This window comes from Anomaloglossus baeobatrachus, chromosome 5 (assembly GCF_048569485.1).
Source record: "Anomaloglossus baeobatrachus isolate aAnoBae1 chromosome 5, aAnoBae1.hap1, whole genome shotgun sequence".
Classification (NCBI taxonomy): Eukaryota; Metazoa; Chordata; class Amphibia; order Anura; family Aromobatidae; genus Anomaloglossus; species Anomaloglossus baeobatrachus.
Window position 1 is genome coordinate 403,135,052 of NC_134357.1, and position 144,179 is coordinate 403,279,230.

Here is a 144,179-nt window from a genome sequence, read left to right on the forward strand (position 1 = left end):
CTGTCAACCTTACTCTTTCTGGGGCTCCATGCAAGATCTCACCTAATGATGATTTTAAAAAATAGACCACTCTCAAAGATTACCATTAGTAACACACTTTTTTTTTTTTTTTTTTACTCCATACAAGCATGGTGGTAGAACCATCAGACTTTGGGGGTGCTTTTCTTCAAAGGGGACAGGACACAACTGTACCATACTGAAGGGAGGATAGTTGGGATCATGTATTGTGAGATTTTGGCCAACAACCTTTTTACCTTGGGGCAGCAGCCATAGCTCATGAAATCGGCATTTTTTGTACATAAAAACTGCATCTATTATGCAGTGTTTCTGCAGCAATTTGACGCACACATGTGCTGTCAAATCGCTGCACAATATTCAGCAGTTACATGCGCATGATCCCTTATACTTTGGTGTTTGTAAGAGATACAAGGAACAAACATGATCTCTGACTTCAATATCTGTAAACTTCAGGATTTAATCAATGCTTATTATAGATGATCTAAATTTTTTAAATTTAATTTCAACAACTGTCTTGAAGTTTTACCAAAAAGTCAATTTACAGAAAATTGCTTCATGGTGAAATTAGAAGTACTGCAATACCTTTAAAAGAATGTCACCAAATACAGGTCACAATTGGTGGAGATGGAGAACATGATTCAAACTCAGCTGTGTTGCTAAGTCAGGAAGGAATATGTAGTAAAAAAAAATCAAAAAATGAAAACCACAGCTATTCAAGCCTTGATAAATAGTGATGAGCAAAAGAATTATGTTACATAAGTATATGTGAAAGCTGAAAAGCTTCTTTTAATTGAAATTTATTGGGACAATGTGTCAAATTAAACAGGAGTGCAAACACAGACCTGACCAGTGAACAGAGAATTATTTTTATCTCCATTCTGTTATGAAAATGAAATACCTCTTCCCAAAAAGGACACAACAAAACATGCAAGGTAGTCCCATGCTAAGGATCAAAAATGCATCAAACGTCTGCAGTACTATTGTGGAGTATAAAGTACAGTGCTGTGCAAATTAATTGGGACGAACAAAAAAAACATACTTTTGAATATTTAATAATAAAATGTTATAATGCACTGTTGCATACCAATTTTAGTAAGAAATATGTCCTCCTTTAGCAGATATGAGATTTTCAATGCGTTTTGGCATTGATTCTACCAAGTTGATGCATAAATTCTTCAATTCTTCATCATGGAACCACACTTGTATGGCACTGTATCATGCGTTCTTTGGTTGTACAGTCCATTTTGCCAAGATGTCTCTTCACAATGCTCCACAAATTTTCTATAGGATTTAAGTCTGGTGAATTGCCAAGCCAGTCCAGCACTTTTACTTTATTTTGTTCCAGGAATTTCTTCACACACTTGGAATTGTGGCATGGAGCCAAATCTTGTTGGAATGTCCCTTCAAATTTGCATATGAATAGCACAAAACAACATTTTAAAACGTCTATGTATTTGGATGAATTCATCATACCATCAACAAGAAATAAGCTCCCTGTACCATCAGCTATAAAAAAAAGCCCCAAAACATCTGTTTTTGAGGGTGTTTTACAGTTTGTTGAATATGATCAGCTTGCAATGGTTCATTTTTGCTTCAACACACTTGCTCTGTACCCTTGAACAAAAAGATGGGTTTCATCACTGAAAATTGCCTTTTTCCACTGGCTAGTTGTCCAAGATTTATATTTTTTGCCAATGCAAGTAGTTTTGCCTTCATTGCAGATGTCAGAAGTTGTTTCTTTACTGGCTTTGTTGCCCTCCGACCAACTTCCAGAAGCTGCAACATACAGTTGAATCACTAATATCAATACCTGCAGCGAACAAGTCTCTTTGGAGGTCTTTACTTGTTTTCCTTGCATTAATTTTACTACTTCTGATAAGTGTTTTATCAGTTCTGGGTGTTGTTTTCCTTTTTCTTCCACATTTCCCTTTTCAATTTGGAGAAAACGATCCAGTTTCATTGTGTGTGCGAATTATTCTTGAAACGGTAGATTTTCCAATACCAATGGTGGAAGCAATTTCTCTTACAGTCAGACTTGTATGTTCATTAAGAGTAATAATTCTAGACCTCTTCCGTGGAGTAACATCCATTTTTACAAGAAAGCAGTGGAAAAATCCAGCTGGACTCCAAAGGGATAAATAAAAATGCTTCTTTATTTATATCAACTCGATTAAAAATATATATCCATTTCTCAAGTAAAGACACCGGCTTGTTCACACTGATGCATGGCAGATGTATACTACTACGCGTTTCGGCGGAACGCCTTCCTCAGGTCATAGTCAGTACAAGATTAAGAGGATATTTATAAATGTTTTTCCTGAGCAGCGAAGTAACTCACATGTTCTCAATAAATTAATTATATAGGGGAGTATACACTGCTCAGGTAAAATCACAAATTCACAAGAGGAAAGTACAAAAAGACCATGAAGTATTTATCTAACCTTAAATTACATAGGTATCCATCCAGATAAAATACAGAAAAAAATATATATATATCAATTAACATCTAGGTATGAAAATCTTATATATAGATAAATATACATATCTTTTTTTCTTTCTTTTTTTTCCCATAAATGGACATGAAAATCAATAGACACAATAAAACCCCACTTTATAGATGTAGATAATCACATTCGTTTGTCAAAACACATTATAGGAAGCAAGACATATAAAAAGGACACTGCCCACAGGTATAAAAAGAGAGAGAGAGAAAAAAAAAAAAAAAAAAAATTATAATGTCTCGCAGTTGTCAGCCGAGGCCTACCCGTATATGTAAGGCTCAGACAGAACACATATCAATATTAATGAGTGACAGAAATATCAGTGTTGAGATCTACAACAACAAATCAACCACGCTCATACAATGGAAGTGTAAATGAGGGTTTAACTATTAATGCAATTGATGGTAAACTTAAAGACTATTTATTTGTGAATCATCCTGTGGTCCCGGTGTATCATTCCTTACCTAAAACACATAAGGGGTTATTTCCACCTCCCCTTAGACCCATAATAGCGGGTATTGGGGGTCTCAATGAAAAGCTGGGTGAGTGGGTCGACCATTATTTGCAGCCGCTGGTCAGACTCATCCCTAGCTACATTAGAGATTCCAAATCGATTATTTCCCTTTTTGATAATATGGAATGGAAAAAAGAATACACCTGGATCACAGTAGATGTTATTGGTTTGTACCCGGCAATACCTCATGATGTAGCCATTAATTGTTTGGAATATTTTTTGAACAGTTTCAGCAATTATAACCCTTCTATTGTCGAATTTTTGCTAATTGCGGTCAAGTATCTCCTCAGTCACAATTATTTTTCATTTGATAAACGTTTTTTTTTGCAGCGGAGTGGTGTTAGCATGGGAGCGGTTTTCTCACCCTCCCTTGCTAACATTGTTATGGCGGTTTGGGAAGAGAGGTTTTTATACAGTACTAATTCACCTTTTTTTAGTGATATTTTGTGGCTGGGGAGATACATAGATGACATGTTACTCGTATGGAGGAGCACAGAATCCAGAGCTGAGGAATTGTTTTCATATTTGGATAATAATGAGTTCAATCTGAAATTCACACACAATCTACATAAAACAAAAATTAATTTTTTGGACATTGAATTCTCCATCAAAGATAACAGAGTATGTATTTCTCCATTTAGGAAACCTCTGGCCACTAATAACACACTGAATGCATCTTCCTGCCATCCTAAACATGTTCTGAGAAATATTCCAGTGGGAGAATTGATCCGTACTAAGAGAAATAGTTCCAGCCCAGCTACATACAAAAAAGAGGCACAAAGGGTTAAAGACAGACTCAGAGCACGAGATTATCCTGGGTGGGTATTAGACAGAGCAGAGCATATAGTTGATAGAGTAAATAGAGTAGACCTCCTTGCCGACAAATCTAAACAGAGGGACAACGATAATTGTTTTATTACCTTCTCTACGCAATTCAGTGATCAATTTGACAGTATAAAAAATATCATAAAAAAATACTTACCTCTGCTGAACCAAGATTTGAGATTGAAGGAAATCATGAGCAAGAATGCAGTTAGATTTGTTGCCAGAAAGGCTCCCACTTTGCAGAGTATTTTGTCTCCTAGCACATTTGTCTCCGCACGGCCGGTCAGATCTACCACGTGGTTAGAAGTCAAAGGTTTTTTTAAGTGCGGTGCCGCTAAATGTAAATGCTGCAGTTTTGTTAACAAGAGTGATACCTTTGTATCTTTCCACAATGGTAATAGCTTTAACATTAATACTTTCATTAACTGTAATAGTGATCATGTGGTATATCTGATAGAGTGTGAACAATGCCAGATTCAGTACGTAGGCTGTACAGTGGGGCCACTTAAAAAACGTATACGCAAGCACATGTCCGATTCAGTGAACGCTAATACCATTGGTATCTCTGCGGTATCTAGACATTTTGCCACAGTCCACAAGGGCAATTTGACAGCTTTTAAATTCAAGGGTATAGAGAAGGTTTTTAAACCATTGAGAGGAGGCGACTATAGGAGAAAGCTACTTAATCATGAAAGTCGGTGGATTTTTATGTTGGATACCCGCCTCCCAAAGGGATTAAATAGCAGACATGATTTGATCTTATGCTATTGAGGTTTTTGAAAAAAAGAGAGAAATTTAACCTTTTTTTTTTTTTTTTTTTTTTTTTGCTGACAACTGCGAGACTAATACAACAGCACTTTACACTTCCATTGTATGAGCGTGGTTGATTTGTTGTTGTAGATCTCAACACTGATATTTCTGTCACTCATTAATATTGATATGTGTTCTGTCTGAGCCTTACATATACGGGTAGGCCTCGGCTGACAACTGCGAGACATTATAATTTTTTTTTTTTTTTTTTTTTTTCCTCTCTCTCTCTTCTTATACCTGTGGGCAGTGTCCTTTTTATATGTCTTGCTTCCTATAATGTGTTTTGACAAACGAATGTGATTATCTACATCTATAAAGTGGGGTTTTATTGTGTCTATTGATTTTCATGTCCATTTATGGGAAAAAAAAGAAAGAAAAAAAGATATGTATATTTATCTATATATAAGATTTTCATACCTAGATGTTAATTGATATATATATATATATTTTTTTCTGTATTTTATCTGGATGGATACCTATGTAATTTAAGGTTAGATAAATACTTCATGGTCTTTTTGTACTTTCCTCTTGTGAATTTGTGATTTTACCTGAGCAGTGTATACTCCCCTATATAATTAATTTATTGAGAACATGTAAGTTACTTCGCTGCTCAGGAAAAACATTTATAAATATCCTCTTAATCTTGTACTGACTATGACCTGAGGAAGGCGTTCCGCCGAAACGCGTAGTAGTATACATCTGCCATGCATCAGTGTGAACAAGCCGGTGTCTTTACTTGAGAAATGGATATATATTTTTAATCGAGTTGATATAAATAAAGAAGCATTTTTATTTATCCCTTTGGAGTCCAGCTGGATTTTTCCACTGCTTTCTTCTATTATCTTCTCGGCTTGCTGCCGTAATCCGTGCCGGACCAAAAGGGGACTAACAGGAGGATATATTCAGGCTTGTCTCTGCAGTGGTGAGCGGTTTTGTTTGTTTTTTGTACTTATCCATTTTTACAGGCACGAATCACACTGAGAGAAAAACTACAGTAAACCACTCGTCACAGAAACAAGCTCTCAACTGAAGCTAAGGGGCAGCTAGCTGTTATTTTCTGACTAAAACCAGTCAAACCACATTTTGTTACTCAAGGTTGTACACTCACACCTGTTCAAAGCAGTTAAAACTGGTTTGAATCACTGACTGGTAACCAACTTACGATTTTACTTAAAAAATGCTTTGTTCCAATTAATTTGCACAGCACTGTAAGCAAATTTAAAACAACAATGCAAAAAGTTAACAGTGTATATATATTTTTAACACATTTTTAAAGATGAGCGAATTCAAGGTTCGGTGATCGGTATTCGTAGCAAACACAGACTTTACAAAAAAAAACAACAGAGTTTGGGTTCGGAGTTCGGGTGCTTTACATATGAACACCACTCATGCGACCATCTCTGTGCTCGGGTATTCTCTATGCTCAGCCCAGTGTGAGCTGCTTGCAGTATTTGAACGGCTCACACTTGGGGTAACAACAGCATGATCGTATGTAGTTTCTACATAACAATAAAAAAAGATGGAAAAACCTCGCCCTGCCTCCGGAAGAGACCTGTTTATGGCTGGCTCCATGTGGGTGGAGACCCGAACTGCCCAACTAGTGGCTTCCTTTCGGGTTCAGGTTCAGAACTGAACTTTATCTAAAGTCTGGCTGAACCCGTCGAACCAAACATCTCTACATATTTTTCCACTTTAATAGTACTATTCTCTTCTCCCTTGAAAAAAAGGCCATACACACCTGGAAACCAAAATGTGGCAATAGCCAACAATATTGTTGTGGTATGTAGAGTATATTTGGCAAATGGGATTAGTAAAACAGTATGCAAAAAGTTAAATGTATATTTTTCTTATTGTTATAATAAAATTCAACCTTCCATTTCCCAAAAAGGATGTAACGAGAAATGCTAGATACTCGGTAAGGCTATGTGCGCATGTAGAAATTTCTGCAGCGATTTGAACAGCACTCGTGCGCTTCAAATCGCTGCAGAAAGAGTCCTTAATGAAAAAAAAAAACAACCCGATTTCATGCGCTCTGAGTGCAGACATTCCATAGACAGAGCGGGGGATGCATGCAGAGTGCACGGAATAAGTGTCATGTCACTTCTTAGAACGCGCGCTTCGGGCAGCAGCCGAAGCGCTGCGCTCTAATACGCCACGTGCGCACGTCTCCTGCATAATCGTCATAGATTATGCTGGGGACGCAGTACACATGCAGTTACGCTGCGGTGCAGATCGCAGCGTAACTGCATGCAAATACGCAACGTGCGCACATAGCCTTAATGTTCCAAGAGCCAACACCTGTAACAGGGCACTATATTAGTGTAAAGTGTATAATGCAAAATTTGATCAGTGAAACACACACACTTTGTGAGTTAGTCACATTTAAGTGCTTGCTACAAATGTTTATTTTATCTTTAAAACATTAATTAAATATTATTCACTTCTTTACAGAAAGAAAAGCACAAGAAATGAAAATTGACTCAGAGCATACATTTATTATCAGCAGTCACAAGCAAGCAAGCAAGCAAGCAGACTTTCTCTGACAAGGACTGATTAGAATGAGTACAAAACAAATGTTGCTGGGGCCTTGAACTGACTTTCAGATTTCTAGTGTTTAAAGAATGAAGAAGAAATGAACAATATGCAGGCAGCAGTTTCCAAGCCATCTTGTAGTATTTTATTGGTCAATCATATGGAGTGGGCTGCTGTTGGTGTGTGTCCTTTCTCTCTCTTGCTATCAATGGAATATGGGTTCTACCTTCAGCGTTGCAACTGAAACATTGCATTATGTCCCCGATCCATCAAGACTGGCAATATTCATGCCGGTCTTAATGAGGGAGTGTACTGGCGTCAGAAGCTTCTGATTCATTAAAAAGCAAATGTGTATTAAATGTCTAACAAGTGGTCTGCTCCTCAGTCAACCTCGCCAAAAATCTCATTCCAGTCAGGGACTGAAGGAAGATTTCTGTAGTAAAGAATGCCACAGCTCCTCATAAATTAAATGGACAGCAGTGTGACACCATCTTTTCCCAGCTTCTCCCATTTTGATAGAGCTGGGCAAAACTGGCATGAGAACAGCAAAACTCACAACATTTTTGCACAACTCCAAGTTGGACAAAAAATGTGCCACTTTTCAAAGTGATTTATACCAGAATTCGGGGGCCTCGTCTGGAGTAGTTGATCAATGTTTTAACTTTTTCTCTCTCAATTCCCTCTGAGATCCTCTCTATAGCCTACAACAGCTTAAAATAATTGCTGGTTTCCCAGCTCTCACTTTGGGTCCCCGCTTCCATCATTCACAGAAGACAGCAGGGAGATGACTCTTTGTCTTGGATTGGTCTCGAACAACCCATAATTAAAAGTGATCTCTGTGACCAACACAGCTGGTTACATGGGATAGGAAGTCAAGCAGAAAGGCATAAAACAGTAGGAAAATTGGCAAAAAAATGTATGGATATCTTAAGGGGCATTATCCTTAGGTATTTTGGCAAAAAGAATAACTAAGTTAGGTGAGACCGCACTTTGCGCTTCCACCTGCGTTTCAGGTGCTTTTTAGGTCCGTTTTGAGAAGCACCTTTTTCATGCCAAAAGGCATGCGTTTTGATTTTCCAGCAAAGTCAATGGAAAATGGTGATTTTCAGACCGCACTTTGCGTTTCAAAATGCTGCGTTTAATTTGCATATTTTGTGGCAAAAACCATGCGTTCAAAGAAGCAGCATGTCAGTTGTTTTTGCCATTTTAGGTGCGTTTTGCTAACATTGAAGTCAATGAGAAATGGCAAAAACCAAGATTCCTTCAAATTCCTGCGTTTTACCTGCTTTTCCAGTGCAGAAAACATGCGTTTTTGACTACCAAAACGCATTCTTTTTGAACTTCAAAATAATGATTTCATATGTCCCTTTACACACACACACATAATCCGACAATTAAATTTGTGAAAATATGCATTTATTGATATATTAGCGATAAAATGTATATTACCGCTATAATTTTATGAAATATATCTATTTTCATTATTTTTTCCATTAATATAGATTTTATCCTTTTTTTTTCTCTTTTTTCATTCTGTATGACTGATTAAACTTTATTTAGCAGTGTCTTGATGTTCAAAACGCATCTGTCAAAACGCAGGTGAAAAAGCATGTAAAAAGCGCTGAAAACGCATCTAAAACGCGGTAAATACGCATGCGTTTTCAGCGCTAAAGTTCTGAAAAAGGCAACTTTGGTCAAATCAATTAAACCAAAAACGTGCGTTTAGAAATGCAAGTAGGTGAACGCAAAGTGCGGTCTCAGCCTTAGAGTAGTTGACAACCTCTCTAAGGGGCACTTTGCACACTGCGACATCGCAGGTGCGATGTCGGTGGGGTCAAATTGAAAGTGACGCACATCCGGCATCGCATGCGACATCGCAGTGTGTAAAGCCTGGATGATACGATTAACGAGCGCAAAAGCGTCGTAATCGTATCATCGGTACAGCGTCGGCGTAATCCATAATTACGCTGACGCAATGGTCCGATGTTGTTCCTCACTCCTGCGGCAGCACACATCGCTGTGTGTGAAGTCGCAGGAGCGAGGAACATCTCCTACCGGCCTCACTGCGGCTTCCGTAGGATATGCGGAAGGAAGGAGGTGGGCAGGATGTTTACATCCTGCTCATCTCCGCCCCTCCGCTCTGATTGGCCGCCTACCGTGTGACGTCGCAGTGACGCCGCACGACCCGCCCCCTTAACAAGGAGGCGGGTCGTCGGCCACAGGGACGTCGCACGGCAGGTGAGTGTGTGTGTGAAGCTGGCGTAGCGATAACTTTCGCTACGCCAGCTATCACCACATATCGCTGCTGCGACGGGGGCGGGCACTATCGCACTCGGCATCGCAGCATCGGCCTGCGATGTCGTAGTGTGCAAAGCCCGCCTAAGTCTTCCTTAACCTCCCTTTTTAGCCAGAATTATGTAACCTTTTGAGGATTGGAGTCTTAGCGATTAGTGTTGAGCGAGTAGTTAACTATTCGTACTCGCTATGCTGTTAGCGAGTACTGTCCGATACTCTCATATTCGTTAGTAGTAGCAGGCACAATGTAAGTCAATGGAAAATACTCGCTAAGTAGTGAGTAACTCAAAAGCCGTACTATTTGCTACTAGCATAAACAGTATGGCTTTTGGGTTACTCACTACTTAGCAAGTATTTCTCATTAACATACATAGTGCCCGTTTCTCGTAACGAATATGCGAATAGTGGACAGTACTCGCTAACAGCATAGCGAGTACTAATAATCAACTACTCGCTCAACACTATTAGCGATCTATGAAGTAACAGTAAGAAGTGAACCTCAGCTAGGTCTCTAAATTTCACCATAACCACTTTTCATGTAAGTACACCAATAATTATATCTTCCTTTCTTCTCAATTTTTTTTTTTTTGCTTTTATACCTAAGCTATTAGTATGTCTCTTATCACATCCACCAACTGGCCTTAATTTTAGGATTCCAAATTGAAGATTTAAAGTAAGAAAGCACCAAAAATAGAAAATAAATTGATATTTTTACCAGTAAAATTAACAAATATATGTTAGGAACAAATCTACCTGGCTCTTGACTACAAGTTCTGGAGGAAGAACGTCATGGGTATTGTAAGCAACAGTTATGTCCCAAGCATCGACCACAGCAACAGGAAGATTTCTGAAGACATCTTTCAATATCAGGTTGTGAATATATCCATAGAAGTCACTGAATCGCTCTGAATCAAGACCATCATTTCTTGTATTTTCATTTTTGATGATCACCTTGGTATCTGGACTCCTCAAGAAGAGACGAATCAAAGCTGTTCGCACATGAATAACTCTCCTGATAAAAAGCTGGACTGGGAAAAGCCTGAAGTGTTGACCCAAACAAATGACAATGACATAATTGGAACCTCCTGCTAGTCGATCAATCTCCTCATAAACATAAGCATCATCTTTGACCGTGTAAATGCGACTTGCAACAATTGGATGGCTGTGCTTCTTCCACTGTAAATAAATATTTCTTTTCTGATCAATTGCAATCATCAAAGTATCAAGTCCTGCTCTGTGTAGATTAAATGTCTTCAGACCTGTTTGAAAAAGACAAAGAGAAACATATACTTAAAAAAAATGAAGAAAACGTAAAATGACACTCAAAGAATTATGAAGTACAATATTTCTGGTCTTGTATAATTTTAAGGTTTTTTTATTTTTTTCCAAATGTCAGGCTTGACCGTGACGAGTGCAAAGATGTAATTAATTCCCTTGGAGTCTCTAAGATGTAGTAGGCAGTGATGGGCGAATAGTAAAAATTTCAGGTTTGGATTATTCGTACCGAACATCTGATAGTATTCCAGTATTCATATAAAGAAGAAAACGGCACTTCCTTCGTATGGATTCAAAAGATGCTGGGGTGCACTTCAGGTTCCAAAGCCATATAAACAAGAAGTAACAAGGCACTCCCAGAATATGATGAAAGGTATATTTATTAATGTGCTCGACAACAAAGAACGTTTTCGGCCCAAACTGGACCTTCCTCAGTACCACATATGTGAGGAGGACCGTAGTATGAACTGTAGGCGCGGAATCCACCGCTGCATGGGGGCTGCCACCATGCAGCGGTGGATTCCGCGCCTACAGTTCATACTACGGTCCTCCTCACATATGTGCTACTGAGGAAGGTCCACTTTGGGCCAAAAACGTTCTTTGTTGTCGAGCACATTAATAAATATACCTTTTATCATATTCTGGGAGTGCCTTGTTACTTCTTAGTATTCCAGTATTCGTCATGAATAAAAAGCTAATGCAAATCAATGGGTAACCTAAGAATTTTTCTTGAAGATTTCCCAGAAAAATACTCGGGTTCCTCATTGACTTGCATAAGGTTCGTTATTTGTGACGAATACTGGAATAGTTCTAGGTATTTGGTGTGAATAATCCGAAACCCAATATCTTAATACTAGTAGTAGGACTTAACTATGCTTGAAGCTTACATTTTAATGATGGCTGGGTTATTGTTTAGTAGCTTTATAGTGTTGTTTGGCTACTACATTATTACATTTGCACATACCTCCACAGTCATGGCATGTTCCTTTTGAATATTATATGTATTGAGGTATTATCCCTGAGAGGCATTGGTTTGAGAGGTTCCCTTTAAATCTTCCAAATATCTGACCACTGCAAAGCACATACAGTAACTCCAGATTTGGATTTAGATACTAACATCTGTGTGACAAGGACAACCAAATTTTCAGCATCCAAAATATTATCGTTATACTGTTACCAGAAGCAAATCTCGGTTCTCCGGCACTTGGAGAAAGAATTCTGTTTGGCGCCCCCACCTACATGCGGTTTGAGTAGCCGTCATGTAAACTCTCTTTCACATATGATTTCCATGCTTTCAGTCACGTGCCAATGAGCTGATCTTCACAATTCTCTCAGTGTTAAGTGGAAAACTACAGCTCCTAGTTCATAGAAAGAAGTAGGAAGAACAGGTAGATGTCACCAGGCCATAAGTATAAAAATCCCATTTCAGTGGAATAGCCATGTGACAACTGCTGGAACCATCAAGCAGAGCTGAATCCTTGCAGAGATTATATTACATGCTGTTAGGATTGGGCATGCTCCAGTGCTTAATTTATAATTAAGGGCTTGTCTAGGTTTGTGATGAAAGTCTGTACGCACTGCACACTTTTTTAACTCTACCATGCTGACAGCAAGAATGCAGTCATCTGAGAACAAAAATGAGATTTGCATATTTGGCACCCCAGTGGTCCTGGGAACTACAGTGGCGTTGTTCTCATCACTAGGAGCAATGCCATGCTTGGAAACAGTGGGGAAATCTCTGCCAGGTATACTAACATGCAACACCACTCCTCTCCTGGGCCAGAAGGGGGAGCTTATCATCTGTGTTGAAAGGAGCCTCTCTGGACATACTGACTTGGAGGAGGGATTAGGGAGTAACAGGAAGACTGACTTCAGATCAGTACTACAAAGCAAAGAGAACGGACGCTGTCTGAGAGCTGCTGCCCAGCTCTCCAGGACCGAGCGCATAGAACGGGAAACCGGCGTCCCAGACTACTGGGTGCTAATGGTTCAGTAGTAACGCCGGAGGGCAGAAGCGTTCACCTCTTCTGGCCCACCTAAAATCCGCAGGCGAAGTGGCAATAAAGAGCCCAAAGTCACTTCTACAGAGTGGGCCCCAGTACCAGCTTGCGCTACCCGGCAGACGGAAGACTTAACACACTTAGAAAGAGGGACGCTGTGCAGTTTCAGGCCACAGCGATCTACAACTGCACATAGAAGGAAGCTTATAACCACCGGGCAGAGAGAAATTTCCCTGCTATTTCCAGGCTGACCGGGCCACCAACTCCTGAACTTCACCGGATACCAGTAAAAGGTAAAAGGAGACTCCAACCTCTGTCGTCCAGTTCTTGCAGTCGCTCTCAGCCCTGCACCCCCAATGTATTACCCCGTTCCACCGCCATCATATCCCTGGGGCCTAGCTTCACCTGCGGGAAGAAAATCTACCCTAGCTGCAGTGACATCTGCCTCAGAGGACAGCGACAGCAGCGGCGGCTGTTACCTGGCCGTATACGGAGGTGGCGTCACGATCATCTAAAGACTTTCCTTCCTACTACCCTCCACCCTCTTTTCTGTATGCTTAGGGGTCACGAAACCAGGTCAGGCCACCCCGTGATGACACAGAGGATCTGCACCACCAGCCCGGCCACGGAACGAATTAACCCTCTCAACCCTGGGGCACTACATGTGGTATCACGGACAGGATATTCGTGCCTGCGACAAACGGGTACTGTGTGCCAATATGAACTGTGTGAAATCTACTTGTTTAAAAGCGGCGCCCGCCATTGCTGTGCAGCGCAGGAAGAAAGAGGCATGAAGAGAAAGCCTGCCGCGAAAGCCGTTACAAGTTAACTCCCGCTTCCTCAAACAAGTGTTGAACCTAGCTGAGGTTCACAAAGGGGGAAGGAAGATGTCTAATCCAGATGGGAACCCGGCTGCCATGACCACCGCAGCAACAGTAATGCCACTTTTTATGCCTTATATACCGGGACCGACATGGTTGCCGAAGTATTTCGGGCAGTCGCATGACTTGATTATCTTCCATGAAAGACTGTGTGATTTGTTTGCTCTGTACCCTCTTGCTGAGAGTCAGAGGGCAAAGGTCCTGATTGGTCAGCTAACCGGTGAGGCCCAGCGGGAGGCTAAGACTTGGCCGGACACTGATAAAGGAACTGTAGAGTAAGTTATGGTGCGGCTGAGGACCGCCTTTGATACTCGCACGGCCGCAGAGCTGAAAGTACAATTCTTCGGATGCAAGCAAGGGGTGCAGGACAGTATGTGTGACTATGCTTTGAACGTCCAGGAGGCGCTGAGGGCTGCAAGGCAAGCAAACCCTGGAGGTGTGAGTGAAGGATATCGGCAGCTGACCAAGCAGTTTATCGGGGAGCTCTTGTTTCCTGATCACCGGACCTAGCTAGCATCAAGAACATATTTCGGACAGGACCCACTAACCTGGGTGACGTGAGCCTTGAAAATCCAAGCTGCGGTGTCAAAATTCCATTCCCGCCATTTTCCGCCATCTTTGGCACCAAAACGCCATCTTCCACACCAAAAGTGCGCAAAGCTGAAGCCCCGCCCCTCATCCTGAGAGTGTGGCCGGAACCGGATGTTCCCAGTGTTCCCCGGTGCGAGAGTGAGTAGCTGGCGAAAATCAAGGAGACGTGACGGAATGTAGCAGCGGAAGTGGAGCAGGGATGCCAGGACTCTGCCATAAAGTTCCTGGACACCGCAGAGGGAAGATGGCGACCGCAAGGGACTGGTCACCGGAGCGCGCTGCTCCTGGGACCATGAACTGGATAGAGAAAGAAACCGAGCAGCTTAGCAGGAGGATGCGAACACAGTTTCTGTACATCCTGAACCATTGGAGGGAAGAGATGAGGAGTCTGGCTGTGGCGGTGCGGGCCTGTGAGATAGAGGTCCCACGAGAGGAGCGGGTAAGCATCTACCCAGTCCCAGTTGACCCGGCCTACCCGGCCGCGGGATCCGGTCTGCCCCCAACCGTTGCAAGCATCCAGCCACCGTCACCCTTGCCCTCGGCAGACGCCATGCCGCTACCCCCAACACCGGCAGCGGAACCTCCAGTCCCCGTCTATGAAAGGCAGACTGCAAACCCCTCGGCCTTATTACCAGACCAAGCCGCGACACAGCTCTTCCCAACACCGGCCCGACCAGACCCGGCCACATCACCGGGCCCGTACCCCGATACATGGCACCCGGACTCTGCAACTCCAGCTACGGACTGGTCGGATTCTGTTCCCATCACAGCAGAGACGGAGCCTGAGGAGATGCCGGTTCTGCCACTGCGCGGCCACCCGGTAGCTGCTGGGGCCGCTGGAATTCGTATGCAGCAGTGGTAGCTGAACCTGAATAGCTACCAGCAAGTGTGTTAAAAGTTGAAGAATGACTGTTCCAGGACTTGTTGCCCTTGTTGAACGTATCCGTGTTAATTGGAGAAGGCCATCTGGACCCCCAGGTGGAGGGTGGCAAAGGAGTTAATGTTTCAAGAGGCGCCATCCTTGTTGAACCTTTTTTATGTTGCATCATTAAAAATGAAAAGGCCATCAGGGCCCGAAGCGGTGTGCCATGAGGAGGTGGTACTAGAGGCCCTTGGTGGAGGATGGTGCAGAGGGTAACGGTCTTACAGGGTTACCCGGTTCGTCTGAAGGACTGAGAGCAGCTGCACCCGTCACCACGGAGAACTACAATGAACTCAGGACAGTGCAGCACCATGAGTGAAGGTGGCACTGGGGATGGGGATGGTTGGGGTGGCGGGTTGAGGGAAGGAAAGCTGCAAGAGGAGGCTGCCCCAGCAGCTGTTGCTTAATATTGTTGACTGTTGTTGTTTCTGCCCGGACTTCAAACCTAGCGAAGAACAAATAACTCGGGCACACAGAAAAAGGTAAGAGTCTGAGGCAGAGTAGTGCTTGAATTTCAGTTTGCTTGTTTATTGATGCAAAGGATCCAAAAATAATATTTCTAACGTTTCGGCCTTCACATACAGGCCTTCGTCAGAGAAAGTCTATGATATAGATATACAGAAAGAAAAAAATTAAATTAGTTGTTATACAAACAACATAATGTACATACCAAACATGTTCGATATAAGAATACACCATTATGGGGGAAAAAACCACACAACAATATCAACAAGCTCATTGGTACTGATAGTTAGTCTATGATGAGAAAGAGAATTCACATAATGTATCATAATGGTCTGTCTTGAGAAAATTATTATCCTCTAGAGGAGGTAACGGTAAAAAATGACCGCTATACAGGAAAACCACCCTAGGGAGGGTTATCAGGAATAAATGAGACATACCTATAAGATTGTAGAGAAAACGGTGTGCATGCAATGTACGAAAATTCCGTATAAGGAAGGGATACCTAAAAATAGAAAGTAGTCAGAAAACCGGTACGGCTAGAAGGTTAAAATACTCTATACAAGAAAGCGAAGTCAAAATGTGACAAGTAGTAGATGAATAGAAAAGGATCATGTGAGCTACAAAGAGGAGATGAGAAAAAAGGAAGGACCAAGAAAAAGGGGGAAAGAAGGGAGAAAAAGAAACAAAGAACAAAGAGATATGAATAAGCAGAAGAGAAAAATGAAGGAGGGGAAATGAGGAGCAGTTTACAGTTCTGGAAGTGAAAATGAGTTTAAGAATACCTCTGTTGACATCAATGGTATAACTAATAGCAAACAGATGATGTAAGAGTCACGCTAAAGAAGTGGAGTCCACTGCAAGGTACTATGAGAGGGGAAAACGACTGTTAAGTCATAATATCCGGAGTGCGTAGTATTATGAGGGAATATGTCCAAAAAATAGATCAAATCAGTGTGTACATACCCGGTTGCCGTATACATGGTGCAGACAAAACTGTTGGTGTGGGGAGTGCCCTTACACTCAAAGGCAACACGTTTCAGGTATAATAACCTCTATAATCAATCAATATGAACAATTGATCAATATGTTAATATCACATTTATGAAGAAAATAAGTATATAGTTGAGAAATCGGCACTAGTGATGAGCGAGCATGCTTGTCACTACTCGGTACTCGCACGAGTATCGCTGTACTCGGGCTGCTCGGCGGGGACCGAGTAATCTCGCGATACTCGTGCTGTACTCGTGGTCTTCATCCCTGCATGTTGGCGCTCTTTTGAGAGCCAGCCCTCATGCAGGGATTGGCTGGCAGACCACTGCAATGCCACAGCCCTGTTAGTTGTGGAATTGCAGTGATTGGCCGGCCTGCACAGCGTGACCGAGCCTTTATATCGGCCGGCGCGCTGTGCTCTGCTCACAGCTATTCAGACAGTCAGTGCAGGGAGAGTGTCGCTGATTCAGGGAAAGCTTTGCGGCCCTTTATAGCTTTTTCAGTTGCAGGGCTGCAAACAGTGTGACCAAAAGTCCTTCTCAGGACTATTCTAGTTGTATACAGGCAGGCAGGGTATAGCCAGGTCGGAGTACAGTAGCAGAGTCCTTCTCAGGACTATTGTTGCTATATACAGGCAGGGTATAGCCAGGTCTGAATACAGGCTAGTGACCAAAAGAGTCCTTGTCAGGACTATTGTACCAGTATACAGGCAGGCAGGCAGGCAGGGTAGTGGTGACCGTATACCAGCCTTCATCATATCTGGGGCTGGTGTACACAGTGTAAAACAGTCCAGATAGTGTCTGACTTGTCTGTAATTGTCGCTCCCCAAAAAAACCTGTTAGGTTATTATTGCGTCCGTGCTTGGTTTTTAAAACCGCACGTGTGTGCCTGTTGGTGGCAGCGTACAGGTGCACTTGTGTGCAATTTCCACACACTTTGATATAACGCACAAGTAGTGAATATACACGTCAGCAGTGCACAGCATTGCAAAATGCGCAAGGGCATTGGCAAGGAACAAGGAAGTGGACGTGATGGTGGTGCAGGCAGAGGCCGAGGTCGTGTGCAAGCTCTAATTTCGCCACAACAAAGGGCCACATCTAGTCGCTCGCACGTCCTGTCCCAAATTCTTGGGGACCGCAGCAGTACACCGCTCTTGAACCAAGACCAGTGTCAACAGGTTGTTAGTTGGATAGCAGATAATGCTTCCAGTCAGATTGGCACCACCACAAACACTCTGTCTTCCACACGGTCAAGTGTCAGTAGCCGTGATACTGCACCGCACATTTCTGAACCTGATCCTCCTTCCTACCACCAGGCTGAGTACACGTCCTCCTCGGACATTAATGATCCCACACTTGGACACTCGGAAGAGCTGTTCACGTTTCCATTCACACATTCTGGCCTCTCGCCAGCTCATATTGAAGTGGGTCATGAGGAGATCGTCTGTACAGATGGCCAAATATTTGAGCAGCCACATTCTCACGAAGTTGGCAACGTGTCTCAACAAGTGGTGGACGATGATGAGACGCAATTGTCAGCAAGTCAGGAGGAGGAGCAGGGTGCGGAAGAGGAAGACGACGTGGTGGATGATCCAGTAACTGACCCAACCTGGCAGGAGGATATGCAGAGCGAGGACAGCAGTGCACAGGGGGAGGGAGGCGTAGCATCACAACAGGCAGTAAGAAGCAGGGTGGTGGCCCCAGGCAGAAGTCAGGCAACCGTTCCCCGGAACAACACGACGACACAAGGTGCCTGTACAAATGTTAGGTCTTCCCGAGTCTGGCAGTTTTTTAAGTTGGATCCAGATGATTCAAAAAAGGCCATTTGCAACACCTGCCGTGCCAGCATCAGCAGGGGTACCAAAACTAGCAGCCTGACCACCACCAGCATGATCAGGCACATGTCAGCCAAGCACCCGACTTTGTGGGAAGTACAACAGAGTCGAGGAGCAGTGCTTGCTGATGTCACTGCTACGTCTTCGCTGGTTGTGCATGCGAGCCAATCCTCTGTCCATGCTGCCTGCGAACAAGCCTCCTCCACTCCTGCACCTGCAGTTGCCTACGCAGAAAGAACACCATCATCAAGCACGTCCTTGTCCCAGCGCAGCGTTCAGTTATCCATTCAGCAAACCTTTGAACGCAGGCGCAAATACACTGCCAACACCCCACATGCCACAGTTCTAAATGCTAACATTTCGCGACTGCTTGCGCTGGAAATGTTGCCTTTTAGGCTGGTGGAGACAGAAGCATTCCGTGACCTGATGGCGGTAGCTGTCCCACGTTACTCGGTCCCCAGCCGCCACTATTTCTCCCGGTGTGCCGTCCCCGCGTTGCATAACCACGTGTCACAAAACATCACACGTGCCCTGAACAACGCTGTTTCACCCAAGGTCCACCTAACCACAGACACGTGGACAAGTGCTTGTGGGCAAGGCCGCTACATCTCGTTGACGGCACACTGGGTTAATATTGTGGAAGCTGGGACCCAGTCTGAGCGAGGGACGGAACATGTCCTTCCCACACCAAGGTTTGCAGGCCCTACCTCAGTCAGTGTTTCACCCACACTCTACAGCTCCGGAATGTCATGCTCTTCAGCCTCCTCCTCCTCCTGCGCATCCTCATCCACTGTGCCCTCCACACCAGTCACAAGCTGGAAGCACTGCAGCACTGCCTCGGCGAAGCGGCAACAGGCTGTGCTGAAGCTAATCTGCATAGGTGACAAACCCCACAATGCAGAAGAGCTGTGGACAGCTCTGAAACAGCAGGCAGATCACTGGCTCACACCTCTGAACCTAAAGCCAGGAAAGGTCGTGTGTGACAATGGCTGGAACCTGGTGGCGGCTTTGAGGCGAGGCCAGCTGACACATGTTCCATGCGTGGCCCATGTGCTCAACCTCGTGGTTCAGCGGTTTATAAAGTCATACCCAGAGCTGTCTGATCTGCTGGTAAAAGTTCGCCGCCTGTCTGCACATTTTCGAAAGTCACCTACTGCTTCAGCCGGCCTTGCCGGCTTTCAGCGCCGTTTGCATCTTCCGGCTCACAGACTGGTGTGTGATGTCCCCACGCGTTGGAATTCAACTCTGCACATGTTGGTCAGGATATGTGAGCAGAAGAGGGCAGTTGTTGAGTACCTGCATCACCTAAGCCGTCGGGAAATGGGTCAAACTCCACACATAACACCTGAGGAGTGGAGATGGATGTCAGACCTATGTACCATCCTCCAAAACTTTGAGGACTCCACCAAGATGGTGAGTGGTGATGACGCCATTATTAGCGTCACCATACCGCTACTCTGCCTTCTAAAACGGTCTCTGCTGAAAAACAAACATGATGCATTGCAGACGGAGCGCGATGAGTTGCAGCAAGAAACAGTAGTGGATGTGGGTGATAACACACAGCCCAGCCTCGTCTCATCACAACGTGCAGTGGAGGACTATGACGAGGAGGAGGATGAAGACATGGAGCAACTCTCCGGCCAAATTGAGGATATGACATGCACACCAGTCATATCCTCGGTTCAGCGTGGCTGGCCAGAGGACAGGGTAGATGAGGAGGAGGAGGAGGAGGACAGCATGTTCAGTCATCTTGTTGGTCAGGCTACTGAAGTCCTGGCTGTTAAGAGTCTGGCGCACATGGCTGACTTTATGGTAAGCTGCCTGTCTCGTGACCCTCGCGTTAAGAACATCTTGGCCGACAATCATTACTGGTTGGTAACACTGTTAGACCCACGCTATAAGGAGAACTTTTTGTCTCTTATTCCCGTGGAGGAGAGGTCAACCAAAATGCAGCAGTTTCGGAAGGCCATACTCACGGAAGTAGGCAAAGCATTCCCCTCACAAAACGCTAGCGGCATAGGTCAGGAATCAGTGGACAACCGAGGCGTACAGCCGAGAGAGGCACAAGTCCAATCCGCCAGAGGTAGGGGAACAGTCTTTAAGATGTGGGACAGTTTTCTCAGCCCCTCACGTACCACAGCCCCTGAGGTGCGGGGTAGTGCCACAAGAAATCCTAAGTTTGCCCAGATGCTGAAGGAGTACCTTGCAGATCGAACAACTGTACTCCGACATTCCTCTGTGCCTTACAATTATTGGGTATCCAAGCTGGACACGTGGCATGAATTGGCTCTCTACGCCTTGGAAGTCCTGGCCTGCCCTGCTGCTAGCGTTTTGTCAGAGCGTGTTTTTAGTGCCGCAGGTGGAATCATTACAGATAAACGCACCCGCCTGTCAACTGAAAATGCTGACAGGCTGACTCTGATCAAGATGAACAAGGGTTGGATTGGGCCAGACTTCACCACACCACCAGCAAATGAGAGCGGAATTTAAAGTTTGCCATGTACCTCCACTCACCCATGGGTACACACTTCTGGACTTTGGATAATCGCTGGACTGCTCCTCCTTCTCCTCATGCGCCACCATGATGATGACCGTTACAAATTGCAATACTTAGGCCTTTGTTTCAGGTATACCCCCAGTGGTAAATTTTTTCGCCCATTCTTTGCAGAATGGACATTACAACGACAGGAGACCCGCTCCTTTGCAATGGGAACAATGTTTTGAGGCCCTCATGCACGTCTCTACCCAGGGACAACGTGGAGCCTCCCAATTTTTGGCTGACCTGCCTAAGGGCTATACTATAATACACCCACTTCCTTAAAATGGACACTTAATGTTTTGAGGCCCTCATGCACGTCTCTACCCAGGGACAACGTGGAGCCTCCCAATTTTTGGCTGCCCTGCCTAAGGGCTACACTATAATACACCCACTTCCTTAAAATGGACACTTAATGTTTTGAGGCCCTCATGCACGTCTCTACCCAGGGACAACGTGGAGCCTCCCAATTTTTGGCTGCCCTGCCTAAGGGCTATACTACAATAGACCCACTTCCTTACAATGGGCACTTCAGGTTTAAAGGCCATCATGCACGTCTCTATCCAGGGACAATGTGGAGCCTCCCAATTTTTGGCTGCCCTGCCTAAGGGCTATACTACAATAGACCCACTTCCTTACAATGGGCACTTCAGGTTTAAAGGCCATCATGCACGTCTCTATCCAGGGACAATGTGGAGCCTCCCAATTTTTGGCTGCCCTGGCAAAGGGCTATACTGAAATAGACCCACTTCCTTACAATGGGCACTTCAGGTTTAAAGGCCATCATGCACGTCTCTATCCAGGGACAATGTGGAGCCTCCCAATTTTTGGCTGCCCTGGCAAAGGGCTATACTGAAATAGACCCACTTCCTTACAATGGGCACTTCAGGTTTACAGGCCATCATGCACGTCTCTATCCAGGGACAATGTGGAGCCTCCCAATTTTTGGCTGCCCTGGCAAAGGGCTATACTGAAATAGACCCACTTCCTTACAATGGGCACTTCAGGTTTAAAGGCCATCATGCACGTCTCTATCCAGGGACAATGTGGAGCCTCCCAATTTTTGGCTGCCCTGCCTAAGGGCTATACTACAATAGACCCACTTCCTTACAATGGGCACTTCACGTTTAAAGGCCCTCATGCACGTCTGTATGCAGGGGCATTGGTGAACCTCACAATTTTGGACTGCCCTGGCAAAGGAAAATACTACAAAGACTCACTTCCTCAAAATGGGCACATTAGACTCAAGAGGCCTTCATGTACGTCTCTTCTCAGGGACATCGGAGTGCCACACAATGTTTTCACGTAAAATCTTTCATGTATTAATCTCAAAAAGTAACATACACCAGCTCTATCTCACTATTGGGTATGTGCCCTTAACATTTCCGCCATGAAAAATCATTTTGGTGTCATTTTGGAAGGTTTTCTGGTGAGTCCGTAAAAATGGCGTAAAACGCGGACAAAATTGTTCACAGCTGTGACTTTTGAGTGATAAATGCTTCAAGGGGTCTTCCCCATGCTGTTGCCATGTCATTTGAGCACTCTTCTGAGACTTTTGTGCCATTTTTAGGGTTTCTCCATGCTGCCGGGGGGTCATTTCACAAAAATACTCGGGTCTCCCATAGGATAACATTGGGCTCGTTGCTCGGCCCGAGTACACGAGTATCTTGGGAGGCTCGGCCCGAGCTTCGAGCACCCGAGCTTTTTAGTACTCGCTCATCACTAATCGGCACGTACCGAACAGTAGAAATACTAAGTAATATGGCACGGTGTATGATAAACACCCTGAGGGTATGAAATACTTAATGATATGGTCTGCAAATAAAAAAGAGCATGTCAAAGCGAGTGTATGTCTCCATGAGTACAACTACAATGAAGCGTGGAAAGGATATGACATGTCAAAGCACAAACCTTTGTCTTGCTAGATAAGGCTAGGTATTAATGCATCAAAAGATAATGGTATGAGGGGAATCAATCGGACTCCTAAAGAAAAAAATGTACAGATCATAATGAAGAATAGGTATAGAAACTGTACAAGGTCAGAGCCAGAGGAGAAAGAGAAAGTAAGCAGTCTATACCTTGGAGAGGATAAAATCCTGTGTGGTGGCCGGTCCCCGTGCAAGTTCCTATGCTGCATGTGGAAGTGAGGAGTGCGCCTTTTAATGGTGCCTAATGGCCCAGGTGAGTCTGCTCTATCAGGAAGTCCGGCCTGTGGAACGCAGGGACCGCCTGTGGCACACACGCCGCCCATGCGCGGAGGAGTCCCTTGAGACCATCGGCGCATGCGCGAGCGGCGGCCACAGCCGGTCCATGTGCGTCTGTGAGGGCAGGGACAGGACGCACGTGCATCCCGGAAATGAGGGTACTGAAGCGCAAACTGATCATGGAACGCACGATCGCCCATGCGCCGAAGGGCCAAGGGGCCGATCAGCGCATGCGCAAGCGGCGGCCACGACATGTGAATGTTGGGTAGGAGGAGTGGGCCGGGCGCGTGCGCAGACCGGCCGATAAGGCGGCCGAGACCGCGCATGCGTGGGCACACAGACGTCCTTGTGATCCTGGTGAATGATGCCGATATTATATTTAGTGCCGTGACGAGACCATGGAAAAGCTACAGCGCCTGTGAATAAAAAAGAACATAGGGTGTTCGAACGTACATCAAGCCAATATAAGGAAATTTTCTTTTTAAGTACACCATAGCAATAAAGAATAGGATTATTCAGCAAGAATAAGTAATCAATAAAGAAGAAGAGACTGCATTCGAAAAGATGGAAAAGAAAAGGAGAAATAGAAATAGGTATAGAAGAAAATGCAAAGAATTTTTTTATAAAAAAAGGAGAATTATAAAAGCAGAATAGATATAGAGAAAAATAGGAAAATTAGAAGTAAAAATAGAAGGCATACTGATTTAATAAAAAATCTCATATTCCCAATTCAAACCATAGGGTTCTAATGTCTGCAATGTAAAAATCCAATATGCCTCCCGTTCTTTCAACCTCTGCACCCTATTGCCCCCCCTCCTGGGTTGAAGTACTTGTTCCAAAACTTGATAGCGTAGCTGTGCTACCGTGTGACCAGCCTGTAGAAAATGTGCAGGAATGGGTAGTAATGTCTGCTTACACCTAATGGTCGATTTGTGTTTACTTATACGGTCTCAGATATGTTGGGTAGTCTCCCCAACATATCCGAGACCACAGGGACACTTAATTAAATACACAACATATGTTGAATCACAGGTAAAAATGTTTTTTATGTGAAAAATCTTACCGGTACGGGGATGGGTGAAAGTGCTACCTTTTGTAATATTTGAACATTGAATACAATGTAAACATGGGTAAGTACCAGTACGCGCTGTCTGTAATGTCAACTGTAGTGCCTGTTTCCGCTGGGAGCCAATATCTGCCCGCACTAAACTATCCTTCAGATTTTTTGGACGCTTATTACAAAAAAGAGGTCTGTTTTGAAACTCCGAAATATTAGGATAAGCCTGGCCCAAAAGTGACCAGTGTTTTAGGATAACCCCCTTGACCTGCGCCTGAAAGGGATGATAGGTCGCAACAAAGGTGGCCCTAGTACGTCAAGAAAATTGATCTTGTATTGGTCTGAATGTAAAGTAAACTTGAGATTGGGTAAACAGCTGTTCAAATCAGAGTAAAAGTAGTCTCACCAGAGTCCAGGGACTGGAAGTGTGCTTTTAATCTGAGGGATGAGTTGGTCATTGACCTTTTGAAAATAGTGTTACATAATAATTTTTTTCTTTTTCAAGATCAATTTTATTTGCAAATCCAGGGGACTGCCATGGGATCGAATGTAGCACCACCATATGCTAATATTTTTATGGCGCATTTCGAGGAAACTTTCGTCTATTCCCATCCTATGTTTTCAACACACGTCGTCACATGGCGCAGATATATAGACGACATTTTCATGATATGGCATGGTGACCATTCTGATTTAAGTACCTTTTACTCTGATTTGAACAGCTGTTTACCCAATCTCAAGTTTACTTTACATTCAGACCAATACAAGATCAATTTTCTTGACGTACTCGTCTTGAAATCATCCAGTGGCACTATTTCAACTGATCTTTACACTAAATCCACGGACAGGAATAGTTTGCTACACTACACCAGTGCTCATCCCAGTCATATCAAGCGGGCTCTACCATCCTCTCAGATCAAGAGGGTTGACCGTATTGTGTCAGACCCTGACATACGAGCAAGACGTCGGGCGGAGATGAGTGATAAGTTTATAGCCAGGGGATATCCACAGAGCGTTGCGACACCAGAATCTATCACCAGACGGGCAAGTCCGGTACAAGGCCCTAGGGCCACCTTTGTTGCGACCTATCATCCCTTTCAGGCGCAGGTCAAGGGGGTTATCCTAAAACACTGGTCACTTTTGGGCCAGGCTTATCCTAATATTTCGGAGTTTCAAAACAGACCTCTTTTTTGTAATAAGCGTCCAAAAAATCTGAAGGATAGTTTAGTGCGGGCAGATATTGGCTCCCAGCGGAAACAGGCACTACAGTTGACATTACAGACAGCGCGTACTGGTACTTACCCATGTTTACATTGTATTCAATGTTCAAATATTACAAAAGGTAGCACTTTCACCCATCCCCGTACCGGTAAGATTTTTCACATAAAAAACTTTTTTACCTGTGATTCAACATATGTTGTGTATTTGATTAAGTGTCCCTGTGGTCTCGGATATGTTGGGGAGACTACCCAACATATCCGAGACCGTATAAGTAAACACAAATCGACCATTAGGTGTAAGCAGACATTACTACCCATTCCTGCACATTTTCTACAGGCTGGTCACACGGTAGCACAGCTACGCTATCAAGTTTTGGAACAAGTACTTCAACCCAGGAGGGGGGGCAATAGGGTGCAGAGGTTGAAAGAACGGGAGGCATATTGGATTTTTACATTGCAGACATTAGAACCCTATGGTTTGAATCGGGAATATGAGATTTTTTATTAAATCAGTATGCCTTCTATTTTTACTTCTAATTTTCCTATTTTTCTCTATATCTATTCTGCTTTAATAATTCTCCTTTTTTTATAAAAAAATTCTTTGCATTTTCTTCTATACCTATTTCTATTTCTCCTTTTCTTTTCCATCTTTTCGAATGCAGTCTCTTCTTCTTTATTGATTACTTATTCTTGCTGAATAATCCTATTCTTTATTGCTATTCTTAAAAAGAAAATTTCCTTATATTGGCTTGATGTACGTTCGAATTACCTGGTTTTTCTAATCACCCTATGTTCTTTTTTATTCACAGGCGCTGTAGCTTTTCCATGGTCTCGTCACGGCACTGAATATAATATCGGCATCATTCACCAGGATCACAAGGACGTCTGTGTGCCCACGCATGCGTGGTCTCGGCCGCCTTATCGGCCGGTCTGCGCACGCGCCCGGCCCACTCCTCCTACCCAACATTCACATGTCGTGGCCGCCGCTTGCGCATGCGCTGATCGGCCCCTTGGCCCTTCGGCGCACGGGCGATCGTGCGTTCCACGATCACTGTTTGCGCTTCAGTACCCTCATTTCCGGGATGCACGTGCGTCCTGTCCCTGCCCTCACAGACGCACGTGGACCGGCTGTGGCCGCCGCTCGCGCATGCGCCGATGGTCTCAAGGGACTCCTCCGCGCATGGGCGGCGTGTGTGCCACGGGCGGTCCCTGCGTTCCACAGGCCGGACTTCCTGATAGAGCAGACTCACCTGGGCCATTAGGCACCATTAAAAGGCGCACTCCTCACTTCCACATGCAGCATAGGAACTTGCACGGGGACCGGCCACCACACAGGATTTTATCCTCTCCAAGGTATAGACTGCTTACTTTCTCTTTCTCCTCTGGCTCTGACCTTGTACAGTTTCTATACCTATTCTTCATTATGATCTGTACATTTTTTTCTTTAGGAGTCCGATTGATTCCCCTCATACCAATATCTTTTGATGCATTAATACCTAGCCTTATCTAGCAAGACAAAGGTTTGTGCTTTGACATGTCATATCCTTTCCACGCTTCATTGTAGTTGTACTCATGGAGACATACACTCGCTTTGACATGCTCTTTTTTATTTGCAGACCATACCATTAGGTATTTCATACCCTCAGGGTGTTTATCATACATCGTGCCATATTACTTAGTATTTCTACTGTTCGGTACGTGCCGATTTCTCAACTATATACTTATTTTCTTCATAAATGTGATATTAACATATTGATCAATTGTTCATATTGATTGATTATAGAGGTTATTATACCTGAAACGTGTTGCCTTTGAGTGTAAGGGCACTCCCCACACCAACAGTTTTGTCTGCACCATGTATACGGCAACCGGGTATGTACACACTGATTTGATCTATTTTTTGGACATATTCCCTCATAATACTACGCACTCCGGATATTATGACTTAACAGTCGTTTTCCCCTCTCATAGTACCTTGCAGTGGACTCCACTTCTTTAGCGTGACTCTTACATCATCTGTTTGCTATTAGTTATACCATTGATGTCAACAGAGGTATTCTTAAACTCATTTTCACTTCCAGAACTGTAAACTGCTCCTCATTTCCCCTCCTTCATTTTTCTCTTCTGCTTATTCATATCTCTTTGTTCTTTGTTTCTTTTTCTCCCTTCTTTCCCCCTTTTTCTTGGTCCTTCCTTTTTTCTCATCTCCTCTTTGTAGCTCACATGATCCTTTTCTATTCATCTACTACTTGTCACATTTTGACTTCGCTTTCTTGTATAGAGTATTTTAACCTTCTAGCCGGACCGGTTTTCTGACTACTTTCTATTTTTAGGTATCCCTTCCTTATACGGAATTTTCGTACATTGCATACACACCGTTTTCTCTACAATCTTATAGGTATGTCTCATTTATTCCTGATAACCCTCCCTAGGGTGGTTTTCCTGTATAGCGGTCATTTTTTACCGTTACCTCCTCTAGAGGATAATAATTTTCTCAAGACAGACCATTATGATACATTATGTGAATTCTCTTTCTCATCATAGACTAACTATCAGTACCAATGAGCTTGTTGATATTGTTGTGTGGTTTTTTCCCCCTTAACCCCTTAAGGACGAAGCCAGTTTTGTCCTTAATGCCCAGGCCATTTTTTGCAATTCTGACCAGTGTCACTTTATGAGGTCATAACTCTGGAACGCTTCAACGGATCCCGGTGATTCTGACATTGTTTTTTCGTGACATATTGTACTTCATGATAGTTATAAATTTAGAACGATATTTTTTGCTTTTATTTGTGAAAAAATCGGAAATTTGATGAAAATTTTGAAAATTTTGCAATTTTCAAACTTTTAATTTTTATGCCCTTAACCCAGAGAGTTATGTCACACAAAACAGTTAATAAATAACATTTCCCACATGTCTACTTTACATTAGCGCAATTTCTGAAACAAAATGTTTTGGGGTTAGGAAGTTAGAAGGGGTCAAAGTTCATCTGCAATTTCCCATTTTTTCAACAAAATTCACAAAACCATTTTTTTAGGGACCACATCACATTTGAAGTGACTTTGAGAGGCCTAAGTGACAGAAAATACCTAAAAGTGACACCATTCTCAAAACAGCACCCCTCAAAGTACTCAAAACCACATCCAAGAAGTTTATTAACCCTTCAGGTGCTTCACAGGAACTAAAGCAAAGTGGAATGAAAAAAAGCAAAAAATAAAATTTTACCTAAAATGTTGCTCTACCCCAAATTTATTCACTTTTAGAAGAAATAACACAACAAAATGAACCCCAAAACTTGTTCCCCACTTTCTTATGAGCGCGCCAATACCCCACATGTGGTCAGAAACCTTTGTTTGGACAAATGGGAGGGCTCGGAACAGAAGGAGCAATATTTGAATTTTGGAAAGCAAATTTGGCTGAAATAGATTGCGGGCACCATGTTGCATTTACATGTCCGCTAAGGTACCTAAACAGCAGAAACCCCTCACAAGTGACACCATTTTGGAAACTAGACCCCTTAAGGCTTCTATCTAGGGGTATAGTGAGCATTTTGGATCCACAAGTACTTCACAGATTTTGATAACGTTACGTTGTCACATTGAAAATTTTCATTTTTTTCTCAAAAATGTTGCTTTAGCATCAATTTTTTCACTTTTTCAAGAGGTAATTCCAAAAATTTGACCCCAACGTTTGTTACCCACTTTTTTATGAGCGCGGTGATACCTCACTTGTGGTCTGAAACCTTTGTTTGGAGAAATGGGAGGGCTTGGAACGGAAGGAGCAATATTTGAATTTTGGAAAGGAAATTTGGCTGAAAAAGATTGCAGGCACCATGTCGCATTTGGAGGACCCCTAAGGTACGTAAACAGCAAAAAAACACCACAAGTGACCCCATATTGGAAACTAGGCCCCTCAAGGAATTTATCTTGATGTTTGGTGAGTACCCTGAACCTCCAGGTGCTTTACAGAAGTTTATAACGTTGAGCCATGAAAATAAAAAAATAAAATTTTACCACAAAATTGTTACTTCAACCAGGTAGCTTTTTTTTTCACAAGGGTAACAGGAAATAAATCACCATGAAATTTATTGCGCAATTTCTCCTGAGTTTGTTGATATCTTGTATGTGGTGGAAATCAACTGTTTGGGCACACTACAGGGCTCAGAAGAGAAGGAGTGCAGTTTGACTGCAAAATTGGCTGGAATCAATAGCGGACGCCATGTTGCATTAGGAGAGCCCCTGAGGTGCCTAAGCAGTGGAGGTCCCCCACAAGTGACCCCATTCTGGAAATAAGACCCCTCAAGGCTTTAATCTAGGTGTATATTGAGCATTTTGAATCCACGAATACTTCACAGAATTTGATAAGCTTAGGTTGCCATATTGAAATTTTCATTTTTTTCACAAAAATGTTGATTTAGCGACACATTTTTCACTTTTTCAAGAGGCAACAACAAAACGTGTACCCCACAGGTTGTTATCTAATTTCTTGTGAGCGCAGGGATACCCCACATGTGGCCAAAAACCTTTGTTTGGATAAATGGGAGGGCTTGGAATGGAAGGAGCACCATTTGAATTTTGGAAAAGTTGAAGTAAATTGCGCGCACCATGTCACATTAGCAGGGCCCCTTGGGTACCTATACATCAGAAACCCCCCACAAGTGACCTCATTTTGGAAACTGGACCCCTCAAGGATTTTATTCAGGAGTATAGTAAGCATTTTGAATCCACAGGTACTTCACAAAAATGTTGCTGTAGCAACAAATTTCTCACTGTTAAGGGGGCTTTACACGCTGCGACATCGCTAATGCGGAGTCGTTAGGGTCACGGAATTGGTGACGCACATCCGGCCGCATTAGCGATGTTGCTGCGTGTGACACCGATGAGCGATTTTGCATCGTTGCAAAAACGTGCAAAATCGCTCATCGGTGACATGGGGGTCCATTCTCGATTATCGTTACTGCAGCAGTAACGATGTAGTTCGTCGCTCCTGCGGCAGCACACATCGCTATGTGTGACGCCGCAGGAACGAGGAACCTCTCCTTACCTGCCTCCCGGCCGCTATGAGGAAGGAAGAAGGTGGGCGGGATGTTCCGGCCACTCATCTCCGCCCCTCCGCTTCTATTGGGCGGCCGCTCAGTGACGTCACTGTGACGCCACATGGACCGCCCCCTTAGAAAGGAGGCGGTTCGCCGGTCACAGCGACGTCGCCGGGCAGGTAAGTATGTGTGATGCGTCTGCGCGATGTTGTGCGGCACGGGCAGCGATTTGCCCGTGTCGCACAACAGATGGGGGCGGGTACCCACACTAGCGATATCGGGACCGATATCGCAGCGTGTAAAGTAGCCTTTAGGCTATGTGGCCATGATCCAGCGACACGGCGTCTAGTACACAGTGTCAGCCTCCTGCAGAAATGTGAGTGTTGTCCACGGGAGAACGCAGCTGCCCATGCCCACGATTTGGGTTCAGGCTGCTGTGGACTTTAGTTTTATTCTACCTGCAAAGAACACTCATCTCCGCAGCATAAATTGACATGCTGAGGCTCGGGAAGCTGCGCCACAGGTCGGTTTATGCTGCGGAGAAAAGAAACACAGTGGGCACGGGATTTCTAAAAATCCTGCCACTGTGCTTCTACTGCACAACGCAGCGTTATGGACGCAGGGAAAACACTCTGCGCCCAAAACGCTGCAAACCCTGATTGTGGGCACACAGCGTAAAATGCTACAGTGGATGAATGGATAGATGTCAAACATATATAACGTCCCACCCCCCTGCATATTCTAAGCTGGCGCCCTTTAGTGCCTTTCATGTGACACTAAAGGATGCCTAGCCTTGTATTTAGCCCAAAAAAAAAAAAAAAAATTAAAATAAATGACGTGGGGTCCCCCCTATTTTTGATAGCCAGCTAGGGTAAAGCAGACAGCTGTAGCCTGCAAACCACAGCTGACAGCTTCATCTTGTCTGGTGATCAATTTGGAGGGCTCCCCAAGCTGTTTTTTTTTTTTTAATTATTTATAAATAAATAATTAAAAAAAACAAACAAACGTGGGGTCCCCCCAAATTAGATCACCAGCCAAGGTGAAGCTGACAGCTGGGGTCTGGTATTTTCAGGATGGGAAGAGCCATGGTTATTGGACTCTTCCCAGCCTAAAAATAGCAGGCCGCAGCCGCCCCAGAAGTGGCGCATCCATTAGATGCGCCAATTCTGGCGCTTCGCCCCAGCTCATCCCGCGCCCTGGTGCGTTGGCTAACGGGGTAATGAATGGGGTTGATACCAGGTGTGTAATGTCACCTGGCATCAAGCCCAGCAATTAGTTATGTCACGGCGTCTATCAGATACCCGACATAACTAATTGACAGTAATAAGAAAAAAAATTGACAACAAAAAAAAATTTATTTGAAAAAACACTCCCCAAAACATTCCCTGATTGACCAATTTATTGAAAAGAAAAAAAAAAAATCCACTATAATCCATTTGGACGTCCCACGTCGACTCTGGACCTTCTAGAATATGGGGGACACGTTCAGGGAACGTATCCCCCATTTTCTAGGAGGGCAGACCCTCCATTTGAGGAGAGTGGGTGCAAAAAGCTGCACCCACCCTCCCCGGGTCACAGCTGCACAGTGCTGAGCAGCAGCCAGCGTCTCTGAACACAGGAAGCTGTCATCTGCTCGGCACATGTGACCGGAGTCTGCAGAGAAGGAGGAGGGGGCCGCGGGGGATCAGCGCTCCGGTATGTATGACACCGGGGGACACCGGGGGACACCAGGGGGGGGGTAGGGGGGGACCCGGCAGGGCCTAGGGAGCAGGTTTCTGTCGTATGTGTTATGGCACATACGACAGAAACCATAGGAACACTGTAAATGCGGCCGGCGCGCTGCTGTGCTCTCCGATGCGCGCGGCCATCTTGGATTTTCGGGAGGGGGTTGGGGGTCGGGGGGGGGCACTTTGGGGATACCGAGGGGACCGGAGGGAACCGGGAAAAAGATTTATCTTTCATCTGGCATGTTTGATCATGCCAGATGGGAGATAAATGATTTTTTACCGGCGCGGTCATTTACTATAACTTGATGATCGGTATACGGTGTATACCGGTCATCAGGTGAGCGGGGACCGGAAAAACCGGCCCGAATCATGATCTCCAGGGTCTCAGCTACCCCCGGCAGCTGAGACCCCGGAAATTTTCTGACTCTGGGGGGCGCTAGACCCTTTTTTCCGACCGCCGTTTTAAAACGGCAGAAAGGAATAAGTACCCTTTTTTAGTGCCGTTTTAAAACGTAACGCGGTCGTAATGGGGTTAATGGTGTATTCTTATATCGAACATGTTTGGTATGTACATTATGTTGTTTGTATAACAACTAATTTAATTTTTTTCTTTCTGTATATCTATATCATAGACTTTCTCTGACGAAGGCCTGTATGTGAAGGCCGAAACGTTAGAAATATTATTTTTGGATCCTTTGCATCAATAAACAAGCAAACTGAAATTCAAGCACTACTCTGCCTCAGACTCTTACCTTTTTCTGTGTGCCCGAGTTATTTGTTCTTCGCTATATTGTGATATTTCCTCGGAGGCACCTACTATTTGGATAAGTGAGCCAGACTTTACCTTATATTGATACGGACTTCAAACCTGTCATGGACCCAGGTAGGAAGCGGCGGGTCCAGGTGTTTTTGGGTGGTGGGTTGATGGGATCGAGGACGTTAGGAGTGGACTGTCATGGGGGCGGGGTTGCAGTGGAGCGGGCAGGGCCGCCGACTGCCACTGCAGCTGGTGGCGTTCCAATTTTTCTTTTGATAAAAATTAACTCTAAAGGCCCCGTTACACGCTACGATTTATCTGACGATATTTCGTCGGGGTCACGTTTTTTCGTGACGCACTTCTGTCGTCGTTAGCGGCGTCGTTGGGTGTGACACCTATGAGCAACTCCAAACGATATTAAAAATAGCGAAAATCGTTGATCGTTACACATCGTTCAGTTTCAAAATATTGTTCGTCGTTTAGAACGCAGCATACGTATTGCTACGTTTGACACCCTGCCAATGATGAACAACATTGTTAGTGCATCCATCATCAGTGACACGGGCGTGTCATTACAAGGAATGCTCCACGCCTCCTCTGCTCTGATTGTAGGTACCAACTGCGTTTTGATTTGGCAGGCATGGTTGATAAGGCGGACATAATTATACACCTCTGTCGTTGCCGGAATCATTGAGAGGATTGCTGTGTGATGGTGTCCACACGACTGCCTTGGTCAAACAATATATCGCTGAACGATATTGCGTCGTTTGTGAGATGGGTACATGTGACCGCTACAAAACGACCTATGAGCAACCTTGGCAAATCGTAGCGACGATCTGGGCATGTCACATTGCTAACGCGATCACTATCAATATCGTTGTGCGTAAAGTGACCTTCAGAGTTGTTGGTTATGCGACATTTTAGGTAGTGTGCCTCCTCTGTGGGGGATGAGAGATTGTGAATTAAAATCTTATTTAATTAAAATTATTATTCCTTTCTTTTTTCAGTTAAAAAAAAATAAATAAAAATAAACCTCTGGATGTCCTGTAGCTCTGGGACGAGCTACGTTTAACCAGGGGGGAATGTGATGCCCCTGGACTAGTCAGGGTGTCACAGAGTACTGCACGCTCTTTATCTCTCAGTGCAGAACTCAACCCCCCATGGTTCTGGGTTCCTAACCTATGATGCTGCCTCCGTCAGTGTTATAGTCCCTGTCACGCCTCGCTCCGCGCCCTGTCGGACACACCGGTGGGCTGCTGAGCTGGAGTAGGGCCGCCCACCTGGGCTTCAGGCAGACTGGTGCGAGGTGACAGAGTAGTCTGCTCTAGGGGAGCGAGGAGTTTAGTGGTAACCCTCGAGCAGTGAGAAGCTAAGGGAGCGTGTGGCTCCCGGGGAGTAGAAGGTTGGGTTGTAGACGGTAGTCTGAGCCCGGAGGAGTCGGAGACCCAGTCGCGGCGTATTGGGGCTAGGTGCCTATACCTGGTCTTGGAGGACAGTCAGCAGCTCGAGTCCAATAGCCGGTCCGGAACCGAAAGCACGGCGGGGTACTGGACCCTAGGTCGGGGAGTAGCTTCAGGCAATCCGGAAATTAACTTGTGGAGGATAGTGACTTTATGGACTGTCCCCACGAAGCTCAGAGATCAAGGGCACTAGCGCAACGAGGGGGATAGGGCTTTCCAACTCACGCAGCCCACAGAAATCCCAAGTGTGAGCCCTTGAGAGCAAGCTCCTCTACCAACAGTAGGGAGCGGGGCCCGGACGCTCCCCTGCACCCGCAAGTCCTACATCTAGAGTCCTGGGGCCTTCCCCTACCCGTAGAGGGATCGTAGAGGGAACGTCATCTGGCTCCCATCGGCAGCGGCGGTACTCCCAGTTACCGCACACCACGGGTGGCATCACAAACTCTTTCCCCTGTAAATATCCCCCCCTTTCTGTTTGAGAGTGGCCGCGAGCCCCCAGGTCCGGAGACCCTCGAGCCACAGCCGCAACACCCGAGAGGTTCGACCGCTGCACGGGCGGCACATTTACCCTCTGGAACTTCTCTTCTGCTTTTAAACATGAAGCAATCACACCCATCCTAAAGAAACCCACCCTCGACCCAACCTCTACTACCAGCTATTGCCCCATATCACTACCCTTATTCGCTTCAAAAGTCCTCGAACAGCACGTCCAAGCTAAACTTTTCTCCCACCTCTCATCTAACTCTCTCTTTGACAACCTACAGTCCAGCTTCTGTCCACATCATTCTACTGAAACTGCCCTGACTAAAATAAAAAATGACATACTTACTGCATAAGCTATTAATCACTTCTCTATATTCCTACTTCTAGACCTGTCATCAGCCTTTGACACTGTCCACCATTCCCTCCTATTACAGATCCTCTCTTCCCTTGGTGTCAGAGATCTTGCCCTCTCTTGGATCTCTTCATACCTTTCCAACCGCACTTTTAGTTTCTCTCACTCCCACACAACCTCTTCATCCCGTCCTCTCTCTGTTGGAGTCCCTCAAGGCTCAGTCCTAGGACTCTTACTTTTTTTTATCTATACATTTGGCCTGGGACAACTTATAAAGTCCCATGGCTTTCAGTACCACCTATATGTACCACCTATATGCTGATGACACTCAGATGTACCTCTCTGGTCCAGATGTCACATTTCTGCAGTTCAGAATCCCAGGGTCTATGAGCCATAAGGTGGCTTTACACGCTACGAGATCGCTAAAGCGATCTCGTCGGGGTCACGGAATTTGAGACGCACATACGGGTGCTTTAGCGATGTCGTTGTGTGTGACACCTATGAGCGATTTTGAATAGTCGCAAAAACATTCAAAATCGCTCATCGGTGACATGCCCCCCTATTCTCAATTATCGTTGCTTCTGCAGTAACGATGTTGTATGTCGTTCCTGCGGCAGCACACATCGCTATGTGTGACACCGCTGGAATGACAAACATCTCCTTACCTACGTCCAGCGGAAAAGGAGGAAGGAAGGAGGTGGGCGGCATGTTCCGGCCGCTCATCTCCTCCCCTCCTTTTCTATTGGGCGGTGGTTCAGTGATGCTGCTGTGACGTCGCTGTGACGCTGAACGAACTGCCCCCTTAGAAAGAGCAGGTATGTGTGTGTGATGCTGCTGTAGCGATAATGTTCGCTATGGCAGCGATCACCACATATTGGCCGTGCGATGGGGGCGGGTGCTATCGCGCTCGACATCGCTAGCAAATGCTAGCGATGTTGCAGTGTGTAAAGCCCGCCATATTCTCCTTTTTCTCCTCTCACTTTGTCGCGGGCGGCGGGGTGCTGCGCTCGCTAACGCTGGGGTCCGGCGCTGCTGCTGCTGCTTGGTGGCTCGAGCGGTGGTCCGGATCCGGGGACTCAAGCAGCGCTCCTCGTCCCCGAGTGAAAGGGGTGGTTTGGTTTGGGGATGTAGTCCGTGACGTCACCCACGGGTTGTGGTGAGGTTGGGCACCACCGCTGCTGGTGACGGGGATCCCGGGAGCGATGGTAGGGAGCAGCTGGGATGTTGTTTTCCCTCTCCGTGGGTAGGAGTTGGTGGTCCCGGGGCCCGGTGAGGTGACGGGGAGGCAGGGTTGGCAAGGTGCAGGGTCGCCTGGATTGCACAGCGCGGTGCCGGATGGCACGGTTGTACTCACTCAGCCACAAATGTACGCAAAGTCTCTGGTAAACCAAACGGCTAGATGGACGGGTCCCGCAGCCGGCTGCTGTGGCTTCTCCCGGACGGTTGGTGGTGGCTGCCTTTCCCTGCACCTTTGTGTATGTTCGGCTCCGATGGCTTCCCACCGCTAGCCCGCTCCCCAGCGTATATATGTGCCGGAGGAGCCCTTTTGCCCGCAGGCTCTGGCCCTTGGAACTCTAGCTGTGGCGGTAGCTGTATTTCCTTCTGCTGGTTGGACGGTTGCCTTCTATCGGGACTTGACTGCTAGGAAACCCCTGGGGTTCTGGTCACTGACGGATTTGACCTTCAACGCCTGGTCGGGGTCCGTAGGCCCTGCCTGTGTGTGCTGGCTTCACTTCGCTCCCCGGTTCGGTACCGGCGGGCCACCGCCCGACCCCGGTCCTACGGTTCTGCGTTGATTCGCCTCTCCTGCAGACGGCCACCACCATCTGCCAACCCTGCTCTTAGTGCCCGGGCCACACACCCGGACACGGTCAGTTTACTCCTCCACTACTCCTTCACTCCTCTCTCTTTCACTTCACTAACTGATCTGCTCTGACTTCCTTTTCCTGCCTCCAGGACTGTGAACTCCTCAGTGGGTGGGGCCAACCGCCTGGCTCCACCCCACCTGGTGTAGACATCAGCCCCTGGAGGGAGGCAACAAGGATTTTGTGTCTGGCTGATGTGCCTGTCTCGGGGTGGGGGTGTGTGTTGCAGTACCTGTGATGACCTGGCTAGTCCAGGGCACCACAACTTCCTAAAACTCAATGTGGTCAAAACTTAACTAATCATATTTCCTCCATCTCACCTACACTTCCTAACTGATATATCTATTACAATAAGCAACATCACGCTCTCCCCAGAACCCAAAGTTCGGTGCCTCGGAGTGACCCTCGATTCTGCCCTGTTCTTCATACCACACATCCAATCCCTCACCACTTCCTGCCATCTTCAACTCAAAAATATTTCCAGAATCTGTCCTTTCCTCAATCCTCAATCTACAAAAATGCTAGTGCATGCCCTCATAATCTCCTGCCTTGATTACTGCAACATCCTCCTCTGTGGACTCCCTGCTAACCATCTCGCACCTCTCCAGTCAATCCTTAAGCTCACTTTACACGCTGCAATGTATCTTACAATGTGTCGGCGGGGTCACGTCGTAAGTGACACACATCCGGCATCGTAAGGTACATTGCAGTGTGTAACGGTTAAACGTTCATTGCACGCACGTCGTTCATTCCTCATGAATTGAACATCAGATTGTTCATCGTACCCGGGGTAGCACACATCGCAGTGTGTGACACCACGGGAACGATGAACAGATCTTACCTGCGTCCTGCGGCTCCCGGCCGGTAATGCGGAAGAAAGGAGGTGGGCGGAATGTTTATGTCCTGCTCAGCTCCGCCCCTCCGCTTCTATTGGCTGGTTGCCGCGTGACATCTATGTGACGCCGAACGTCCCTCCTATTCCAGGAAGTGGACGTTTGCTGCCCACATCGAGGTCATATGGACAGGTAAGTACGTGTGACGGGGGTTAATCGTTTGTGCGGCACATTCAACAAAATTGAACTTGCCGCACTTTCGATGGGGGCGGTTACGATCGCATACGATATCGTATGCAGAATCGTAACATGTAAAGCAGGCTTTAATTCTGCTGCTCGAATAATCCACCTCTCTCCTCACTACCACCCCGCTTCTCCCCTCTGCAAATCCCTCCATTGGCTCCCAATCCTCCACCGTGTCCAATTCAAACTACTAACACTGACCTACAAAGCCAGCCATAATCTGTCTCCTCCGTATATCTCCAAATTAATCTCCAGCTACACTCCAACACGTAACCTCTGGTCCTCCCAAGATCTCCTTCTCTCCTCTTCTCTCATTTGCTCCATGCAACCGCCTCCAAGACTTCTCCAGAGCATCTCCTGTCTTCTGGAATTCGCTGCATCAACACGTTAGATTAACTGGTACATTTGCAAACTTGAAACGGAACCGACCAACATCCCACATACTGTCTCCTCCCCAAAATCCTATAGAATGTAAGCCCGCAAGGGCAGGGCCCTCTTCCCTGTGTACCAGTCTGTCTATTGCAACTTGTATATGTATTCTTTATGTAACCCCTACTCATGTACAGCACCATGGAATCAATGGTGCTCTATAAATAAACAATAATAATTTAGTGAAGCTTATGTAAATATCAGAATGTTCTGGCTGATACGACTATGAATGAATGAACAGTTGGAGGCATCTGCTGAACATCCCTCACTGTCAAATGAGTATAGCTTGGGGTGTGGCTAGGCGCGTAGTCAACATCTGCTGTAGCATGCTGCACGCGCCGCATACTTTGTCCCTCTTTCTGTTCTTGACAAGTTGGGAGGTATGCTTAATAAGCTTGTTTGGCACATGGCAAGAGAGAGAGAAAAAGTCAGTGTATGTGTGAGACGTAGCCTCTGAGTCAGAGTGGAGAGGCAGCTCTGGTAAACTCATAGAGGTTGAAGCCTATGGTTGGAGCCCAGCTGAGGGAGTGTTGGTTGGCTTCAACTGACTAGATGTGGGAGAGTGGAGGCTGGGGAAGCTCCATTCAGATGCTGGAAGTATCCAAACCTGAACAGGCGTACTGCGACTAATAGGGAGCAGAAATCTGAGTATCTGAATAGCAGTCTTTGAGAGAGAGAGAGAGAGAGAGAGAGAGAAGAGGCTGCTGGACTCAGGAAAGAGGGACAAACGTCTCTGAAGGGACTCCCTGGGAGAAACCACTTCATCTGAATGAGCCAGCAGGATAAACCTGTGGAGAGGCATATCCCAAACCTTGGCATGTAAACTGCGAACGTGATGGACCACAATTCCGCTTGATTGTTATGAGGTGCAGCTATGTGCTGATGTAATAAACCATTTGTTTGGACTTTTAAAGAGTCAGTGTTTCCTAAGTACAGCATCACAACAAAATATGAGTAAACCCCCCACTAAACAGCGTGTAAATGGTGTGCAACATCACATTATTTAGTAAATAATTTTAAAAGAAAGTGTAGGGTCCCCCCATCTATATATAGAATTGTCTAATCTGTCTGTCTGTAATGGAAATCCCGCGTCGCTGATTGGTCGCGCCTCCTGGGCATGTCCCGCCCACCTCTCTGATCAGCTGCCTCCGGATTTGATGTGGGTGTTGCTGAGAGAGCGGTGCGAGCAGGCCCCTTAGGGCTGCTTCTCACTTGCGAGTTTCTCGCAGTAGAGCAATGCGAGAAAATCTCGCATTGGAATCGGACACATGTTAGTGAATGATTCAGCTCTCATCTGCAATTTTTTTCTCAGTCCAAATCGGACTGAGAAAAAAATCGCAGCATGCTGCTTTTTTGCGAGTTTCTACTGCGACTCTCTCCAACGCAAGTCTATGGGAGCGTGTAAAAAATCGGGTGTCACGGGACGGCACTCACACCATCCTAGTGACATCCGATTTTCTAAATACATTTCTCGCATGTTTCCTAAAAATCTGGAAACGAGTGAGGTCTCACAATGTCTGTCAATCACTATTCTCTGTCAGTCGGTGTCTGCCTCTCGGACTCTATTCTCTCTGCGTCGGTCACTATCTCTCTGTCGGTCTGTCGGTCGGTCACTATCTCTGTCCCTCACTCTCTGTCCATGTCGGTCTAATCCTCTCCCCCCCTCTCTCATACTCACCGATCCCCGATCTCCGGCGCGGCGCTGCACGGCTTTCACACTGCTCCGGCGGCTTCTCCTCTTTTGAAAAAGCCGGCCGCTCATTAAACAATCTCGTATTCCCTGCATTACCCTCCCACCGGCGCCTATGATTGGTTGCAGTGAGACACGCCCCCACGCTGAGTGACAGCTGTTTCACTGCAACCAATCACAGCAGCCGGTGGGCGGGTCTATGCTGTGCAATAAAATAAATAAATAAATAATTAAAACAAATGGCGTGCGGTTCCCCCCAATTTTAATACCAGCCAGATACAGCCATACGGCTGAAGGCTGGTATTCTCAGGATGGGGAGCTCCACGTTATGGGGAACCGCCCAGCCTAAAAATATCAGTCAGCAGCCGCCCAGAATTGCCGCATACATTAGATGCGACAGTTCTGGGACTGTACCCGGCTCTTCCCGATTTGCCCTGGTGCGTTGGCAAATCGGGGTAATAAGGAGTTATTGGCAGCCCATAGTTGCCACTAAATCCTAGATTAATCATGTCAGGCGTCTATGAGACACCCTCCATGATTAATCTGTAAGTTACAGTAAATAAACACACACACACACCTTAAAAAATCATTTATTAGAAATTAAAAACACTAACAAATTCCCTGGTTCAGCAATTTAATAAGGCCCAAAAAGCCCTCCATGTCCGGCGTAATCCAGGATGCTCCAGCGTTGCTTCCAGCTCTGCTGCATGAAGGTGACAGGAGCAGCAGAAGACACCTCCGCTCCGGTCATCTCCACACAGCAACTGAGGTGAGTAGCGCGATCAGCTGAGCTGTCACTGAGGTTAATCGCGGCCACCGCTGGATCCAGTGACAGCTCAGCTGATCGCGCTACTCACCTCAGTTGCTGTGTGGAGGTGACAGGAGCGGCGGTGTATTCTGCAGCTCCGGTCACCTTCATGCAGCAGAGCTGGAAGCGACGCTGGAGGTCCGTGGATGACGCCGGACTTGGAGGGCTTTTTGGGGCTTATTAAATTGCTGAACCAGGGAATTTGTTAGTGTTTTTAATTTCTAATAAATGATTTTTTAAGGTGTGTGTGTGTATTTATTTAATATAATTTACAGATTAATCATGGAGGGTGTCTCATAGACGCCTGACATGATTAATCTAGGATTTAGTGGCAGCTATGGGCTGCCATTAACTCCTTATTACCCCGATTTGCCAACGCACCAGGGCAAATCGGGAAGAGCCGGGTACAGTCCCAGAACTGTCGCTTCTAATGTATGCGGCAATTCTGGGCGGCTGCTGACTGATATTGTTAGGCTGGGGGGCTCCCCATAACGTGGAGCTCCCCATCCTGAGAATACCAGCCTTCAGCCGTATGGCTGTATCTGGCTGGTATTAAAATTGGGGGGGACCGCACGCCATTTTTTTAAATTATTTATTTATTTATTTTACTGCACAGCATAGACCCGCCCACCGGCTGCTGTGATTGGTTGCAGTGAGACAGCTGTCACTCAGCGTGGAGGCGTGTCTCACTGCAACCAATCATAGGCGCCTGTGGGCGGGGAAAGCAGGGAATACGAGATTGTTTAATGAGAGGCCGGCTTTTTCAAAATAGTAAAAGCCGCCGGAGCAGTGTGAATGCCGTGCAGCGCCGCGCCGGGGATCGGTGAGTATGAGAGAGGGCTGCTAACTTCAGTCACTTGGGGGATTAGCGGTCACCGGTGAGCCCTTCACAGGTGACCGCTAATCAGGACGCGGCACACACAGAGCCGCAGCATGACAATGAAGTCGGGTGAAGTTCACCCGAGTTCATTCTGACAGTGCAGCTCTGTCTGTGTCTGCTGTCATCTGCCATTAAGCTCTGCTGCATGGCTGTCTGTGTCTGCTGTCAGCGGCCATGTAGCAGCGCTGAATGGCAGATGACATAGTAAAAAATACGCATTACACACGCTTTACACACGCATTACACACGCTAGTAAAATCATTAATTTATTCAGAAAAAGCATCGCACTTGCGTTGCACTCGGACCTAATGTGAACTAAAATCAGCTGAGTTTTTTTCAGCCCAGTCGGACCGATTTTACTCGCATAGATGTGTTTCCAGCCTTAGGCGGGCTTTGCACACTACGACATCGCAGGCCGATGCTGCGATGCCGAGTGCGATAGTGCCCGCCCCCGTCGCAGCAGCGATATGTGGTGATAGCTGGCGTAGCGAAAGTTATCGCTACGCCAGCTTCACACACACACTCACCTGCCGTGCGACGTCCCTGTGGCCGGCGACCCGCCTCCTTGTTAAGGGGGTGGGTCGTGCGGCGTCACTGCGACGTCACACGGCAGGCGGCCAATCAGAGCGGAGGGGCGGAGATGAGCAGGATGTAAACATCCTGCCCACCTCCTCCCTTCCGCATATCCTACGGAAGCCGCAGTGAGGCCGGTAGGAGACGTTCCTCGCTCCTGCGACTTCACACACAGCGATGTGTGCTGCCGCAGGAGCGAGGAACAACATTGGACCGTCGCGTCAGCGTAATCATGGATTACGCCGACGCTGCACCGATGATACGATTACGACGCTTTTGCGCTCGTTAATCGTATCATCCAGGCTTTACACACTGCGATGTCGCATGCGATGCCGGAAGTGCGTCATTTTCAATTTGACCCCACTGACATCGCACCTGCGATGTCGCAGTGTGAAAAGTGCCCCTTAGACATCCGACTGCGGCCTTAGCAACGTGACACAGAAACTACATACATATGGTTGATAACCAGCCATGGTAAAGCAGACATGTTTTATTTTTTTTTGTTTTTTTTTTTAACAGTGATTTCCCTGGCCTATTAAAGTTATGCTGTGATCGCTCCGGAAGTGCCCACAGCATAAAAACTTGCTGATTGGCTGCTCTGCAACCTTTCAACAAGCTTTATTCAGCTGAAAAACCCAAATAGGAACCAGACATCCAGTTAAAAGTCTGTGTTCAGGGTTCAACACCCGACACAAGGTGTCAGGTACGTACCCTGAACTTTACAGTTCGGCTTCACTCATCCCTAATTACGATACCTACAGACAGTGTCACACATTACACTATCTATTATATAAAGCTGAGTGTATGTATGTATGTTCGCTAAAGGAATTTGCACTATCGCATGTAAAAACGCAGAATTTTGCACAGACACTCCATTTAACTCAGAGAACATCATAGACTATGTTTTGAGGGGAAATTTCAACCCCACGCTTTAAAGTTATTTGCCAAAAAACCTTCCTCCATTAAAGTCAATGGACCTGGGAGCCACATTACAGCCAGAACTTCAAAAGAATGTTATCATGTTACAATGCAGCCAGGGAGAGAGGCAGGCAGAGACAGACAGAGATAGACACAGACAGACACAGAGACAGACAGGGAAAGAGATAGGGAAAGAAACAGACAGAAAGGGAAAAAGACAGACAAGGGAAGAGACAGACCGGGAAAGAAACAGACAGACAAAGAGACAGACACAGACAAAGAGACAGACAGGGAAAGAGACACAGGGAAAGAGACAGGCAGACCGAAACAGCCAGGGAAAAAGATAGAGACAGACAGACAGGGAAAGAGACAGATGGGGAAAGAGATAGAGAGAGGGACAGGGAAAGTGATAGACAGACAGGGAAAGTGATAAAGAGATAGACAGGGAAAGAGACAGAGACAGACAGGGAAAGAGATAGAGAGACACAGACAGACATAGACTGAGAGAGAGACAGACAGAGAGACAGACAGAGAGAGATTGGGAGAGAAACAGAGAGACAGTTACTGTCCCAGGCAACGCCGGGTGCTACAGCTAGTATTTTATATATATATATATATATATATATATATATATATATATATATATATATATATAAAAAAAGACTCATGACATAATTTTGTCTTCAGGGTCAGGAACACGCGACCGCCTTGGCCATCCTCTTAAACAGTCTTGGATTGTCTTTATGAGCTGCCTGCTGATGCCTTTCCAACACTGCTGCATCATCTTGCTGCTGGTGAGTTTCCACCTGGCTATAAGGAGGCGCAGACAGACTCTGCATGAATTTAACACCACTGTGCCTGGCAGAGATTAGATTCACTGACATATCCCCAAGTGGCTGGGGGTTTATTAGGCAGCTGCTCCGACCACTCCTCACCTGATCTAGGTTCTAGTTCACTTTCTGTTTAGATTCCTGCAAGGTGCTTACTGGTATTGTCTCTTCTGTTTTCTTGCCTAGTCGTTTATCTCAACCTCTTTGCTCCTGACTTAGCCAACTTATATTTACCTGTGCTATCTACCCTGACCTCGGATAGCCTGACTATGGGGTGCTTCACACATAGCGAGATCGCTACCGAAATCGCTGCTGAGTCACGGTTTTGGTGACGCAACAGTGACCTCATTAGCGATCTCGCTGTGTGTGACACTGAGCAGCGATCTGGCCCCTGCTGCGAGATCGCTGCTCGTTACACACAGCCCTGGTTCGTTTTCTTCAAAGCCGCTCTCCCGCTGTGACACACAGATCGCTGTGTGTGACAGCGAGAGAGCGACGAAATGAAGCGAGCAGGGAGCAGGAGCCGGCATCTAGCAGCTGTGGTAAGCTGTAACCAGGGTAAACATCGGGTAACCAAGGTGGTTACCCGATATTTACCTTAGTTACCAGCCTCCGCAGCTCTCACGCTGCCTGTGCTGCCGGCTCCGGCTCGCTGCACATGTAGCTGCAGTACACATCGGGTTAATTAACCCGATGTGTACTGTAGCTAGGAGAGCAAGGAGCCAGCGCTAAGCAGTGTGCGCGGCTCCCTGCTCTCGCGGTTATGATCGCTGCTTCGGCTGCTGTGTTTGACAGCTAAGCAGTGATCATAACAGTGACTTACAAGGTCGCTGTTACGTCACAGAAAATGGTGACGTAACAGCGACCTCGCTGTCGCTTAGTGTGAACCAGCCCTATGACTTTTGCTTTGTCTGTCTGTAACTAGTATCCATGTCTCTGATCCTCCAATAAGCTGCTGCAGTCTCAGTGACTGTCCTGAAGTGGTACCTGGTGACTACCAGCGGCCAAGCCTATCCTCACCATTAGAGGCTTTAGCGTATACCCAATAGTCACTTAGTGATGCCACACAAAGGTAAGCCCGGCTGGTTGGGTAGTTGGTCTACTACCACCAGCTTTACAGTTCCTTATTATGCGTTGGGGTCTCCCGAGATCCAGTTAAAAAATGTAAAGCAATATAATGTTATAATAAACATCATCCTTCTCTGCAGATTCTAGTGGACATTGTAATTTTTCAGATTAAGACCACCTTAGATGATGAGGTTTTCAAAATTTGCCTTTATTTGACAATTTTATTTAATATGTAAATTGATATCCATCTACATTATCTTACCTGTAAACGTCTGCACCAGATATGTAAACCATTGTCGCACTGTTGAGTCTCCCATGAAATAGATCATTTTATCACTTAAACAATTGTATCTCTGCTCTTGGGTAGTAAAGCTGGAGATGCTGCAAAACACAGGTTTCCAGATATTTTGTAACACAAAACCGCTGGGAAACGGCGACTCCATTCCAATCTTACATTGTTTCAGAGCCAGTGGAGAGGAAGCTGAGGGAATGATAAGACAAAAGTGTTAATGGACAATCCTTGACCACTGAGGAAGGATTCTCCGGTCGTGATGGTTAGTATACCCAACTTAACCTAAAATAACACACCGACTGCATATGACTTGGTTAAACAAATTGGCCACAGCAGCCTTTATTACCTATTATTAACATACTAACACAAGGGGGCGCCGTCCAACGGGCGACCCCAAACACACAATAATAGGTAACACATAATAAACAAAACATGAAAACCTTATGTAGGCCCGATCCAGAAACCAATTCCTACGCCAATATCCCTGGCCGCAACACTCCGACCCAGAGATGAGGTATTAATCACCCCACGGATTAATACCCCCCAAACTTTGCAGAACCCCGTGCCTGCAATTTACCGGAACCCGGAGACACCATACCCAGACAGTGCCTCTCGGTCCCGCTACCAATCCCTTACAACCGCTTCTGGACCAGACCTACCCCCGCTGCTGCGACTAACATACATCCCTTTCAACATTGTTTTTTTTTTTTTTTTTTTTTTTAATATTACCTTTCCCTTTTTTTTTTTTTTGAACATAGCTAAAAACAAAACGCCTTCACAAACCACAAAGGGGGGGTGGGCGGGAATCTGTCGCCGTCCGGAGTCAAAAGGGGAGGTAAGACCCCTCCCCATTACTTATATACTTCCCCCCCCTTCCCTATAGGGACCCTTTCTCCACCAATCCCCTATATCCTCCCATAATGCCCTATTTCAACTTTATTAACCCCCTCACTCCCTTCCTTCCCTCTGGTCATGTCGCCCCTCCCCCCTATGGGGTCCATGGCTTTCTTGACCACTGAGGAAGGATTCTCCGGTCGTGATGGTTAGTATACCCAACTTAACCTAAAATAACACACCGACTGCATATGACTTGGTTAAACAAATTGGCCACAGCAGCCTTTATTACCTATTATTAACATACTAACACAAGGGGGCGCCGTCCAACGGGCGACCCCAAACACACAATAATAGGTAACACATAATAAACAAAACATGAAAACCTTATGTAGGCCCGATCCAGAAACCAATTCCTACGCCAATATCCCTGGCCGCAACACTCCGACCCAGAGATGAGGTATTAATCACCCCACGGATTAATACCCCCCAAACTTTGCAGAACCCCGTGCCTGCAATTTACCGGAACCCGGAGACACCATACCCAGACAGTGCCTCTCGGTCCAGCTACCAATCCCTTACAACCGCTTCTGGACCAGACCTACCCCCGCCACAGGACAGGACACGTGACACCTTACGTGGCCTGGACCCGCCACACACCCAAGGCTTGCTCCACGCCATCAGGCAAACCCAGGGCCCATAAATCGGAACCAATATCATTAAGGTGAACCCCATCACTCCTCCTAAACTGCCACTTCGGCGACTCCAGGTCCACGTGCCTCACCACAACACCGCCATTTTTCCGCACAAAACGCGCAACCACCCTGTTCACTTGAGCCCGGGCGCGGTTAAGCTTTTCCACCGACCGGGCCCCCCTCCACCATAATCTGGCCACAATATCCGACCACACCACTATCAAGCCCGGATACCGTGTCCATAAACGCAAAAAGGTCCATCTTAGTGTCCCTGATCAGATCGCGGGATGCCGGCGAACCCAGGTCATTCCCCCCCACGTGCAACACTAACACGTTCGGAGGTCTGACCATCCTGTAATAATATTCGAACTCCGGCACGACCCTGCTCCATTCCATGCCACGCACTCCAATCCACTTGACCGACGCCAGCGATCCGTCCACACCCAACTGCCGACCATTTTGGACGAGCGTCAGCCCAACGGGCCCCCCCCAGAAAAACGACAGAGTGCCCCAAAACCCAGATCAGACACACTCCCATGATAAAAGAAACAACTTTAACAAACAACAGCGCCATTCCAAATTGCCCAAGGAACAACAACCCCCAACAGCAACACAAACAAAAACTCCAACCGAAACCTCAATGAGATAACAACTGTGGGCGCACATAACCCCGAAAACGATAGGACTCCCACCGACCAATCCGTCTCACCACGTAATCTCCAAGGCCCCAACAAGAAGCCTCCATCGCTGCCCTGATCCCAAAGGAATGAGACCCGTAATCCTCTGGGCTCTCCCCCGCCCAGCGCAGACAACTCCTCAACACTGCTACAAAACTGGTAACGAGACAACCAAGCCCAGTCTTCGTGACACAACAGCGGGCCCGGAAGACCGCCCCGCCATCCACAAACGTACTCACCACCTGCACCGGGCACAACTCATCCCCTCGCACCGCATACAACACTACCAACATGCCTCGACCCATCTGTTCCATTTTGGACCGCCGGAGCCGACACTCCACTCTCTGTCCCACTACCGACACACCCTCGGATAGCAATAACCGCCCCCATTAACCCTAGAAGGGCTCACCAACTCCCCAATCCAAAAAACCTCGGAAAAGCTAACACAAAAGCGGCTTCAAACAGTACCGTCTCATATGCTGAGACACAAAGAACCCGCAAACCATCCACCAATCGCCGTAACAAGTCCAACGAAATGGGACGCCTAGCGTCCCGCACCTTTACCCCTTTCTGAAAACCCTTCAAGGCCTGCCGCACGCGGAAATCCCGCGAAACGTCTTGCTCACCCCTAACCTTTAACCAGAAGGCCACTGCCCCACAGCCGATGCTGACCTCCCAGCCTTAAAATCCTCACTCACCAATGCCAAGAGCGCCAATAAATAATCCCCTCGCCCGTTGCCAACATCGCTCCCAGCACTGCCTGCCACTCAACCCACACTTTTGCATAACGGCACCAAGTCACCTCGGTTACAAAATTTCTAATCAAGCCCACAATCACTGCCTCACCAGGCTCCCCAAGTCCTCTGGACACACCGCTCCAATCTCGTCCGCCCCCGGCCTTAAGTCCCGAAACCTGTGGAACTGAAAACGAGATAAAGCGTCAGCCACCCCGTTATCCACCCCCGGCACATGTTTTTCAACCACATGAATATTCCACAGTAAACACTTGAGCACCAAATGCCGCAGATATGCCACTACCAGTCCAAACTTCGCTGACAAGCTGTTTATTGCATGCACCACCGCCTGATTATCGCAATGAAAGCACACTTTACGTCCCGAAAATTGCGACCCCCACAACACCACCGCCCCCACGATTGGAAACAACTCCCGCAGGGCCAGATTTTTTTTTTTTTTTTTTTTACCAGGCCACTCTGCCGCCATTCCTCAGGCCACTTCCCAATGCACCAATGTCCCTGAAAATGGCGCCGAAACCCGCCGACCCGGCCGCATCCGTATACAGCTCCAGCGCACCCTTAGGCACCGCCTTCTCCAACCACAAAGCTCGACCGGTAAAACGCCTCAAGAAGACATCCCAAACCAAGAAATCTTCCTTGATCTCCCGCGTGACCCGCACCAAATGCCCCTAGGACCGCACGCCTGCCGTAGCCGTCGCCAACCTCCTGGCGAAAACACGTCCCATTGGCATAATCCTGCATGCAAAATGCAGCTTCCCGAGCCAAGACTGTAGCACCTTAAGCCGCACTTTTTTTTTTTTTTCGCTGCCAGCATCGCCGCAACTGCGCTCCGCAAATCCACAATCTTGTCCTCCGGCAACCTACATTCCATAGCCAGAGAGTCAAGTCACTCCCCAGGAACCGCATAACCGGCGCCGGCCCCTCCGCTTTTCTTGCGCCAAATGGATCCCAAAACGATCCGCCATTCTCTGCAAGGCGAACAACAAACCAGCGCACACCATGGAACCCGCCGGACCAACGCACAGAAAATCATCCAAATAGTGGATAATGGAGGACAAGCCAGACACGTCCTGCGCCACCCACTCAACAAAGGAGCTAAACACCTCCAAATATGAACAAGAAATTGAACAGCCCATAGGCAAACAACGATCCCCATAAAACTTTCCCCCCACCAGCACAACCCAGAAGGTGCTGACTCTCCGGATGCACCGGCAATAAACGAAACGCCGCTTCTACATCCGCCTTTGCAATCAATGCACCGCGTCCCGCCGCCCGTACCAAATCAAGCGCTTTGTCAAATGAGACGTAGTACACCGCCGACAACTCCGGCGCGATGCCATCATTCCCCGACGACCCCTCCGGAAATGAAAGATGATGAATGAGCCGAAATTTGTTCGGCTCCTACTTTGGCACCACCCCCAGCGGGGACACCACCAGATTACTGCACGGCGGGCTCTCAAATGGGCCCCCCATCCTGCCCAGCTCAGCCTCTTTACCCAACGTCTCACCCCCAACCATAGGGTGGCCCTTGCCGACCGTAAGTTACGACAAACCAGAGGCAATGCCTCAACCGCCGACGGAATCTGAAAACCGTACAAAACCAAACCACAAAAGCGACGCCGCTGCCCCGTCCGGATACCTACTTAAAACGGCGCCATCGCCCCTATTTTCACCAGCGTCCTCCCTTTTACCAGACCCGTCCCTGGCCTTGCCTCTCCCTTTCTTAAAACATTTGGACAAACTATGTCCCCCCCCCCGCAGCCGGAGCACTCATGATGTAACCTACACGCTGCACCAAATTTTTACTGGCCTTCGTTAAATTGCCAGCACCAATCCCTTTTTCTGGATACCCGCGGGCCCGGCTCCCGCCCCCCCGGCGCCCCCACGAAAGGGCTGGCTCGGGGCCGCCATTAAACGCATCCATAAGGAAATGTCCTCATGGTCCCACCGCAAGCCGGGCCGCAACGCCGTCCGCTGCCTAAACTGCTCAGCATACCGCAGCCATACCAAGCCCCCATACGTGCGATACGCCTCCCCGATTGCATCCGTATAGCCAAACAGAGCCGAGCAAGGCTCCGGCTCCTTTCCCCTATCACGCTGGCCAAAATTACGAACGCCTGCAACCAATTGGAAAAAGGAACGAGGAATGAGCCTATAACGGCGTTTTTCTTCCTCCTCCTTTTCCTTCTCGGAATCGCTCGGCTTCACCCTGCTTAGGTTAAATTTCTCCAGGGGTAGTAGGGAAAATCTCTCCACCTACTCTCCTTTCCAAATGTTTTTTTTTTTTTTTTTTTTTGAGGTGCGCCCCTAGCGGTCCCTCAAAGCACACCTACACCTCGCTCTTCGCCCTATCATCCAGCCGCACCACCTCATCCTCCTTTTCCATCACCTGTTTTGTCGCCCACGGACTCCACTACTCCGCTAACTGCACCCGCCCCCACCGGCGCCTTCTCGCCATTGGCCGCTGCTGCGCCATCCGCCGCTGACCCCGTCCAGGCCGCCGCCACCAGCGCTCGCGCTAAACCCTGCAAAAAACCCCCAGCAACTGACTAAGTAAAGCTGACCCCTCTGGCGCTGCCGTACCCGCAGCCACCTCCCCAACACCAGCACCCCGCGCCGCAAGCAATGCCGAATCCACGGCTAGCTCACCCGACCGTGACGCAGAGATAGAAATCGAAACTGTGACGTCCTCTGCCATCTGCTCCTCTGGTTCGTCCCCCCGACCTGAGGGCTCGTTCTTCTTCCTTGCTGTAGTCGTCCTCCAACCGTCCCAGCCCCAGAGGACGCAGCCGATGCGCCCCCTCCACCACGGCCGCCCTCCTGGGCCGCCGCGTGGGCACTGTGCGGCGACAGCCCACAAGACCGTCCTGTCCCCTGGGCCGCCGCCAACCGCATCCTCTTCCTGGAGGAGCCTCTCCCCGGGCTTGGGGGGCTCCCCACCATCGTTTCCTGCCCTCCAGGGCCTCCGACCGGGACCTCCCGCTGGGTCCTCCCCCGCCCGAGGGAGACCGCGGCCGCCGGACGCAGTGCTGCTGACCTGAGGGACCTGGCAGTCGCAGCAGGGCTCCCGCCGTCCCTCCTTCTCTCCGTAGCCTCGCAGGTATCCTGGTGGCGCCTGCCCACCCGGTCCCCCCGCTGGCTGCCTGCGCCCGGCCCCCCCCTCCCTGTCCTCGGGGGGGGGTACAGCTGGCCTCCATCATCCGCTGGGCCCGCACCTATATAGGAGCAGCCGCCGGGACGTGCCCCACCGCCGGGGGCCCGGCATCCACAGCCGGCCCCAGGCCGGACACGCCCCCTCTCCGTGCCTCCGATCCACGCTGGGCACGGCCCGGATCCCGGGCTGCCGCCGGCCTGCCAAATCTAGCCCGAGGCCTGGGACCGGAAGTAGGCCCCAGGCCGGGCCCGCCTCCATCCAGGCCACCGCTGGCCTCAGTCCATCGCCGGGCTCGCTCCCGGCCGGGAGACGCCGCTGGGCTCTGCACTCCAGCCCGAGGCCTGACATCGGAAGAAGGCCCCGGGCTGGCCACGCCCCCTTCTCGGCCGCCGCGGCCTCGCCGGAGATTCCTCCCGGCGGCCGGGGCAGACGCTGGGAGCTGCTGCCGCCCGCCCCGCCGCGGAGGGTCCCGAGGGGGGGCTCTCGCTGGGCCTCCTCGCCCCCCCCCCTGCGCCCGGAGAATACCTGAACGGGGGCCTGGAACGCCGCCCGCGGCTAGAGGGGGAGCGAGGGGCAGGTGCCGACGGGGAAACCCAGGCAGCCCTGACGTGGGACTGCACTGCCCGGGCCCCGTGCACCGCCATCGCCGCTCGTATCATCTGGTCCCACTTCTGAGGGTCCGCCACGTCCACGCTGCCGACGTCCTGGTCCTGGGAATCTGTCGCCGTCCGGAGTCAAAAGGGGAGGTAAGACCCCTCCCCATTACTTATATACTTCCCCCCCCTCCCCTATAGGGACCCTTTCTCCACCAATCCCCTATATCCTCCCATAATGCCCTATTTCAACTTTATTAACCCCCTCACTCCCTTCCTTCCCTCTGGTCATGTCGCCCCTCCCCCCTATGGGGTCCATGGCTTTCTTATCCGCTTGTAGGTCCATGACAAACACATTAGGGCAGAGAAGATATATCAGTGTGAGCAACAGAAGGAGCTCTGTGCTTATGTGGCCCTAATGTAATAACTGTTATCAGGTCCCTGGCATTTCACCCCTTACATGTTTCGGTCAATAGCGGAAATGTCATCTGAGTTTGACAGATGGAGTGAGGGTACCATGAGAACTGTAGGCCTAATAAAGACTCTCAGGTCTGCCATAGGAGAATAAAAAATCATTAAAGTTTAAAAAAACCCTAACAGAAAATAGTTTAAAAATCATAAAGAAAAAGAGAGGATACATATATATATAAAGTTTTTTTAATGCTATTGTGACGCCCTGGACTAGTTAGGTCGTCCCAGGTAGTCACACACAACACCACACCCCTCTTCCAGTTAGGTAACATCAGTCATAGAAAAAAGATAACCCCGGCACACTACAACTCCCAGAAAAAGGCAAGATGCAAAAAATGTATGCAAATATTTTTTATTAATACAATAAATTCTTGAATGTCTTTTCAGAAAAAATGAATGTGGTCCAACATACATGGACGTTTCGGCCACAGGCCTTCGTCAACATGGACTATTATCGTGCAAAATTAAATGCATGTAGACATTCGACTAAGAGGTTAGTAGTCATGGGAATGAATCAAGTCTCATATGTATTCCACTGCGTAAGTTCGCATATCCCCAGATGAGGCAATATTAACCGTCAAGGGCACTAAGTATTAGCACAAGGATTCTGTGTTGAATATATTAGTAAATGGTGCTATAGAATCAGACCTATATGTATGATGCCAAAGAAGAACAACGTGCACTAGGTCACATAGCACAAAGGGGTAACTTTAGAATGGCGCTTGGACTGAATCCTAGCTTCAAATGGAAGGAACTGCTAGGAGGTAGTAGAATAAGAAAATTGTAGCACTGTGCAGCATACTTTACACAGTACGCACGTCCAGCGGCGGTTCGGTCCTGACATCTTACACCTCCGGTTCTACCGGTTCCAATTTTCCCTCTCTGCCGGACCATATAGAATAATCAGACTGACACAGTATATGCAGGCCTGTTCTACAGCGGCTACAATTTTCTTATTCTACTACCTCCTAGCAGTTCCTTCCATTTGAAGCTAGGATTCAGTCCAAGCGCCATTCTAAAGTTACCCCTTTGTGCTATGTGACCTAGTGCACGTTGTTCTTCTTTGGCATCATACATATAGGTCTGATTCTATAGCACCATTTACTAATATATTCAACACAGAATCCTTGTGCTAATACTTAGTGCCCTTGACGGTTAATATTGCCTCATCTGGGGATATGCGAACTTACGCAGTGGAATACATATGAGACTTGATTCATTCCCATGACTACAAACCTCTTAGTCGAATGTCTACATGCATTTAATTTTGCACGATAATAGTCCATGTTGACGAAGGCCTGTGGCCGAAACGTCCATGTATGTTGGACCACATTCATTTTTTCTGAAAAGACATTCAAGAATTTATTGTATTAATAAAAAATATTTGCATACATTTTTTGCATCTTGCCTTTTTCTGGGAGTTGTAGTGTGCCGGGGTTATCTTTTTTCTATGTTTATTTATTTACCCTAGAGAACCTACTTATCAGTGACGCAGAGCTTCTCTCTTTACTATAGGTAACATCAGTCAAACTTAAAAGCCTTGTCACCACCCTCCAGGTTTGATGTCCACACCAGGCGGGGTGGAGCCAGGCAGTTGGCTCCACCCACCGAGCAGTTCACAGGCCTGGAGGCGGGAACCCAAGAAGTCTAGCTCAGGCTTTGGAAGAGTCAAGTTCAAGTTACAGGAGAGTGGTTTTGGACAGTGAAGGAGGGAGGTTGAGTTCACAGGCAGACCTGCGCTCAGGCCTGCTAAAGACTACAGGGGGCTGGGTCGTAGCCCAGTCGCCACTGGCAAGGAGGCAGACGGTAGTGGCCGCCTGCAGGAGACCGGGAAAATGACCGGTGGAACCGTAAAAGACCGGGACAGGGTAGTGGCCCGCCGGAACTGAACCGGGGAGCCAACTGGATACCGGAGCACCAGGCAGGGTACTCAGACCCCGAACTAGGCTAGAAGCCACCACCATAGTCAAATTAACTGATTGCGGTCTGGACCTCAGGGGTTCATTCCCTCCTAAGTCCCGATTGAAGGCAACAGCCCAACCATTCCGGATAGGTGCCACCGCCAAGGGCAAGAGATCCAAAGGGCCAGCGTCTGCGGGCAAACGGGCTCCTACGATAGATACACGTCGGGGAGCGGACTACCGGTGTCTAGGCACAGGAGTCAAGATTCACACACAGAGGTGCAGGAGAAAGGCGGACACCACCAACAATCTGGGAAAAGCTGCAGCCAGCTGCGGGCCCCATTCATCACTCCGTTTGGTTTATCAGTGACTCCGGTGTCTTGTGTCAGAGTGAGTACACCAGTGCCATCAGGCACCGCGCCGCGCTGCACCGCAACACTATACCCTGCACCCAGGCCCCGGCCCGCCGGACCCCGGGACCAACATCCCCTTCCCGTGGAGGGGTCAACACCTAGCTGCGCTACTACACCGCTCCCGGGGGTCCCCACACCTTCACCGAGGCGGTGGTGTGTACAATCACCACAACCCGTGGGTGGCGTCACGAATTATCATTTCAAACCAAACACCCAAATCCCCGCATGTAGCGCCAACCCCCTTTCAGAGCGATGTGACCCCCGGGTCCGTGAGAGGCTCGAGCCACCACCCGCAGTACCTGCACGGATCCGAGCGGCTCGGCGGTCGCAGCCGAGCCCACGGGGCGGTACACTATATATTAAAATGTAATGAAAACATTAAAGCATGCCTACTCTTTTTTTTTAATATGTGATAGGGCCTGAAATACCCTGCAGATAGCTGGGGGTCCACTCAAATCATTTGTCATAAATATCATTCTAAAGATGCAGCGCTCTGTTCCTTCATGAGCGCAAACATTGTAGTCTGCAGGTTCATAGATTCTCTGCCCTGGATCAATGTATATTTATAGTGAGAAGAACTGGTTGAACTAGCAAAAAAACGGGACCGGAGGGTCTCTGCTAAATTTAAAAAAAAAACAAACAGATCCGCTTTGGAATCCGGTACTCATATACGTCTATAGGGACCAGAATCCGGAGATTAACAATGTTGGTGGAAGGGATAAAGGGGTAGGAGCGTGCGCGGTGTACTCACCCAAGGCTGTGTCATGGTGGCACTTACTTCCGGGTTATGCTTTACCTTCCAGAGTCGACAATTGAATATTCACTGCATTGCCCACCCACCGGCATGTTTAATTGGTTGCAGTTAGATGCGCCCCCATCCTGAATGTCAGCGTGTCAGCTAACTGAAACCAATCACAGGCACCAGGATGGCTGGTAGATGGTGAAAGCAGTTCAAGTGTCTGCTGGTCAGTATGGTGGTATAATAAATAAAACAATTGGTGCAGGGTCCTCCATATTCCGATACCAGCCCAGATAAAGCCCATGGCTGCAGCCCCCAGCTGTCAGGCTTTATCTGTGCTGTGTATCAAAATAAGCCCAGAGTCACACGTGCGAGGAACTTGCATCACATCACTCGGCATTCACACACCCTCCTTACAGGAGCGTGCAGGTACATAGAAACACATGCTGCCGACCCACTCCTGTCAGAAGAGTGTGTGGCTATGCTGGGTGATGCGATGCGAGACTCGTGCGAGTATGGCATTACATCATCTGGCACGACCTGCCGCTCTCCGAACATGAGTGTGCAGCTCCATAGAAACACAACGGCCGACCTGCTCCTGTTAGGAGAGTGTGCGGCTGTGCCGGGTGATGCGATTGCTTTATGGCCGTGTTCCCAGGGGGCGGGGCTTCAACTTTCGCGCCCTTTCTGCAAGATGGCGGATTTCAGAAATTTCACAAGTGATCACCGCTGACTTCACTTCAAGGCACACGCCACTAGGTAAGTGAATGGGTAAGTATCCTGTTTGTGATGCCAGAAGAGTCGATGTGTAAGGCCCCGGGCTCGGCTGTGACCGAGCTGCTCGGATTCGGGCTCGCTGGTGGGTAACTCGAGCATCTCTGGACCCGGGGGCCCCGTGGTCACTTCGATCTGAAAGGGGCTGGCGGTTTAGGGGATGTAGGTGTACGGCCGGAGCCGTGGTTAAGTTCGTGACACCACCCACGGGTTGTGGTGAAGGTGGACACCACCGCTGCGGTTACTGGGCAACTGGGGGAAGATGTTACGCAGCAAGATGTTAACCCCTCCGTGGGCAGGGGTGGTGGCCCCGGGACCCGTTGGGGGTTTATTCGGCGGTGCAGGGAGGTGCGCGGCCGGAGGGCACTGTTGTACTCACGATTAGTAACGCACACGAGTCTCTGGTAAACTAAGTTGATGGTGGTCGGTGCCCGCAGCCGGCTGCGTCTGGGTGGGAAAGGACCTATAGTCCAGACCGCAATCAGTTAATTAACTCAGTCCAGTGGCTTCTGGACCTCGTTTTAGGGTCTGAGTACCCCCTTTTGTGCTCCGGTTTCCGAATCGGTTCCCCGGGTCGGTATCGGCGGGCCACTACCCTGTCCCGGTCCACCACGGTTCCACCGAGCCATCTTCCCGGCTCCTGCAGGCTGAGGCCACCGTATGCCTCCTAGCCAAAGGTGCCCGGGCTCCAACCCTGGCACCTGTCAGACCTACTTCACTTCACTTCACTAGACTCAAAGAACTCAACTGACGTCTCTCCTGCCTCAGGCCCTCTGAACTCCTCGGTGGGCGTGGCCAACCGCCTGGCTCAGCCACCCCTGGTCTGTCCATCAAGCTCTAAGAGGGGTGACTAGGGTTTACTGGTTGACGGATGACACCTTTTTAGGGGACAGGTGTTGTGTAGGGCTCTAACTGTGACTACCTGGCTAGTCCAGGGCGTCACACTGCCCGTTGGTTAACTACCGTCCGCGGGCTGTCCGACCACCACCATTTATTTTGTTCTGAAAAAGATAAAAAAACATGCATACAAGTATACTAACATATTTACATCAAGAAGGCTTTGTATTCATCCCTTACGGGAGGCATTTTGCTTAAACGTTACCAACATAAAACATTTTTTATTAACCGTGACCGGGACGTTACCGGGTCCTTTCCATTTTGCCCACCCAAGCAAACCTAAACCTTGATGCTGCCTCTAAAACTAGGTCAGCACCCCTTTTCCCCAGTCTAGGAATCTGGTTCGGGTGTGGGTATTGCCCACACGGGCCGGGTAATAAGTTCCTTACCCGGCAGTCTCTCAGAGGCCCCACGTCCAGTGGACCCCTGGCCCGGAGGGTTGTCACCGGTTTGCACGGTGACGGGACCTCGGCCTACTCTGCCGCAGGCCCTTCCTCCAACCAGCCTCTCCGAAGACTGTAGGACATGGAAGGGTGGTCCAGGGGCTATTTACAAAGCCCAATAATTTTGATATAGAAGGGTTAATAGTTTCTATATACCTTCATTAAAGATATTTTATTGTTATTAGTAAGTATATCTGGTGGTAGTTCATAGTCATTATGGAGCCTTCGGAATAAGAGACAGGCTCAAGGATTATTTTGTCTCTAAATGTTCTTCTTATCTTCTTCTTATCTCATATGCATGACTCTACATTTTTGCTTTGCTAAAACTTAAAGGTCATATGAGCAACTAGTAAAGTTCAGCTTAGAAGCCTTATTTGCAATATCACATTGATCTGTAAATGGTATAAATAAAGTGTACTTTGGTTAAATAAACAGAAAATTGATCATGCCCACATGGATGCTGGTCTTTTTCTCCGAGCGCTCGATCTTGATTAGGTCTGAAGAGGCCAAATTGAGAAGACCTCACTGGTGATCCCATAAGCTGACTTGTGACAAAACAGAACAGCTACAACAGTTTGGTGCCCAACGTGGAGCCGTGGCTAACCAGCCTATTCGGAAGAAGTTTTGGGGACTCTGGAGACAGTGAAATTTCAGCTGCAGCAAGGTGAGAAGCTTTATTCTTACACTTCATTTCACTCTCTCTGATTTCCCGAATATTCTGGGTAAGGCTGTACACACGGTTCAAGAACTCTGGCATCACCAGTGAGTATTGTTTTTTTCATGCATGTCTGAATGAGAGTTGAAATATAGAGTAATAAGATAATCTGTTGTCCGTCTATTAACTGATTGCATAGATTGCATAGCACGGAATTTGGGACAGTCTCTGTATAATTGCATTTGCTGTGTTGCTGTGTTTTGTGTTTTGCTTTGGTCATCTTTGCATCTTTGATGGGCAATACTCTGGTCTAGGGATATGTGTTCATAAGTGGTTCCATACTAATGCCTAGATAAAGTAGGCAGGCAATAGGTTGTTGTATATTGATGAGAAGCCTCTGAATAACAAAGTGACAAGTAATTGAGATAAGAGACTTGGTGAAATAATATGTATGTATAAGTTTAATGGTTATAGGTCATACTGTGGACTGTGAAAAGATGTTCCGGTTGTGAAATGTCACAGGGCATAGCCATATAGAGTATTTGAGTGGATACCTGACATATGTATTTTTTCCCATCAGTGTCAAGAGCGGTTTAGATAATTTTATTTGCATGTGAGGTTAACTGATCCTTGGAAGGTGTATTGTTACATATGTTTCTAGAATCAATGAATGAGTAGGACAAGTGGTCATGGGATCTGTCCTTATAGTGAGATATTGTGTGTTTCTTCCCCTCAAAATGGGGATGAAGGTTTTATAGTAAAGTAGAATATTAGTACTGTGAAGGTATATAAGTAGTCTCAATTTTCTGCTGGGATTGTGTATTATACCAGTGGGTATTAGGATTGTGTTTTGGAAACTGAATCCGGACGAGATAACACTCTTGCTAAACAAACTGTGTGCTGACATTCTTTTGGGAGGGGTCAAGTGAACAGCTGCGCGATTTTCTGCCCTCTGTGAGAAGTCAGCTCTGTTAATTGTCAGCTCTGTTAAAGGACCAGCATGGAGTAGCCAACTGCACATCAGGTCGAAGTGGGTTAGAGGAATTGTGGCCTTCCCACTTACATGGAGGTGGTCTAGCAGGTGAGAGGACTATCACACCTGGTCCTTCCTGTTTTAGTCATCTGGTCTATTGGGTGAGAGGTGTTTTTTAACCCTTCCCAATACGCCCTGCAAGTGTAGCAGGTGAGAGGTGGAGCAGGTAAATGCTGATTGAGCCTTCTTGCTACCACTTGAGAGCCCATTCTGACTTGCCAGAAGAAGTGTGGCCTGTTAACAAGGTTCAGGGACACTGAGAGGGCATTTGCAGAAAGGTGGGCTGTGTGGGAATAAGTTGAAGCCATGGGCAACTTGTTCAGTGTGCAGCGTGGTGCTCCAGCGGGATCCAAAACAGCCAAACAGATAGTGCAAGAAAGAGAAGGCAAAGAAGCAGTGAAAAATATCAGACCAATACTCAGAAAGGCAGACATGCCAGAGTGTGGGTGTTTGGATGTTGAGAAATGGCACAGATTCAGGGAAGAGGTGCAGCATTGTGGATGTAAAGAAATAACAGTGGGATGTATTATTATATTATTGTTATGTAAAGTGTATTATAAATGTTTTAATGCACCAAGAGCAAAAACTGTGACTGCTACCGCCCCCCCTTCACATGATCAGAAACCCAGACCAGATGAATGGACTTGTAAACATTGTAGTCAGAAAAACCCAGACTGGAGAAGTACTTGTGCTACGTGTAATGTTACTCGCCCTAAGCAGATTGCACTAACTCCTGTTCGAACCAGATCACATGTGATGACAGACGATGCTGACACTGAGACAGAGGTAGTGAAGGAATTGAGTTTTGGGGAGGAAGCTGGACATTACTCTGACGGTGAGGAAAGAAAACAGTTATCTGACCCTGAAGACCAACCTTTCCCTCTTTCCCTGACTGACGTAATACAGCAGGAAGGGGAGAGTATAGAGACGTACTTTTGGAGGTTACAGCTGAAGTGGGCAGACGTGGGGTACAAAGTCAGAACCTCCCTTAATGACAAAATACTGATGAGTATATTTGTTAACGGTATGAATAAGTTTTTACGAGAAGCAGTACAGACAGCCAGACCTGAGTGGAGAAACATGGACCCAACAGACCTTCTGCAAGTAGCTAAGGGAATTGAACTGACAAAATGCAAGCGACCAGTTATGTATGCTAGAGCACAAGGAAAACAGTGGAAGCAGAGAGGGAGGGCACCAGGTGACCGAGTGACCGTACAGTGCTGGAATTGTGGACAGAATGGACATTACGCCAGACAGTGCAAAAACCCCAAATAGAAGAGGGAGCAGACTGACTCTCCTCCTTCCTTCCCTCCTCCTTTGCCTCTGGCCTAGGAAACTGGTGACCACGAAGGGACTGGAGGGATTGGTGTTTGAAATTCCCTTGATAAAACAGTATCCCTTAAGCCCAGCCAAATCAATGGCCCTGACCAGAGAATATGTGCAAGCAGGGGCTCTAGTACAAAGGTCCTCCCCCTGTAACACTCCCTTGTATCCAATCAAGAAAAAAAGGGCCCAAAGGTTCCCCTGACACGTACAGAATGGTGCATGATTTGAGAGCTGTCAATGCTGTCACTGAGAGTGTAACACCAATTGTTCCAAACCCACATACCTTACTGTCACAAATCCCAGGGACCTCCAAATGTTTTACAGTAATTGATTGGGCAAATGCATTTTTCTCTGTGCCTCTACACCCTGACTGTCAGTATCTTTTTGCCTTCAGACATGAGGGGAAACAGTACATGTGGACAGTCCTCCCGCAAGGAGGAATGAATTCACCTACCATTTATTCTACAGCTATGGCAGGAATTCTGGCGCAGTGGCAACCGCCTCATCCACAGGTTACGCTATTGCAGTACGTGGATGACCTTTTGCTCTGCTGTCCAGACCAGACGTCCTGCAAGGAAGCCACAATTTCTTTGCTGTGTTTTCTGGCAGAGAATGGTTGCAAAGTTTCACGTGAAAAATTACAATACTGTAAGCAAAAGGTAACATTTTTGGGTCACTGTATCTCTGAAGGTACGAGACACCTGACTGAGGAGAGAAAACAAGCAGTCCAAAATCTCTCCTTACCCAGGTCCCACCGGCAACTGCGCACCTTTTTGGGCTTAGTGTCATACTGCAGGCCTTGGATAAGGTCTGCCTCGCAAATGATGCAACCCCTCTATGATTGTCTGGCATCTGACCCCTTTGACCTCACTCAGGAAGCTATTGATTCCTTTCATTCCCTCAAACTACTCATTGTATCTGCCCCGGCCCTGGGTATTCCAAATTACGATCAACCATTTTCCTTGTTTTGCACAGAACAGGGAGGGCATGCGACAGCCGTCCTCACACAGCAACATGGTGACAACAAAGACCAATAGCTTACTACTCAGCACGATTGGACCCAGTTGTCAGAGGGTCTCCCACGTGTGTCCGTGCTGTAGCGGCTGCTGCAGTACTGCTAGGGAAAGCTTGCGAGATCACATTGACATTTCCCTTAACAATTTACTCCCCGCATGACATCCATGCTATACTTGTGCAAGTCCAACCGAAGCACCTGTCTATGGCCAGACAGCTCAGACTTGAATGTGCCCTTCTGATTCCTGAGTATGTCACCCTCAAGAGGTGTAATGTTCTGAATCCAGCCACCCTTTTGCCAGTAGATTCAGAAAAGGGGGAATTGGTGACAATGGTAGCAAGTGAGGATGAATACTTTGACATGACGCACGAGCATGGCTGCATAGAGCTGATGAGTCAGGAGACAGCAGGTTTTCCACATGTCTATGATACACCTATTACTAATGCAGATTTTGAGTTTTTTGTAGATGGCTCCAGATACCACCTGGATGGGAGATTCTACACTGGATATGCAGTAGTATCCTCACATGAGGTAATCCGAGCTGAACCACTCCCGCCGCACATGTCCGCGCAGGAGGCGGAGCTAACAGCGCTCATTGAGGCGTGTAGAGCGGGGTCAGGTAGGAAAATTAATGTTTATTCAGACTCAAAGTATGGATTTGGGATCTGTCATGATTTTGGCCCTATCTGGAGAAGTAGAGCTTTTCTTACGTCAGCTGGTAAGCCTATTAAAAATGCAGAATTGGTAAAACGGTTAATGGAGGCACTAATGTTACCAGTCCAGGTTGGCATCATTAAGGTGAAAGCACACACAAAAGGTGACTCACTGGAGGTAGCGGGCAATAGAAGGGCGGATGCAGCTGCGAAAGCAGCGGCAAAGAGGCCTAGGGATCAGAGGATAGTGGCAGGGAGCCAGCAAGTCCCAGCCACAGTGAGTCTGGATGTCCTGAAATCCCTCCAGCATCAGGCTGCCCAAACAGAGAAGGAACACTGGGGAAAATGGGAGCTGGGCTGAACTCGAATGGAGTATGGGAAAGTAAGGATAGGTTGTGTTTACCAAGGTCCCTGTTCCCTATGATGGCACAAGCAACACATGGCCCCACTCACGCCTCCATACGTCACATGTGTAACCAGGTGAATGCCTTCTGGATCGCTCCTGGCTTCAGTTACGTAGCCTCCAAACACGTACAATCCTGCATTATCTGCGCACAACACAACCCAGGTAAAACAGTAAAAGTCCCTAAGAAAGCAACACCCAGACCGCTCTACCGTGTCAACGACTGCAAATAGACTACATACAACTACCCAAGGTAGGAGTGTATGAATACGTCCTGGTATGTGTAGATCTCTTCTCAGGATGGGTTGAGGCCTATCCAGTAAAATGTGCAAATGCTAAAACAACTGCAGAAAAACTGATGAAGGAACTAGTCTGTCGGTATGGCATCCCAGAAGCCATAGAAAGTGACAGGGGTACACACTTCACTGGAGAAATAATGAGGGACATTATGCAGGCCCTGGGAATAGAGCAGGCATTCCATACCCCTTATCATCCGCAGAGCAGTGGAAAAATAGAGAGATTAAATGGGACACTTAAACTAAAAATTCAAAAGGCCATGGCAGAGACAGGAAAGAATTGGGTAGAGTGCTTATCCCTGGCACTCTTTTCAGTCAGACACACTCCAAATAGAAAGACAGGCTTGTCTCCTTTTGAAGTCCTTTTTGGTAGTGCCCCAAAAACAGGTCTCTACTTTCCACAAGTGTTACAGATGCAACACGGCACTATGACAGCCTACGTCCAGGCCTTACAGGAAAGACTTAATGTGGTGCATAAACATGTCTTTTCATCCATTCCAGATCCCAATGCAAGTGCAGATGTGCATCAGCTGAATCCAGGTGATTGGGTGGTCGTGCGCAGACACGTGAGAAAGAGCCTAGATCAACGCTTTGATGGCCCATTCCAAGTCCAGCTGACCACATCCACCTCAGTGAAACTTGAGGGAAAGCCCACCTGGATCCACGCCAGTCACTGTAAAAAGGTCACTCCACCGGCAGAATGACAGTCTTGCTAATTATCCTGCTAGGTGTAGCAGGGTTGCTGCGCCAAACAAAAACACTGAGCGAACTTTTAAATACGAACTGGGATAATAAACTCATTCGCCACCATATTTCTCTTACTGAGGACATGGAAGGAGAAAAGCCAAAAGACTGTTGGATCTGCACACACAGTCCTATTTCTTCAAAGACTATGCCTTATTTAGCCTTACCTCTGGAACCACAGGAGGCGCTGATATCAGACAGTATACACAATGAAACCTGGACTCTATCGATATTCTGGTGAAAAGATGTATTTGCCACCTTGACTATGGCTGGAAAGGTCACTAATTCCTGGTTCCAGCTAAATATCACACAGCCTAGGGGACAGTCGTGGTGGATGGAATACAATCCGGACATTGAGGGTGTAGTTACCAAAGTAAAGACTAAGATCCCTCATTCAGGCCCCATTACCTACGATGGATTATGGTTCAGTCTTCAATATAATGATGTTGCTATCTGTGGAAAGGACAATGATTGTTTCCGTGTGTTTGTGTCTATGTGTGTATCTACATACATGGTCACCAGTTTTTGTCTGTTCTCCTATTATATGTATATACATGTGTATGTATATATGTATATATATGGATGACTCCAGCGAAGACTCCTGGTGAGGAAATACATTTTCTTTTATGAATCCAGCTAATTGGTTTAAGGGCCTAGCAGGTTGGGTTTCTGGCATTATACAGTCCTGTATGCAAATATTGTTATTCTGTCTACTGCTTTATATAGCTGTAAAAGCATTGATATATGCGTTAGCTAAACTACTGAATAATGTATGTTCTAAGAGTTTCAGTATTGAACCCTCTGTAGTTTACTACGGACCCCAAATGGCCTCTACTGACGGGGAGTAGGTGTCCACACTGAGGGTGGATGGGTGAAGTGGTAGGAAGACCCCTCATGGGTACTAGGCCCATGAGCCAGCAGCTCCTGTTTGGACGCCTACTGACCCTGTAGTGAAGGTTATACCATTTACAAAAGGGGGAAATTGATATAGAAGGGTTAATAGTTTCTATATACCTTCATTAAAGATATTTTATTGTTATTAGTAAGTATATCTGGTGGTAGTTCATAGTCATTATGGAGCCTTCGGAATAAGAGACAGGCTCAAGGATTATTTTGTCTCTAAATGTTCTTCTTATCTTCTTCTTATCTCATATGCATGACTCTACATTTTTGCTTTGCTAAAACTTAAAGGTCATATGAGCAACTAGTAAAGTTCAGCTTAGAAGCCTTATTTGCAATATCACATTGATCTGTAAATGGTATAAATAAAGTGTACTTTGGTTAAATAAACAGAAAATTGATCATGCCCACATGGATGCTGGTCTTTTTCTCCGAGCGCTCGATCTTGATTAGGTCTGAAGAGGCCAAATTGAGAAGACCTCACTGGTGATCCCATAAGCTGACTTGTGACAAAACAGAACAGCTACAACACAAGTATACTAACATATTTACATCAAGAAGGCTTTGTATTCATCCCTTACGGGAGGCATTTTGCTTAAACGTTACCAACATAAAACATTTTTTATTAACCGTGACCGGGACGTTACCGGGTCCTTTCCATTTTGCCCACCCAAGCAAACCTAAACCTTGATGCTGCCTCTAAAACTAGGTCAGCACCCCTTTTCCCCAGTCTAGGAATCTGGTTCGGGTGTGGGTATTGCCCACACGGGCCGGGTAATAAGTTCCTTACCCGGCAGTCTCTCAGAGGCCCCACGTCCAGTGGACCCCTGGCCCGGAGGGTTGTCACCGGTTTGCACGGTGACGGGACCTCGGCCTACTCTGCCGCAGGCCCTTCCTCCAACCAGCCTCTCCGAAGACTGTAGGACATGGAAGGGTGGTCCAGGGGCTATTTACAAAGCCCAATAATTTTTGGGTGGCCTGCAAGTTCTCAGTCATATCTATGTAAAATGGGGGTAAAACAACTGGAATCAACAGAGTCCCAACGGGGACGGGCAGTATGGTAGCCGGGAACCGCTACCTTTTACCCTAGAACGAATACCTGGGGCCTCGCAGGCCTGCTAGGTCATTTGTTTTCTATGGTAGATTGTTATGCTTGCGCGTTCTAGGGTTAACACTCTTCGGAATCAGGTGAGAGTCTCGGGTGATTGGCATTCAGTCACACAACTATTTACATAATCAACATGTTGCACCCCTAGATGGCAGTTTCCCTATATCTAAGCGGGGGCTGACCTAGATTAGGGCGCGTGGACCTCCTGGGCCCAACACTCTCTGATGGAGGCAATGGGGGAGAGGGGACGACTGGCCCCTCTTCCCGAGTGGCAGGTCTGGCGGGTAGAGACCTACGGGGGCGGGGTATAGGTGCATCCCTGGGCGCTTGCTCGGGTGGCTCACTGGCGGGCATCTCCGGCTCCAATCTCTTCAACAGGTTGTGGGCACATTATCACAGGAACAATCACCGCGCCGTTCTGCGTAGGCCAATCAGCTGGAAAGTCACCCATCACTGTATGGATCACCCCTTTCTCCTTCCCCATGCTTGGCGTGGGCACGGGGACCTCGTCTACTGGTCTCAGGTGACCAGGGCATCTCTTCCGGTGGTCTCTGGAAACAGTGGCCATAGTTTTCCCCTGGTTGCGGCTAATCAAGTAGGTCTTCTCGTTCTTGCACCAATTTGGCTGTATGACGTAGGGGGTCCTTTTCCACTGATCGTCGAGCTTGTGCGTTCTCCTTTTACGCTTCAACACCATCTCCAGGTCCAAAAGGGGTAGCCTGAGCCCGCTTGTTGAAGCACTGCTCTTGCTTTTCTCGATTCCGATGCAGATTCCTTTCCACATACTCTTGGATCCGTCGCATCCGTACTGCGTCTGTCGCTTGGCATCCCAGTTGGCAGTGGGGTGAAGAGTTTCGGGCACTTCTATGTCCATTTCTAGGTCCACTGGCAGCCCCCCCGGCCGGGCTCTCATAAGGTACGCAGGTGTGCACTTGGAGGAGCTGCTTGGGATGTTATTGTACATATCCACCAAATCAGGCAACTTCTCCGGCCACAGATTCCGTTCTTCCAGGGGTAGTGTCTTGAGGAGGTTAAGGACCAGATGGTTCATTTTCTCGCACATCCCGTTTGTTTGGGCATGGTAGGGTGTGGTCCGGATCTTCTTGCGCCCGTACAAGTGGCAGAACTCCTGGAACACCTCTGCTTCGAAGGCCGGGCCCTGATCCGTGAGCACCTTCTCCGAGATAGCCATGCGGTCGGCAAAAGTAGGCCTGGAAGGCTCTGGCTGCAGTACAGCCTGTCAAATCTTTAACGGGGACAACCACTATGAATCTTGAGTAGTGGTCTACAATGGTCAGGGCGTAGGTATACCGGCTCCGGCTGGGCATGAGCTTGACATGGTCCAGGGCGACCAACTCCAGCGGCTGGTGGGTGACAATCCTCTGTAGCGGGGCCTCTTGACTGGTTTCGTCCCGTCTTCTCAGTGTACAGGGACCACACTCTCGGCACCAGGCTTCCACGGACTCCCGCATCACACTCCAGTAAAAGTGTTCCCTAAGCAGCATCTCCAGCTTCTTCCAGCCGAAGTGTCCTGCGCCATCATGGTAGGCCTGCAGGACCTTGGGCACGCATGCCTGGGGCACCACCAGATGGCGGACATTTTCATGGGGCTTCGGGTTGATTAATTCCCTATACAGCTTCCCTTGGTACAGGTAAAGACGGTCCCTCTCTTTCCACAACCGCTGAGCTTCAGAGGGGGCTGTGGGGTCCATCCTGGAGGAGCCTTGGTCAATCATCGTTTTGACCAGCTGAACTGCAGGCTCCTGATCCTGGGCTTCTTGCTACCTCTGGCTAGGCAGCGGGTCAAGGTTCATCTGCTGTTGGCTAAAGGCCCCGTCACACTAAGCAACATCGCTAGCAACATCGCTGCTAACGAACAACTTTTGTGACGTAGCAGCGATGTTGCTAGTGATGTCGCTGTGTGTGACATCCAGCAACAACCTGGCCCCTGCTGTGAGGTCGTTGGTTGTTGCTGAATGTCCTGGGCCATTTTTTAGTTGTTGCTGTCCCGCTGTGAAGCACACATCGCTGTGTGTGACAGCGAGACAGCAACAACTAAATGTGCAGGCAGCAGGAGCCGGCTTCTGCGGAGGCTGGTAACCACAGTAAACATCGGGTAACCAAGAAGCCCTGTCCTTGGTTACCCGATATTTACCTTTGTTACCAGCCTCCGCCACTCTCACTGTCAGTGCCGGCTCCTGCTCTGTGCACATGTAGCTGCAGGACACATCGGGTTAATTAACCCGATGTGTGCTGTAATTAGGAGAGCAGGGAGCCAGCATTAAGCAGTGTGCGCTGCTCCCTGCTCTGTGCACATTTAGCTGCAGCACACATCGGGTAATTAACCCGATGTGTGCTGTAACTAGGAGAGCAAGGAGCCAACGCTCAGTGTGCGCTGCTCCCTGCTCTCTGCACGTGTAGCTGCGTGCGCTGGTAACCAAGGTAAATATCGGGTTGGTTACCCGATATTTACCTTAGTTACCAAGCGCAGCATCTTCCACGTGGCACTGGGGGCTGGTCACTGGTTGCTGGTGAGCTCACCAGCAACTCGTGTAGCGACGCTCCAGCGATCCCTGCCAGGTCAGGTTGCTGGTGGGATCGCTGGAGCGTCGCAGTGTGACATCTCACAGCAACCTCCTAGCAACTTACCAGCGATCCCTATCGTTGTTGGGATCGCTGGTAAGTTGTTTAGTGTGACTGGACCTTAACACAGGGCTTCTCATCCTTTGGCCGATGGAATGCGGGTAGCTCGATCTCCTCCAGGCTGTCTTCTTCCGTCCCTTCATCGGACAATTGTGGAATCCGAGACAGCGCATCCGCGTTGGTGTTCTTGCGGCCAGCCCTGTACTTGATGGTGAAATCATAATTGGACAGTCGAGCCATCCACCGCTGTTCCAGGGCACCCAGCTTGGCCGTATCCAGATGTGTCAGCAGGTTGTTGTCCGTGTAGGCAGTGAACTTCGCCGCCGCAAGGTAATCTTTAAACCTTTCTGTTATCGCCCACACGAGGGCCAAGAACTCGAGCTTGAAGGAGCTGTAATTCTCGGGGTTCCTCTCTGTTGGCCGGAGTTTTCTGCTGGTGTAGGCGATCACCTTCTCTCTTCCATCTTGTACTTGGGACAGGACCGCACCCAGGCCCACATTGCTGGCGTCGGTGTTAAGGATGAACGGAAGGCCATAATCAGGATAAGCCAAGATTTCTTCCCCTGTCAGGGCCGACTTCAGCTGTTGGAAGGATTCCTCATGCTTCTCACCCCAGACAAATGGAGGTCCAGGAGATCTACCATTCTTGGTCTGTCCCACGAGGAGGACTTGCATGGGCGTGGCCATCTTCGTGTACCCCTTGATAAAACGGCGGTAGCAGCTCACTAGGCCCAGGAACTGCCTCACCTCCTCCACCTTGGTTGGTTGCGGCCAGCTCCAGATAGCGGTAATCTTCTCAGGATCCGGGGCTACGCCTTCCGCACTCACCACATGCCCGAGGTACTGCACTTTGGGTTTCAACAGGTGGCACTTAGAGGGTTTTAACTTCATGCCATACTTGGAGAGGGCCGCGAACACTTCTGCCAGGTGCTTCAGATGGGCTTCATTCGTCTTGGAATACACAATCACGTCGTCCAAATACAGCAGACCAATCTCGAAGTTGAGATGCCCCAAATAGCACTCCATGAGCTTCTAGAAGGGCCCCGGGGCATTTCACAGCCCGAACGGCATACTGTTGAACTCGCAGAGTCCCATGGGGGTAGCGAACACAGTCTTCTTGCAGTCTTCCCGTGCAACCGCCACCTGCCAGTAGCCACTAGTAAGGTCAAGGGTAGAGAAATAATTAGCAGTCTTCAGCGCAGCCAGTGACTCTTCAATGCGGTGGAGAGGGTAGGCATCTTTATGCGTTATCTGATTGATCTTCCAGTAGTCCACGCACATTCTCATGGTCCCATCCTTCTTCTTCACCAGCACCAATGGAGCTGCCCAGGGACTACAACTATCCCGGATGACCCCTGCCTCTTTCATGTTCCTCAACATGTCCTTGGTGCACTGGTAGTGTGCAGGTGGGATTAGTCTGTACCTTTCTTTAATGGGTGGATGTGTACCCTTGGGGATTTGGTGTTGAACCCCCTTAATTCTCCCAAAATCTAGCCGGTGCTTGCTGAAAACCTGCCCGTACTCCTGCACTACCTGGTATACCCCTTCCTTGTCGTGCATGGGTGTGGACTCGGTGCCAACGTGCAACTCCCGGCACCACTCCTCTAACTGTTTGGGTGGACGGTCGCTGCCCGAATGTAATGTGGTGGCCGTATGGGTTGTTTCATGGATAGCATGTGCGTCTACGGTGAACAATTTGGCTATGGTGGCGTAACGGGGGAGCCTGCCCTCTTCCTCTCTGCAATGCATCACTCTCACGGGCACTCTCCCCTTCTTGACATCAATCACCCCTCTGGCTGCCATTACTGTGGGCCAATGCTCCGAAGGCAAGGGCTCTATCAATGCCGGGTAATCCAGTCCCTGGGGGCCTACTGCTGCCCTACACCAAATCATCATCTTGCTCCGCGGCGGTACCACCAAAGGCGCTGCGTCCATCACCCGCACACCACCAATCTCTCCACCTGTCATGTTCACCTGCTGCCGCTGCAAGAGGGCCCGGATCTCACGCTGCAGTTCCCTCTGCCGACCCCCTCCCGGAGTGGCAGACAGTTGTTGCAACAGGCTCAACACTTCCCCCATGAAATTCTCAATCACATTGGTCCCAAGGACTACTTTTGGTTTACGGTCACTGGAATCATTCAGCACCACAATCATCCCTTGACGTCTCAGCTCCATTTGTTCCACAGTCAGGGTCACTTCCTTGAACCCCACCTGGATCATAGGGAGCCCATTGGCTGCAATGATAGTTAACTCATCGTCCGGAGGGGCAAGTTCACTATCAGCCCAATATCGCTGGTACAACGTGTAAGGCATAGTCATTAACCTGTGATCCGGTGTCGAGCAGGGCCATGGTCGGGACACCATCCACCGCCAGGGAGATGATGGGGTGGCCTCCAACGTACCGATCCCGCCAATCAGCTGGGCCTTGAGGATCTACTCCTGAGGATTGGCCCTTGGCCTCAGGGGTTGCTCGTTTAACGGACACAGTCTGGAGTAGTGACTGGTCTTGTTACACTTGTAGCAGACAGGCGGTCGATACCGTGGATCGTTGTTCCTCCTCCGCTGCATCCAAGGGACATCTTCTGGACTGTCAGCGAGCTGGATCTTCTCCGCGAGGTTGCCTCTCGTCGGTAGCTGGAGAGCGGCGAGGATTCGGGTAACGTCCTCATTCAGGCGCCGGACTTGCGATGAAAGGTCTTCCGGAGCTCCGGTGGCTGCAGCAGGGGCCAACAGGACCAGCAAGGGGGGCGCTACCGAAACGGGAGTGGTGTCAACCAGCCAAAATGGCGGATCGGGGGCGCCAGCTTCTGGTGTTTGTAGGCCCTTGATGGCCCGCTCTTTCAACACTGCAAAGTCCAGGTCGGCGTGTTCCAAAGATTACAGCCGCAATTGTTTCCGATCTTCGGCGGACCCCAGTCCCTGCAGGAACTGTTCCACTAGCATTTTGTTTCTATGAGTCTCGTTGATGGGGTCCACTTGCTTTAGTGATGTGGAAGAAAAGGGAGGGGGAGTGATCCAGCACGAGTCCTCCTTAAGTTAAAACATTCGAGTCTTTATTTGAACATCTTTAAAAACATAGTGAAGACCGAAAAACAGCTTGGGTGGTAAAGGCACAATACATGAGGGCTTTACGCGTTTCGGACTGACAATAAAACCAACTAGTCCTTAGTCATAAGTGTCTCATGACTTAGGATTCATGAGACACTTATGACTAAGGACTAGTTGGTTTTATTGTCAGTCCGAAACGCGTAAAGCCCTCATGTATTGTGCCTTTACCACCCAAGCTGTTTTTCGGTCTTCACTATGTTTTTAAAGATGTTCAAATAAAGACTCGAATGTTTTAACTTAAGGAGGACTCGTGCTGGATCACTCCCCCTCCCTTTTCTTCCACATCTCTGCTACCGGTCAGGATAGACCGTGGGATTCCAGGCACCCGCAAGGCTGAGCAGTCCGGGCAGCAGGTGAGCTGAAGATTTTTTCACTTATTCATCACCACTTGCTTTAGTGTATGCAAGGCTGTTTGCAGCCGCAAGGCATAGTCTCTTATACTGTCCTTTTGTCACGCTCCCCAGCTCCCGTGCCACGCTCCCCGGCTCCCCTGCCATGCTCCCCTGCCGCGCTCCCCGACTCCCCTGCCACGCTCCCCGGCTCCTCTGCCAGGCGTCCCCCGCTCCACAGCCTCCATGCCCCATCACCTGCGGTCCCCAGGCAGCCCGGTCCCCGCTCCCGGCGCCCGTCGGCAGCTCTGCTCCAGCCCGGCACTCCTGCCTCCTGTGCACCGCTCCCTGCTCTGGCTTCTGGCACCCGGGCCTCGTGCATGCGCATTAGGGCGCGCGCGCGGTCATTGACCCTCTCTTAAAGGGCCAGTGTCCTCCAACAGGATATTGAAGAATCAGGTACTGGGTATATAGGGGGATCCTTTCCAAGTGGGCGGGGCCTGTTCTTCGTGTTTGCCTAAGCTAGGAGTCAGGTCTCCTTGTGTCTTGTGATATACTTACCTATCTCTCTCATAGAGCTGCTCCCGCCTCGCCAACCGGTCCGGACGATTCCCGAACCCCGAACGGTGACTGTCTGCCATCCCGTCAGTTCCTACCATCTCCGAACCCTGTGGTGACCCACCTTCTCGCTCCGTTGGTTCCGGACTCTGCCTGACGTCATCTCGACCTCCGAACCTGAGCTCCGTCACCCGGACTACCTTCAGAGACCCCGTGGCTCCAGGGACTTCTTCACTCCACTCCTCTGAACAGACTGTCCTGCTACCCGTAGTGCTCCGGCTACTGGGCACCTTGCCCTCGGTGAGGTGTTCAGCCCAGTGGATCCACCTCCTGGGTCTGCCCGTCCACCTGGCCCTAACACCTTTGGTCACTGCCGACAATGGTAAAACTGCATCCGTAATTCCGCTTCCGTTCGGGTTTCAAAGGCGACCTGGAGTTTACCAAAAATGGTGGTTACCAAGGCCTGGTCCACGTCTGCCCAAGTCTCCACCTCCTGCTCGGCCGCGCCGGTCAGCTGCCCTAGCACTACCGCTGCACGCTGCTTGCCAGTCATGGCATACAAATCAAGAATCGTACATATCTTTTTCCGGAACACCTGCAAGGCGTCAGGCTTCCCATCGTACTGGGGCAGCCAGGCAGCACCGGGAACGTAGGGCAAGGAGATTGGCATTACCTGGGCGACCGGAGCGAGCACCGCCACATTCCCATAGTCGGGCACACCCGTGGGCGTCGCCGCTCCAGTGGCCGGCGCCACTTCACCGTCGGGGTTAGGCGCGGACATCTTCCCGCTTCTCCCGCTTGGTTTTTTTGCGGCACTCCCTTCTTCGGTCGGTAAGTTTCGTTTTCCGACTTCCGGCCTTGCTTTAAGGCCATGTTTTCAGGGGGCGGGGCTTCAACTTTCGCGCCCTGTCTGTGGGGAAGAAGACTCTGGCAGGAATCTTCACGCCAAAAGAAGGCGGCAAGATGGCGGATTTCAGAAATTTCACAACGGATCACCGCTGACTGACTTCACTTCAAGGCGCATTTCACTAGGTAAGTGAATGGGTAAGTATCCTCTTTGTGATGCCAGAAGAGTCGATGTGTACCGCCCCGGGCTCGGCTGCGACCGAGCTGCTCGGATCCGGGCTCGCTGGTGGGTGGATCGAGCGTCTCCGGACCCGGGGGCCCCATGGTCACTTCGATCTGAAAGGGGCTGGCGGTTTAGGGGACGTAAGTGTACGGCCGGAGCCATGGTTAAGTTCGTGACACCACCCACAGGTTGTGGTGAAGGTGGACACCACCGCTGCGGTTACTGGGCATTCGGGGGAAGATGTTATGCAGCAAGATGTTAACCCCTCCGTAGGCAGGGGTGGTGGCCCTGGGACCCATTGGGGGTTTGTTCGGCGGTGCAGGGAGGTGCGCGGCCGGAGGGCACTGTTGAACTCACGATTAGTAACGCACATGAGTCTCTGGTAAACCAAGTTGATGGTGGTCGGTGCCCGCAGCCGGCTGTGTCTGGTCCCCCACCAGGTTGGTGGTCTCTGCCTTTCTCCTGCACCGTGTTGTGTATATGTGGGCTACCTGCGCTTCAGCGTCGGAAGTCCACTCCCCGGCTTTATGGATGTCGGGAGAGCCCTCTTGCCCGCAGACGCTGGCCCGTGGGATCTCTCTGCCTGTGCGGTGGCTTTCTATCCCCCTCGTTGGGCTGTTGTCTTCAGTCGGGACTTTGGGTGGGAAAGGACCTATAGTCCAGACTGCAATCAGTTAATTAACTCAGTCCAGTGGCTTCTGGACCTCGTTTTAGGGTCTGAGTACCCCCCTTTGTGCTCCGGTTTCCGAGTCGGTTCCCCGGGTCGGTACCGGCGGGCCACTACCCTGTCCCGGTCCACCACGGTTCCACCGAGCCGTCTTCATGGCTCCTGCAGGCTGAGGCCACCGTATGCCTCCTAGCCAAAGGTGCCCGGGTTCCAACCTGTCAGACCTACTTCACTCCACTTCACTAGACTCAACGGACTCAACTGACATTTCTCCCGCCTCAGGCCCCCTGAACTCCTCAGTGGGCATGGCCAACCGCCTGGCTCCGCCCCCCCTGGTGTGTCCATCAAGCTCTGAGAGGGGTGACTAGGGTTTACTGGTTGGTTGATGACACCTTTTTAGGGGACAGGTGTTGTGCAGGGCTCTAACTGTGACTACCTGGCTAGTCCAGGGCTTCACACGTGAGTCTGGCATGACATCACCCAGCATGGCCTGCCGCTCTCCAAACATGAGCATGCAAATACAAAGAAACACATGCGGCCAATTCGCTCCTGTCAGAACAGTGTGCGGCTGTGCCGGGTGATGAGGTATGAGTCTCGTGCAAGTTTGGCATGCCATCACCCAGCAGCCGCATACTCTCCTTATAGGAGCGTGCAAGTACATAGAAACATATACTGCCGACCCGCTCCTGTCAGAAGAGTGTGCGGCTGTGCTGGGTGGTGCGATGCGAGACTCGCGTGAGTCTGGCATGGCATCACCTGGCACGGCCTGCTGATCTCCAAACATAAGCGTGTAGCCCCATAGAATCACAACAGCTGACCCGGTCCTGTTAGGAGAGTGTGCGGTTGTGCCCAGTGATGTGATACGAGACTTGTGTGAGTCCCTCGCAAGTGCGACACCAGCCTAAGAGAAACCGCATGCGTCTTTTTTTTTTTACTTAAATAATTAAAAAAAAACAAAAACGACATGCTGTCCCCCCATTTTTGATACCCAGCCAAGATAAAGTCAGCTGGTGGCTGATATTCTCAGCCCGCAGCTGCCCGATATTGCCGCATCCATTAGATGTGACAATCCTGGTGCTTTACCGTCTCCTCCCGTTGCCCTGGGGTGGTGGCAATCGGGGTAATAAGGGGTTAATAACAGCGCATAGCTGCTACTAAACCCTAGGTTAGTGATGGCACAGGCGTCTATGAGATACCTGCATCAATAACCTGTAAATGAAAGTAAATAAATACAAACACAGAGCAAACATCCTTTATTTGGAAAAAAATACAAAAGTATACCTTATTTCACCACTTTATTAACCCCATACACCCCTCTAGGTCCGGCGTAATCCACAAGAGGTCCCCACGCCGTTTCCAGCTCTGCTACATCTCACAAGATCTCTGGCTGTGAGTGCAGACAATGACTGAGCCGCTATGAGTGATGACTGCAGACAGACACTGTCACAAGCTGGGGGCGCGTCTGACTGAAACCAATCTCAGACGACAGGACGGCTGGTGGGCGGGAAAAGCATGGAAAGCTGTGTGTATGCGATGAGCCTATTGTGCAGTACAAGAAGTGAATGCACAACCTGGAATCAGTTTGCTGCCATGACACAGAGTCTCCGTAAGTATGAAACACTTGCTTAATTCTTGTTTTCTTTCTTTTTTTTCCTTTAATTTTCCTAGTGACAAATCTGGATCGTACACCCGGAATTCCGAGCCTGGGTCTGGCACCCGGACATATTTGAAACAGCGCGGATCTGGACTTTTAGGCGGGCTTTACACGTTGCAACATCGGTAACGATATATCGTCGGGGTCACGTCGTTAGTGACGAACATCCGGCGCTGTTACCGACATCTCAATGTGTAAACCCTAAGAGCGACAATCACTGATCGCAAAAACGTCAAAAATCGTTGATCGGTGACACGTCGCTCCTTTTCATAATATCGCTGCTGCTGCCGGTACGAAGTTGTTTGTCATTCCTGCAGCTCAACACATCGCTGTGTGTGAAGCTGCAGGAGCGACGAACATCTCCTTACCTGTCTCCACCGGCAATGTGGAAGGAAGAAGGTGGGCGGGATGTTATGTCCCGGTCATCTCCGCCCCTCTGCTTCTATTGGCCGGCCGCTTAGTGACGTCGCTGTGACGCCGAACGCACCTCCCCCTTGAAGGAGGGATTGTTCAGCGGTCACAGCGATGTCGCTGACCAGGTATGTGCGTGTGAAGCTGCCGTAGCGATAATGTTCGCTACGGCAGCAATCACCACATATCGCATGTGCGACGGGGGCGAGTGCTATCACTCTTGACATCGCTAGCAATTGCCAGCGATGTCACAGTGTGTAAAGCCCGCCTTACAGTCCGGGTCTGCTCAACCCTAATAGTGAGGCTATTGACAGTCTAGGGATATGATCAGAACAGACAGTATTAGCAGGGGAACACTATATGATTACCACAAAAAATCATTACAAAAAACTGCAATTGTTTTGTTACAGTTTTTAATACTATGATTATAGATTGGTGAATACTAAAATATTTGGGTTCAGATTATTTGAGTCAAATAATTTCTATTATTCATGTATTCATACCGAATAACCAACCTAATACAAGTCAAGGGGGGACTCGAATAATATTTTGGACAACCTTGGAAGTACGTCTGGGAGGGCTGTAAAAATGCTGAAATGGATGGAAAAGTGCTTAAACTGAATGGGAGTAACATGTGGAAGATTCCTGGATGCATTTCTGACTCACATTTGTTTTCTGGTTGTTGGTGTCTGTGGTTAGTGTATTACATTGATTATCGCAGGAATATTACACTTACTGAGAATTCCGCGGCTGTCATACTACTTCCGGGTCCGCTCATTAGATCTCATGCATATTTACTCCTTCCCCTGCCCACCCTCTGTGACAATGTCTGGGATTGGCTGCGGTTGCCCTCACAGTTGTTGTTTTGGGCAGGACATGGGTGTAGAAATAGAGAAATAATTAGAAAAAATGACGTGGGGTCCCTGTATATTGATACCCAGCACAGATAAAGCAGATGGCTAGAGGCTGCAGCCCCCAGCTGTGCACGTTATCTTGGCTGTGTATGAAAATACGAGGGACCCTATGCAACTTTTTTTTTTTTTAATTATTTAAATAAATAACTAACAAAAAGAAGTTCAGTTGACCCCCGATCTTGATACCTAGCCAAGATGAAGCTGACAACTGGGGCTGATATTCTCAGGCTAGGGAAAACCATGACTTTTGGGCCCTCCCCAGTCTATAAATAGCAGCCTGCAGCCACCTAGGAATTTGTGTCATCCATTAGGTACAACAATTCTGGTGCTTTATTCGCCTCATTATGATTGCCCTGGATCAGTGGCAATTTAGGCAATATAAGGGGTTAATGGCAGCTGTGAGTCATCAAAAAAAAAAATCACAACTGTCATCAAACTTAAGGTCAGTAATGGGGAGGGGTCTATAAACCCCTTACTAACCCTATAAGTAAAAAGAAACACAAAACACAAAATTCTTTTATTTTAAATATAAAAAACAGCCTCTTTCACCAATTTACTAACCCCCAAACATCTCTCCAGTTTCAACGTAATCCACATGAGGTTCCCATTGTAACCCAGCTGTGACTGCAGGTAAACTCACCTGAGGTGAACTCATTGAAATCAATGCCGAATTCCTAGATTAGGAAATGTGTACACATTTATTATGTGGTTGCAGACATTTCTGCACCAAATCTGCATCACATGGCAATAAAATGCACCAAAACCACATGCATTTTTTTCATGCAGTTTCAGTGGGTTTTTCAGCCAGGATATGCAGATTTGGTGTTGAAATGTCTGCAACCAAATACTCAATGTGCCTAATCTTGCCTAATACGGTAATCTGGCATGTTCCCACACTACCTCAGATGTGATCTCAATTGAACTGACCTGAGGTGAAGTCAGTGATCTCATCTCAGGGGAAGTGATGGAACTCAATGCTGGATTAGCGGACTAGTAAATGTGTTTTTTTGTGTTTTGTGCATTTTTCTGCCAGGTGATACAGATTTTGTGCAAAAATGTCTGCAGCCAAATATTCAGTGTGCACACATTGCCTAATCAGCCATTGAGTTCCATGACTTCACCTGAGGTCACAGCTGGGGATCCCATGGTACCCCAGCACTGACCTCAGGTGAATTGATGGGAGGTAAACTCGGTGATCTCACCTTTGGTGAAGTCAGGGAACTCAATGATGGATTACTGAATTAGGCAATGTGTGTACATTTAGTATTTGGTTGCAGACATTTCAGCACCAAATCTGCGGTTTTGATGCCTTTTTGAAATGTCTGCGAAAAATGCAGATTTGCTGCAGAAATATCTGCACCAAATTTCCACAACAAATATGCATTTCCTACCAGAAAACCGCAGAGTTGTTGCAGACATTTCAACACCAACTCTGCATCTCCTGGCAGAAAAATGCACCGCAATGTGGTTTTGGTATGATTATCTGAAGATGTTGATTTGTTGAAGCCATTTCTGCAGCAAGACTGCATCGACTGGCAAAAAAATCTAGCACTGAAACCACATAAAAAGTGAATGCGGTTTTGGTGCACTTTTCTTGCTAGGAGATGCAAATGTGGGGCTGAATGTCTGCATCTGTAAGGGCCAGGTGGACGGGCAGACCCAGGAGGTGGATCCACTGGGCCGAACTCCTCACTGAAGGCAAGGGGTCCGATAGCCGGAGCACTACAGGTAGCAGGATAGTCTGTGCAAAATAGTAGAAAGTAGAAGTCCCTGGGACCACGGAGTCACAGATGGTAGTCCGGGTGACGGAGCTCAGGTTCGGAGGCCAAGATGTTGTCAGGCGGAGTCCGGAACCGATGGAGCGAGAGGACGGGTCACCACAGGCATCACAGATGGTACGGACTGACGGGATGGCAGATGGTCAGCGTGCGGGGTTCGGGAATCGGCAGGACCGGATGGCGAGGCAGGAGCGGCTCTAGAAGAGAGAGAGGTGAGTATATCACAGGGACAAGGAGACCTGACTCCTAGCTTAGGAAACACGAAGAACAGGCCCCGCCCACTTGGACACTAAACCCCTTTATACCCTGTACCTGTGTGACCAATTTCCTGTCAGTGCACGCTGGCCCTTTAAGAAAGGGTCAATGACCGCGCGCGCGCCCTAATGCGCATGCGCGAGGCCCGGGTGCCAGAAGCCAGGGCAGGGAGCGGTGAGCAGGCAGCAGGAGAGCCAGGCTGGGGCTGAGTAGCCGACGGGCGCCGGGAGCGGGGACCGGGCCGCCTGGAGACCGCAGGCAATGGAGGCTGGAGACCGGGAAGAGAAGCAGGGAAGCCGGGGAGCGTGGCGGGTGAGCCGGGGAGCAGAGCAGGGGACCCGGAGAGCGTGACAGGACCCCCCCCGCCCCCCTCCCCGCAACCGGGACAGGAATGCACGGATCAGGGGAGTACCCACATTCTCCCGGGGCTCCCAGGACCTATCCTCAGGACCATACCCTGCCCAGTCTACCAGGAAGAACTGTCGGCCCCGTACGGTTTTCATGGCCACGATATCCCTTACCGCATAGATGTCATCATCGGCAATAGGAGGAGGAGCCGAACTGGCAGCAGCGGAGAAGGGACCAAGGACAACCGGCTTGAGCAAGGAGACGTGGAAGGAGTTGGGTATCCTCATCGTGGCCGGGAGCTGCAGCTTGTAGGAGACCTCATTGATCTTGCTGAGGACTTTAAACGGCCCGATGTAGCGAGGACCCAGCTTGTAGGATGGCAGCTTCAATCGGACGTACTTGGAAGCAAGCCAGACGAGATCTCCTGGAGAGAAACACGGAGGGTCCAGACGCCTCTTGTCTGCGTGTCTCTTCATCCGCAGGGAAGCACGTCCAAGGGATGCCTTGACAGAGTCCCAAATTGTTGCAAAGTCACGGGCTACAGCATCAGCAGCAGGGACATCCGAGGAAGAGGATACAGGTAATGGGACGGAAGGCTGAAGTCCGTAAACGACATGGAAGGGAGAGCTGGAGGAGGACTCACTGACGTGGTGGTTATGGGAGAATTCAGCCCAAGGAAAAAGCGTGGACCAGTCGTCATGATGGGCGTTGACGTAGTGACGTCAGAAGGAGGTCAAGATCTGATTGACTCGTTCCACTTGGCCATTCGACTGAGGATGGTAGGCTGAAGAAAAGTCCAGAGTCACTCCCAGATGTTTGCAGAGGGCCCTCCAGAAGCGGGAGGTGAACTGAGTTCCTCTGTCGGACACAATGTGTGATGGAAAGCCATGCAAGCGGAAGATGTGTTGTATATAGGCGTCAGCGAGTTCCTGGGCAGAGGGCAGTCCAGCCATAGGGACGAAATGAGCCATTTTGGAGAACCGATCCACCACGACCCATATGACTGTGTGTCCGGAGGACAATGGCAAGTCCGTAATAAAGTCCATCGCAATGTGTTGCCACGGAACTGAGGGTATAGGCAGAGGCAGAAGACGGCCATATGGCAGGTGTTTGGGCGACTTGTTCCTGGCACAAGAGGAGCAGGCAGAGACAAAAGAAGCGACGTCCGTGCGAAGAGATGGCCACCAGTAATGACGTACAATCGTACTCCATGTTCTCTTCTGACCAGCATGGCCGGCTGTTTTCGAGGCATGGCCCCAGTGCAACACTTTTTGCCTGTCAGTCTCAGAGACATAGGCCTTCCCGGGCGGTATCTGGGCCAGGGTGACAGGGGCCACCGGAATGATTTTACTAGGGCAGATGATGGGGTGGGATGTCTCCTCCTCCTGGTTCATGGGCAGGAATGACCTGGACAAGGCATCTGCGCGTACATTCTTGTCCGCAGGTCGGAAATGGAGCTGGAAATCGAACCTGGCAAAGAACAAGGACCACCTGGCTTGCCGTGGGTTCAGTCGCTGAGCAGACCGCAGGTATTCCAGGTTCTTGTGGTCCGTGTAAATGATCACGGGGTACACTGCTCCTTCCAGAAGGTAGCGCCATTCCTCCAGAGCCAGTTTGACTGCCAATTGCTCCCGCTCACCGATGGTGTAGTTGCGTTCAGGCGCAGAGAAGCACTTGGAGAAGAAACCGCAAGTAACCATCTTCCCGGAGGAGGACTTCTGCATGAGCACTGCTCCGGCTCCCGAGGAGGAGGCATCCACCTCCAAGGTGAACTGTCGGTTTAACTCCGGACGGTGGAGCACAGGGGAGGAAGCAAATGCCCGCTTCAGGGAGCCAAACGCGGCGTCGGCTGCAGGTGACCAGTCCTTTGTATTAGCCCCCTTCTTGGTCAAGGCGGAGAGAGGTGCAGTCAGAGCAGAGAAGTGAGGAATGAACTGACGGTAATAGTTTGCGAATCCCAGAAAGCGTTGGATTGCCTTCAGTCCAGAAGGAGGGGGCCAGTTGAGAATGGCAGAGACCTTTTCCGGATCCATCTGCAGGCCGGTATCGGAGATTACGTAACCCAGGAGGGGAAGAGAAGACTGCTCGAAGACACACTTCTCGTACTTGGCGTACAGACGATTCTCCCTCAGTCTTTGTAGTACCAGTTGCACGTTCTCTCTGTGGGTCTGGAGGTCCGGAGAAAAGACCAGGATGTCATCAACATACACCACCACACAGACGTAGAGAAGGTCTCGGAACACGTTGTTCACCAATTCCTGAAAGACTGCTGGTGCGTTACACAGGCCGAAGGGCATCACACAGTATTCATAGTGCCCATCGCGAGTATTGAACGCGGTCTTCCATTCGTCCCCTGAGCGGATGCGGACCAGGTTGTAGGCACCCCGAAGATCCAACTTGGTGAACACACGAGCTCCTCTAAGCCGATCAAACAATTCGGGGATGAGCGGCAGGGGGTACTTATTTTTCACGGTGATTTGGTTCAATCCCCGGTAGTCTATGCATGGGCGTAGGTCGCCCTCTTTCTTCTTAACGAAGAAGAAGCCTGCTCCAGCGGGAGAGGAGGATCTCCGAATGAATCCCCTTGCCAGGTTCTCTGTGATGTAGGTAGACATGGCCCTTGTTTCGGCAGGAGACAGCGGATATATCCGTCCTCGAGGTGGTGTAGTTCCTGGGAGCAGGTCAATGGCACAATCGTAAGGACGATGTGGCGGAAGTACCTCAGATTCCTTTTTGTCAAAGACGTCCGCGAAGGACCAATAGGCCGAGGGCAGTCCTGGTAGGGACTCTGGAACCGGAGGTCGTCGGATGGGTTGTATGGTCTTCAGACAGTTCTCGTGGCAAGAGGAGCCCCATCGGGTGATTTCACCAGTGCCCCAGCTGACTGATGGTTCGTGTGTCCGTAACCAGGGAAGTCCCAGCAGGATTTGATGTGACATGTGTGGGAGGACCTAGAGAGCGATGTTCTCGGTGTGCAGGGCACCGATACGCAGTTCCACCGGCTTGGTGATCCACGAGATGGTGTCAGAGAGGGGTCTCCCATCTAAAGAGGCAATCACTAGGGGTTTGTCGAGTGGAGTAACAGGCACCTGGTACTTGTCCACCGTGGCCTGCTGGATGAAACTGACTGCTGCCCCGGAATCGAGGTACGAGGCCGTGAACCGCGTCTCTCCCGTTGTTACTTGAACAGTCCACGTAACCGGGTCTGAGAGAGTCCCAGCACCTAGGGTGGCCTCTTCTACCAACCCTAGGCTTTGGAGTTTCCCGGCCTCTCTGGACAGGAGCGTAGAAGGTGTGTGCCCTCTCCGCAGTAGAAGCAGAGGCCCTTGGCGAGCCGTTCTGCTCGGCGTTGTTCAGACTGCCGCACATGGTCGATCTGCATGGGCTCGTGGACGGAGACACCAGATGCCGTTGACTGAAGTACGGCGGGCTTCTGCGGAGGAGAGGAATGCCGTATAGGACGTCTCTCACGGCACACCTCTTTGGATCGTTCCTGAAAGTGGATGTCCACTCGAGTTGCTAGCACAATCAGGGCATCCAGGGTAGACGGCACGTCACGACCAGCCAGCTCGTCTTTAATTCGACCCGAGAGACCTTCCCAGAAGGTGGCGGTTAGAGCCTCATTGTTCCACCCGAGTTCCGAAGCCAAGGTGCGAAAACGGATGGCATATTGACCAACCGTCAGAGTCCCCTGAAGTAACCGGAGGAGAGACGAGGCAGACGCGGAGGCGCGTCCGGGCTCATCAAAGGTGCCCCGAAATGCCTGCAGGAACTCCTGGATGTTAGTGGTCACAGGGTCCTCCTTCTCCCACAAGGGGTTCATCCACGCCAGTGCCTCACCCTCTAGATGGGACATCATGAACGCGACCTTGGCTTGGTCGGAGGCAAACAAATGCGGCAGTTGCGTGAAATGGAGGGAGCATTGGTTTATGAATCCCCTGCAGGTCTTGGGATCTCCGGCGTACCGGGGTGGTGAGGCCAGACGAAGCCTGGAAGCATCCGAGGAGGCTGCCACGGGAGCTGGGGCCGTGGATCGTCCAGTGGAAGCTCGAGATGCCGAAGATGTAACCGACGCTTGTAGCGTGTTCAGGCGGGCGTCCACAGAAGACATAAAGTTCAGCATACGGGTCTGGGTCTCACGCTGGCGTGTGAGTTCCTCCTGCAAGGCCGCGAGTGCTTCGGCAGGATCCATGGCCTGTTCTTACTGTAAGGGCCAGGTGGACGGGCAGACCCAGGAGGTGGATCCACTGGGCCGAACTCCTCACTGAAGGCAAGGGGTCCGATAGCCGGAGCACTACAGGTAGCAGGATAGTCCGTGCAAAATAGTAGAAAGTAGAAGTCCCTGGGACCACGGAGTCACAGATGGTAGTCCGGGTGATGGAGCTCAGGTTCGGAGGCCAAGATGTTGTCAGGCAGAGTCCGGAACCGATGGAGCGAGAGGACGGGTCACCACAGGGATCACAGATGGTACGGACTGACGGGATGGCAGATGGTCAGCGTGCGGGGTTCGGGAATCAGCAGGACCGGATGGCGAGGCAGGAGCGGCTCTAGAAGAGAGAGAGGTGAGTATATCACAGGGACAAGGAGACCTGACTCCTAGCTTAGGAAACACGAAGAACAGGCCCCGCCCACTTGGACACTAAACCCCTTTATACCCTGTACCTGTGTGACCAATTTCCTGTCAGTGGACGCTGGCCCTTTAAGAAAGGGTCAATGACCGCGCGCGCGCCCTAATGCGCATGTGCGAGGCCCGGGTGCCAGAAGCCAGGGCAGGGAGCGGTGAGCAGGCAGCAGGAGAGCCAGGCTGGGGCTGAGTAGCCGACGGGCGCCGGGAGCGGGGACCGGGCCGCCTGGAGACCGCAGGCAATGGAGGCTGGAGACCGGGAAGAGAAGCAGGGAAGCCGGGGAGCGTGGCAGGTGAGCCGGGGAGCAGAGCAGGGGACCCGGAGAGCGTGACAGCATCCCAATGTTAAGTGTGCACACATTGTCTAATCTCAAATTCAGTTCAATAACTTTATCTGAGGTCACAGCTGGGCTTCCCACTGTACCAAGTGTGAACACCGGTGAACCCACTGCCGGATTGCAGGACATGGCAGAACAGCAGTCTGGCAATCCGGCAGTCAGGTCTCCTGAGCTCACACTCAGGGGTTTCCCTGCTCAGTAAACTCAGTTCAACCCACTGCCAGATTGCTGGACTGCTGCGCGACCATGTCATGCACTCCGACACTCTGGCAATCCAGCAGTGAGTTCAACTGAGTTTACTGAGTTTCACACAGCCCCTGAGTGTGAACTGTGGTCACATGATTTCTGGACTGCAGGACATGGTAGCACAGCAGTCCGACATACCGGTAGCTGTGCAACCCAAAAACCTTAAGGGGGCCTTTCAGGAAGCCTTTAAGTTTTTTGGAATTTCCAGCTGTTAAAACACCTGGGGGCTGGAAACTCTGGTAATCGAGCACAACAGTCAGCAGCTGGAAACTCAAGAAACGTTAAAGACTCTTTTAAAGGCTTCCTTAAAGCTACCGGGTTGAGAGCTACTACAAAACCCGGTGGCTGTGAGCTCTGGAAACCTACTGGTAAGAATACTAGCCCCCAGCTGTCAGATGTAGCTTGACTGGGTTTCAAAATTGGGGGGAACTGCACACCAGTTTTTAAAATTATTTATTTACATAATTAAAGAAAATCCGCATGGGGTCTCTTTTATTTTGGGAGCTGCATCCTGTAGCTGTTGGCTTTATCTGCCCCGAGTATCAAAATACGGGGGGACCCTACATAATTTTTTCAAATGGTTTATTTATTTTTACATTCCATTAATTACAGATGGCAGCACAGAGAGTGGGCAGGGGAAGCACTGCATATGCATAAGGGTTGAAGAGCGGACCAGGAATTAGTCTGACAGGGTAAATTATTAAGTATAATTCTCCGGCTTTAATGACCCAAAGTCATTTTTTTCTCAGTGCTCCTCCCAATCACAGTATTGCCAGTAGCAAAGATGGCTCTGCATTACTGTGAATTGCAAGCAATCCCAGCATGTTTAGTGGCTGAAAATCAGGTGCCAAACATGCTGGGAATAGTCTCAAAGCTCACAAGACAAGGAGCAGAATACTCGATGAGTAATGGATATCGTGAATACCTTTAATATTCCTGCAAGTAACGAATAGTGCTGAGTATATTCGCTCATCACTAACTATAACTCTACAATTACTTAAAAAACGTGGAAATTATGTGAAAAAATAATTCCGGCATAAGCGACAAAAAAGACCCATCAGAAATTATATCCAAACATCAACCCCAAATATTGGAGCTGCTAATTTAACATGTTTGTGAATTGGATGAAACTAGAAAAGTGGACAAAATTCTTGGTACCTTTCTCTTAAAGTAAGAAGACCCACTATGGTTACTGAATAGTGATGGGTGAATAGTAAGATATCCGTGTTTGGATTATTCTCACGAATATTGACTACAATTCTAGTATTCGTAACGAACAACCAACCTAATGCAAGTCAATAGGGGGAACTTGAGGATTTTTCTGGGAAATCTGCAAGAAAAATGCTTAGGTTCCCCATTGACTTGCATTAGGTTCATTATTCATGATGAATATTGGAATATTATTAGGTATTCGGTACAAATAATCTGAACCCAAATATTTACTATTCGCTCATCACTGTTACTGAAATATCTTGAAACTGATAAGTAAAGCTACTTTCACACATCCGGATTTTTGCTCTGCGGCACAATACGGCGTTCTGCAGAAAAACCGCAACCGGCTTTTGTAACGCCGGTTGCGGGTTTTTTTGCATAGACTTATATTAGTGCCGTATTGTGCCGCAGGGGCTTGCGTTCGGTCCGGTTTTTGCCGCATGCGGCAGATTTAGCCGATGCCGCGGCCGGATCGAATGTTCCCTGCAATGTTTTTTGCTCCGGCAAAAAACACCGCATCGCGCCGCATCCGGCCGCTGCGGCGCATTTTTCAATGCATACCTATGGTGGCCGGATGCGGCGCGATGCGGAAAAAAACGCATCCGGTCGCCGCATGCGGTTTTTTCAACTGCGCATGCTCAGTAGCATGCCGCAACCGGAAAAAAACGGATGGGCCGCATGTAAAAACTTATGCAACGGATGTGGTGTTTTCGCCGCATCCGTTGCATAATTTTCACAGCCGGATTGAGCCGCACTGCTCAAACCGGATGTGTGAAAGTAGCCTTAGGTTCAATTTAAATTAACTGAATATCAAGTAAATGAAAATCAGACATTGGTTTTGATTTGTGCTTAAATAGAAAGAAGCAACTAATCAAAATGGCCTGGACAAATATGCTGGTATGCGCTAAAATTGATACTTTGTTGCACAACCTTTTGAGCCAATCCCTGAAAACAAACAATTTCTGTAATTTGCAATAAACCTTCTGCACCTGTCCACAGGTACTTTTTGCCCATTTCTCATGAGCAAGATGTGAAGGAGCCTTCTCCAGACTGTATGTTTCAGTTCCATAAATGGTTGTCAAGGGGATTTACAGAAAATCAAGGCTCAGAATAGGTTTTTTGCTTTGCTCCTACCCATTATTGGATGTTTTTGGCTATACTTTGGGTCATTATCCTGTTGGTTGACCAATAACCTGCAACTCAGACCAAGTTTTTTGACACTGGGCAACACATTTCACTCATTTCATGTCATGATAGTCTTGAGATTTCATTAAAACTTGCACAGATTCAAGATCCCAAAGCAGCCCCAAAACATAAACCAAGCCTCCTCCATGTGTCCCAGTAGATACAATGTATCTCTTTCATTTTTATGACTGGGAACACAGAGCTGATGGTAATTGCTAAAAAGCTACAATTTTGTCTCGTGTCCAAAGGACGTTCTGCCATAAGCTTTGTGGCTTGTCAATATGCATTTTGGTAAATTCCAGCCTAGCTCTTTTATGATTTGCTTTCAACAGTGGTTTCTTCCTCGATTGTCTTCCATGTAGTCCACTTTGGCTAACACAGTGACTTGTCTGGCACTGATGTACCTTGTCCTTGGAGTTCATCACTAATCTTTTTGGAAGTTGTTCTGGGCTCTTTGGTTACCGTTTGTTTTACCTGTCTCTTCAATTTGTCATCAATTTTCCTCTTGCAAACCCATCCCAGGAAGTTGACTATAATCCCATAGACCTTACAGTTTCAAACATTAAGTGTAACTAGTAACAGACACATGAAGCTGTATGGAGATGGTCTTATAGCTTTATCTTTTAACAAGTTTGTCAATGATTTTATTTCTAATCTTTTGAGACAATTCTGTGTTTGTTTATAATTTTCTTTCCTATCTTCTGAAACAACTCTCTCCTTAGCTTTCTTTTGGTCCATGTTCAGTGTGGTACAAACTATGATACCAAACAGCAAAGTTACTACTTTTCACCCTTTAAATAGGCAGACTGATTGAGGACAAGTTTATAGACCCCTGTGATGTTAATTCCAGGACACACCTTAGTTTCGCTACATTACAATTTTTGTCTAAAGGCCACTTTACACGTGATCTCGCTAGCGAGATAACTAGCGAGCATACCCGACCCCGTCGGTTGTGCGTCACGGGCAAATCGCTGCCTGTGGCGCACAACATTGCTCGGACCCGTCACACTACTTCCTGCCTAGCGACGTCGCTGTGACTGGCAAACCACCTCCTTTCTAAGGGGGCGGTTCGTTCGGCATTACAGCGACATCACTAAGTGGCCGCCCAATAGAAGTGAAGGGGCGGAGATGAGAAGGACGACCATCCCGCCCACCTCCTTCCTTCCTCATTGCGGGCAGCCTGCGGTGTCACACATAGTGATGTGTGCTACCGCATGAACGACGAACAACATCGTACCTGCAGCAGCAACGATATTTGGGAAATGGACAGCTTGTCAATGATCAACGATAAGGTGAATATTTTTGATCGTTAGCGGTCGCTCGTACGTGTCACACGCAACGACGTCGCTAACGAGAACGGATGTGAGTCACGAATTCTGTGACCCCAACGACATCGCGTTAGCGATGCCGTTGCGTGTAAAGCGGCCATAAGTCAGTACACATAACAATCAATGTAATGTACAAAATGCAAAATACATACCTGTACATTGTTGTACATCAACATATTCAGGGTCTTTGGGAATTTCTATTGCAATGTTTTCTCTAGGAGCAGAAATATAAAGCAAGATTATTAAAAATATTGCTGAACTACAGAAAATGAAGAGCTGAAGATATACCGTACTATACTCCAATCTAAGCTACAGTTAGGTCCAGAAATATTTGGGCAGTGACCAAATCTTTGTGATTTGGGATCTTCATCTCAATATTTTTTTTTTTTTAAATGAAAAAAACTGAGGTGCAATTGAAGTGTAAATGTTCAGATTTAATAAAAGGGGTTGAACAATAATATCCTGTGAAACATTTAGGAATTGCAACCTTTTATCTACAAAGCCTCTTTATTTCAGGGGTTCAAAAATAACTGCACAAAGAAACTTTGGCCATTAATAACATTTCTGCTATCTCTGGTGGATTTTTTTTCCCAACCAAATGTTGATTTGTTTCTTTTCCATTTACAGCTCCTTTGACCTCATGTTGTTGGTTCACAGCAACAGCTTCCAAATACAAATACCACACCTGGAATCAGTTCCAGACCTTCTACCTGCTTAATGGATGATTGATTAATGAGGGAATAGCTCATGCAGTTCATTCAACAGCTTTTGAGATAATTGTCCAATTACTTTTGGTCTTTTGAAAAAGAGACAGCTGCATATTAAAGAGCTGTAATTCCTAAACCCATACTTCGATTAGGATGTGAATCCCCTCAAATTAAAGCTGAGAGTCTGCACTTTAAGCCCATATTAATAATTGTATCTTGAATATGTTTTGGTAACATATTCAAGATACAATTATTAATATGGGCTTAAAGTGCAGACTCTCAGCTAAAATGACAAAACTTGTCACTGTAAAAATCCACATGGAATTACAATAGCAAAGTTTCCGCTACAAAATATTGTACTGTTAGCAGTAAAATAATAAAACAATCCACGCACAACCCAGTATTGACACTTATGCCTCTACAATGTCCAGATAAACCATTACAGATTTACAAAATAATTGTTGACTGGCAATGGGTTCCCATTGCTATCGGAGAGAGAAAGCTTTTTATTTTTAAATGAGAGTTTTACCCATAGAGTGTATTAGCTTTACTGCTTATGTCGCGGGCGGGGAGGAGGGTGTCAGCACACTACGCTCACCCCCTTCTGCTCGGGTCCGGCGGTTGCTGCTCAGTGGTGGCTCGAGCTGTGGGCCGGATCCCGGGGGTTTCTCGAGCTGCACTCCTCGCCCGTGAGTGAAAGGGGGTTGTTGGGTGTGGGGATAGTTTATTGTCCGTGACGCCACCCACGGTTGTGGTGATTTCACCACCGCTGCTCAATATGGGGATCCCGGGGATGGTGATGCGGAGCAGCCAGGTGTTGTGTTGCCCCTCCGTGGGTAGGGGTTGGTGATCCCGGGGCCCGGTGATGAGATAGGAGATGCAGGGCCTGGTGGGCGCAGGGACGCGGGGCAGCGCTGTGCCTTGCGGCACTGTGGTACTCACTCAGCCTGAGACGTCGACACAGTTTTTGGTAAACAAACGGCTGGTTGGACGGGTCCCTCGGACGGTTCACGGTGCTGCGGTTCCCTGCAGTTGGCGGTGATGGTCACTCTTCCCTGCACCTATGTTACATCTATTGGTAGCGATGGATTCCCACCGGTTACCCGATCCCCGACTACAATCTGGGCCAGAGGAGCTCCACACTTTGCCCGCAGGCGCTGGCCCTGGGGAAACTGGTGCCCTGGCGGTGGCGGTGTCTCCCCTGTAATGGTTGAGCTGTTGCCTTCAATCGGGACTTGGTTGTTGGGGGATCTACATCCCCTTCACTGACGAATTTGGCAAATTATGGCGACTCCTAGCCTTGCCGGGGTCCGAGAGGCCCCTGCCCTGGTACTGACTGTCCTTTGCACGCTGCTCCAGACCGCCGGGTCACCACCCGTCCGCGGTCCTTCCAGGAACCTCCAAACAGTCCCACTCCAGACAATCTCCGCCGTCTGCTGACCTTGCTGTCTCTGTCCAGGCACACAGCCTCAGACCACTTCAGGCTGTACTAAACTGCCACTTTGCACTTTCTCTACTTTCACTTCTCTGTCACTTCAGCTTTCTTCTTCAGCTCCACTACACTTCACTTCCTTCCACTTCCTCCTCCCTGGCTGAACTGCCTGCTCCTTCCTGCCTCCAGGGCTATGAACTCCTTGGTGGGTGGACACCAACCGCCTGGCTCCACCCCCTGGTGTGGACACTAGCCCCTGGAGGAAGGCAACAAGGATTTCTGGTTAGCTGGTGTACCTGCAGGGAATGTGGGGTGTGTGTGTTGTTGTGACCTGTGTCCCCTGGCTTGCCCAGGGCGACACATTCCCCCTTAGCAAAATGCAGACCGTCCGCGGGCTGCCGTCCAACACCGGTTTTATTTTTTTTTTTTTTGCAAAAGATAACATGGTAAAATAATAACATATGTACATTTTTAATAAATCTTCCCTTAACGGGAGGCACATTTCTTAAACGTTGCATAACGGTTTACGGTTACGGTTTCCGCTCTCTCCCACCCAAGCAACCTGGCCCTGATGCTGCCCCTAAAGCCCAGGCAGCACCCCTTGACCCACAGTCCAGCACACGGTACCCGAGCGGGATCTGTCCTTCCCTCCAGAGGGTAGCCACCGGTTCCTTTGGTGGCTGGTCCCCAGCCTGCTCTGCTCAGGGCCCTCCCTCCAACCTGCCTCTCCGGAGGCGGCATTGCGGAAAACGGTAACGGTAAACAACATATTTACAAGCCACTAACATTTGTGGTTGCCCTGCAAGTTCACGGGCTTGTCCATGGAAAGTTCTCCATGCAAACTTTTAAACGGTCCCCACTGGGACAACGGTGCCGGCTCCAGCCGGTTGCAAATCACTTAGATAATCTGGTTACTGTTCGGCAATCATTTTCATCATTTTTCAACTTTTCAAACAACAAACAAAGTGGTGGTCCCAACGGGGACGGTGCAACGGGCATCCACTGCCCTACTCGTACTTTTCTGCTGAGGCGGACCCATCCTCTGCCACCAGCACATCAAACATGCACTGACATGCCTGCGGTGACAGGGGCACCCGGTACCCATTTCCACCGGTACGCGGGGTATGAACAACCACGGGGTCTCCTACATAGCGGGAACGCTCACTTGCCTCTTCAAACTCAGCAGCAGACCCGGGACTAGGGCCGGAGTCGTCATCTCGTATTCCTGCGTCAGGCGGGTTGCCGCCAGCTGTCGCAGCCTCCTGGCCTCCAGCATCCAGCATTTCAGACCCTTCTGCGGTAGCACGGAGCAGCAGATCAGGCGAGCCTACACTGAGGCGCCCCATAAGTAACGGCAAGGGTGATGCATAGGCCGAGACTAGGCCGGGCCCCTCAGCCGCAGCGGCCGGTCCTGGTAGGACATAGGGACGTGGGTCACCAGTCGACTCTGCTACATCCATTTCCCCTCCGTACATCGGGGCAGTTGTAATCAGCTCCTCCACCTCGTTGGTCCACTGCTTCATCATCCGGAAGATCTGCTCCTGCTGACGCCGGTGGAATTGAATCACCCGGGCCTTCATCCAGGCCACGGTTCCAGGCTCAGGGTCTGGCACAGTCACTGCTGGGACTTCTGGCACCATGCTGTTAAGGGGCCGCGGTTCCAGCGGTTCCCCCTGGTGTACTTCAGGGATGTCCTGGACGTCTGCAGCCGGCTGGTCCGCCGGAGCGGCTGGGCAGGGTATCGCTACCGGTTGGGCAGGTAGCGGGCCTAATGGTGGGGCGGCAGCAGCTATTACGGGTAGCAGGGAGAGAGGTAGAGTGAGCGGAAGCCGGCCGGGCCCCTCAGCTCCAACGGCCGATCCCTCAGGAATACAGGGGCGTGGGTCGCTTACCCGCTCCTCCAAATCCTCTTCTGCCTCGCGTCTCCACATAGCAGCCACCACGTCTGCCATGTCGGTCTCCCACTCCTCCAGGAGGAGTTGCATATGAGCCTGCAGACGGTTACTCAGCGGGACGGTCCGGTCCCCCAACCACGTCGCCGTGCCGGGCGCGGGGGCTTCCTCGTTGGGAGTTGGATCGTACATCTTGGCAATCGTGCCTTCCAGGAACCCAGTATTGCTGCAGAGTCCTGGCGTCTCTGCTTTTATAGCTGCAGCTACATGCGTCCAGCCGCCATCGCGTCCCCCTTAGCTCTTTCCGGCCCCTCCTCTCTCGGGGCGGGGTTTTGGCCTTCGCGCCTCTACTACTCGAGAAGACGCTCGAGCGGGAACTTTTCGAGCCAAAGATGGCGGCTTCTGAAATTTTTCTGCCGGATACCTCCGGCGGTAACAAGGCGCACCTCTACCAGACGGCAGAGCGGTAAGATCCTGTTCGTGACGCCAAGTAGTCGCGGGCGGGGAGGAGGGTGTCAGCACACTACGCTCACCCCCTTCTGCTCGGGTCCGGCGGTTGCTGCTCAGTGGTGGCTCGAGCTGTGGGCCGGATCCCGGGGGTTTCTCGAGCGGCACTCCTCGCCCGTGAGTGAAAGGGGGTTGTTGGGTGTGGGGATAGTTTATTGTCCGTGACGCCACCCACGGTTGTGGTGATTTCACCACCGCTGCTCAATATGGGGATCCCGGGGATGGTGATGCGGAGCAGCCAGGTGTTGTGTTGCCCCTCCGTGGGTAGGGGTTGGTGATCCCGGGGCCCGGTGATGAGATAGGAGATGCAGGGCCTGGTGGGCGCAGGGACGCGGGGCAGCGCTGTGCCTTGCGGCACTGTGGTACTCACTCAGCCTGAGACGTCGACACAGTTTTTGGTAAACAAACGGCTGGTTGGACGGGTCCCTCGGACGGTTCACGGTGCTGCGGTTCCCTGCAGTTGGCGGTGATGGTCACTCTTCCCTGCACCTATGTTACATCTATTGGTAGCGATGGATTCCCACCGGTTACCCGCTCCCCGACTACAATCTGGGCCAGAGGAGCTCCACACTTTGCCCGCAGGCGCTGGCCCTGGGGAAACTGGTGCCTTGGCGGTGGCGGTGTCTCCCCTGTAATGGTTGAGCTGTTGCCTTCAATCGGGACTTGGTTGTTGGGGGATCTACGTCCCCTTCACTGACGAATTTGGCAAATTATGGCGACTCCTAGCCTTGCCGGGGTCCGAGAGGCCCCTGCCTTGGTACTGACTGTCCTTTGCACGCTGCTCAAGACCGCCGGGTCACCACCCGTCCGCGGTCCTTCCAGGAACCTCCAAACAGTCCCACTCCAGACAATCTCCGCCGTCTGCTGACCTTGCTGTCTCTGTCCAGGCACACAGCCTCAGACCACTTCAGGCTGTACTAAACTGCCACTTTGCACTTTCTCTACTTTCACTTCTCTGTCACTTCAGCTTTCTTCTTCAGCTCCACTACACTTCACTTCCTTCCACTTCCTCCTCCCTGGCTGAACTGCCTGCTCCTTCCTGCCTCCAGGGCTATGAACTCCTTGGTGGGTGGACACCAACCGCCTGGCTCCACCCCCTGGTGTGGACACTAGCCCCTGGAGGAAGGCAACAAGGATTTCTGGTTAGCTGGTGTACCTGCAGGGAATGTGGGGTGTGTGTGTTGTTGTGACCTGTGTCCCCTGGCTTGCCCAGGGCGACACACTTAGTTGTTCAGTTGTTTTGGAGGCAGAAGTCTTTTGAAAACATACCCGGAGTGGGGTTCAAACCCACGCAGATACATATCCATTGGATGGCTGAGTGGTTAAGGCGTTGGACTTAAGATCCAATGGATATGTATCCGCGTGCTTTTGAACCCCACTCCTAGTATAAGTCTTTTGAAAACATGAAAATTTGGTGCAGCAGAAAGCCTAGCACAGCCATTTCTTATATTCAACCCAACAGACTAGCAAATGTTGAGACTAAAAAAAATGTAAAAAACAATATACATGGACTGCTCGTAATATAATGGTGAGCATTAATTTATTAAAAATCTCAAAAGTGTTACATCTTTCGGCAACGGTGGATTAAGAGTAGCTAGGGCCCCGGGCAATTTAGAAGTCATGGGCCCTCACTCCAGCCCCGATGTATCATGTAAACTGTCACATGATCCCCTTTTGATTGATTATGGATAGGTCATGTCTTTAACACAAAGGTGCTTTGGTGGATCTGTAGATGCAAAATGATAGCGACACCAGAGCGCTAATGTCGTGCCCAGGGATATGGGATACTCTGTTCTGGACGATACAAGTTTTGGGGAAGTCACGGTGGTGGCCGTTACCCAGTTCCGTGCCCTTGGCCATTTTTGTAATGGGGATATTTATCGGGGAGAATAAGATAATGTTCACGTTGTGACGCCACTTGCGGTGTTGCGGCTAAGTGTAGGGAGACGGTGCTGCACAATGTCTCTACTGGGGCTGGTGGTATTGGCAGCTAGAATGGTAGACCCTCCGCAAGTAGGGTTTTGCCTCAGAGTGTGTATGGTGCAGTGGGCGTCGGAAAAAGGTAGTCCACACAGGTGTTCAGTGCAACTGGTTTACTCACTGCTGGTAGATGACTGGTTGCCCGAGGCTGGCTGGTTTCACCTCCAGGTCCCCTTCGACCCAGTGCCAGTTTGGTCCTCTGGTACCTTCTTCCCCTGCACCTGTCTCTGGTAAGTGGGTCCCCGTGGTATAGAACAACTTGGGGTCCCGTTCTGTGGTTTGTCCACTTCTGTCAGCCTGACAGTAGCATGAACGCTGTGGGGTTGGAGTCTCTGGTCCTGTCCCCGGTTCTCCCTTTGCTACTGAGTCTTCGGATTCTTTAGGGTCAGCAAGGTCCCTGATGGTCCCCTTGCTGTGCAGGTGTTAACAGGTCGGCTTGAAGCTCTTTCCTGTCCTAGGGTCCTGTACCCCGTTGGTGCATAGTTCCGGGAGTACTCCACCGGCAACCACTTCTCCTGGGTACCATGTCACTGCCAATCTAAGTCAGGACGTCCTTTTGCTTCCACCTTTACTCCTCGCCTGTCTGACACTAGACTGACTACTCTCCATAGTCTGCCCCTTCCACCTGGTCAACTCGTGGACTGGATTGGCTCCACCTCTAGGTGGACATCCATTGGTCCCACCCTAGCTGGGTACCATTGTATGGGGGGATTGTTGGAGAAAAACTGGGATTACCTGGGTTTTTGTTGGTACCGGCACTGGGATTCTGGGTCCCTAAGGGGGTAGGCCCTGCATCCTGGTGGGGATGTAGAATCTTGTAGCACCCTGATGGTTTTAGGGGTGCTACATTCCCCCTTGGTTAATTCCAGCACGTCCTCGGGTTGCAAGGTAAAACTGGTTACACTTTTTTTTTTTTTTCAACAGATTAACATTAACAGGTCTTTCCATGCAGGGGAGGTTCATCACTTGAAACGTTTCAACAACTGGAGTACCCCTCCTTGCACCCACCACCCAAAGTTCCTGGTTCCAGAACCCTCTAAGGAGGCAGGTCACCGGTTCCGTTAGTGACCAGGTCCGGACCATCTCTGTCCCGAACCTTTCCTGCATCCGACCTCTCCTTGGTGGAGGTGCTTAACAGGTAGTCCACACACTGGTGGGTGTACTCTGGTGGCGTACACCTGGTGCAACTTTTTACAAAGACACAAGTTTGTGTTGGCTGCTGCCGGTCCTGCAGCCTGGGTTCATTTTTATATCAACACATTAGAAAAACTGGTTAAGGCAACATTTTAAACTTTTTCAGCCAACAGCATTAACTGGAACAGTTCAAACAAGCAAACTGGTAATTTTTTGAAGGAGGTAGTTATCAGGGTGTGGGAAAGGGGCCATCTGGTTCACTTGGCCTCCTGGGATCAGCACTTAGAGTCTGCGTGCACTGGTCCCGTGCACCTGTACTGCCTCCTGGTGACAGCTGGGGGACTGGTGCTGAAGTGGGAGCAGGGGCTTGCTTTTCAGCAAGAACCTCCACATCAAGGGCATACCAGCCCCACTCTCCATAGTGCTGGGTGTAGGCAACCTTGTCACACACATGTAGATCCTAGTCAGGGTGTCCTCTGGGGATGTGGGGTCTCACATCCCGGTGGGAGATGAACACTCCCTCCTTCAGGCCGGGCTCTGCAATGAACCCCCATCCCCTTTTGATGCTGAACCGTTCAACAACACCCTGGTACATCAGGCCTCGGGCACGGTAAGTGACAAGCCGCAGGCGCTGCTTCTCCTGGTGGTCTCTGGCCTCCACCTGCTCCCGTCAAGCTTCCCGCTGCTTCCACTCCCGGGCCAACTGGGTGATGATGGCCTGGCAGCCTCCACGGGTGTCCTCTGCAATCCGTGCCCACTTCCTGGTGACGACTGCTGACTTCCCGCTACCTGGTTCAGGGAAGCTCACTGCCGGGTCCCCGACAGTGACTGGATACAGTACCTGGGGACAGTTGCCAGCACTGGTGGTGGCCTCCTCCACGGCTCTCGATGACATCATCACCTAGGCTGCGGTCACTGGATCAGGTGCTTGCTCCTTCTCCAGCGGAGAAGGTGGTGCGACTACTTCTTGTCTCTCTGGCTCTAGCGGTGACACGGCCTGGTTGAGGATGGATCCCGGTAACTGGGTCGTGCAGCCTGGTCAAGCAGCACTCCACTCTCTTGAGCCCGCATGGCTGCCACCACCTCCATCATCTCCACCTTCCACTCCTCAACTCGCTGCAGGTGTTCCGTTCACAGAGTCCAGCACAGCGACTGGACCTCCTCTTCTAGCCTCTTCGCGGTCCAGGTCCCCGGTTGACCTGGGGCACTGGCACGATTTCCTGGAGCAGACATGTTGTTGGATACAATCCTGGAGGCATTCTGGTGCAGGTCCTCCTGGCTGCCTGCTTCCAGTTGTGTTTTCATTCCGGATACTGCCAGGGGGCAGGGCTTTGTTTTCGCGCCTTATGGTCTGCTGTGGCGCAGTTATTTTTCACAGCAAAATGGCAGCAGTGTTTCAAACAATAAATTTAAGTCCATAAAGTACAGTTTGTAAGGCACACGTCACCCAGTTTGACCTGGCCCAGTTCAATCCTGTTCGTGACGCCAGGAAAAAGGGTTGTCGCACCCAGGGATATGGGATACTCGGTTCCGGGCGATACAGGTTTTGTGGAAGTCACAGTGGTGGCCGTTACCCGGTTCCGTGCCCTGGGCCCTTTTTGTAATGGGGATAATTATGGGGGAGAATAAGATAATGTTCACTTGTGATACCACGCGGTGTTGCAGCTAAGTGTAGGGAGTCACCGCTGCAAAATGTCTCTACTGGGGCTGATGGTATTGACAGCTAGAATGGTAGACCCTCCGCAAGTAGGTTTTTCCTCAGAGGGTGTATGGTGCAGTGGATGTCGGAAAAAGGTAGTCCACACAGGTGTTCAGTGCAACTGGTTTACTCACTGCTGGTAGATGTTGACTGGTTGCCCGAGGCCGGCTGGTTTCGCCTCCAAGTCCCTTTTGTCATAGTGCCAGTCTGGTTCTCTGGTACCTTCATCCCCTGCACCTGTCTCTGGTAAGTGGGTCCCCGTGGTATAAAACACTGGGGGTCCCCGGTCTGTGATTTGTCCACTTCTGTCCGCCTAACGGTAGCGTGAACCCTGTGGGGTTGGAGTCTCTGGTCCTGTCCCTGGCTCTCTTTTTGCTACTAAGTCTTTGGAGTATTTAGGGTCAGTAAGGTCCTTGATGGTCCCCTTTGCTGTGCAGGTGTTAACAGGTCAGCTTGAAACTCTTTCCTTCCTGTCCTAGAGTCCTGTACCCCGTTGGTGCATAGTTCTGGGAGTACTCCACCGTAAATCACTTCTCCTGGGTACCAGGTCACCGTTAACCTGAGTCAGGATGTTGCTCCGTCACCTTTGTATACTTCCACTGTCAACTCTGTTCTCTCTGTGTCTGCTCTCTTTCACTGCAGACTCCCTTCTTCTTTCTTCTACTGTCTTCCTGTGTTCCCAACTACTCTCCACAGTCTGCCCCACCCACTTGTTCAACTAGTGGACTGGAGTGGCTCCACCTTTAGGCGACCATCTATGATCCCACCCTAGCTAGGTACCATTGTATGGGGGATTGTTGGGGAAAACTGGGATTACCTGGGCTTTTGGTGTTACCGGCACTGGGGTTCTGGGTACCTAAGGGGGTAGGCCCTGCATCCTGGTGGGGATGCAGAACCTTGTAGCACCCTGAGGTTTTCTGGGGCACTACATTCCCCCTTGGTTAATTCCAGCACGTCCTCGGGCTGCAAGGAAAACTGGTTACACAATTTTTTTTTATTTTCAACAGTAAACATTAAGGCATAAAGCATAACAGGACCATCCCACACAGGGTGCGCTTATCACTTTAACGTTGCAACCTGGGTATCCCTCCCTCTACCCACCACCCAAAGATCTTGGTCCCATAACCCTTCTCAGGAGGCAGGTCACCGGTTGCACTGGTGACCAGATCCCGTCCGCCTCTGCTGTGGACCTTTCCTGCACCCGGCCTCTCCTGGTGGCGGTGCCCACAGCAATGTCAGCTGGATGGGTGTACCCTGGTGGGGCACAATTGGTGTAACTATGTACAATGACACAAGTTTGTGTTGGCTGCTGGCAGTCCTGCAGCCTGGGTCCATTTTTTTATCAAAGCATGCGAAAAACTGGTAACTTGTTAAATCTGGAACAGTCCAATGTTCAAACAACAAACAATAAACATTATTACTGGTAGCTTAGCAGGTCATAGCTACCAAGGTGCTGGGTAGGGGCCATCTGGTTCACTTGGCCTCCTGGGATAAGCACTTAGAGTCCAGGTGACAACTGCTGGCTTTCCGCTACCTGGTTCAGGGTAGCTTACTGCTGGAGCCCTGACAGCAACTGGGTACTACACCTGGGGACAGTCGTCAGCACTGGTGGCGGCCTCCTCTGCGGCTCCCGATGACGTCATCACCTGGGCTGCCGTCACTGGATCAGAGAACGAAGCTTGCTCCTACTCCAGCGGAGAAGGTGAGGTGACCTCTTCTGGCAGGGGACGCTGGCAACACTGTGTCCTTCTCCAGCGAAGAAATGATGTGACCGCTTCTGGTCTTACTGGCTCTGGTTGTGACACAGAATGGTTGAGGATGGATTCCGGTAGCTGGGTCGGTGCAGCCTGGTCAAGCAGCGCTCCACTCTCTTGAGCCTGCATGGCTGCCACCACTTCCATCATCTCCGCCTTCCACTCCTCGACTCACTGCAGGTGTTCCGCTCGCAGAGTCCAGCACAGCTGCTGAACCTCCGCTTCTAGACTCTCTGCGGTCCAGGTTCCTGGTTGAACTAGGACACTGGCATGATCCCCTGGAGCAGACATGTTGCCTGTAACAGTCCTGTAGGCATTCTGTGGCAGGGCCTCCGGACTCCCTGCTTCCGTTTTTTTTTACATTCAGGGTACTCCCAGGGGGCAAGGCTTTCTTTTCACGCCTTTTGGTCTGCTGTGGTGCAATTATTTTTCACAGCAAAATGGTGGCGATTTTTCAAACACTAAAGTTCAGTCCATATAATACAACGTTTAAGGCACATGTCACCCGGTTTGACCGGGTGCAGTTCAATCTTGTTCGTGATGCCAGGAAAAAGGGTTGTAGCACCCAGGCATATGGTGTACTCGGTTCAAGGCTGTGTCTCTATAGGGGATGCCATGATGGTGGCTGTTACCCTGCCCTGGGCCCTTTTTGTAAGGGGGATATTTACAGGGGATTTGTGAATAAAGTTATTCGTGACGCCACTTGCGGTGTTGCGGCTATATGTAAAGAGCAGCCGCTGCAGAATGTCTCTACTGGGACTGATGGTATTAGCAGCTAGTATGGTAGTCCATCCGCAAGTAGGGTTTTGCCCCAGTGGGTGTATGGTGCGGTGGGTGTTGGAAGAAGGAGTCCAGACAGGTATTCAGTGCAACTGGTTTACTCACGGCTGAGATGTTAACTGGATGCCCAAGGCCGGCTGGTTTCGCCTCCAGGTCCCCTTCATCCCAGTGCCAGTCTTGTTCTCTGGTACCTTTTTCCCCTACACCTGTCTCTGGTAAGTGAGTCCCCGTGGTATAGAACACAGGGGGTCCCCGGTCTGTTATTTGTCCACTTCTGTCCGCCTAACGGTAGCGTGATCCCTGTGGGGTTGGAGTCTCTGGTTCTGTCCCCGGATCTCTTTTTGCTACTGAGTCTTTGGATTCTTTAGGGTCAGTAAGGTCCTTGATGGTCCCCTTTGCTGTACAGGTGTTAACAGGTTGGCTTGAAGTTTTTTCCTGTTCTAGGGTCATGTAGCCCGTCGGTACGTAGTTCCGGAATTACTCCACCATACTCCACCGGCAACCACTTCTCCTGGGTACCAGGTCACTGTTAACCCGAGTCAGGACATTGCTCAGTCACCTCTTTACACTTCCACTGTCAACTCTGTTCTCTCTGTGTCTGCTCTGTTTCACTGCAGACTCCCTTCTTTTAGCTACTGTCTTCCTGTGTTCCTGACTACTCTCCAGAGTCTGCCCCTCCCACCTGGTCAACTAGTGGACTGGAGTGGCTCCATCTCTAGGCGGCCATCCATGGTCCCACCCTAGATAGGTACCATTGTATGGGGGATTGTTGGGGAAAACGTGGATTACCTGGGTTTTTGGTGTTACCAGCACTTGGGTTCTGGGTACCTAAGGGGGTAGGCCCTGCATCCTGGTGCGGATGCAGAACCTTGTAGGTCTTCAGGGGCACTACACCAACAACGTTACATTTTCAAGCATGCCTTGGATGTTGGTTAGGGGAGTTATAAGTAATAAACAGGGAAGAGCATCTTTACCTGAGTAAAAAGTTAGATGACCATGAGAGGAAATACACCATTGTGGAGAAGGAGGCTCTGGTGACTAAATGGGGATTAGAAGCACATAGGTATTACTTGATCGTGAGAACATTCAAATTGGGTATTGAATATGCCTGGCACAAATGCATGTGTCAAGTGTAGGTAAAAAAAAAAAAAAATACAAGTGACCAATGATTTCAATCATTACATTTTAGTCTTTCAATTAAGCATTGAAGCAGATGCCCACTTGGCAATGATGTCTATTACTTAGTTTTTTTTTAGAGCAAACCCTCCAAAGTCAAAACAAGAGGTATGAAATGTGACAATTTCAGGGGAAAAGTTCTTGAAGGTGTACATATTCCACCAAGATTCCTGTCCTTGAGTTTGGACACACAATGATTTTTTGGGACAGATTACACTTTGAAGACTGGCTGAAAAAAACAATCAGGAAAAACTCAAAGTAATTTGAAAACCAAAAAAACATTAGTAAAGAAAACTATAGTAAAAGAGACTTCATAAAAAACATTGGAAAGTCCTCCAAAAGGCCACAACTGCAGAAAAAAGGCTCACAAAACAATTGAAAAAAACACCACAAAAGTTTCTTCAAGAAATAAAACGCCAGTTTTCTTGAAGTATCTTCTGCTTGAAAAACATGATGGGTTTGCCTGTTTAAAAGACGCCGTGTGCACATACCGATAGGGTATGTGCACAAGATGTCTAATTCAGGTAGATTCTGCTTGGAACCCGCTTGAAAAAGCACCACTAAAAAAAACTCCATAATACATGTTTTTGTCATTTAAATATTACTGTGTGCATGTCAAGTCTTTTTTTAACTGCTTAAATGGGTACTGCGGTCTAAATCCACATTTATGCAGTCACTCATTTTTTAAGTCAAATTTATTGTAGTGATTGTTGTTGGCTCTATTGAATTTTTATTTGTTTGGTTTGGGAAGCCACCCAGAGAATGGGCATGCTCCTTCTTTTAACCACTTCATAATTTCCAAACCTTTAAAGGGTTGTCTGATCTGAATACACAAGCCTGCAGTCACTTTGGGTCAGAAACAGTGAATATGTGGCGCCCCTGACCTGGTCAGGCAACACTGAGTACTGCACCCATGCGGGGGCAGTACAACACAGGTAATCCAGAAGGCTGACCGAGGTGTGGTTACACAGGCGCATAGTATTCAGGTCTCCCACATTGACCTTTGAAGGGACCCCTGGGGAATCCAGGAGGGGGCACGGCCTCCATCTCCACTCAAGGGGTGTGGTAAAGAGCCTGGTTGCTAGGTGGTGTAGGCAGGCACAGAGGAGAGGGATGTTACGGTTGCTGTGGCACTGGAGACTATGTTCAGATTTCTTGCTACTGCACATGTGCGAGCGCTGGAAACTAAGTCCTATCTTGGAGCCATTGCACATGTGCGAGTGACATCATCACTGACACGAGGTCACATGTCTCTGACACCTTCTAAGCCGATTGGTCACTGGTCATGTGCTTGTGACGCCTTGCTCGGTGATAGGCCAGCGTGACGTCATTGCTGTTGTTCTGACAGCGGATTGGCTCTGGTGTCCATCTTGGATGAGGCACAGAGTCTATATAAGACCCTGACGCACGCTGCTCGGCGTCCAGTCCTCTTAGTTCATGCATGAGAGTAGACGCTCTGTGCACGTCCCTCTAGGCATCTCTGTCTATGCTTGGTGAGCGCTACCGGCAGGGTAGCGTTCTTGTACCTTACAGCTTCGGCTGCAGTCCATATCCTTACATCTTAGTGGGTCGGACATAGGCAGGTGCCTGAGCCACATGGTCCGGCTGGGCTTTGTGATTCTACTCGTAGGTGGACATTGCAGCTAGGTGTAATACTATTGTATGTACTGAGGATTTCGATTGCGTTAGGGCAATGACAACCAGAGACGGGTTCTTAGTGCAAAGACGTTTTATAATATGTAACCACAATATGTACACAGAACAGAATATAGACAGTAGAACGTAAATACCTGCCGGGTTCAGAGCAAAGGAGAATTCCCGGGACCGCACACCGGACTCCCCCAGGGAGATCACCAGGAGCGAACCCCTATACAGGGGCTGTCTGGCAATCACCCCAGAAGGCCTAAATGCGCTGCAGCCGGGACACGAAAGGGCAACAGGTATAGTCCAAAAAAAATGTCCGTACGTGATGTGAGTCCTAGGGTGTATATGAAACGAAAGGGACCGGGCAGAAGTGCCGACCAGAGACGGCAGAAAGAGTCCGAGCACAGCTTGATGAGACAGGTGACGTCCAGAGCTGGTGTCGGGTGTTTCAACAGGATCCAAACAGCAATCAGGAGATGAGAGCAGCAGGGCAGGAGTACACAGGAAGCAGTATACTCAGGCAACTAGACAAAGCTTAAGGGCGGGCTTTTAAACAGATGAACAGGAAGTAGGGCAACAGAACAGAAAACTCCATGTTAACAAAGGGCAAGATCCTTCAGAAGAAAACTGGAAATCCCGGAACTCTGACAGTACTCCCCCCTCCCCCAGAAGCGGCCTCAGGATGGACCAGGGCCAGGCTTGTCCGTGTACCTCCGATGAAACTGAGCAACTTTCCGGGGCGCTCGGATCTTACCCACAGGTTCCCAGGAATAGTCCTCGGGAGAGTACCCCTGCCAACGTACCAGATACTGAAGCCGATGCCGATGGAGCCGGGAGTCTATAATGTCCTCAACCACATACTGCTCCTGGCCATCAACCATCACTGGTGGAGGAGGAGGCACGTTACGACCTTGAAACGTATTAGGGGAAACTGGTTTCAGCAGAGAAACGTGAAAGACCGGGTGTACCTTTAAATTGTGCGGCAACCTCAGCCGACAGGCCACAGAGCTCACTATCCCGGCGATCTTGAACGGACCAATGAATTTCTGCCCCAGCTTCTGCGAAGGAACACCTAGTTTCAGATTCTTGGTGGATAACTACACCGAGTCCCCTACCTTATACATGGGTGTCTGTGTCCGGTGAGTGTCTGCCGACTTCTTGTAATGCTCCTGAGCCAAAGCCAAAGAGTCCTTTAAAACCTCCAGATTCCGTTGTAGCTCCGTCAATCTGTCCTCCACCGCTGGCACCAAAACCGCCACCGGTGACCTAGGCAAAATATTCGGATGGTAACCCAAGTTAGCGAAAAAGGGCGTTACCTTAGTGGAGCTGCTCTGAGTGTTGTTGTACGAGAACTCTGCCAAAGGAAGCAGCTGCAACAAATCGTCCTGCAGATGGCTGACATAACATCGCAGGTACTGCTCCAGGGTTTGATTAGTCCGTTCTGTTTGCCCATTTGTCTGGGGATGGTATGCAGAAGACAAACAGACATCAATATGGAGTGCCGAACAAAACCCTTTCCAGAACTTAGAAGTGAACTGCACGCCCCGGTCAGAGATGATCTCATCCGGTACCCCATGCAACCGAAATATATTCTGGAAAACCAAATCCACTGTCTCTGCGGCTGAGGGAAGACCGGTACATGGAATAAAGTGAGCAGCCTTTGTCAACCGATCCACTACCACCAAAATGGTATTGTTACCGCCCGAGACGGGCAACTCCACAATAAAATCCATTGAGATGGATCCCCAAGGGCGAGATGGTATGGGTAACGGTTGAAGGAGTCCCGTAGGAGCCACACGAGGGACCTTACACAAACCACACATGAGTGGACATAGTCTTTCACATCCTTTAAACAGGTAGGCCACCAGAAAAAACGACTCAGAAATTCCTGTGTCTTCTGTACCCCCCTATGACCTGCCAACACGGAGTCATGGACCAACTTGAGAACCCGAAGTCTTACAGCCTCCGGGACATAAATACGTCGCTCTCTCAACCACACACCATTCCGAAGGACAAGAGTCACATCATTCAGGGGGGCAGCCAGAAATACGTCACCATCATAGGCCAGCTTGATGTCCTTCCACAAGTCCTGGTCTCGGATTACTCCAACAAAATTGGCATCTGATAAAACGGTCTGAGACGGGGTTCCAGGCACGGAGTCCATGGCGTGGATTCGGGACAAGGCATCGGCTTTCCCATTACGTGACCCTGGACGGTATGTAACAATAAAATTGAACTGGTTAAGGAACAGGCTCCAACGGGCTTGCCGTGGAGACAGACACCTGGCAGATTTAAGGAATTCTAGGTTACGATGGTCTGTGAGAACTATCACTTGTTGCGCTGATCCCTGTAAGTGGTGTCTCCATTCCTTAAAAGCAGAAATAATCGCCAACAATTCCTTGTCCACAATGTCATAGTTCTTTTCTGCAGGGGACAACCGGCAAGAAAAGAAAGCACACGGGTGCAAGAGACTCTTGTCCCCAGTCCTTTGTGAAAGGATAGCCCCTAATGCATAATCGGAAGCATCGACTTCCACAATAAAAGGGAGTGCGGGATTCGGGTGTATTAGTATTGGCGCTTAGGTAAAACAAACCTTGAGACGATTGAAAGCTTCCTGGGCCTGGGTGGACCACACAAACGTCTGCCCCATTTTGGTTAACAGAGTGATAGGACGGTCGATCTCTGAAAAGTTGCGGATAAAGCGTCTGTAAAAGTTAGCAAAACTGACAAAGCGTTGTACCTCCTTGATGTTTCCCGATTCCGGCCAGTCTAGAATTGCCCGTATCTTGCCAGACTCCATGTTCAGTCCCTGAGGAGAGATGACATATCCTAAAAATTGTATATTTGAGCAATTGAAGTCGCACTTCTCCAGTTTAATATACAGGTGGTTATCCCTCAGACGGGTAAGTACTGTCTTGACGTGCTCCTGGTGTTCCTGTAGGGAATCAGAAAAGATCAAGATATCATCCAGGTAAATCACCATGAACTGGTCCATTATATCCCTAAAAATATCGTCGACTAGGTGTTGGAAAGCCGCAGGGGCGTTACAAAGTCCAAAAGGCATCACTAGATACTCATAATGTCCATACCGACATCTGAACGCTGTTTTCTACTCGTCCCCGGTACGTATGCGGAGTAGATTATATGCCCCACGGAGATCCAATTTAGTAAATATTTTGGCCTGTTGTACTCTCTCCAATAGTTCGGGAATCAACGGTAACGGATACCGGTTCCGGATGGTTATCTTATTTAGTTCCCGGTAGTCGATACAAAATCTCAGAGTCCCCTCTTTCTTTTTCACGAAAAAGATGGGTGCACCTGCTGGTGAGGTAGAAGGTCGAATAAATCCCTTGGCTAGGTTTTCATCGATATAATCTTTTAGTGCTTGTAACTCAGGTGCCACCAACGGGTAGACATGATCAAACGGGATCTCTGCCCCTGGGAGTAAGGGCGGCTTTGCACACTACGACATCGCAGGTGTGATGTCGGTGGGGTCAAATCGAAAGTGACGCACATCCGGCGTCACTTGCGATGTCGTAGTGTGTAAATCCTAGATGATACGATGAACGAGTGAAAAAGCGTCGTTATCATCGCTGCAGCCTCCGACATTTCCATAATGCCGGTGCAGCGACAGGTGTGATGTTGTTCCTCGCTCCTGCGGCAGCGCACATCGCTGTGTATGAAGCCGCAGGAGCGAGGAACTTCTCCTTACCTGCCGCCGGCTGCAATGAGAAGGACGGAGGTGGGCGGGATGTTTACATCCTGCTCATCTCCGCCCCTCCACTTCAACTGGCCGCCTGCCGTGTGACGTCGCTGTGACGCCGCACGACCCGCCCCCTTAGGAAGGAGGCGGGTCGCCGGCCAGAGGGACGTCGCACAGCAGGTATGTGCGTGTGAAACTGCCGTAGCGATAATAATCGCTACGGCAGCTTTCACTAGATATTGCACGTGCGACGGGGGCGGGACTATCACTGCAGCATCGGTAACACATTGTTACCGATGTCGCAGCGTGCAAAGCCCGCCTAAGTCTATGGGACAATCATACGGTCTATGCGGGGGAAGCCGATCTGCTTTTTTTTGTCGCATATATCAGCGAAGTCATTATAAACCGGAGGTAGAACAGGTAGCTGTACAGTGCCCTCCGCATTCGGTGTTACTGGAACCAGTACAGTGGGACTAATGGTCGGACCAATCTGGGGTGGGAAGGATATTTCTTTAGTCTCCCAATCGATGACTGGATTTGTAGACCGCAGCCAAGGAATTCCTAAAATTATCGGAAAATGGGGAGAAGAAATCAACATGAAAACAAGGGTTTCCTGCTGACCTGGTTTCATCACACATTCAAGGGGTACTGTCTCCCGATCAACTGGTCCGGAAACTAATGGAGAACCGTCTACTGTCTCCATGGTAACCGGTGAGGATCTTTGTTGAGTCTGGATACCGTGTTTCCTGGCAAAAGAAGAGTCCATGAAATTTCCACCTGCCCCAGAGTCTATCATAGCAGATGTAGGAATTAACTGTCCCTCCCACCGTATCTGAATGGGAAGCGAGCAATGGGTGTATTTCCCTTCTGGGTCCTTAGGTGAAGTTGACATCAATGTCGAGGGAAATACCGCATCCAGGTGTAAACTTGCCTCAGAGATATCGGACTCTGCGTCCATGTTGTCACACTCTGCCATTGCTGACAGTACCTTATTCGGACAGTCAATCAGAAAATGGTCCGATTGACCACAATAGAAACACAAACGTTCACGGAGCCGATGTTCACGACATTTGTTGGTCTCTCGCCTTTGTAGAGAGTCCACTTGCATAGGAACATCCTCGGCCTCCCGTGGCGTCTTGTGAGCGGGTTCTCTAGAAGGAAACGCAAAGTTGGTTACCCGGTTTACAGCTGCCTATTTTTCCTGTCTGCGTTCCGTCAAGCGGGTATCGATACGCACAGTGTTGGAGAAACAGTTCAAAATCCTGTGCAGATTCGGCACGAGCTAACTCGTCCTTGATGGTACCGGACAGACCCTTTCTGAAAACTGACAATAGCGCATTGTTTCCCCAGTCGGTGTCTACCACTAACCTTTTGAACTCAGTGGCGTATTCGACGACAGACTGCTTTCCCTGACGTAAGGAAAGCAGAGCCGATTCAGCGGTAGCACGGCGATTAGGATCATCAAACATTTGCGCCATTGCTGTTAAAAAGTCATCCAGGTTATTTAAACGGATATCACAATTCTCAATCATAGGATTAGCCCAAGCCAGTGCTCGTGAGGTTAACAACATGATTATACATAACACTTTTGACCGGTCAGACCGGTAATAATCAGCATGTACATCAAAAAACAGTATACACTGGTTAACAAACCCACGGAACTGACTTCGATCACCACTGAAACGAAATGGAGGTAACCTAGGCATACCGGCAGCTGATACGGATGTAGCGGGGGTGGCTTCCTGAGCCTTCATTCTGGATTGCAAATCCTGAATAGCCGGACCCAGTACCTGGTGATCATGGCCCAGCTGTACCTCCACATCTCTAAGCTTAGTTTGCACCGCCTCCATCTCCTGTTGCAAGGAGTTAATCATGGAGAAAAGCTGATCTACTCGTGTCTCCGTCATTGCCCCAGCGAAATCCTCTTATGGGCCTGAGTATAATGTAATACTATTGTATGTACTGAGGATTTCGATTGCGTTAGGGCAATGACAACCAGAGACGGGTTCTTGGTGCAAAGACGTTTTATAATATGTAACCACAATATGTACACAGAACAGAATATAGACAGTAGAACATAAACACAGTAAATACCTGCCGGGTTCAGAGCAAAGGGGAATTCCCGAGACCGCACACCGGACTCCCCCAGTGAGACCACCAGGAGCGAACCCCTATACAGGAGCTGTCTGGCAATCACCCCAGAAGGCTTAAATGCGCAGCAGCTGGGACACGAGAGGGCAACAGGTATAGTCCAAAAAATGTCCGTACGTGATGTGAGTCCTAGGGTGGATATGAAACGGAAGGGACCGGGCAGAAGTGCCGACCAGAGACGACAGACAGAGTCCGAGCACAGTTGGATGAGAGGTGACGTCCAGAGCTGGTGTCGGGTGTTTCAACAGGATCCAAACAGCAATCAGGAGATGAGAGCAGCAGGGCAGGAGTACACAGGAAGCAGTATACTCAGGCAACTAGACAAAGCTTAGGGGCGGGCTTTTAAACAGATGAACAGGAAGTAGGGCAACAGAACAGAAAACTCCATGTTAACAAAGGGCAAGATCCTTCAGAAGAAAACTGGAAATCCCGGAACGCTGACACTAGGGTAACGTTCCTTATACTGCGTCTGGCAGTTGTTCGTATCCTCGCACACTAGGGGAGCGAACATAGGTAGGAGCTTTGTGCGGCTTGTGCTGCTGTCCGTTTCTTTTGCACCACTAGTGGAGCGGACCTGGGCAGGTGCCATATCTAGTGGTTCGTATCCTCGCACACTAGTGGATCGAACGCAGGTAGGAGCTTTGTGCGGCTTATGCTGCTGTCCGTCTCCTGGCACCGCTAGAGGAACGGACCTAGGTAGGTGCCATTTCACACTCACTGCTTTTCTCTCTGTGATCATTAACAGAGACAATACCACACACCCTCCGAGTAAGGGAGGAATTGCTTTATTTCCTAACTATATGCCTCTGTGAGTTTAACAGAGGTATTGCACTCTGCACTTGTGCTACACTATTTACAGTGGCACACTTATATACTCTTCCTCACTCATTAACCTATCCCTTTTACGTTAATGCTAAATACGGTAGTCGCTGTGACTTTAACAGTACACGTCGTGATTGGCTCTAGTGTCACTGAAACGTATCAGTGTCAGTACTGCTTCCGTAGTACAAGATACCCCTTATCCTCTGCAATAGTCTGCAGCAGAGACTTTGCACGGTGGACCCTGACTGTCTGATATCCCTTTGGTTTTTATAATCAGACAGCCCCCGTAACAAGGGAGTAGTGAGCCAGTCAGTTAGTGCAGCTCAGGGAGAGCAGTCGCAAGAAGCAGACCCTGGAGGATGTCACAATCCTGACAACGCACGTGCAGTGGTTACTGACAGAGGAGAACGGTCACCTGGTAGTGCCGCCTGAAAACCACCCGAGGCTAGAGTGCAAAGGGGTGGCTGAATACGAAAAGACTGCCAGGGAGGTACCAGGCCCGCACGGGTTACAAGTTCCCAGAGCAGGGGCCCATTCAGTTGGCCTGCTCAACCTGCAGGTGGGGGTACTTCATACCCTCCACCATAACACCACAGAGTCCGGAGCCACGTAGCAACGAGAGGGCCCATAGCTCACAAGAGGCAAGCAGCCGGAGTGACCTTGTCCAGGCTACAAGCAGACGGGCCGAAGAAGGGGAGAACAGACAGCAGCAACTTCCTTGGGTGATCCCAGCAGGACTTCAAGTCGGGGTCACCCCAAAAACACAAGGGCTAGGAAGGTGAGTCAGTAGCCACCCTCACAAGTCAGCCTGAAGGAGCCTGGTTCCCTACTGGTGCATCACAGCTACGCCCGGGTTACTCACCCTGCCACCTGACGTGAGTAGAAACCCTGAAAGACATTCTGGTTGTGTGTGTGAGTCATTCTGTGACCTGTGGTTTCACACATCCAAACTGGGCCCTGGGGCTAGCCTCACTCTCGGGAGGCCGCCACATCTAGCTGCATTCAACATAAGCCCCAGGCGTCCCCTAATCTGCAGTGGCGGTCACCCTGACTGCAATACCGAGAGTGGCGTCACGAATCCAAAGAAGACAACCTACCTGTGACCAGACTGTCCCTCCATGTGGAGTCCCTGAAGGTGATGGACCGCTACACCTGGGCTCCACAAATACGTGGTCAAGTATCTTTTTAGGTCATCTAGCAAGCAGACCATACTGATGTAAATGATTTCGATTGGTCTGATGTTACACTTGGGTGCCTTTAACCTACCTTAAATATGCATGGAATTTTGTAACATTCAACATCCGGTTCCAAAGGACATTGTTCACAATGAAGTCATAAGTGTGAGAAGAGGCAAAAGGACATCAACTTCTATGCCTTTTTGTGACTCCTCTAGTCTATCTGAATTCCCTAGAACCACCAATAAACAACCAGCAAGCCAGATTCCAAAAATACCAATAATTCTTTATTAACAGATTAAAATTTACAATTCATAAAACCCGAATGGACCACCCCAATTTTCGGATGATATTGATATGGGGAACCAGTGTGACACCCTGCACTAACCAGGTAGTCACAGATAGACACCCGCATTACACCTGTCCCCCAAAAAGGTAACATCAGCCATCCATAAAAAACCTAGTCACCTCTCTCAGTGCTTGATGGACACACCAGGGGGGCGGAGCCAGGTGGTTGACCACGCCCACCGAGGAGTTCCGAGGGCCTGAGGCAGGAAACCAGTAGTGAGTTGAGTTTTAGTGTTGAGCAGTGGAGTAGGTCAGGCCTGTAGGACAGGCCTGTGACAGTCGGACAGGTGCCGGGGTTGGAGCCCGGGCACCTTTGGCTAGGAGGCAGACAGTGGCTTTAGCCTGCAGGAGCCAGGAAGATGGCTCGGTGGAGCCGTGGTGGACCGGGACAGGGTAGTGGCCCGCCGGTACCGACTTGGGGAACCGACCCGGAAACTGGAGCACACAGGGGGGTACTCAGACCCTGAAACGAGGTCCAGAAGCCACTGGACTGAGTTAATTAACTGATTGCATTCTGGACTATAGGTCTTTTCTCACCCAAGTCCCGACTGAAGACAACAGCCCAATGAGGGGGATAGACAGCCACCGCACAGGCAGAGAGATCCCACGGGCCAGAGTCTGAAGGCAAAAGGGCTCTCCCGACATACAGATGGCTGAGGAGCGGACTCCCGTCGCTGAAGCGCAGGCAGCCCAAATACACTACACGGTGCAGGAGAAAGGCCAAGACCACCGAACCGGGTGGGGGATGAGATGCAGCTGGCTGCGGGCACCGACCACCATCAACTTTGTTTACAAGAGACTTGTGTGTGTCAATAACAGTTAGTACAACAGTGCCATCCAGCCGCTCACCGCCCAGCTACTACACCCAATGGGTCCCGGGGCCATCATCCCTGCCCATGGAGGGGTTAACATCTGCTGCATAACCATCTCCCCCGGGTGCCCTGTAACTGCAGCAGTGATGTCTACCTTCACCCCGTCCCGTGGGTGGCGTCACGAACTTAAGCGCGGCTCTGGCCGTGCACCTACCTAACCTCCCACCAAAAGTGCCAGTATCCCCTTTCAGAGCGAAGTGACCCCGGATCCGGAGGCGCTCGAGCCACCCAACAACGAGCCCGGATCCGAGTGGCTCGGCTGCAGTCGAGCGCAGGGTGGTACACAAGCACCTATGACAATGAATTACCAGCTTATAACCTTAAATGTATGTGTGGAAAAGGAATCATCACTACCTGTTGTTAAATTATATATAACAAATACCAAGTATTCACATGTGTGAGAAATAAATAAAAAGATAGTTCTTTAAATCACGGGCAATATTAACAACAGGCAGCAAGTCCAATGCCGAGAACAGTGTGGCGTCCCCTCACACTGACGCGTATTTCGCAACAAGCGTGCCTTGTCCAGGTAGCAACAGGTAGTGATGATTCCTTTGCCACGCACAGGTTGGTTTAGACCTGATATAATCATATATTTAAGGTTATAAGCTGGTAATTCATTGTCATATGTGCTGGTTCCCCATATTAATACCATCCGTCATTTGGGGTGGTCCATTCGGGTTTTATGAATTGTAAATTTTAAACTGTTAATAAAGAATTATTGGTATTTTTGGAATCTGGCTTGCTGGTTGTTTATTGGTGGTTCTATTGACTTTGCATGTAGCCTTCCATACTAGTTATGGTATTGGTGTTGAATGTGTGTCTCTCTGTATCTCTGTTACAGCCTGTTGATGACACTCTAAGCTCAGTGGCCACTTCTATCTCAGAACATCCTGAGCACTCACATGACATACGCATGACACTCCCCAAGTATTATGGATGAGAATCTGAGGAATTTTATATGCACAAATGTGAGCGAACACTAACGCGGGCTTTACACGAGACGATATATCGTGCGATATGTCGTCGGGGTCACGGTTTTCGTCATGCACATTCGGCATAGCGCACAACGTCGTCTCATGTGACATCTCCGAGCGACGCAGTATCGCTCACAAATCATGAGTCGTGTACTCGTCGTTAACTTTCATAATATCGTTTATTTTCATGCGTGCAGGTTGTTCATTGTTTCCGTGGCATCACACTTTGCTCCGTGTGACACCACAGGAACGATGAACACAGCGTACCTGCATCCCACAGCACCCGCCGGCTAAATGGAAGGAAGGAGGTGGGCGTGATGTTTACATCCCGCTCATTTCCACCCCTCCCCTTTTATTGGCCGGCCGCTGTGTGACGTCGCTGTGACGTCGAACGTCCCTCCCACTTCAGGAAGTGGACGTTTTTCGCCCACAGCGAGGTCGTCTGAAAGGTAAGTGAGTGTGACGGGGGTTAAACGAGTTTGTGCGCCACAGGCAGCGATTTGCCCGTGACGCAAAAACGACGGGGGCGGGTACGATCGATCGTGTTATCGCACAATAGATCGACTTGTGTAAAGCAGGCTTAAGCCTAATAAAATTATTTCAATTTTTGGTTGATAGAGCTGAGAAAGTTTTGCAGATCAAGATGAGAAATTTACTGACACCATTTACTTATGAAATATTATGTTTTAATCACAAAATACCCCCAAACAATTTTGGTGTTACCATTTTTTCTGTTAATGGCATTTAATGATCATTTTAATTATTTTTTACATTTTCAGGGATCGGACGTTTATGTATGTGGTGATACCACATATGTGTATTTTTTATATCTTTCTTTTTAATGGGGGAGGGGAAGGGTGTGATTTGAATGTTTAGTTTCTTTTACAAACAAAATCATATTTTTTAAAATTTATTTTACTTTTTACTGTATTTATTTATCCTCTTAAGGGACTTATCCTGTGTTTATCTGATCGCTTGTATTATACGCAACAATATCACAGTGTTGCTGCATACAGTACAAATCATGGTCTCCTTTGAAGTCTGGTCACAGGCAGGGTTTCAAAAGAGCTCCGTGATGACAGACACAGAGGTCCTCAACAAACTCCATTCAGTCATAGCTACCCATCAGCACCCTGTCATCGTACAATAGGGGCACCAATGGGAGCATAGAGTGATGCATCTCAATGCTGGAAGGCTGTTAATACCACTGTCAAACTTTGACAGCAGCGTTTGATAGGTTAACAGTCACTGATAGAGCTCTGCTTCACCTGCGGTTGTTAGAGGCAGGTCCGGGCTGTGTGTCATTGCAATTAACTGTTGAGTATGGATTGGATCACCTGCTACCAAATTGCTCCGTTACATAAGGCTACTTTCACACATTCGTTTTTTGCCATCAGGCACATTCTGGTTTGTGCCTGATGAAACGGATCAGTCGCAGATTATGGAAAAACTGATGCAACGGATCTAGCGAAAAACGGATTAGTTTATTTTTTTTTCATGCCAAGAGAGAGAGCGAGACCTCATCATCACCGCACACACTGGTACTACTGCCCCATCATTACCGCACACACCGGCACTACTTCCCCCATCATCATCACAAACAACGGCACTACCACTCCCATCATTACTGCACACACCAGCACTGCCACCCACACCACCACCGCACACACACAGGCATTACCGGCCCCATCATCACCACATACACAGGCACTACCGCCCATCATCACGGCGCATACACCGGCACTACCGCCCCAATCATTACCGCACAAACAGGTACTACCGCCCCAATCATCAAAGACACACGCAGGCACTACTGCCCCCATCATCACCGCGCACACACAGGTACTACCGCCCCCATCATCACCGCACACACACCGACACTACCGCCCCCATCATTACCGCACACACACAGGTACTACCGCCCCCATCATCACCGCACACACACCGACACTACCGACCCCATCATTACCGCACACACCAGAACTACACCCCCATCATCACCGCACACATCGGCACTACCGCCCTTATCATCACCGCACACACGCAGGCAGTATAATACCCATCATCACCGCAAACACCGGCACTACCGCCCCCATCATTACCACACACACAGGCACTACTGCCCTCATCATCACCGCACACACGCAGGCACTACTGCCCCTATCACCGCACACACGCAGGCACTTCTTCCCCATCATCACCGCACACACGCAGGCACTACTGCCCCCATCATAACCGCAAACACAGGCACTACCACCCCCATCATCACCGCGCACACACAGGCACTACCGCCCCCATCATCACTGCACACACCCCTGCACTACCGCCCCCATCATCACCACACACACCGGCACTACCGCCTCCATCTTCACCACACACACCGGCACTAATGCCCCCATCATCACTGCACACACCGGCACTACTGCCCCCATCATCACCGCACACACGCAGGCACTACCGCTCCCATCATCACCGCACACACACAGGCACTATCGCCCCTATCATCACCACACACAGCGGCACTACCACCCCAATCAAAACTGCACACACAGGCACTACCGCCCACATCATCACCGCACACACCGGCACTACCACCCCCATCATCACTGCACACACCCCCACACTACCGCCCCCATCATGACCGCACACACCGGCACTACCACCTCCATCATCACCGCACACACCAGCACTACCGCCCCCATTATCACTGCACACACTGGCACTACTACCCCCATCATCACCGCACACACGCAGGCACTACTGCTCCCATCATCACCACACACACCAGAACTACCACCCCATCATCCTCACACACACCGGCACTACCACCCCAATCATCACTGCACACACGCAGGCACTACCGTACCCATCATCACCGCACACACCGGCACTACGGCCCCCATCATCACTGTACAAACCGGCACTACTGCTCCCATCATCACCGCACACACCGGCACTACCGCCCCCATCATCACTGCACACACCGGCACTACCACCCCCATCATCACCGCACACACCCCGGCACTACCGCTTCCATCATCACCGCACACACCGGCACTACCGCCTCCATTATCACCGAACACACCAGCACTACCGCCCCCATCATCATCGCACACACCGGCACTACTGCCCCCATCATCACTGCACACACCGGCACTACTGCCCCAGTCATCACTGTACACACGCAGGCACTACCGCACCCATCATCACCGCACACACTCAGGCACTACCGCACCCATCATCACCGCGCACACACAGGCACTACCGCCCCCATCATCACCACACACACCAGCACTACCGACCCCATCATCACTGCACACACCCCTGCACTACCGCCTCCATCATCACCACACACACCGGCACTACCGCCTCCATCTTCACCACACACACCGGCACTAACGCCCCCATCATCACTGCACACACCGGCACTACTGCCCACATCATCACCGCACACACGCAGGCACTACCGCACCCATCATCACCGCACACACACAGGCACTATCAGCCCTATCATCACCACACACAGCGGCACTACCACCCCAATCAAAACTGCACACACAGGCACTACTGCCCACATCATCACCGCACACACCGGCACTACCACCCCCATCATCACTGCACACACCCCGGCACTACCGCCCCCATCATGACCGCACACACCGGCACTACCGCCTCCATCATCACCGCACACACCAGCACTACCGCCCCCATTATCACTGAACACACCGGCACTACTACCCCCATCATCACCGCACACACGCAGGCACTGCTGCTCCCATCATCACCGCACACATCAGAACTACCATCCCCATCATCCTCACACACACCGGCACTACCGCCCCAATCATCACTGCACACACGCAGGCACTACCGTACCCATCATCACCGCACACACCGGCACTACGGCCCCCATCATCACTGTACACACCGGCACTACTGCCCCCATCATCACCGCACACACCGGCACTACTGCTCCCATCATCACCGTACACACCGGCACTACCGCCCCCATCATCACTGCACACACCGGCACTACCACCCCCATCATCACCGCATACACCCCGGCACTACCGCTTCCATCATCACCGCACACACTGGCACTACCGCCTCCATCATCACCGAACACACCAGCACTACCGCCCCCATCAGCATCGCACACACCGGCACTACTGCCTCATCATCATTGCACACACCAGCACTACTGCCCCAGTCATCACTGTACACACGCAGGCACTACCGCACCCATCAGCACCGCACACACTCAGGCACTACCGCACCCATCATCACCGTACACACCGGCACTACCTGAGTGACGTCACCGCTGCCAGCGTGACTCACTTCAGTTGCTGTGTGGAGCTCACAATGAGAGGCGGTGTTCTACGGCCGCTCCTGTCAGCTTCCGATGTAGCAGAGCTGAAAGCGTCGTGGGACCTCATGTGGATTACGCCAGATATGGGTTGGTATTTGGGGATTAATAAAGTGGTGAAAGAGGGTGTTTTTTGTCTTTTATTTCAAATAAAGGATTTTTTGGTGTTTGTGTTTATTTACTTTCACTATAGATGAATCATGGGGGGGGGGTCTCATAGACGCCTGCCATAATTAACCTAGGACATGGTGGCAGCTATAGGCTGCCATTAACTCCTTATTACCCCGATTGCAACCGCACCAGGGCAATTCGGGATGAGCCGGGTAGAATCCCGGGACAGTCGCATCTAATGGATGCGGCAATTCTGGGCGGCTGCTGGCTGATATTTTTAGGCTGGGGGCTCCCCATAACATGGGGCTCCCCATCCTGAGAATACCAGCTTTGAGCTGTGTGGCTTTACCTTGGCTATATCAAAATTGGGGGGACCGCACGTCGTTTTTTTAAAATTATTTATTTATTTTACTGCACTATATAGACCCGCCCACCCGCGGCTGTGATTAATTGCAGTGAGACAGCTGTCACTCAGTGTGGGGACTCATCTGACTGCAACCAATCATAGGCGCCGGTGGGCGGGGGAAGCAGTGAATACGAGATGGAATAATGAGTGGCCGGCATTTTTGAAAGCAGGAGAAGCCGCCAGAGCAGTGTGATAGCTTTGCAGCGCTGCACCTATGATCGGTGAGTATACAGGAGGGAAGGGGAGACCGACCAACAGAGAGAGACCGACTGACAGAGAGAGAGAGACCGTCGGATCCTTCGACACATCGACAGAGAGAGAGAGACCATTTACACAACTTCTGGGCATGCCCAAAAACAAAAACTGCATCCATCATTGGTTTCCGGCATATGCTGGATGACGTCGAATCCGGCGCCCATAGGCTTCCATTATACAACATGCCGTATGGCGTCAGATTCGGCGTGGTCTGTTTTTTCACGGCAGCCAAAAAACGCTGCATGCTGCGTCCTTTACGGCGTCGGATCTGGCGGACGCCGCATGCAACACAAGGCCGTCCAGCACAATCCAGCGCTAATACAAGTCTATGGGGAATAAAACGGATCCGGAACTGGATACGTTTTATCCATTGTTTTGCCGGATTGTGCTAGATGCCTGATACGTGAAAGTAGCCTAAGGTTGGCATCCCTGCTTTTCCCAAGTTCACCAAACAGCCTGTAAAGGCCGCTTTACACACTGCGATATTGGTACCGATATCGCCAGTGTGCGTACCCGCCCCCATCGGTTGTGCGACACAGGTAAATCGCTGCCCATGTCGCACAACATCGCCCGGACCCGTCACACGGACTTACCTTCCCTGCGACGTCGTTGTGACCGGCGAACCGCCTCCTTTCTAAGGGGGGCGGTTCGTTCAGCATCACAGCGACATCACAGCAGCGTCACTGAACCGCCGCCCAATAGAAGCGGAGGGGCGGAGATGAGCGGGACGTAACATCTCGCCCACCTACTTCCTTCTGCATCGTGGCCGGGACGCAGGTAAGGTGCGGTTCCTCGTTCCTGCGGTGTCACACGGAGCGATGTGTGCTGCCACAGGAACGAGGAACAACTTCGTTACTGCTGCAGTAACGATATTTGAGAATGGACCCCCATGTCACCGATGAGCGATTTTGCACGTTTTTGCGATGATGAAAAATTGCTCATAGGTGTCACACGCAATGGCATTGCTAAAGCGACTGGATGTGCGTCACAAAATCCGTGACCCCATCGAGATCACTTGAGCGATGTCGTAGCGTGTAAAGCCCGCTTTAGTCTAACAATGTGCTTAGGAGAACCATCTGGATCCTCTCGCTAGAAACAGATGACCATTCTTCTCCAATGATGCAGAAATCTCCATCTTCAGTAAACTATGAACTAATGCAGATGGGACCAGCTTTACTTTAAATAGATTAAAATAAAAATTAAGAAAAAACATTTTATAACCATACCTTTTAAATAGGATGTTTTCAAGTGGATTTAGGAATGAGAGATTCCTATTGAAGGATTGGAGGAAGACTAGTGAACCACAGCTCAGTGAATCTGGTTTGTAGCAGTAAAATATTTCATGGTCTTCTTTGTTTCGATATTCACAAATGTTTTTATCAGAGTCCAGCTGGAATCCACATTCACTTTTGACTTGTTGACTTCCATTCACAAAGGTTCCTATGAAGTACACAAGACCATAGTCCTTGTTCCTTGCCTTCCATAGAGCTGCAACTGCTTCACTTGGGTGGTAGAGTGTAATAGAAATATAAACTCTCCCCTCCCAAAACAAGGTGAAATAGACATGATAAGTTCCATTATTGAAATCTACAACTTTTCCAGATGCCGCTGCTTTGAAATTAGGTGTGGAGATCCTTACTTTCATGAAGTCTCCTCCATAAGTTTTTCTGTTGCCTAAATTGTTAAATATGTCAATTTGGACAATTAAGATGTCTCCGACACAGTATTTCTGCTTGGGATGGACTATGGAGGCTCTGCTCCTCCTGGCATTTGATGTTTTGTCAAGATCAATCAAAGTAAGGTTTGGAATTATGGCGGATATCATGTTGAAGATTTTATCACTTTTAAGTTCATCTTCTGCAGGTGTTGAGATAGCAACTGAAAGATGCTTTACTTCGTGGCTTTTAGTTTCTTTATCTTGAGTAAATGTGGTTGTTAGCTGAAAAAAGGTAATTTAAACTCATTAGAAAGATCATGCGTCACATGGCGTAATTCAAATTTACTATTAAAAAATATATTATGTTGTATAAATTCCAAATTGTATTCAGTTGTGATAGAACAACAATAAGAATCTATTGGCATATAGTGAATGTATCCGAGATAGTGTCATGTCAGGGCAATCGGGAAGAGCCGGGTAAAGCAGCGGGCTTGTCACATCTAATGGATGCGGCAATCTCGGGTGGCTGTAGGTTGGTATTTTTAGGCTGGGATGAGGCCTAATAACTATAGGCCTCCCCAGTCTGAAAATACCATCCCCCAGCTGGCGGGCTTTATCATGACTTTTTTTAAAGTTATTTATTTACATTTTTTTTTTTAAAAAAAAGCAGCTTGAAGTTCCTCTTATTTTGATACACAGCCAAGATAAGTGCAGGATGCTGGGCTGGAGGCTGCAGCCTATAGCCTTGGGCTTTATCTGTGCTGGCTATCATAATATTGGGGGACGATACGTCAATTGTTTTATTTAGTTTTATAACACAATACTGACCCATGGGTAGCGCCTGTGATAGTTGCAGGCAGATGCTGTCACACAGGCTGGGGGGGCTGGATTGCAACCAATCACAGATGCCTGGCCAACGGTTGGCAGGGAAAGCAGTGCATATGGATGTTTGTGATGGTGGGATAAGGGGGAGGTTTATCATGCTGTACAGATTCCTATTTTAAGCTTAGTTCACTGTCCATTATATGTACTGCTTCTGTGTACATTGTATTGTTTCTAAGTAATCACCCCCTATAATGCAAGGTTATAGGCTCTTGAGGCGCATCCGTCCCTGGGTGTGGCCTAGAGTCCACCTACTGTAAACTCTCTGCTTACCTTGGAGATTCAGGCAGTCTGTTTGAGAACTTCAAGAGTGAAGCAGGAAGATTGAACCTCTGGGAGAAACTGGCTTCTCAGAGAGACCTGGATATTTATCGGTTACCGGACTATATTTGTGTTACTGGACTAATTTTACCCTCTGTTTTGTGGATTATGTTATGGACCATTTGATTTGCTTGGAATAAATGCTCTTTGGATTGTACAGCTATCTCTCGCTCTGTTGATTGTGTGATATGGGAGAAGGATCTCGTGACAATGAGCAATGATAAGTGGCCCAGGAAGTGAAGGACAGGCTGCAGGAGCAGTGTACAGCTGCAATGGAATCTTGGTAAATATGAAGATCTCGCTTTATTCCTATTTTCTTTATTTTTCCTTTTTTTTTTTTAAATTTCTCGAGTGCTGATCCAGATCAAACACCCAGACACCTTTCAAACCGCATGGATCTGGATTTTTACAGTCCAGGTCCGCCCATCACTATTTAGAATGTAACACAAAGGCCTAGAGTTTGGTAGAAAATGTACCTCAACCACTTTAAAACAAGACTGTATATTGAACACTGAATGTGAAAAGAAAAACAAAATAGTATCTCAAAAAGTGGACCTCTCATTCCTCAAAGTCAACTGGTCCACATCACATCTGATCCCTGATGCTGTAGCTGAAGTTTCCAGGCCTGGAAACTTTCGACTCTGACAAAGTACGGGCCGATTATGCTCATGCGAGTCTAAGATCATGGCAAACTTCATGACGTCATGACATTGTGAGTTTGAACAGAACACAGTTCTTGCTGGTGCCTGCCACATGTCCTCGTCTGTTTATTCTAGGACAGTACTTCTGGCCATGTGCAGGCCTCAGAAGGCATTGCACGTTGCACATCTCTGACATCCCAATTAGTGATGAGTGAGTGTGTTCCCCACTGCCCGATACTTGATCGAGCATCGAGGTACTTGTCCACACTCGGTACTCTCATCGAGTATCGCAAGTGCTCCCAGCACTGGACCTGCTGCTGCTGCATTTCATTTTTCCCCATCTTCAGGATCTCGGTGAGTCCTAGCCTAGATGGAACCTATATTGATGTATGGATGAGTCTGTTTCCCATATGCATACTGAAGACTCCTATGTATATACTGCAGCCTCATATGTATATACCGCAGCCTCCTATGTATATACTGCAGCCTCCAATGTGTAGACTGAAGCCGCCTATGTGTATAGCGTAGCCTTCTATATGTACACCGAAGCCTCCGATGTATATACCACAGCCTCTTTTGTGTATACTTCAGCCTTCTATGTGTTTACATTAAGGAAACATAGCATATCCAGCTCACCAGATCCTGAGGAGGCTTGAATAATCGGACTTGCACAGACACATAAATCAAGGTCACTTGTCAGCAAATATCGAGGAAAAAAGTGGTATCCAGCATCCAAATCCAGAAATTTTATAAAAAACCCCCACTTTATTTTAATCTATTAAAAATATTATGGTAATAAAATACAAAGATCCATGTTATAACAAAGAAGGACGTGTTTTGGACGCCATGTCCTTATTCAAAGTGTCTTTCACACACGAGCGGTGGACTCCTCCTGTCTTCCTCCTGCCTTCCTTCCCTTTAGAATTCTGGTCACTACTGGACCCCACATTTACCATTTGGGGACCATTGCGCACCTATCTAATTGAGCTAACAGCTTATTTCTATACAGAGATCCTTCTGCTACTGCATAAACCTTGTTACATATTACTCCACACACCAGCAATTGACATTGTGTGTTTCTAATAGGAATTCATTAACTCCTTTTGCTATCTCCTCTATTTTTGCTACGAGACAAGCAGCTGCCCTCACTCACTACTTGGCTTCTTTATTTCCAGCCCTTCTGCTTCCTCGTTTTCCAACATAATTTACCATTTCATTACTTCAATATACTTCCGGATTCCCCATTTTTCTATTTGTTCATTCATTGTTTCTGTTTATTCATATACAGCAAGTTCCTTGATGAAGGTCGATAACTTGACCGAAACGTCTGTGAAGATATTGAACTGTTTGCTGTCAACAATAAAGTCCTTTGATTTTTCCACATTGTAATGCCTGGTTCTATTTCATTGCATTTTCACGGAGTTGGACCCTACCAGAGGACCCGTCTAAAGGCCGTTTTACACGCTACGATTTATCTGATGACATATCGTCGGGTTCACGGTTTTCGTGACCCACTTCCGTCATCGTTAGCGACGTCGTTACGTGTGACACCTACGTGCGACTCCGAACGATCGCAAATAGGGTAAAAATCATAGATCGTTGACACGTCGTTCAGTTTCAAACTATTGTTCATCGTTTGGAATGCAGCAGACATATTGCTACATTTGACACCCTGCAAACGACGAACAACATCCACACGGCCGCATTGGTCAAACAATATATTGCTGAACGATGTAGCGTCGTTTGTGAGATGTGTATGTGTGACCGCTACAAAACGACCTATGAGCAATCTCGGCAAATCGTAACAACGATCTGGGCGTGTCACATCGCTAACGAGATCGCTAGTGATATCGTTGTGTGTAAAGCAGCCTTTATTCAGAAGTTTTTATTAGACTTGTGAGGAAAGAGTTAACTAAAATTGAATACATGGACATTCATACTGCTTTGCAAGGTGCACAAACAAGCCCAGCTACACTCAGACGCTGAGAGCGGATTCAAGGACTCTGAATGTTATGTCTTGCCAAAAGAACAGAGATAAGACTTGTGTTTAGTCAAGGACAAATGCTTTGCTGAGGAACAAGACTTTCGCTTACCGAGAAGCGAAACTCATTTATGCTTTACCGAGAAATGAAAGTTATTCCTTTGTACACGACAAAGCTACGCCCCTATTAGGTTGATAAACCCTGTATGTGAAAATAAATTAGCAGTCTTCGGAGCGCACACTCCTTTGCCTTATGTGCAGATATCATCATCTGTCTGTATCTCATTGAGGTTGGGGGAAGCTGAGGGGGGGCCCGGGACTCCCTCCGCATTTGGTCATCGCTGGCAACAGTTGCGACCTATTGGTCAACCTAACATTTCTGGCGCCCGAGAATAGGGACCCGTATAACCCAGGATCCAGTGGACCGTCTTGCAATCCCGAGGACGAGGGGACCAGATGTGGGGACCAAAAACACCTGGCCAGGTAAGTGTTGAACCTTCTTCTGCTCTTCTGCTCCCCATCTCTGTCCTCCTCTTTCCTCACCGCTGCAAGAGAGACACTGTGAGTAGAAACTGGGTAATTGGCGGGTCACTACTGAACTCTGAAAGAACTTTTGCCAGTAGATGTTTTTTTTTCCTGTGCTTTGTCTCTGTGTGTCTGCTTTTCTGCGTTTTGCCTCTGTGCTTCTGTCCTGTCTAAATGGATGTGATATTCACTGCACTAGTGTTAGTTGGAGGAGCCCTGTTTGCCATTTTTCTTGGATATAGTGTATATCTCTGGTACAGGAAGGTTAACTCAGCGCCATTCTCCATACTCAGCCCCCTCTGAACAAAATTAGGACCCCACCTTAAGTAGGAATACAGAATAAGGAGTCAGTCTCTGGGTACTTCCAGGATAGGTGAGGCTAGTCCAAGGGATGTTCAAGGGTCTAAAAGCTGAAGAAAATAGATGAAGAATGGGTCAAGGAATATCAAAAGACAGAGCTGGATGCACCTTGCAGCATCTCATTACGTGTTACTATGGAAAAAGAACAGCCAGTCAGTCCAAGGAAGTTTTTAAGACATTTGTATTGAAGGGGAAGGACCAATTGGACCCCAACAAATAGGAACAGTGCATCAAGGTCCTGTGGAGAATGTCAGCTCATTTTACTACAGATTGATGCAGTCATTCGCAGATGAAGGGCTGGACTTACAAGCAGGCGCAATACGTCTCCTCTTGGTAAGATCCTTCATGGATGGAATACATGCACCTCTGGCAGATAGGTTGAAAGCATGCTGCCCCGAATGGAGAAACATGGAAGACATAGATCTTCTAGTCAACAAAGCAAGTGGCTTAGAAACCGACGCAAAGGATAAAAGGACCAAGAAAGTCATCATAGCGGCAGTGGACGGTCAGCCAGAAGTCGCAAGAAAAAAGGGACCGACCTGCTACTATTGTGGGATCAGAGGACACGTGATCAGAGACTGCAGAAAGAAAAAGACGGAAGGTCAAAACCAACCCGAGAGTCAGGAAGAAAAGACTGCCTGATTTGCGGCAGCACGGGATAGGGATGCCAGAGGTCCATTTATACACGTCCCCCTTCAAATTGGCAACAAGGAAATAAGGGCTTTGGTGGACTCAGGAGCCTCACGCTCCATACTCCCCAGGGACCTGGTACCTGAAGGATCAATCTCAGTCTACTATAGTCTCCGATTTTGATGGACAAGCCTAGATAATCCCCATAACACATCCATTAAAGGTGAAACTGGGACCACACATATTCGTGTACAAATTCTTAGTCTCCCCCCTGGGTGGAGACTCCCTAATGGGACCAGATGTACTATCAAGATTACAGGCTCAGATTGTCTATAATGAAGATGGATCTTCTGTCCTGAAAATTCTGGAGGATATTCCTGAAGAAGTACTGTGCACCATTCAGATGATCGAAGATTGACCAGAATTTGATGCCACACAGGAAGCAGACACGGATCCCGTACCTCTTCAAATTCCCGCAAAACTCTGGTCCACATCAAAAACTGACCTCGGCACACTACCCGTGCCCCCCGTAAAAGTTTCAGTCAAGCCTAGAATTACAGCACCACAGCTAAGACAATATCCTCTTAATGCTCAGCAGGAAGCTGCCCTGGATCACCAAATAAAAGAACTGCTGAAGTCGGAAGCTCTCAAAACTACTAAGTCTCCTTACAACACTCCGCTATTCCCTGTCAAGAAAAAACAAGTGAAGAAAGGTGATCCAATCAAGTACCGCATGGTACACGATTTGAGAGCAGTGAACTCGATACTGGAGCCCCTCACTCCCGTTGTTCCTAATCCACATACACTGCTCACACAGGTACCAGCTACATCTACCCATTACAAGGTCATAGACCTTGCTAATGCTTTTTCTCAGTACCACTGGACCCAGCATGTCAAGACCTTTTTTCATTCACGCACAAGCAAAATCAATACACGTGGACAAGGCTGCCACAAGGGATGCAGCATTCCCCTACACTATATACTCAGGCTATGAGTAGTGTCCTTCAAGGCTGGCAGCTCCCTGACCGCTGTGTCCTTCTCCAGTACGTGGATGATCTACTACTTTGCTGTCCAAGCAAAGAAGAATGTAAAAAGGCTTCAATAAGTCTTCTAACCTTCCTGGCAGAATCAGGATGCAAAGCGAATAAGGACAAGTTACAATTCTGCAAGACAAGGGTCACTTTCCTGGGTCATTGTCTCTCTGCAGGAAAAAAACATCTCAGCCCGGACAGTCAAGAAATCATCAGGAAAGCAAACGTCCCTAGAAACCTCATGCAACTCAGAGGATTTTTAGGACTTATATCATTCTGAAGACAATGGATTCCTAATGCGTCACTACTAGAGATGAGTGAACCTCTAGAGGCTCGAGTTCGACTCGGTTCGTCGAACGGAGGCCGCGTTCGAGTTCGGTTCGGCGAACCGGTTCGGCGAACCACTCGAACCCCATAGGAAACAATGGGAGGCAAACAGAAACACATAAAAATACATTTATAAATGACACACATACAGTTAATAAACATTACCATAACACTTACCTGACCCCGCAATCCGTCCTGCACTCTGTCTCCAGCCGCTTTTCCTTCCTGATAATCGCTGCGTCCTCCCGGTAACCAACACTGATGATAGGACCTATCACGTGTCTATTATCTCATTGGCTATAGACTCGTCACATGGCTTTGACGTCAAGCTAGGACCTGTCAGTGCATCTCTCCAGTACGCGGTGATCGTTTGTGTATCTCCGTGTACCGGCGACATACTCTGGCACACGGTCGACTCCTCGTTCTGCTTCCCCATTCTATTATTCACCGGCTGCCACAGTCGGTTAATACCGGAGATCACCGTTGCAATAGCAACGCGCCTGTCAGCGGTGACATCGCCGCTTACAGCCGCAGCGGCACGGGGAATCACGTGATCGGAGCACCGTTGCTATAGCAATGCGCCTGTGAGGGGTGACGTCACCTCTTACAGCCAGCAGCACTGATCACTCACGGAGTGAATTCTGCACGGGGAATAGCAGCGCCTTTCTCTCATGCAGTGCTGCTGATGTAGCAGTGCTGCATGGGTTGAAGGAGAAAAAAGACAGAAGACCATGGATCGTGGAGGGATAAGAGGGAGTAATAAACATGGAGTCTCTAACTGTGTCTGTGTATTTATTTCTATTAAAGTAATTTTTTTCTGTGTGGTGTCTTTTATTTAACTCTTTATTGGAGATTCTTAATGGCTGGGTCAAACTTGCCTGACATTAAGAATCTCTGACTTAATACTAGCTAGTAAAACAAAGCTAGTATTAACTCATTATTACCCAGCGAGCCACCGGCATCAGGACAGCTGGAAGAGTTGGATACAGCGCCAGATAATGGCGCTTCTATGAAAGCGCCATTTTCTGGAGCGGCTGCGGACTGCAATTCGCAGCAGGGGTGCCCAAAAAGCTCGGGCTAACCTGTGCTGAGGATTCCAATCCCCAGCTGCCTAGTTGTACCTGGCTGGACACAAAAATGGGGCGAAGCCCACGTCGTTTTTTTTTTTTAATTATTTCATGAAATTCATGAAATAATTAAAAAAAGGGCTTCCATATATTTGTAGTTCCCAGCTGGGTACAAATAGGCATCTGGGGGTTGGGGGCAGCGGTACCTGCCTTGTGTACCTGGCTAGCATACAAAAACATGGCAAAGCTCACGTCATTTTTTTTGTAGTTTTAAAAAAAATGCTTCCCTAGATTTTCCATTGCCAGTGAAGGTAACACCAAGCAGTGGGGATTAGCAGCCAGTAGCTGCTTGGATTACCCTTAGCTAGCAATACAAAAAATGCAGCTGGAGCCCATATATTTTTTTTAATTATTTACTTAAATAACTAAAAAAAAAGGGTTTCCCTGTATTTGGATTGCCTGACATCACAGTGCTGGAAAAATAAATCTTTAAAAAAAATGACGTAGCACTCTGCGGTATTTTTGAATCTCAGCGCAGATAAAGCAGACAGCTATGGGTTGCCACCCCCCATCTGCCTGGCGTTACCTTGGCTGGCATTCAAAAAACAGGGAAGCCCATTAATTTTTTTTATTTAAAAAAATAGTTAAAAAAAAATGACGTGCAGTCCCCCCATTTTTGATAGCCAGCTAGGGTAAAACAGACAGCTGTAGCCTGAAAACCACAGCTGGCAGCTTTACCGTGGTTGTTGATCCAATGTGGAGGTCACCCCAGGCTCTTTTTTTTATAATTATTTTATAAATATTAATAATTACAAAAAAAAAAAGTAGTGTCCTCCCCAAATTGGATCACCAGCCAAGGTAAAGCGGACAGCTGTGGTCTGGTGTTCTCAGGACAGGAAGGTCCATAGTTATTGGCCCTTCACAGCCTAAAAATAGCAGGCCGCAGGCACCTCAGAAGTGGTGCATCCACTAGATGCGCCAATCCTGGCGCTTCACCCCCAGCTCATCCCGTGCCCTGGTGCGGTGGCAAACGGGGTAATAAATGAGTTTGATATTAGCTGTAAGGTCACCTGACATCAAGCCCAGCAGTTTGTGATGTCATGGCGTCTATCAGATACCCGACATCACAAACTGTCAGTACTAACAAAACAAATAGACAACAAAAAATGTATTTGAAAAAACACTCCCCAAAACATTCCCTCTTTCACCAATTTATTGTAAGGATAAAAAATAAGGGGGTCCCACGATGACTCTGGACCGTCTAGAATATGGGGGGACACGCTCAGGGAACGTATCCCCCATTTTCTAGGAGTGCAGACCCGCCATGTGAGGAGTGAGGGTGCAATGAATCTGCACCCACTCTCCCCGGATCCACAGCAGCAGAGTCCATGTCATAACTAGAGTTGAGCGCGGTTCGTGGTTCGTGGTTCTCCAGTTCGCGGTTCGAGTGATTTTGGGGGCTGTTCTAGATCGAACTAGAACTCGAGCTTTTTGCTAAAGCTCGATAGTTCTAGTTACGTTCGAGAACGGTTCTAGCAGCAAAAAGCCAAGCTAATTACTAGCTGGCTTTCCGCTGTAATAGTGTAAGTCACTCTGTGACTCACACTATTATGAAATTTCAGCGTATAGTGTGCGGGAACAGCGCATTCAGATCACTGCTGCTGGGATAATGCCATTTTTTTTTTCCTTGTCTTCCTTCCCTAAGCTCGCGCGTGTAGTGCGGCGGGCCAGCATGTCAGCCAATCCCAGACACACACACAGCTAAGTGGACTTTTAGCCAGAGAAGCAATGGCATGTGTGATAGGATGTCCATGTCACATGTCCCTGCATTATAAAAACGGGTATCTGCCCGTCAGGACGCCATTATCTGCCTTCTGGGTCTGGGTGTCAGTCACCGCAGGTGCAGCTCCTGTCTCCGATACTGCTGTGTACGCTCTACACACAGCGCTATACAGAAAAGGGATAGAAGTTTCTTTTAGCCCTTGTAAGGACTAATAACAGCAGGCTCAGAGCCATAGGTGACAGTCAGGTCCGTGGAAACAGATTTTAACAGCTACAGAAGATAACAGCGTCTGTGTAGCTAAGGTCAGGGACTTCATCGCTGCATTTCCCCATTAAGAGGGATATAAAGTGAAGCTTCCTTTCCTCTACACAGACCCACAACCCTGCCACTGTACCCTCCTGCCCTTTGCACACTCCAGCTCATTGTTACTAAGCTATTATACTAGCAAACACTGAGGAAACTTAGTGGCATCCTAAAAGTGGCTGTTGGACTTCCATTAGTGTCTCACTAGTGCAAATCTATTTTCAGCACCTCTGCATTGCACACTCAAGCTCATTGTTACTAAGCCATTATACTAGCAAACACTGAGGAAACTTAGTGGCATCCTAAAAGTGGCTGTTGGACTTCCATTATTGTCCCACTAGTGAAAATCTATTTTCAGCACCTCTGCATTGCACACTCAAGTTCATTGTTACTAAGCCATTATACTAGCAAACACTGAGGAAACTTAGTGGCATCCTAAAAGTGGCAGTTGGACTTCATTATTGTCCCACTGGTGCAAAGATATTTGTGGCACCTCTGCATTGCACACTGAAACTCATTGTTACTAAGCCATTCTAATAGCAAACTATGCTGCCAGTTTAAGGGCCGTAGTTGCATTGTCAGGGATAGTTATTGTTGTTTATTCTGCTGTTAATAAAGCTAGACCACCTCTGCAATCTACACCACCTTTCAATTTTTACTAGCACATTTTAAGTGCACAATCTTGTCGCAATCAAAATGAGTGACAAAATGACAGATGCTGGTGGAAAGGGGAAGAGGCGTGGTGGAAAAGGAAAAAAAGGGTTTGTCCGTGGGGAAGGTGGCAAAGCTCCATTAACATCTGCTGAAGATAGACCATCTTCCAGCAAAAGTAAGATGTCTACTACTTACCGTGGACAATCCGATGTGCTCCCTTTTTTACGGACATGCACAACTGGAACAAAGGTAGATGATGGCCAAAAAAAAAAATGCTTGAATGGATCTCAAGTGGTCCAACAAGTGCCCTCTCCGCCAACTCAACTACCGCATCCAAAAAACACCAGTCCTCTGAGTTGTCATCCCAATCACACTTGCTTTCTCCCAGCTCTGAAGTCTCCATCCGCCCTGCACAGTATGGTGGAACTGAGATGGCTGAGTCTGCAGAGCTGTTCAGTCACACTATAGCCTGGGAATCAGAGGTCTGCTCCCAAGCTACAGTGAGTACAGACCAGGAAATGGTCTGCAGTGATGCCCAGAACCTTTGTGACTCTGATTCAGGCCGTGAGGACCAAGTTTCTGAGCATAATGTTGACCCTTATTCACAAACTGTAACACCTGTTGTTATAGACAATGAGGAACAGACTGATGATGATGAGACGCAGATACCAGATTGGGATGACAACTTAAATATTCATTCACGTCAGGAAGAGGCCCGGTCTGAGGGTGAGGGGAGTGCAAACACAACGCTTGATGAGGAAGTTCTAGATCTCACCTACTGTCAACCAACAGTCAGGCACTCGAGGAGGTCAACAGAGGCGGTGGAGGAGGATGCTACTGACGACGAAGTTACCTTGCGCCTTCCTGGACAGAGGAGTAGTACTGGTAGCACGTCTACAACTGCATCCTCAGCCACCACTCTGCCTCTGAGCACTAGTCGGGGGGGCTCAGCAGGTCGCATGCCCTCTAAGCCTGGTCCTTTTTTGACATAGCAAAAGATCGCCCAAATTATGTGATCTGTAAAATTTGTCGTGATTCTGTTAGTAGAGTGCAAAACCTCAGCAGTTTGACAACTTCTTCCATGAATCGTCACATGAATAAATATCATATGTCCCAGTGGGAATCTCACCGTGCTGCAATGCGGCCTAGCGAAGCGAACCATCCACCGCCTGCCCCTTCCAGTGCATCCGCACACTGTTTATCTTCTAGGACTGTGGGGACAGCTGTCACACCTGGTTTTCCACACACAACTTCCACCACTGTAACTGCAACAGGCAGTTTGCTTGGTAGGTCATCAGTTGGTTTGAAAGGGGAAACAAGTGCATGTGTACAGCTCTCTCAGACATCGATAGCACCAACGTTGGATGAAGGCAACATCATGTCTCCGCCTGCACTTTCCTCACAAACCTGCATTTTTCCAGGGACACCCTACTCAACACCGTCTACACACAGCAGCCAGATCTCTGTCCCTCAGATGTGGACAAATAAAAGGCCATTTCCTGCAACCCATGACAAAGCTAAGAGGTTGACTTTATGCCTCTGTAAGCTCTTGGCTACTGAAATGCTGCCTTTCCACCTGGTGGACACACAAGATTTTAGAGACCTTATGTCTGTCGCTGTGCCCCAGTACCAGATGCCCAGTCGCACCTACTTCTCTAAGAAAGGTGTGCCTGCGCTACACCAGCATGTCGCACACAACATCACCGCTTCCGTGAGAAACTCTGTGTGTGAACGGGTGCATTTCACCACCGATACTTGGACCAGTAAGCATGGACAGGGACGTTACATGTCGCTGACTGGGCAGTGGGTAACTATGGTGATAGATGGTGAAGGGTCTGCTGCACAAGTCTTGCCGTCCCCACGACTTGTGTGTCAATCCTCTGTCTGTCCAAGTTCCGCTACTGCTTCTGCCTCCTCCACCTCGTCTAGGTCCTCCACCTCCGCCCCAAGCCTGCCTGGTAAGGCCACCAGCATTATAACTGCACAGAAGGAATCACGCACCCCTCATTACTATGCTGGCAGCAGAGCGCAATGGCATCAGGCGGTCTTTAGCTTGAAATGTCTTGGAAATAAGAGTCACACAGTGGCTGAGTTGTGGGCAGCTCTGGAGACTGAGTTTGGTAAATGGTTGTCTCCACTCAACCTGCAGCCTGGTAAGGCCATGTGCGACAATGCTGCAAACCTGGGTGCGGCCCTTTGCTTGGGCAAGGTGACACATGTGCCTTGTATGGCTCACGTGTTGAACCTTGTTGTCCAGCAATTTTTAACACACTATCCTGGCCTAGATGGCCTTCTGAACACGGCATGAAAACTGTCTGCTCACTTCCGCCGTTCAACCACCGCTGCTGAGCGACTTGCATCGCCCCAGAAGTCTTTCGGCCTGCTGGTTCATCGCCTGAAATGCGATGTGCCGACACGCTGGAATTCGACTCTCCACATGTTACAGCGACTGTGGCAGCACCATCGAGCCCTGGTGCAAGACGTCATGACGTATAGCCTGGGCCAACGAGATGCAGAGGTGGGGCAGATCACCCTGATGAAGTGGTCTCAGATCAAGGACCTATGCACCCTTCTGCACAGTTTCGACATGGCGACGAATATGTTTAGCGCTGACAATGCCATTATCAGCATGACAATTCCAGTCATTTACATGCTGGAGCACACGCTAAACACTATTCGGAGTCAGGGGGTGGGACAACAGGAAGGGGAGGAACTACAGGAGGATTCATATGCGCAAGAGACAACAACATCACCTAGGTCCAGACGTTCATCATCATTAACGCGGCAGGCATGGGACCATGGGGGACAGGGATCAACAAGGGCGCATGGTAGCAGGCGAAATGTTGAGGAAGGTGCAGGAGAACATGAAGAAATGGAGGACGAACTGTCCATGGACATGAAAGACTCAGCGGATGAGGGAGACCTTGGTCAAATTTCTGTTGAAAGAGGTTGGGGGGAGATGTCAGAGGAAGAAAGAACGGTTAGCACCTCTATGCCAAAAAACACAGCGTGGACTTGGTCCGCATGGCTGCGCAAGACACATGAGCGCCTTCTTGCTGCACTACCTCCAACATGACCCTCGTATTGTCAAAATTAGAAGTGATGATGACTACTGGCTTGCCACACTATTAGATCCCCGGTACAAGTCCAAATTTTGTGACATAATTCCAGCCATAGAAAGGGACGCATGTATGCAGGAGTAACAGCAAAAGCTGTTACTCGATCTTAACTCGGCTTTTCCACCAAACAACCGTGCAGGTGCAGGGAGTGAATCTCCTAGTTTTAACTTTACAAACATGGGATGGTCTTGTCATCTTCAGCAGTCTACACGTACCAGTAGGACCGTATCTGGTGCTGGTAACAGCAATTTTATGGAATCTTTTCATAATTTTTTTAGACCATCCTTTGCAAGGCCACCAGAGACAACAAGTCTGACACATAGTCAACGGCTGGAGAGGATGATACAGGAATATCTCCAAGTCAACATTGATGCTATGACTTTGAAAAAGGAGCCTTGCTCATTTTGGGCTTCAAATGTTGAAAAATGGCCAGAGCTCTCCACCTACGCCTTGGAGATTTTGTTGTGTCCAGCTGCCAGCGTTGTCTCTGAACGTGTCTTCAGTGCTGCTTGGTGTGTGCTGACAGATAAGCGCACAAGTCTGTCCAGTGACAATGTGGACAGACTAACGTTCATCAAAATGAACAAGTCATGGATCCACAAGGAATTTACTACCCCTGTGTCATCCTGGGGAGAGTAAATGCTTGTGGATTTGGAATGTACTTGATGCAAATCTACCTGCGAAGTGTACAACTGGGGCACAAGTGCTGCCACTGAAGGGGTGCTTGTGTGTGTGGCCCAATTTTTGGAAAAAAGGGAGACTCCGCTTGGAGTAACCCTTGCTTGCTGTGTTTTTTAAAAGGAGCCAAGATGAACAATTCATGGTTCAGCAAAGACTTTGCCACCTACCCCGGTGTCATTCTGGGGACGGTTAAGTATGGTGTATTTTTGAATGTGCTTGATGCAAATCTACCTGAGAAGTGTATAACTGGGGCACAAGTGCTGCCACTGAAGGGGTGGGTGTGTGTGTGGCCCAATTTTTGGAAAAAAACGAGACTCCGCTTGGAGTAACCCTTGCTTGCTGTGTTTTTTAAAAGGAGCCAAGATGAACAATTCATGGTTCAGCAAAGACTTTGCCACCTACCCCGGTGTTATCCTGGGGAGAGTAAATGTTTGTGTATTTTTGAATGTGCTTGATGCAAATCTACCTGTGAAGTGTACAACTGGGGCACAAGTGCTGCCACTGAAGGGGTGGGTGTCTGTGTGACCCAATTTTTGGAAAAAAGGGAAGCTCCGCTTGGAGTAACCCTTGCTTGCTGTGTTTCTAAAAAAGATCCAAGATGAACAGATCTGGGATCAGCAAAGACTTTGCTACCTACCCCGGTGTCATTCCTGGGGACTGTTAGGGCTGGCGTATTTTTGAATGTGCTTGATGCAAATCTACCTGTCCATTTTGCAACTGGGGCACAAGTGCTGCTACTGAAGTGGTGTCTGTGGGGCCCAATTTTTGGTAAAAAGGGAGACTACGCTTGGAGTCACCTTGCGGTGTTATACATGATTTTAGAAGGGCATGCCATGCCTATATCTGTGTCTCGTCCTCTTTTTCCTCGTAATGCTGTTTTGTTTTCGCATGAGATATTGTTCTTGTCACTTTCCCATGTGTTTGTGTTGTGTTGTGAGTTGTTTGTCACCTTTTGGACACCTTTGAGGGTGTTTTCTAGGTGTTTTTATGTGTTTGTGATTGCTTCCCATTGTTTCCTATGCGGTTCGAGTGGTTCGCTGAACCGGTTCGCCGAACCGAACTGAACCACAGCCGGTTCGCTCATCTCTAGTCATAACTGTTTGTCACCAAAGCTGCAATGCCCTGCTCATGAGGTAAGGGCATGCCTAATCAGGAGAACTATTCTATAGTTCCAAATATTGGTATTTGATGATATTATTGCTATTCCACCTACTATATATTGGGGATAGGATCTTGGAGAGGGAATACCCCTTTAAGTCCAGTTATCCAGCTGAATGAATACTAAACAACAGAGCTCGCTATTTAGACATGTTTTCTTGTGGCGTATAATGGGCTCTCATGTTTGGTAGTCGTTCAGCAGGGCAACTATAAAATCAAATACCTCCATTTGCAAATGTAGTATAGCTCTCCTGATCAACTATGTTCCTTACATCATGAGCAGGGCATTGCAGTAGCTTACAGATGCATAACCACCACTCACTGTGTCTGAACACAGGAACTTGAGCTGACAGCCGCTCTGTGCATGCGGCAGCGTCTATTGTGAAGGAGGGGGCCGCTGGGGATCAACGCTGCACAGGTACCGTGGGACACCGGGGAACACCTGTAGTGTTATAGGAGGTGACCTGGCAGGGCCAGGGGAGGTGTTTTCTGTCGCATGTGTCATGGCACACGCAACAGAAATCAGAGGAGTAGGGTGAATGCGGCCGGCGCGCTGCTGTGCGCGCGGCCATCTTGGTTTTCCGAGAGGGGGTCAGGGGGGGGCTATTTGGCGACACCAGGGGACCGGAGGGGACCGGGGAGGAGATTTTTCTCCCATCTGACATGTTTGTTCATGCCAGATGGGAGATAAATAATTTTTTACCAGCGCTGTCATTTACTGTAACGTGATCATCGGTATAACCGTGATCACGTGAGCGGGGACCGGAAAAACCGACCTGAATCATGATCTCCAGGGTCTCAGCTAACCCCTGAAACCCTGGAGATTTTCTGACACTGGGGGGCGCTATTCACTTATTTCTGCCTGCTGTTTATAAACGGCAGATCAGAATAAGGCTACATTCACACGACCGATCCGTTTTTGCGGTCCGCAAAAACGATCCGTTTTTTTCACGGGTGCATCTGTGTGGCATCCATTTCCGTTCCGTATACGGTCCGTATGTCATCCGTTTGTCATCCGTGTGCCTTCCATTTTTTTTGCGTACTGCAAAAACACTGAAGGAGGGAAAATACATAAATTTACCCAGGATCCATAGCTTCAACCTACATGAGGCGGTCACATGTTCACTGCAGTGCCATTTTCTACTGTTTTTCACAGCGTAGAGCGCTCTGGTGATTTTCTTGTGCTTGTACACTTCATATCAGTCTTTTCTGTTATTATAATGGCAGAAAGACACATAAGGTCCCACTCTCCTGCATTTTGTAATTTTGCACCCTTTGGTGCCTTTCATGTGGCACTAAAGGGTGCTTAGCCTTGTATTTAGCCAAAAAAAAAAAATACATTTTAAAAAAAATGACGTGGGGTTCCCCCTATTTTTGTAGCCAGCTAGGGTAAAGCAGATGGCTGCAGCCTGCAGACCACAGCTGGCAGCTTCACCTTGGTTGGTAATCCAAAACTGAGGGCACCCCATGCTGTTATTTTAAATTAAATAAATAATTAAAAAAGAAAACACGTTGGGGTCCCCCCAAAATTGGATTACCAGCCAAGGTAAAGCAGACAGCTGGGGTCTGATATTCTCAGACTAGGGAGGTCCATGGTTATTGGACTCTCCCCAGCCTAAAAATAGCAGGCCGCAGCCGCCCCAGAAGTGGCACATCCATTAGATGCGCCAATCCTGGTGCTTCGCTCAAGCTCATCCCTTTGCCCTGGTGTGGTGGCAAACGGGGTAATATATGGGGTTAATACCAGATGTGTAATGTCACCTGGCATCAAGCCCTTGGGTTCGTGATGTCACGTGTCCATCAGATACCCGACATCACCAACCCAGTCACCAATAAAAAAAATAGACGACAAGCACATTTTTATTTGAAAAAACACTCCCCAAAACATTCCCTCTTTCACCAATTTATTAGAAAGAAAAACAAATCCAGGTCTGGTGTTATCCAAAGGGGTCCCATGACGATCCATACCATAGTCAATGTCCCAGTCCATGAAGAACAGAATGTTCCATATTGGCTGGGAGAGCAATGCAGTGACCTGAGCTAACATCAATAGGTCAGCCCAGGTCACTGCAGGGCATGACAAATGCTGCTGTCAGGAGCTTAGCGAGGTACATTAGCTGCGGTGATCGCTGCACTACTGACAGCAGCGCTGTCACTGAGTTCAATGACCACCACCTTCACAACCAAGTATCCTGGGAGCCCGTGACGTCACCGCTAGTAACAGTCTCGGGCCGGCAGCAAGAGATGTGACAAGCGGCGGTGATGGAAGACAGTGACAGCGCTGACATCGGGAGGGAAGGACTTCATCACCGCAAGTAAGCCGAGCGGGGTAATGTGTGCGGAGTGCAAGGTGGGTGGAGCCGAATGGGGTAATGTGTGCGGAGTGCGAGGTGGGTGGAGCCGAGCGGAGTAATGTGTGTAGAGTGTGAGGTGGGTGGAACCGAGTGGGGCCATGTGTGCGGAGTGCAAGGTGGGTGGAGCCAAGCGGGGTAATGTGTGTGGAGTGCGAGGTGGGTGGAGCCGAGCGGTGTAATGTGTGCGGAGTGCGAGGTGGGTGGTACCGAGCGGGGCCATGTGTGCGGAGTGCGAGGTGGGTGGAGCCGAGCGGGGTAATGTGTGCGGAGTGCGAGGTGGGTGGAGCCGAGTGGGGTAATGTGTGCGGAGTGCGAGGTGGGTGGAGCCAAGCGGGGTAATGTGTGCGGAGTGCATGGTGGGTGGAGCCGAGCGAGGTCATGTGTGCGGGCAGCGGAGTGCGAGGTGAGTGGAGCTGAGTGGGCCCATGTGGGCAGAGTGTGAGGTGGGTGGAGCCGAGCGGGGTAATGTGTGCGGGATGCGAGGTGGGTGGAGCTGAGCGGGGCCATGTGTGCGGAGTGCGAGGTGGGTGGAACCGAGCGGGGTAATGTGTGCGGAGCGCGAGGTGGGTGGAGCCGAGTGGGGTAATGTGTGCAGAGTGCGAGGTGGGTGGAGCCGAGCGAAGTAATGTGTGTGGAGAGGAAGGTGGGTGGAGCCGAGCGGGGTAATGTGGGCGGGGAGCAGAGTGCGAGGTGGGTGAAGCCGAGCAAGGTAATGTGGGCGGGGAGCAGAGTGCGAGGTGGGTGGAGCCGAGCGGAGTAATGTGTGCGGAGTGCATGGTGGGTGGAGCCGAGCGAGGTCATGTGTGCGGGCAGCGGAGTGCGAGGTGAGTGGAGCTGAGTGGGCCCATGTGGGCAGAGTGTGAGGTGGGTGGAGCCGAGCGGGGTAATGTGTGCGGGATGCGAGGTGGGTGGAGCTGAGCGGGGCCATGTGTGCGGAGTGCGAGGTGGGTGGAACCGAGCGGGGTAATGTGTGCGGAGCGCGAGGTGGGTGGAGCCGAGTGGGGTAATGTGTGCAGAGTGCGAGGTGGGTGGAGCCGAGCGAAGTAATGTGTGTGGAGAGGAAGGTGGGTGGAGCCGAGCGGGGTAATGTGTTTGGAGTGCGAGGTGGGTGGAGCCGAGTCGGGTAATGTGTGCGGGTGGCGGAGTGTGACGTGGGTGGAGCCGAGCAGGGCCACGTGTGCAGAGTGCAAGGTAGGTGGAGCCGAGCAGGGTAATGTATGCAGAGTGCGAGGTGGGTGGAGCCGAGCGGGGTAATGTGTGCGGAGTGCGAGGTGGGTGGAGCTGAGTGGGGCTATGTGTGCAGAGTGCGAGGTGGGTGGAGCCGAGCGAGGTAATGTGTGTGGAGTGCGAGGTGGGTGGAGCCGAGCGGGGTAATGTGTGCGGAGTGCGGGGTGGGTGGAGCCGAGCGGGGTAATGTGTGCGGCGTGCGAGATGGATGGAGCCAAGCGAGGTAATGTGTGCGGAGTGCGAGGTGGGTGGAGCCGAGCGAGGTAATGTGTGCGGGCAGCGGAGTGGGAGGTGGGTGGAGCCGAGCGGGGTAATGTGTGAGGAGTGCGAGGTGGGTGGAGCTGAGTGGGGCTATGTGTGCGGAGTGCGAGGTGGGTGGAGCCGAGCGAGGTAATGTGTGCGGAGTGCGAGGTGGGTGGAGACGAGCGGGGTAATGTGTGTGGCGTGCGAGATGGGTGGAGCCGAGCGAGGTAATGTGTGCGGAGTGCAAGGTGGGTGGAGCCAAGCGAGGTAATGTGTGCGGGCAGCGGAGTGTGAGGTGGGTGGAGCCGAGCGGGGTAATGTGTGAGGAGTGCGAGGTGGGTGGATCTGAGCGATATAATGTGTGCGGAGTGCGAGGTGGGTGGAGCCAAGCGGGGTAATGTGTGCGGGCAGCAGAGTGCAAGGTGGGTGGAGCCGAGTGGAGCCATGTGTGCGGGCAGTGGAGTGTGAGGTGGGTGGAGCCGAGCGGCGCCATGTGGCGCTGAGGACGTCAGTGCCGGGGATTGTATGTCTGGGAACAGGTGAGTGTGAGTGTGTGTGTGTACATGCCGAGTGCAGGAGGGGGCGGAGCCGAGCGGGGAAGTGTCGGCTCCCTACACACGTAACCAGGGTAAATATCGGGTTACTAAGCAAAGCGCTTTGCTTGCATACCCGATATTTACCTTGGTTACCAGCTTACCGCAGGCTGCCAGCGATGGCTCCTTGCACACTGTAGCTGTAAAAAGCCACGCTTTTGGTGATCGAACCGTTCTCGAACATAACTTGAACTGTCGAGCTTTTAGCAAAAAGCTTGAGTTCGAGTTCGATCTCCAGCACCCCCGAAAAATCACTCGAACATGAAATTGGCGAACCTCGAACCTCGAACATCGCTCATCTCTAGTCAATACTCATGCAACCATTGTATGATTGCACCAAGAATGTTCCTTTCTTCCTTACAGAAGAAGCTCGACAAGTGTCAAGGAACTAGTGATTGATGCTCCGGCTTTGACACTACCAAACTACAATCTCAACTTCTACCTGTTTGTGGCAGAACTTCAAGGATTTGCCGTGGGAGTACTCACCCAGAAGACGGAAAAACATCACATAATCGGGTACTACTCTCTACTCGACAACGTCACCAAAGCAGCACCAACCTGTGTCTGTGCTGTCACAGCAGTTTCAAACATACTACAGAAAGCATCTGAAATCTCACTCGATTTCCCGACCACCATCCTTACCAGCCATGACATCTATGCTGTTCTAAATCAAGTGCAGCTGAAACACCTCTCCATGGCAAGACAAGTCAGGCTTCAATGTGCGCTGCTGCTACCCCCAAACATCTCATTTACTCGAGTAACCAGTCTAAACCTTGCTGATCTGTTGATCTTCACCAGTTTAGAAGGGGGGACAGAGGAAGAGAGTGACAAACGTACCAGCAGCGCACCATTTGACCACGATTGTCAAGAACTCATCCAACATGAGGCAAAGCTCCTGCACAATATTCAAACACCACTTACAAATCCAGACTTTGAACTTTTTGAACCGGCAAATTCCACACCGGATTTGCGTTACACTACATGAAGTCATAACCAAGCAACCACTACCTCCGCACATATCTGCCCAAGAAGCAGAACTTCTCGCCCTTATCTGGGCAATTGAGTTTCTGGAAGAACGAACAGCGAACATCTACACGGACTAAGCTTATGCACACGGCATTGTGCACGATTTTGGCAATATCTGGCAGACTAGAGGATTCCTCACAGCAGCAGGAAATCCCATCAGGCATGTAGCCTCAGTGAAAAAACTAATGGAAGTAGCCTTGAAACCAAAGCAGTTGGCAATCATAAAGGTTGCTGCCCACACCAAGGCTCAAACACCCGACGCATGGGGGAATCGCTTGGCTGACCAAACAGCAAAACAAGCAGCCTTACTCCCTTTGAAGGAGACGGAAACAGTGTCAACGACGGAGGAAGGAACGCAGAACCTCTCTGAGACACAGGAAAACGCCTCTGAGGAAGAAAAGGCCGGATGGCGGGCCAAGGGGGCACAACAAGTGGAGGGGATTTGGCGCCTAAACGGACTTTCCGTCCTGCCACGCAGTTGGTTCCCTGCCATTTTCCAAATACTCCACTACCCTACGCACGGTAGCACAAATTTAATCATGAACCAGATGCAACCTCATTGGGTAGCCCCCGGCTTCAGACAATACACCTTCCAGAGAATAAAAGCTTGTCACATCTGTCAACAGCATAATCCAGGCCAGCTAACAAAAAACCCGCAAAGACACATGCCAAAGACGTTTTCCCCGTTTCAAAGAGTACAAATAGACTATATCCAGCTGCCAAGACATGGCATCTACGAGTTTGTACTTGTCTGTGTAGACCTCTTCTCAGGATGGCTAGAGGCCTACCCTGTCAGCTCAGCCACGGCCAAAATAACAGCAAAAAAATTGGCCTGTGAGCTGGTACCCCGGTTTGGACTTCCCTTAGTCATAGAGTCAGACTGAGGTACCCATTTCACTGGACACATTTTCCAGAATACCTGTTCCCTGTTAGGCATTCAGTCAGCCTTACACACACCTTACCACCCACAGTCAGGGAAACTGGAAAGGTTAAATGGAACTCTAAAGCTCAAACTAGCCAAGGCAGTGGAGGAGACTGGTAGACCTTGGAGAGAATGTCTCCCCATAGCTCTTTACTCTATAAGGACCACCCCGCAGGGAAAGCACAGGCTCTCACCTTTTGAAATACTGTTTGGAAGTGCCCCCAGATTAGGATGCAATTTTCCACAGGAATTACAACTGCAATGTGATAGCCTAACATCTTATGTTGTCTCCCTGCAGCAGAGACCAACTGAAACCCACCAAAGGGTTTATTCTTCTCTGACCGATCCTGATGCTGTTCCAGGAACCCACTCCCTAAAGCCTGATGACCGGGTCTACCTAAAGAAGCACGAGAGAAAGACCCTCGAGACCCGATTTGAAGGACCTTTGACTGTCCAGCTGACCACACCGACCTCCGTCAAATTAGAGGGGAGATCGATATGGGTCCATGCCAGCCACTGCAAGAAGGTCTAATACTGCTGATAAGTATTTCTATGTGTACTTCCTTTTTGGGGCCTTCGACACCAAGGCAGAATTCATTTGAGACCCACCATGAAGTGTTAGCAGAAAAACTTGAGGTCACAGACTGTTGAATATGTACACACGCACGTGTGACAGCCTCCTCCATGCCTTACTTAGCTATACCACTGCCTATAAATGAGGTGTTCCAATGGGGAGGATGTTTCAGTAGACTATCAGTCAATGACACTAAGTATAAAAAATTGTGGAACACTAGTCTACCCATACCAATAGTAGGGTGGGTAGATTTCCCCTGGTGGCAAGGCAACCTTACTACCGGCCTACCCGAAACCCAACAATATTTAGCCTATGTAGTGTTTAAGTTGCTAATGGCTCTGTTTCCTGCTGCTTGAAGAAATGTAGATATAATGATTATTCAGCACCAATATGAAATCACTAATATGTTTTTTTTTCTCTGCTCTTTCCTCTAGAATCACCTTGGCGTATTATGATGTGACCCTTGTCGGGAGGTATGCAGGCTCACTACCCAGAGGACGGATGTGAATTTGAATATTTCACCTCCCCAAGCAACCCGCGGCTTGCACAGCATCTGGTGACCAGCCTGCTATTCCAGCTTCTCGATAGAACCCAGTCCCATCACGCACGCCAAAGGGGGGATTGTGAGGAAAGAGTTAACTAAAATTGAATAGATGGACATTCATACTGTTTTGCAAGGTGCACAAACAAGCCCAGCTATGCTCAGACGCTCAGTGGGGATTCAAGGACTCTGAATGTTATGTCTTGCCAAAAGAACAGAGATAAGACTTGTGTTTAGTCAAGGACAAATGCTTTGACGAGGAACAAGACTTTCGCTTACCGAGAAGCGAAACTCATTTATGCTTTACCGAGAAATTAAAGTTATTCCTTTGTACACGACATAGCTACGCCCCTATTAGGTTGATAAACCCTGTATGTGAAAATAAATTGGCAGTCTTCGGAGTGCACACTCCTTTGCCTTATGTGCAGATATCAGCGTCTGTCTGTATCTCATTGAGGTTGGGGGAAGCTGAGGGGGGGCCCGGGACTCCCTCCATATTTGGTCATCGCTGGCAACAGTTGTGACCTATTGGTCAACCTAACAGACTTAAGCCTGCTTTACACGCTGCAATGTATCTTACAATGTGTCGGCGGGGTCACGTCATAAGTGACGCACATCCAGCATTGTGAGGTACATTGCAGTGTGTAACAGCTACTTGCGATTGCGATTGAACCCTGGGAACGATGAACAGATCTTACCTGCGTCCTGCGGCTCCCAGCCGGTAATGCATAAGGAAGAAGGTGGGCGGGATGTTTATGTCCTGCTCAGCTCCGCCCCTCCGCTTCTATTGGCCGGCTGCCGCGTGACGTCCATGTGACACTTAACGTC

The 144,179-nt window shown here is 48.9% G+C and overlaps 1 protein-coding gene across 1 annotated transcript; it reads right to left on the reverse strand.

Annotated features, from left to right (window-relative positions):
- Nucleotides 1-10,062: 10,062 nt before the first annotated feature.
- On the reverse strand, nt 10,063-120,641 carry LOC142311635 (NXPE family member 2-like). The gene is made up of 4 exons (XM_075350201.1): nt 119,978-120,641; nt 89,013-89,074; nt 45,685-45,903; nt 10,063-10,754 (listed from the first exon to the last, which is right to left on the reverse strand). Exons 1-4 carry the CDS (start codon nt 120,574-120,576, stop codon nt 10,219-10,221), a joined length of 1,416 nt encoding a protein of 471 aa, XP_075206316.1. The 5' UTR covers nt 120,577-120,641; the 3' UTR covers nt 10,063-10,218.
- Nucleotides 120,642-144,179: the final 23,538 nt, after the last annotated feature.

Excerpts from the sequence above, each read along its gene's own strand:
- LOC142311635 (XM_075350201.1), bottom strand. The coding sequence starts at position 120,576 with ATGATATCCGCCATAATTCCAAACCTTACTTTGATTGATCTTGACAAA. Across the intron at positions 45,904-89,012 it reads TGATGTACAACAATGTACAG|CTTCCTCTCCACTGGCTCTG; the intron begins GTATGTATTTTG and ends TCATTCCCTCAG. Across the intron at positions 10,755-45,684 it reads TCTGGTGCAGACGTTTACAG|GTCTGAAGACATTTAATCTA; the intron begins GTAAGATAATGT and ends TTTTTCAAACAG.